This window comes from Manihot esculenta, chromosome 10 (assembly GCF_001659605.2).
Source record: "Manihot esculenta cultivar AM560-2 chromosome 10, M.esculenta_v8, whole genome shotgun sequence".
Lineage (NCBI taxonomy): Eukaryota > Viridiplantae > Streptophyta > Magnoliopsida > Malpighiales > Euphorbiaceae > Manihot > Manihot esculenta.
This window is the reverse complement of record NC_035170.2, coordinates 3,440,821-3,552,500: the sequence shown is the minus strand read 5'-3', so window position 1 is coordinate 3,552,500 and position 111,680 is coordinate 3,440,821. Positions and strand designations below refer to the sequence as shown.

The 111,680-nt window shown below is 33.2% G+C and overlaps 16 protein-coding genes across 20 annotated transcripts; 9 read left to right on the top strand and 7 right to left on the bottom strand.

Annotated features, from left to right (window-relative positions):
• Positions 1–4,324: 4,324 nt before the first annotated feature.
• On the bottom strand, positions 4,325–5,472 carry LOC110624056 (aquaporin TIP1-3). Its single transcript, XM_021769125.2, has 2 exons — positions 5,000–5,472; positions 4,325–4,910 (listed from the first exon to the last, which is right to left on the bottom strand). Exons 1-2 carry the CDS (start codon positions 5,381–5,383, stop codon positions 4,536–4,538), a joined length of 759 nt encoding a protein of 252 aa, XP_021624817.1. The 5' UTR covers positions 5,384–5,472; the 3' UTR covers positions 4,325–4,535.
• A 3,294-nt stretch (positions 5,473–8,766) lies between these two features.
• Positions 8,767–17,426, bottom strand: LOC110624392 (F-box protein At2g39490). Of its 3 annotated transcripts, none has more exons than XM_021769500.1 (5): positions 17,211–17,426; positions 10,629–10,684; positions 9,720–10,533; positions 9,473–9,631; positions 8,767–9,310 (listed from the first exon to the last, which is right to left on the bottom strand). In XM_021769500.1, the coding sequence occupies exons 2-5, from the start codon at positions 10,631–10,633 to the stop codon at positions 8,999–9,001; spliced, it is 1,290 nt and encodes a 429-aa protein (XP_021625192.1). In that variant the 5' UTR covers positions 10,634–10,684; positions 17,211–17,426; the 3' UTR covers positions 8,767–8,998. The 3 variants fall into 3 exon arrangements, with proteins under 3 accessions (XP_021625192.1, XP_021625193.1, XP_021625194.1); XM_021769501.1 differs by having other exon boundaries at positions 10,629–10,667; XM_021769502.2 differs by lacking the exon at positions 17,211–17,426 and adding an exon at positions 15,548–15,586 and having other exon boundaries at positions 10,629–10,667.
• A 2,065-nt stretch (positions 17,427–19,491) lies between these two features.
• Positions 19,492–22,720, top strand: LOC110624983 (pectinesterase inhibitor). Its single transcript, XM_021770460.1, has 2 exons — positions 19,492–19,585; positions 22,254–22,720. The coding sequence occupies exons 1-2, from the start codon at positions 19,492–19,494 to the stop codon at positions 22,718–22,720; spliced, it is 561 nt and encodes a 186-aa protein (XP_021626152.1).
• A 167-nt stretch (positions 22,721–22,887) lies between these two features.
• LOC110624984 (pectinesterase 2) lies at positions 22,888–24,044 on the bottom strand. The gene is made up of 2 exons (XM_021770461.1): positions 23,685–24,044; positions 22,888–23,592 (listed from the first exon to the last, which is right to left on the bottom strand). The coding sequence occupies exons 1-2, from the start codon at positions 24,042–24,044 to the stop codon at positions 22,888–22,890; spliced, it is 1,065 nt and encodes a 354-aa protein (XP_021626153.1).
• A 1,863-nt stretch (positions 24,045–25,907) lies between these two features.
• Positions 25,908–30,973, top strand: LOC110624985 (pectinesterase inhibitor). The gene is made up of 2 exons (XM_021770462.2): positions 25,908–26,002; positions 30,502–30,973. The coding sequence occupies exons 1-2, from the start codon at positions 25,908–25,910 to the stop codon at positions 30,971–30,973; spliced, it is 567 nt and encodes a 188-aa protein (XP_021626154.2).
• Positions 30,974–31,140: 167 nt separating this feature from the next.
• On the bottom strand, positions 31,141–32,279 carry LOC110624986 (pectinesterase 2). Its single transcript, XM_021770463.2, has 2 exons — positions 31,949–32,279; positions 31,141–31,841 (listed from the first exon to the last, which is right to left on the bottom strand). Exons 1-2 carry the CDS (start codon positions 32,277–32,279, stop codon positions 31,141–31,143), a joined length of 1,032 nt encoding a protein of 343 aa, XP_021626155.2.
• Positions 32,280–33,644: 1,365 nt separating this feature from the next.
• On the top strand, positions 33,645–34,792 carry LOC110624987 (pectinesterase 2). The gene is made up of 2 exons (XM_021770464.2): positions 33,645–33,984; positions 34,092–34,792. The coding sequence occupies exons 1-2, from the start codon at positions 33,645–33,647 to the stop codon at positions 34,790–34,792; spliced, it is 1,041 nt and encodes a 346-aa protein (XP_021626156.2).
• A 167-nt stretch (positions 34,793–34,959) lies between these two features.
• LOC110624989 (pectinesterase inhibitor) lies at positions 34,960–35,469 on the bottom strand. The gene has a single exon (XM_021770465.2). The coding sequence runs from the start codon at positions 35,467–35,469 to the stop codon at positions 34,960–34,962; it is 510 nt and encodes a 169-aa protein (XP_021626157.2).
• A 1,589-nt stretch (positions 35,470–37,058) lies between these two features.
• On the bottom strand, positions 37,059–39,811 carry LOC110623857 (protein COFACTOR ASSEMBLY OF COMPLEX C SUBUNIT B CCB3, chloroplastic). Of its 3 annotated transcripts, XM_043960549.1 has the most exons (4): positions 39,699–39,761; positions 39,506–39,549; positions 37,857–38,004; positions 37,059–37,772 (listed from the first exon to the last, which is right to left on the bottom strand). In XM_043960549.1, coding segments are annotated over exons 3-4 (522 nt in total). In that variant the 5' UTR covers positions 37,859–38,004; positions 39,506–39,549; positions 39,699–39,761; the 3' UTR covers positions 37,059–37,252. The 3 variants fall into 3 exon arrangements, with proteins under 3 accessions (XP_043816484.1, XP_021624546.1, XP_021624549.1); XM_021768854.2 differs by lacking the exon at positions 37,857–38,004 and having other exon boundaries at positions 37,059–37,777; positions 39,699–39,811; XM_021768857.2 differs by lacking the exon at positions 37,857–38,004 and having other exon boundaries at positions 39,699–39,798.
• Positions 39,812–41,162: 1,351 nt separating this feature from the next.
• Positions 41,163–45,042, top strand: LOC110625286 (phragmoplastin interacting protein 1). The gene is made up of 4 exons (XM_021770894.2): positions 41,163–41,753; positions 42,357–42,528; positions 44,065–44,111; positions 44,214–45,042. Exons 1-4 carry the CDS (start codon positions 41,212–41,214, stop codon positions 44,770–44,772), a joined length of 1,320 nt encoding a protein of 439 aa, XP_021626586.1. The 5' UTR covers positions 41,163–41,211; the 3' UTR covers positions 44,773–45,042.
• A 3,624-nt stretch (positions 45,043–48,666) lies between these two features.
• LOC110624540 (protein ALP1-like) lies at positions 48,667–53,161 on the top strand. The gene is made up of 2 exons (XM_021769735.2): positions 48,667–49,166; positions 52,008–53,161. The coding sequence occupies exons 1-2, from the start codon at positions 49,019–49,021 to the stop codon at positions 53,048–53,050; spliced, it is 1,191 nt and encodes a 396-aa protein (XP_021625427.1). The 5' UTR covers positions 48,667–49,018; the 3' UTR covers positions 53,051–53,161.
• A 703-nt stretch (positions 53,162–53,864) lies between these two features.
• Positions 53,865–54,265, top strand: LOC122724917. Its single transcript, XM_043961139.1, has 2 exons — positions 53,865–53,942; positions 54,089–54,265. The coding sequence occupies exons 1-2, from the start codon at positions 53,865–53,867 to the stop codon at positions 54,158–54,160; spliced, it is 150 nt and encodes a 49-aa protein (XP_043817074.1). The 3' UTR covers positions 54,161–54,265.
• An 11,962-nt stretch (positions 54,266–66,227) lies between these two features.
• LOC110623904 lies at positions 66,228–67,076 on the top strand. The gene has a single exon (XM_021768926.2). The coding sequence runs from the start codon at positions 66,326–66,328 to the stop codon at positions 66,899–66,901; it is 576 nt and encodes a 191-aa protein (XP_021624618.1). The 5' UTR covers positions 66,228–66,325; the 3' UTR covers positions 66,902–67,076.
• A 3,080-nt stretch (positions 67,077–70,156) lies between these two features.
• LOC110625106 (zinc finger protein ZAT11) lies at positions 70,157–71,169 on the top strand. The gene is made up of 2 exons (XM_021770642.2): positions 70,157–71,000; positions 71,042–71,169. The coding sequence occupies exon 1, from the start codon at positions 70,307–70,309 to the stop codon at positions 70,904–70,906; it is 600 nt and encodes a 199-aa protein (XP_021626334.1). The 5' UTR covers positions 70,157–70,306; the 3' UTR covers positions 70,907–71,000; positions 71,042–71,169.
• Positions 71,170–76,425: 5,256 nt separating this feature from the next.
• On the bottom strand, positions 76,426–78,584 carry LOC110624990. The gene is made up of 2 exons (XM_043961138.1): positions 78,566–78,584; positions 76,426–76,814 (listed from the first exon to the last, which is right to left on the bottom strand). The coding sequence occupies exons 1-2, from the start codon at positions 78,582–78,584 to the stop codon at positions 76,426–76,428; spliced, it is 408 nt and encodes a 135-aa protein (XP_043817073.1).
• Positions 78,585–98,865: 20,281 nt separating this feature from the next.
• Positions 98,866–107,897, top strand: LOC110625086. Its single transcript, XM_021770611.2, has 6 exons — positions 98,866–99,025; positions 99,272–99,507; positions 105,687–107,078; positions 107,192–107,260; positions 107,337–107,535; positions 107,635–107,897. The coding sequence occupies exons 2-6, from the start codon at positions 99,505–99,507 to the stop codon at positions 107,703–107,705; spliced, it is 1,734 nt and encodes a 577-aa protein (XP_021626303.1). The 5' UTR covers positions 98,866–99,025; positions 99,272–99,504; the 3' UTR covers positions 107,706–107,897.
• The last annotated feature ends 3,783 nt before the right edge of the window (positions 107,898–111,680 follow it).

The window sequence follows — 111,680 nt, the reverse complement described above, 5'->3', positions numbered from 1 at the left end:
ATTAAAATATTTTAAATAATTTATTAATTTTAAGTATTAAATGTTTTATTATTTAATTTTTATATTATAAAAAATTTATTAATTTATTTCTTAATTTTATAAAAATTAAATTAATTAATTTTTTAAATTGTGAATATTTTAAAAATTTTTAATATTTAATAATTAAAATTAATAAAAAAAACTTATTAATATAATTTTTAAAATTTTAAATATATTTTAATCTTAATGTATTTTTGAAAGATAAAAAACTAATGGTTGAGTTTTCGATACAAAATTAAATAATAATTTTTTTAATCTTAACTCGAGGCGCATTGTCTTAATAGTTTTAACTGATCTGAGCAGATTCAATGTCGCTGGAGAAATCAAGAAAGCTATTGTCTCTTAATAGTTTTAAGTGATCTGAGCACATTCACTGCCGCCGGAGAAAATACGAAAACTTCCGATGGAGAAGCGACAAAATAAATAGAAATTACCTGTGAGTTTTGCCAAAAGGCGTCAAGGTCTCTTCAACAAAGAGCAGAACTGTTCATGATCTGCGATGCTCAGCTCTCAGTTTTGTCTCCTCTCCCAGTGATAATCCAAAATCAAAGCTTTACACTTTCGGCCATCTTCAGTTTTTAAATTATTCAAAAAATTATTGTTGGAATAAGTAATTAGAAAAGAATGTCTTTTCATTAGTTTTTCAGCTCCTAATTTTAATTTATTGGATTTGGCTGCAGAGCATGGCATCAATAAGCTATCTCCTTCAGAATTTAATGGTTATCAGTTAGATTCATCTCTTACAGATGATTGGCCTTGGTCTTGAGCTACTTCATTTTAGTTTCCTCCTAACTATGTGTTTTTTTTTCAAGAGTTCTTTGCTGTGAAGTTCAACAATTTTGGTCTTTAGCTAATCAGATGATCACCAATTTGTTGTTGGCATCAATAATTTTATTTCAACAGCTCAACACAAGTCTTGAAACTCTCTGAACCACTAAACCAATCCTGTAGTGTCCACAGCATTAAAAGCTAATAGAGAGCGTTTGGGGTTAACGGTGGCAGATGATACTAGAAATAATACGATGGTTCAAAAATTTAAAATAAAAAATTTTAAATAATGACAAATTAAATTATTATTGCTCAATTCAAAACTTACGAAATAAAAATTATATTTAAAAAGTATAAAAAATAAAAGAAACAAGCCACATTTTTTTTCAATACATGTGAATGCACAATACAATTTCAGATCGCGTAATGCATGTATGGTCAAATTGTATTTAGATCAATTTTATTATTTTGATATTTTAATATTTTGTAAGATTTGTTTTAAATTAATATTAGAAGCTAAATTCATGCAATCCATTTAGAAATGAAAATTCTCTAAAATAATTTAGGAAAATTATTATTAATATAATACAGATTTAACTATTTAACTAGATATATTCTTATATTATAATTACACATTTCTATAACAGAATCACGGTTTGAAACCTATAAAAACACCCTTAAGGTGAAGCCTATGAATAAAGATAATGTTATAAATAATATTTAGTTCTTCTCCATTATTTAGTAACTTATCAAGATTTAACCTTGTGGCGTTTTAATGTGAATCTCCTTCGTACTTGGTTAACTCACTACAAAATAATAGACTATCAGCGACTGCTTTTTCATCGCTAATAATAAAAAATCCATCACTGATACTTTCAGCGATGGATTTTCGACGAACTCAAATGGGTCGCTTAAAGTCATGTCGCTAATTTTCTGACAGATTGGAATTCCGTCGTAAATTTGAGCGACGGATTTCCGACGGATCTGAACTCCGTCAAATAAATTTGTGATGGCTTTTCCGACGGATAATTTTGTCGAAAATTTTTACGACTAATGTTGTTCATTGCTAAATCTATCGAAAATTTCAAATTCATCCTATGAATAATCCGTCGCTAATCTATCGAAAATATTAATATATTTATGATAAAAATTCTCATAAATCCATCGCTAATCTTTTAAAATTCGATTAAAAAAATAATTTCCTACTTTTATTTAGATATTCCCAATGTAATCAAATAATTTATAATTAAGAATCATATTCAATATAAATCAAACATCATTCGTAATAATTATAATTCATATTCATAATACTTAACAATATTCATAAAATTTAAAATAAATTTATAATACTTAACAATGTTTATAAAATTTAAAATAAATCCATAATATTTAATGATGATCATAAAATTTAAAATAAATCTATAATACTTAACAATGTTTATAAAATTTAAAACTAATCTATCAATTTATTGAACCATCTGATAGAGAAGTAGAATTTGGAGTTGTGTTATGCGGTGAAGATCTTTTTTTATTTTTCAATAATTTAATCTGATATTTTATTTGTTTTTCTATCTGCACTCGCATTTGCTCCATATTTTCTTTCATTTTAATCCGGTTTATCTCTAATATTTGTTCAATCTCCTCTAAAGAAAACATAGTTTGAGAAGAACTTCCAGGATGAGCTGATGTGCATGAGAAAGAGGTAGTTGGAGTTCCTAATTTTGCAATATCAAAAAATCCAAAACCATAAACCCTCCCTTTACTACTTCTAGAAATTTCAATCTACTTATTCAAATCAAAAGCAGATTTTCAGCAATTACACTCAAATAAGCTCCCTAAATAAAAAAAGAAAACATAATAGACATTTCATTAACTATACATAACTAATGATAACATAACAAATAGAAAAATAATGTGATAACAATAAATAAGTAAAAAGTAATTTAAATCAACTAGTTGTGATTTTCCATCAATGAAAACACCTTGACTCCCATTTTTTGTGTGAGTTGCACGAAATAGTTCAAGTTGAGTTGGTTGCCTACCTAACTTTTTTGCCTACAAAAAATAAATAATTACACAACACAAGATGCACAAATAATTTATAACCATCTATATAAAAATAAAATTGTATAAATAAAAGTAAGAAATAATATAGTTATACCAATCTATTCTTATGAACCTCTAGTTTTATTGAACTACTAGAGTGTTTCATAATAGTCCCATCTTTTTCTACGTTTCTATTTGCTTTACTAGCTTCTGATTTCTTTCTCTACTCTGATGTACTCCAATATGCAACAAGTTCATTCCATATCTCTGCCTCTATCCAATCTGATTTCTTTAGGTTTTTATACTTTACCATTATTATACAATAATTCTAACTCGGAACGATTGTAATAGACTTTATAAAATATATTATCAAACACATCCTTTTCTATATGCATAAATTGTACTTGTGCACAGGCAAAATTTAGAAATGTCTCTATTTCAATCTCAAATTCAGAATTAAGGAAGTCATTTTGATTTAGTCGCTTATATATCCAACTACAATCTACCGACATGATAAATATATTCTGAAAAATAAACAAATTCAACTCTAATTATATACTAATTTAACAAATCAAACACAAGAAAAAATTAAATATTAAATGTTATAGAGGTTAAAAAATTAAATACTAAATGTTTTGAATTTATATATAATAAAAAATTAAAATTTTAAAATTACCACTAAATTATTACAATTTTATTAATCCAAAATTTATAAATATTAAATCTTAATTCTTAAGCAATTGCCTGAAAGAGCTTATATAAAAATTTGATGGTGCTAAGCTAAAAACAATGACTATAAGTCTTTGTAATATATTATGATGCTAGTTATCAGCCTACAAGCTTTGACCACCAATGGGAATGAGAGTTAGAATTTTTCATTACTTTATCGTCTTTCTCTATCAATTAAAAAGAGATTAGACAAGTAATTTAATTAAATATTTATTTTTTATGTTTAACTAATTAGACGATATAATATATCTTTTTACATTGAACTATTTAAAAATATTTTTAAATTGAAGCTTCTAATTTAGTTTCTATTAATATTGGATTGTTTTAGTGAGGTTAGTTTTGGGCATTTTAAAAATGAAGCAATTAAATTGAAGATGTTGACTTTTGTTTATTTTACCAACTTAGATATCTTGGTGGATATAAGATTTCAGAAATCTAAGAACCTAATCTCTGTCCAAGTCAAAAACAGTACGTTTTGTTCCTCAATCTGAATTTTTTTGATTTTCCTCAAAGTCTCCATGTGAATTTTCAGTCCTTGCTTCGTGGAAGCAAATCATTTGAAAATTTAGTCTACTCTCCAATTTTATGGGCCCTAGTGGTGGAGAAATTTTTTGTAACTATCATATGTGTAATGATTTTCATTGTAACTATTGATTGTAATGGATTTATTATAATCAATTATCAAAATTTATTTATACATATAATATTATATGTAATAATTTTTCATGATCACAAAATAAAATAAAGAAATCCTAAATGGAACAGTTTCATTGATTCAACATATGTAGAAGACAACTAATGGAAGTTTGATATCCACTGCTATAAAATAAGTGGAAACAACAACAGAAACACCTAACACAACCAAGCTACAACAGAAATCCAAACTTCTTATTGCTCAATCTAAAAAAAGGAGGAAAGACATTTAATTTCTATCATGAAAAAGGATTCAATTCTTAAAAATCATTGGTGGAAAGTGGCTCGTGTGCATTTGGACCAATGAAGATGTTATCATAGACAATGGCTGCAACGGCAGCACCAACCAATGGACCCACCCAGTATACCCAGTGATTGGTCCACGTCCAGCTTACAACAGCAGGGCCAAAGGAAACTGCTGGGTTCATGGATGCACCATCAAAAGCACCACCAGCCAAAATATTGGCACCAACAATGAAACCAATTGCAATTGGGGCAACAATTCCCACATTCCCCTTCTTGGGATCCACTGCAGTTGCATAAACAGTGTAGACTAGGCCGAAGGTCATCACAATCTCAAAGACAACTGCGTTCCATGAAGACACCCCTGATGATAACGCAAATGCTGATGTTTCCTGCAGTGAATGAACAAGTTTTATATAGAAACCAGAATTTAGCATCAAACCGATGTCTAATTTTTCTAAATTAGGGAGAAATTTCATACCAATCCACCAGTGGCGAATTTAAGAAGCAAGCAAGCAACAACAGATCCAAGCAATTGTGCAATCCAGTACAAAATCCCTCTCAATAGAGTAATGTTTCCTCCAATAAATGCACCAAAAGTAACAGCAGGATTTACATGACCTCCAGATATGTTTGCACCGACGGAAACCGCCACAAAAAGAGCAAACGCATGAGCCAGTGATGCAGCTATTAGACCCGCCGGCGTTGTCGAACCATTGTCCGTTAGCTTACTGAAAGCCATGCCGGATCCTTCACCGGCGAATACGAAAATAATCATGGAGAAGAACTCGGCCATAGCCGCCCTTAGGGCGTCTGGTTGGCTGGCCTCTCCCGGATTCCCAACTGCAATTCTGGTGATCGGCATTTTCGTGAAGTTTAGAAGAAGCTCTGTTCTGCTACTTCTTTCTTCTTTATTTAGAGTATTTGAATATGGCTTAGTGATGATCGAGAGTTGAGTTTCCCTTTATATATACCTGAAATAACGGCTGAGGAACCGGTACAATCGGTTTCCGGTAAATACTAAACAGAAGGGAGAGGATGGATTTTTAATCAAGTCACGGGTCGGTGATTTGCGGCTAGTGAAAGTGACCTGGAACCTAAGTATTTGAGACACGTGTATGGTGGAAAATGAATTTAGCTTCCAAAAATCGAGAGAGGTGGGGTTGGGCGGGATTTGCCGATTTTGGCACCCTGAGATCGCCGACCAAGGACAGTCGACGGGTCCCGTTTTCATGATTGGGTAATGTAGTTGAGTGGGTTGATTGACGACTAAGAGCCTGATTGTAATTATAATTTAATCTTTTAAAATTTGTTTAAAATATGGTTTTTAAATATAATTTTATAATAACTTTATGATTATTTTATTTAAAATATAGTAAAAAAGATTTTATGTTTTTTGCATAAATTGAATTTAAGTCAATAAATATTTTGTAAATTATTTTAAAGATTGTCATTTAATAAGAAATTATAGAAATATAAAAATATAAACATAAAGAATTTTATAAAAAAATAAATTTCTTAAATAAATTTATGTTTTTAAAATACAATTTTTATGTAATTTTATAAAATAATTTTTCTAAAAATCAATACACTTTACAAACAATTTTAAAATAAAAAAATAAATATTAAAAAATTTTAAAATTGCGTTGGCCTCTGGAGGTAGAGATGAGCGGCGAGTTTTTGATTTTGAATAAAGGCAATTGAATAGAAAAAAAATGGTGTGTGGGCCACGAGGTGAGGTTTGGGGTGGCAAGTATGGGTCCATGAGTTTCTTATTTAATCACGTGGACGGTCACAAAGTTGGAAAATTTTACAAAATTATGAGGATCCAGTGGTGCAAAAAGGTTCATGTCGCGGGCTTCTGTCTTACGTGATACATGCATTAATTATTGCCACGCAATCAAATTAATTACTCCACTTGAATATTCTAACCCAATCCATATAATATATAAAATTTTATTAAAAATAAATGATTTATTAATTATCATTTTATTTTAAAGATTAATGAAATACTTTCGTAAAAATTACCCAAGAAAAGGACAACAGCACTGAATCTATTTTTCTCTTATTGGACCGACCACTTGTACTAGACTTACATTTTCTGATACTGTTGCAGTCACTGGTCTGATCTCACTTCACATCACATAGAGATTGATTTTATATTAGCATGTTTCTTGTGTTGAATTTTCCAGCTCTTTGTTTCTTGTTCATGATCACTCATGCTTCTAATAATACAATAACTTGTACTTTTAGCAGTCTTCTAAGTTGATCCTTATACTGATTTTCACTATTTGAATTGAATACTATTGATTTTAGTTTAGAATTCTAAGATTAACGTGTAATAAAAAATTCATCACATAATTTAATAAATAATAAAATAAAATTATCTTTTAAAAAATTATTCTATTACATGACTTTTAATTAATCAATATAATTAAAAATATAAATAATTAAGTAAAAATTATTCTATTACACCTCTAATCAACTAATATAATTAGAAATATAGATAGTTATTTTACTACTATCTTAATCAATCAATATGATAAGCGATTTTAGTTTCAAAAATCCCACAAAAAATTATTAATAAGTTATATAAAAATAGATTTTTTATTAATTGCGATAAGATATTTATCTTTTCAAAATTTAAAAATTAATTCTATAAATAATATCATAAAACACATCTTTTAGATTTATTTAATTATTTATATAAATAAAATTTAAATACAAACCTATTACAAATATTAATTTCTAAAACTACTCAAATCCATGTACCAAATATAGATCAATCGGATTAAATACTTAAAAAAAAATAATTTTACCTTTGTGTTTTGTTTGGTTGCTTCTCTTTATATAGGTTTAAGTTTAATCATTCTAATAAAATGGTTTTACCTTTAACAAAAAAAAACTTGGAGTGTTCACAAAACTTATACTTGGATCTATAATTTTTATTTATTTTATTTTTTCACGTATATTAAAAAAATATTTTTCATTAAATTTTTAATTATATCATCTTAAAAATATTAAATTTTATTAAATATTAAGAGATATTTAAAAATTTTTATAAATAAGATAAAATTAAATAGAATTATAATGGTGTATTTATATGCTATTATAGTATAAAAAAAGAGAGTGAATAATAATTTTAAAATATTCCAAAAAAATGATAGAATAAAAATTATGAAATGAAATAAATATTAATTTATAGACTAATTGGCTCAAATGAAATGAACAGAATATGATTCTTAAAAAAAAAATTACTTTCAATCTAATATCAAGCACCTCAAATCTAGACAATGGTTTATCGTTAGAAATTATAAAGTCATTTTTTAAAAAATACTTAATTTTGTAAAATATTTTCCATTAATTATTTTCAAAGAAAAACTCTCGATAACAAAATTCTAGTAAAGGCAAACTATGCAAAAATTGTTCATTGATTTATCAAGACTTACGAAGAAGTACATCTGTACATAAAAGAGTTTGATTTCACCTGGATACAAACTCTCAATTTTTCTTACTCGATTCCATTGTCTCGATCCAAAAAAATTAATAAACTATCCAACATATAAATTTGAATATATAAATTATAATTTATATTCGAGATACAATTACATCTCATAATCTAGGTGTGTATCTTAGATTTTGTTTGGTCGGAATAACTCGGTTAAAAGATTTAAAATTTTTAAGAAGTATGAAAATTGTTTTTATTTGATTGACATGTTTTTTTGAATTTCTTGGAAAGTGAAGGATTTTTCTTTTTCTAATGGGGAAATAATTTATTTACTCCAATCTAGTTAAGCTACTTCATGAGAAGTGAATTCTAAGGAAATAACTCATTTGAACCAAATAAGACCTTAGACTGTGTTTGTTTCACGATAAATATTTTTCAAAAAATTATTTTTCATATTTTATGGTATTTAGGGTAATCAGAAAATTTAGTCAATGAAAATATTTTCCTAATAATGAAATATATGCCATTTTAAGAAAAATGAGAAGACGATGTTATTTTTATACGCTGAGATTTTTATTAAAATATTTATATATAAATTTGTTAATAAAATTTATTTTTGAAGTTAAAATTAAATATTAAAAAATAAGTTATGTAGTTGAAAAATATATTTTAAATAAAATATTTTTTATAGAAAATATTTTCTACGAAAAATTTTTTTCAAATACAAGTTATTTTCTGTAAATAAACAGATATTTATTTCCAAAATAACTTTGGATTTAAAACATGTATACAGAGTTCCATTGATGTAATCCTCCATGTATACTCAAAGCTTGTGTAATTCAAAGAACATGTATTATATGGAATTGGATTAACCTACTTAGGTGACCTATTCCAATTTCCAACACCAACCGTAATTGATGTTGAAGTTTGATGCTAATAATTCGGACAAAGGGTAAGATTACCCTTACATGTATATCCTTAACTGCCCATTCTGGTCTTTATCAATACAAAATGCTGGTGCAGGTTTTGCATCTACAAACTCATATGAACATGCTTTGGACATAACTGATTCTTATCTTTTACTTCCACTGATTTATAACCACACTTCCTTTCATGTGAGCCCTTCTGCTGAATAAGCTTCTTAAAGCAAATCCCATTTGCTGATGTTAAGATTAGTGGCTCACTAGTGACAATTTCTCCTAAACGTTCAGCCAAGAGGATCTCATCTGCTTCATTTGTGAAACCATCCAGTTTCACCAGTTTTAGATGTTGCAGCTTTGTGTTCTTACCAGCTTTCATTGAACATTTTGCAGCTTTCTCCACAAAGTAGCCTTTGGGATCAATCTGCAAATTGTTAAGTAACTCACTCCGTTATCCATTTTGTAATAAAAGAATTAAATAAATTCTTGCAAAATTCTTGTGAAATCTTTGATTTCAAATGGAGGGATTAGATGAGAATCTACGTTACTGGACCCTATAAGTCATGAGCCTTTCAAAGAAACGTACAGTGACAAAGAGTTTCTCTAATGAGGGACAGAGCTTCAGGAAGGAGATTAAGGCATCACCGTCATAGTCTTGATCTGAATTATCAATCCACCAAAGTTCTTTTAGATTATAGAATTGGAATTCCGAAAGAAATGTGGTTAGTGATTGACAAATCAATGCCTGCAGGAGCAGCAGCAACACAACAATTAATGAATTAAATAGGAGATTTTCCTTTAATTTAATAAATAAGCAGCAATAGGAAGAATACCTGAAATGTCCATTTGCATAGAGTCAGAGCTTTCACATTCTTTATAGTTAGCAGGACTAAGTCAAAGTTGCAGCTGCTGAAGCTATTATACTTGGGACCTTGTCTGAAATCAAGATATGCATCAACCAAATTATGGTGATATTCAAGCCAAAATGAAGGTAATAGTCCTCGAAATCGGAACGTTCGAAGCTTAAAAGATCTGATATGCAGAAACTCTAACTGCAAACACTCAAAGATTATCAGATTCAAAAGCTTTGTATCAGAACCTATACTTAAAGACTGCAAGCACTTGCAGCCTGTAATTTTCAAAGTTTCAAGGGAGAAAAAATTTTGCAAGATGGAAGAAACTGCATCATTTGTGAGATGATTAACAGATATCAGATGAAGACTTTTGACAGAGAAGCAAGCAAGAGAAGGAGATGGTTGAGAAAGGGAAAGATTCTGAGGATTATTGAATTCTAACTTCAACTTAAACTGCCTGTCAAATTCATGATTCCCAGAAGAGAAATCAAGATGAAGCTTGCTATTAGGAGCAATAATAGCTAAGAGGACACAGCCATTGATGAAATGAAACTGAAACTTTCTGGTGTTCTTGGATGGATCTTGCTCATTAAAATTGGCAAGAAAATCACAGATAGCTTCAGCAACATCTTTCTCAGTTCCATGCTGCACTAGAGCTGTCTCCCATAGAAGTTTCCATCTCTTTGAAAGGAAAATTGTTTGAACGGCAGATTCAAAAGGAAGTGAAGAAATTATGTGGAATAAGATTCCATCAGGCAAACTACTGATCCAATCACCCATCTTTTGATTTTTCCTGTTTAAAGAATCAAAAACCAAATTAGCATAATAATTTTGCATGAACTAGGATTAACATGAGAAGATTAAAAGCGAAGTTAAATCAATCCTTACCCCATATTTATGAGCCATAGATGAGATTGGGAATCCAATCTGTCAATGAAAAAAAACTGGAACAATCAGAAAAATTTACTATTTAGTCCATATAATATAAATTACGGTAAGCTATTTTTCAAAAAATATTAGTGTAAAAAGCTGCTATCTGCAATCGTACCGATTGGTTTAACAGCCAATGAGAGACGTAAAAGTAACTTTGGCTATACTAATTTGTCTAGTTTTATTATCTTGGCATTGTTGAGAGTGGGCTAAATTTGTACTAATGGCATTTGACAATTCTGTTATCTAAATAATCAAGCAAATACCCATTTGAAATTATTGTTGAAAACTGGGTTAAAGTGATTAGTTACTTGGTTAATTAATCTATTCTAATTAGGGATTTTAATTGAATTATTAAAATTATTCCTTTTATACCCAATTTCAACCTATGGAATTTTCATTCTCTTGCATTGATCAGAATTCAGTATTCTTTTGGGCTAAAGAATCTGAAAATTCTGGGGTCACGTGACGTGATATGCAGATACCTCTAGCTTTTGGTGTATGCAAATTAATTTAATTTTTGTATATTTTTATTTTTTAATATAATTGACTCTTATTTGAATTCGTTAATAATACTCAATGTTAGATATTCTCAACTAAATAAAAAATAGCTCCTGCAATCAAATTTTTAATTTTTAATTTTTTTTATTGTGAAATAAATATATTATCTAATTTTTAGTTAAGTATTTATATATGGATTTATGTATTTTTTATATAAAATTTAATTTATTTTGTGCAAATTTCAATATAATAATTTAATTAAACACACTCAAATTTAATTAATTTTACTCGTTTTATATATAGCTTAACTTTTTTTAAATAATAAAATTTAATTATTTATTGTTATTATTATAATAAATTATTATTAGTTATACATAAAAATCACCTGTAATATTAATAAATTAAATTAAATTTATTAAATAATAAAAAACTTTAACATATGAGTGTTATTAATTAATGAATTAAAATTATTATATTTTTAAATTTAAAATTATAATAAAATTTTGCTGTAAAGTATAATTTATTTTTAAAATACTTATTTTATTATATTACTAAACTTTTATCATATTCATATCGAAAGTAAATTATCTTGTTTCCTAAATTTTAAATGTTTACATTATTTTAATATTTATTTTATTATATAAATATTATTTTATTATTTAAATATTCTTACCAAAATTATTTAATATTTTAATATTGTCCATTAAATTAAATTTGCATCCATTAATATTTTCTTAAAAATCTATAACTTTCTGAAATTTCTGTAGGGTGAGCATTCGGTCGATTCGATTCAACTGAATAAACTGAAAATTAAAATTTTAGTATTTATAAAAATCGAACCAAATTGATTTTGATCAGAAATTAAATTAAATTGAACCGGTCTGATTCGATTTGATCGGTTTTAATTTTTAATAATTTTTTTTATTTTTTACACTTTAATTTTAATATTTTAAAATTTAATTAAAATATTTTAAACTTAATATAATTTAATTTTTCTATATTATTAAAAATAACATATTATTATCACTAATTGGTTCGGTTCGGTTTTTTTTTTCTGATTAAAACCGAACCGAACCGAATTGAATAAAAAACCGAACCGCATTTTGAAATTATTTCAGTTCGGTCGGTTTTTTCGGTTTGAACCGAATACTGCTCACCCCTAAATTTCTGTAGTATACTAAAATTTCGAAGTTACTGACGTAACACAACAATCATCCAAAATAAGTTATGAGCTGTTATTATAAAATAGAGTCACGTGGTAAGGGGTTAATAAGCCGATATGCAGTCCCATCTTTGAAAATGAAGACTCAGACACAGTGATACCCAATTCTTCATCAAGACTCGCCCTCTTCTGAGTAAGTCGAGTCTTCATATAAAGTTATCGTTAGCAGACAGACCCTGTTACGCTCGTAATCGTGGGATCTCCGATCAATTAGTCGAAGCAGATTCTTGATAGTGGAAAAAACACACCATCTATGGTCAATAAAGCAGATTCTAACAATTTAAACATTGAATAAATACTCCAATACGTCAAAAGATTGCAGGCTACTCTCGAGCAATGCAAAGGTCGAGAGGAGGCGTCATTCATGGCTCCCAGGAGAAGGGAGAAAGCCTCCATTGATACTTCAAGGACTCGGACATAGGCAATCCAGACGCGGTCCAAAGGGAAGGACAAGTTTGAGGAAGAGGAGTCATCAGGCGATGCTTCGAAGAACGTCGACTGAAAGCTGGTACAGGCTATTCAAAGGTACCAGAAAGGGCAGGAAGAGGACTTTGGCCTAGATGATACTTCACCTTTGTCAGATAAGATCCAATAAAAGACTTTTACTGCTAAGTTCAAACTCCCAAGATTGGATAAATATGATGGGACAACAGATCTCAGGAGTCACCTGGCGATCTTTAGAGCAACAATGCAGCTTCACGACGTTAATAATTTTGTGTTATGTCGAGTGTTCTCGTCTACTCTTACAGGTTTGGCTCATAAATAGTACTAATATCTGAGCCTGGGTTTAATTCAGAACTTTATACAATTCATTATATTCTTCAAATTTAGGTTTATTACTTGTATACCTTATAAAAAGCTCTTTTTTGACTTGCGGAAGATCCGCCAAGAAGAGGGTGAATCTTTAAAAAAGTTTATCTCACGGTTTAATTTAGAAGTAATACTAGTGGATGAATTAAATCATGAGCTAGCATGTGAAGTGTTGAAGAAAGAAACATGCGATGTCAAGTTCATGGATTCCCTAATCAAGAACCTAGCCGCTATGTATTAACAGCTAATGGACAGAGCCTAGAAATATATCAGGTTGGATGATGAAGTCCAAACATTGAGAGAGAACAAAAAAACGAGTCAAAAGCAAGGCCAAAAGCCAGAGAAGCAAGGATATGAGAGAGACCATAGAAGTTACCCAGTCTCCCGAAGAAGGAATGACCAAGGTAAGCATAAGAATTAGACTCCATTGAATGACTTACGAACACATATTCTAAGGTGGATTAGGAAAAACAATAAGAAGATCAGGTGGCCCCCCAAGCTCAACCTTGAGAAAGCCAAAAGGCGAGACAGGACTAGGTGCTACCATTTTCACGAAGACCATGGACATACGACGAAGGAGTGCCAGGAGCTGAAAGACGAGATCGAGAGGTTAATAAGGGATGACACACTTTGAAAATTTACCAGAAAGAAGAGGAATGAGAGGAGACCTAAACCGGAGGCAACAACTCACAAAACTACCCCTGACAGGAAACCTGAAGAGGTTATTCATGTGGTTAGGACCGAGTGGCAATAAGGGCCTATAAAAGTGGAACGTCACAAGATATTCTACTCCTGAGTCAAACTCCAAAATTTTGAAATTGATTGAGTTAGATAACCGAGCCTTTTAATTATTCTTGAAAGAATGTTTTTATTTATAGAAATGTTATAAACAAAAATATGATGTGTTCTTCAAATTTTTTTTATTAGGAACATCAGATGAAAGCCTGGAGACAAGAGCAAGGCCATAAGGCTGACATCCGCTAGGCCACATAATTGAGGTATTAGTCTCATCAAACAAGGCATTTTATGCTAAGCTATAAGGTGGGTTCCGTCAGGCCATAATTCGGGTGTTAGCCCAACCAAATAAGGTATTTTATGTTAGGCCACAAGACGGATTCTGTTAGGCCATAATCCGAGTGTTAGTCCACCAAACAAGGCATTTTATGCCAAGTCACAAGGCATATTCCGTCACGCCATAATCCGGGTGTTAGTTCCACAAAACAAGACATTTTATGTAGGCCATAAAGTAGGTTTCGTCAGGCATTCGGGTGTTAGTCCCATCAAACAAGATATTTTATACTAGGCACAAGGCGGGTTCCCTTAGGCTATAATCTGGGTGTTAGTCCCGCTAAATAAGGTCACAAGGCAGGTTCCGCCAGGCCATAATCCGGGTGTTAGTCCCGCTAAAAAAGGCCACAAGGCGGATTTCGCTAGGCCGCAATCCGGGTGTTAGTCTCGCTAAACAAGGCCACAAGGCGGATTCCGCCAGACCATAATCTGGGTGTTAGTCTCGCTAAGCAAGACATTTATATCAGGCCATAATTCGGGTGTTAGTCCCGCTAAATAAGGCATTTTATATCCGGGCCACTAGGCGGATATTCGCAAGGCCACATGACTAGGTGATTAGTCCCACTAAATAAAGACAAATTTCTGCCTGAAAGTGCCACAAGGTGTGTATCTACTAGGCAGGTCTTCGAACATTAGTCCTAAAAGACAAAGGCAAGTTTTCTGCCGAAAATTGCCATAAGGCGGGTAACTGCTAGATGAGTCTTCGGGCATTAGTTTCAAAAGATAAATGCAAGTTTCTACCGAAAAGCGCCACAAGGCGGGTAATCACCAGGCGAGTCTTTGAGTGTTAGTTCCAAAAGACAGAGGCAATTTTCTGCCGAAAAGCGCTACAAGATGAGTAACCGCTAGGTGAGTATTCAGACACTAGTTCCAAAAGACAGAGGCGAGTTTCTGCTGAAAAGCGCCACAAAACGGGTGGCCGCCAAGCCACATGTCTGAATGTTAATCCTCTTCTATAAATTATCCAAGTTATTTTATGGCCACTAGTCAGGCTAGTAACCAGGTGTTATGGTCGCGGGTTAATCTCTTAACAATCTTTTAAGGAGACTATTTAAGTCTTGTTGACGATAATTGGATGAGAGTTATGGTTGAGCACTGAGCATATAAGTACTTAGCGAAAATAATGACAAAGTATAGAAAAAAAGACTTCTTATTAAAAATGAAAATTACAAAATATGGCGATTATCATTTATAGGTAGGAGCAGGCAAAGCGACGCAAGTGTGGAAGGCCAATCTAAACAGGCCACGTGCCCTATATCGTGAAAACAACTGTTACCTTCGAATTTGATGAATCGAAGATCAGCGGGGAACTTTTAATATAATACAACAGTCGCCCAAAGTAAGTTACGAGTTGTCACTATAAGATAGAGCCACGTGGCAAGAGTTTAATAAGTCGATACGCTATCCCATCTGTGGAAAGGAAGACCCAGATACTATAGCATTCGATTCTTTTTCAAAACTCGCCCTCTCCTGAATAAGTCGAGTTTTCACATAAAGTTACTATTAGCAGGCATACTCTCGTTACGCTTATAATCGCGGAATTCCCAATTAATTAGCTGGAAGGATCTCTTATCAATTAGCCGGTACCAGCCGAGTTTTCAAGAAATACTATAGTTAACTTCATCTTCTTACAGTATAAAAATGAATAATCGTAGAGACAAAAGTACATAATTTTTACACAACTACTCTTAAATTTTAAGCAATTCCTTATATTCGTTTTAATTTTCAGTTTACTAACTTAAACGTGTGGCCACCGTAAACGTCAACCACCTTAAATTCCCTTTCTTTCATGATTAATCAATAGCAGTCACACCATCCATCCATTTTCTCTATAATAATACTCATCCTCTATTTATTTTCAAATTTAATAATTATCCACTACTCATTATCTAATAATATAATTATAATTTTAAAAATTCATTTATTTCATTAATAAATCGAATATTAGACATATAAATGGATAAAAATTAAAACATACAATACTACTACTGAAAAGACATAAATTAAGCATTATGAAATTCTGAAACACACGTATATATAGCTAATAATGATCATTTTTCTCATTTTCAACCACTAAGCTTACTTAAAAATAACAAATTATGGTATAAAAAAAACATTATCTTAATTTTTAAAAAATATATTAAAATATTCATAAAATTTTAAAAAAATTATTAATTAATTTTTTTATTAATTTTAACTGTAAAATATTATAAAAAAAATCTAAAATATCCTCGATATAAAAAGATTAATTAGTAAATACTTTTATAAAATTAAAAGATTAACTAATAAATTTTTATATATTATAAAAATTAAATAATAAAATATTTAACGGTTAAAATTAATAAAAAAAATTAATTTATAAATTTTTTAAAATATTAAAAATATTTTAATATATTTTTAAAATTTATAACTAATTTATAAATTCTTTCATATTATATAAATTAAATAGTAAATTTCTTTATATAAAATCCGAATTCAACTCAAAATGTTGAAATTCAAATCCTCCCAAACTCGATTATATATTATTATTTGTACATCCAAAATACCTGATCTATCTCCATCTATGTGTCACTAGTTAACGGAAGTAGGAAGTAGAAAAAAAGAAATGAACAATTGGTTGGGCTTTGGATTTTTCTTTTTCTATTACTTGATTATAGTAATATTAATATACTTTTTTTTTTAAATGAAGACTAATAGTACTGTTTGCTGAATTAAGAGCAAAAACGTATTTAGATAGATGCAGCATTGAAGCAATGACAAAAATTACAGTGTTAACTTCTGAAGAATTTAGCAAGTTTATCTTCAAGATCTACACAAGCAAAGCTCATAGTTTGTGTATGAAACGCATGCAAGATTAAAAATGAAGGGATTTCAAAGGTTGGAAACGACGAAGCAGAGCAGAAACAGTAAGCTTAAGTGATGAAAAGAGATTTTATTACCTTATTCTTCTTTTAAACCATAGCCTTTGCCGTATGAAAAAGAAGCTGCTGGATGGATGAAGTTAGAGAAAAATTGAAGGAGAGCCTCTCTTTAAGCAGCAGCGCTCATGTTTGTTGCTCTTGATATATTTTGGCCTGCGAGATTGGGAGGAAGAGGCCAACTTGCAACAAAAACTTTAATACAGATGTGATGATTTGTTTTTTGTCAGTAGCATTATAAGCTCTATTAAATATAGTTTGATGATAAATATATTTAAATAAATTTAAAAGATTTGAAATTTTATTTTTTAATTATTATTTTAAAAAAAACATTAAAACAACGAACAAAATTCATTTGAAAATAAATTTCGTGCAAACTCACAACAACCAGCCGCCACATCTCGAACAGCAACGAATGCAGGTAAATTTTTGCAAACATTAATGATCGTAAAAGCGCCGCCTTCCGCTATCACTCTATCCAAATTTCTAATTTTTGCAAAAATAAAAGACTACTCAACGCTTTTTGTGGATCATTTATTAAATGAATCTGCAATTGGAGATATGTAGTGGTTTAGATTTGATTCCTTTAATGGAAATCGCTAATGAAAAAAAAGTGATATTTATAATAGCTAATTACTGTTCTTTTTATTTTATAATTTTTATTATTTTTTATTTATTTTTTAAAATTATTATCTATCGTCCTCTTTTATACTTTCTACCTTCTATAATTTTTATTAATTTTATTTTTTACATATATTAAAAAATAACTTTTTTATTAATTTTCCAATTATATTTATTTTAAAAATATTAAATTTTATTAAATAAAATTATAATAGTATATAGAAAATTAGAATAAAAATTATAGAATATAGAAAATATTAATAATTTAAATTAATAATTTTTAGATTAGGTGCAAAAAAATTTTTTTGCAAGTTGTCAGACCTTTTCTCTCCCGAAATATGAACCGACAAATCCAACATTCAATCCAGTTTGTTTGTTAGAAAGAAATTATGTGGACTGAATTGAAAGGAGGGCAGAGGCTTTTAAGGAGGTGGGGTCATGGCCTGCGAATTTAATTAATGCACAATATCTTATGAATTCTTTGGCAAAAATAATTATATATATGAATTCATTTTTAAATTTTTTTTATTGGTTGGATTTTTCACAATGAATAGTAAAAATGTAATATTCTATTAATATTATAAATTTTTTTTTTTTTAATCTTAGATTAAGAAAAATCACAAATATTTCTATGCATATCATATAGAAAAATAGTATACAATTTTAACTTATTCAATTAATTATATATATTTCAAATACTTAATTATGAATTTAAATATTTCTTAATGGACTATAGTATTTTAATTTGTTTTACCAGTTATCAAGCTGTAAGAGCTCCTGTTGATGAGTTTTCAGATTGGGACTCTGGAAAAGGATTTATATTTTAATTTTTGAGTATTTTTATTTATAAGTCAATATTTATATTTTTAAAAATTTATTAAAATATTTCTAATTTTCTTTTTATTAATTAATATAAACATTCCATCTATTTTCATTATCAGTGCATTGAGAAAAGACTAAATTATTTTTATCTCTTCGATTAATACCTATTCTCTTAATAACTTTGTAACCATTCAATTGTTTCTCTCTTTCATCACCTTCCTCTTCTTTTTATCTTCTCCAACTATGCTCCTTCGCAAAACATTTGAGTCATTGTTTTTACCCTTTAGCAACACCTTCGACTACTGTTAATATAGAAAAAAAGGGTTGTAGAAGAGAATTGAAAATATTTTTCAATGGAAGTGGAGATCAATACGGACGGATGGAGTCCTAAAGATCTGCAATGAGGTGCATGGATCAAATCAAATTAAAAGAGAGCTTTTTACAGATGGCCAAGGCTAGTGAAGAGACGATCTCTTCAATAACAATATTCTTGGCAATGACAGAAATTTCGTTTCTTGATCTGATGGTTACTACAATGGGTTTTGGTAAATAGATGAGCATGTATATACATGTATATAAATTGTTATGAATCTCTTATGGAGAGAGTCATATCAATCACAATTTACGCAAATAGCTTCTAAAGGTGCGCCTTTGTTGTTCTTTCCCCAACAGTAGTAAGTGAAATCAAGTCAGCAACACCTTCGACTACTGTTAATGCAGAAGGAAAGTTTTGTAGAAGAGAATTGAAAATATTTTTCAATGGAAGTGGAGATCAGCATGGACAACTGTGCAGATGGAGTCCCAAAGATCTGTAATAAGATGCATGGATCGAATCAAGATAAAAGAGAGCTTTTTATAGATGGCGAAGGCTAATGCAGAGACGATTTCTTCGACAACAATATTCTTGGCAATGATGGAAATTTCGTTTCCAGATCTGATAGTTACTTCGATGGGTTTTAGTAAATAGATGGGCATGCATATACATTTGTATGATTTGCTTTTAGATTGATGAAATCTAAAAGCAATACAAGTTGTTTGAGCTAATAAAAGGGAAAACTGTAGATTGATGAAATATGGGTAGAAATAAGTATGAGAATACATGTTTTTCAAGCTATTTATGCACTAAATCATTGTTGCAATATTGGTTCATTTGTCAATCTACTCTTGGATGGTGTTGTGAGTTAATAGATTTGTTATAATTTTTTAGGTAATTTGAATGAAATTGGTACTGGGTATTAGTATTGAAAGTTTTATTTGTACATAATCAAATTGAATGAAAGTTCTTCTGGCATTAGAGATTGAAAGTTTTATTTGAAAGGGATGAGTGAGGTTCTTAATACGGATCCAATAGGGCAGATTTGCAATAATGGTGTGAAACAATCTTATATCATTCAAATGGGTCTAAAAGAAGTTCAAAATCATATTCATATGATCAAAATACACTTGGAGCATCCTTCAATTCATATGAGACAAATTTGATGCAATACTTGCAATTATGAGCTTAAGGAGTATAATCTAACCTATGGACCAAAACTACACAAAGAGATGCCTAAAGTGAAACTTTTATGAATATTCAAGTTCATTGGGCGTAATTTGAAGGTGTACAAGTCTATCAAACAAAGTGGATAAATTTGAAAAAACATGTGTAATGTATGTGCAACTTAAGGAAAACGTGTAAAGCATGTGCATAACTCATGGGTAGCCTTAGGGGACTGTTATACATGTTATTTGAGTCTTAATGATGCATTCTGTAAGTCTATTTATTTGTGTTAAGTTTATACTATCTTATTTATTTTAGTATTACTAGTTTAGTTGTTTGGGTTTTAGTGTGCCGCCCCTTTGTTATAGACAATTAAAATCGGCTAGTCTTGTTTAGGCACTTTAGGGTTTAACTTATCCTTATTCTCTTAGGGTTATGTTTAGTTTTCTTTATATATACTCAAGTCATCTTTTGCGTGGGAAAATTTTTAATAAAAAATTTAAAATTATTCATACTATTTGCGTGTTTTTATTATTGTGAAAGTATGAGATTACATTTTTCCAATTGCATCAAGAATCAAGGTAAATTTATCAATTTAATTGTGGTGTTTTTCTTGTTTCTCTAATTCTCAATTATTAATGTTCTTATTGTTTTTTTACATTGGGTGCTATAGATGAGAATTTATTATTGATTTTTGGAGTTATTTCATCTTGTTATAGAGTTTTTGAACTTAATTCATAAGGTTTTGCATCATTTCTTTCATTGAACTTGTAGTTGAATAATCGGAAAGTGTTCTGATTTCAAACATGAAAATTCTAAAGAGAGAAGCACATCCATAAGAAATGAATCCAGTGATAGTAAAAATAGGAGTTTTGATTCAAACAATGAGAAGCGTCTGATAACCAACAACAGAGAAAAAAAAAAGAGCCGATGGATAAAGGGACAACAGCAAAAGGAGGTAAAAAGTTATGGAGGGCAAAGTTAGAATTTAAAAATTTTTTTTTTATTTATTTTTTTAATCCTAAAAAAAATAGAATAACTTAATTATTAATTATTTAATTGTATAAAAATATTTTAATATATTTTTTTTAAATCGAGATTATGTTTTATCAAAAATTAAATAATAAATCTTCCTGCTGTAAATATAGCAACTTTTACTGTCCTAAACAAGTTTGAAGGCGGTGTGAATAAAGAGGCAAGTAAATCAGCTTGCTACTGCTTTGGCTAAACTTGCTTATTTATATGCTAGTTTCTGTACTTGGGAGGATCTTCCTCCTTCTTTTCATGAGATTGTAATTTCGGATTTGAATCATTAATGGATTTCTTTTTTTATTTGAAAAAAATAATTTAAATTTAATTTGTTTTGTCTTAAATTAAATTCGTGACAATATATTGAAAGGATTCTAAGGGCAATGATTTATTGGATGTAGTTTTCATGCAGTAGAATAGAATTCTTTGTAGAATATTCCATAATAAATAAAATTAAAATCTAAAAAATGGAATTAAAATTTTTTAATTAATTAAAAAAATTCCCAACAGTGAATTTTGGGCTTTATCCCAATATATATTTTTTTATTTTACATATTTCCTTAATCATTTTAATTTTTTTTCAGCAAAATAAATTTAAGAAAAAGAATTGTGGGATAAATGACTTGTTATTTCCTTATTCAGTATCGCGATTTTCGTTAATATATTTTGTACTACCAACGTATCTGTACGCATTAAGGATTTTAGGAAAAATATAATTTTAAAAATATATATATTTAAAAAAATCCAAATTCAACTCCAATCAAGAATACAACTTCCAACATAATATTTCTTAATAATAATAATAATAATAATAAAATCTTCAAAATTAATGAATGAATTACTAATATTCATGGAATTACTCTTAATAACATTTAAGGCAGATGCGTTATATAAAGGAAGCAAATCATTTAATTTAATGTGATAAAAACTCTTGCTTGATTATGCCAAGTTCGTCTTCTGGTTATATATACAGGGATTTTCCCTCTTCTATCTTATACTGTAAAACTTCAATAATCATACTCTGCTGTATTTCTTATTCATTTTCAAGAAAAAAAAAATGAAATTTCTCATGTTTCTGTTTTTTTTTTATTTCTCCACGTCAACAAGCGTAGAAGGAGCAGACATTATCGAGGAAACATGCAAGAAAACCGAGTACTATGATCTTTGCGTGAAAACGCTGAGATCAGATCCTCGTAGCTCTAATGCTGATCTTAAAGGCCTTACTCAGATAACCCTAGAAGCTAGCTTAGTCTTTGGCAGAGGAGCATTTATCAAAATAAAGAAGATGTATAATGAAACCAAAGAAAAAGGTTTAAAGAGTTGTCTTCATGTGTGCGTGGAAAACTATGAGCTTGCTGTGGTTAAAAATTTACCAGCTGCAATAAAGCTTTTAGGACAGAACAAGTTTAACGATGTAAATAGCTATCTTTCTGCTGCTGATGATGCTCCAGAGACTTGTCTAGATTCATTTTCTGAAGAACCTAAAACTGATGTGCCGCCTGAATTAGCTGCTTGGAATGATCATTTTGAACAACTTTGTACAATAGCTCTTGACATGTTAAGCAACCTTGATAATTGATTCTCTCTTATGGGCAATACTTGCTTGGAAACCCTATATTTGATAACTATGAAATAATACAATATCAATATTTACTTTTGCTGCAGTTCTTACCATATCCTGTCAATTTTCTTATACAAATATACTATGTACTTTTACTGTTAATTTTTATGGGGAACACTATCTGATCACATGAGATCAAGAAAGAATGGGATTCCTAGAGATGGAAGCCATTCATTTCCTGAGATAAAGTTCCTAACAGTGAATTTCATGGCCTCACGCCTATTAATTTTGTGGTAGCTGGTCCATTTGACTCTTCTATTTGTAGCAGCTCCAGGTCCTCTATTTCCATATTCTGCATAGAATATGGTTGCCAAATTGGTTTTGTTATCCTCCCACTCTAACCATCCAGCGGGGTCTATTATATTGTCTATGAAGCTTTGCATGACTATCGTTGTTGAGTATTCCTTCCATGGTCTTCCAAGATATGATTTGATTAATGATGATCCACTTCTCTTAAGATCATCTGCTGCTGTTATAGTACAATTTTGAATTACTATCCCTGTGGTTTTAGTAGATTTATTTCTCCCCTGTGCTGTAATAGTTATTGTGTTTGATTCACCTTTTGGAGGAAGACGGGCATAAATCGCACAGTTTTGAAGAACCACGGTTGCATCGCCAAAAATGAAATCTATCGTGCCATAAATTTCACATTGCCTATAAAATTGCTTGTTCTGATGAGTATAAAGCGTATCTTGATACCCAGAAAATTTGCAACGGTAAAAGACTGATCGAGCACTGCTGCGGAGTGCAACAGCTTGCATATTTGCTGCCCCAGCTGTATTTTCAATTGTCATGTCCATTGCCATGAACCCATCACCATGAATCCCTAACTAAAAATAATTTGGTTGTCAGATTTATGAAATCTCATTCAATTATGAAATCTCATTCAATCTTCTTTACACTTTCAGATGCATCAAGTTACAATGAAGTAGAATCTGTCAAAAATTTTACCTAACGTAGCTGTGTCGTATGTCTTGTAGCCACCTCCAGCGCTTCTACTCCCAGAGATAATTGTTTTATCAATGCCATCACCGATGAAAATGATATTTGTTTTGTCATCTTCAACGAGGACATTTTCAGTATAAATTCCTTTTTCAATTTTGATGATGAATTTCCTAGCACTGAGCTTTGGAGCAGCTGCGATTGCATCCATGATCTTGCTATAGTTTCCATTGCCATCCGTTGCTACAATCAAGTCAAACGTTGTTTTATGTTGTCCTTGGACTGTCCAGGACAGAAGAATGAGTAGAAAAATGAGACTTGCAATCTGCAAGGAAGCCATAGTCCACTCTTGCTTTCTTCTTGAGGAGCCTGCAGCCGATAGTTAAGAATGCAACACAGAACTTTGTTGTTTGCTTTGGAGACGATAGAGCCCCACTCTTTTATAATATGTTGGCACTATCTGCCTTTGAAACTTGTAAAATGAGGGAGCTTCTATGATTTACTCAACTGGCAAAAATCAGCAGGATGTTGAGAGCTGGTTGATTGCATTTCTTAAATTAGTTACAGTGAACTCGTTTTTGTTCTCCACTATAGAGAGACAATAAACTAAGTTGCTTTATTTTGTCTTGAGATTGGTACAATTTCCACCTGTAATGGCAGATTCACACTCTATATACGTATGCATATTCATTTCTCTCCATTTCAAGTAAAACTTTTTTATTCTAAATAATGGATTTATGATTTAATTAATCACAATTAGTGTAGAAAAAGCAGTAGCAACAGCAAATTTGGCAACTTGGGGTTGAACAATTTTGGTCTCATCAAATCTTTGGTTTCCCACTATAGAGAATTGAATTCAGGAAACTACAGTTGAAAGTGAAGAATGAGTAGAAAAATGAGACTTGCAACCAGCTGAATCTGCAAAGAAGCCATAGGCCACTCTTGCTTTCTTCTTGAGGAGCCTGCAGCCGATAGTTAAGAATGCAACACAGAACTTTGTTGTATGCATTGGAGACGATGGAGCCTCACTCTTATATAATATGTTGCCTGCACTATATATCTGCTTTTAAAACTTGTAAAATGAGGGAGCTTACAGAGAAAGAACTATGATTTGCCCAAGTAGAAAAAAAATCAGTAGGATGTTGATTGCATTTCTTAAATTAGTTAAAATAAACTCATTTTATTCTCTTTGTTTTGTTTCCAGTATAAAAAGACAATAGTTGCTTTTTGTCTTGAGACCCACTCTATATATATCTATGCATATTCATTTCTCTCCATTTCAAATAAAGCAGTAGCAACAACAAATTTGGCAAGTTAGGGTTGAACAATTTTGGTCTCATCAAATCTTTTGTTTCCACTGTAGAGAATTGAATTCAGGAAACTACAGATGAAAGTGGAGAACATGTCCATTATAGAGATTGCTACAGTTTCCAACTGTAGTGGCAGATTTGTATTCTATGTATAAACATACACAATCAATTCTTTAATTTTCAAATAAAATTTTTTACATGAAAAAAATTTAAATAAATTTTTATAAAATAATATATGATTAAAATTTAATTCAATTTTTTTGAATATGTGTATGTTTGCATATAGAATACAAATCTGCCATTACAGTTGGAAACTGTAGTAATCTCTATAATGGACATGTTCTCCACTTTCATCTGTAGTTTCCTGAATTCAATTCTCTACAGTGGGAAACAAAAGATTTGATGAGACCCAAAATTGTTCAACCCTAACTTGCCAAATTTGCTGTTGCTACTAGACTAATTGTGATTATTAATTAAATCATAAACCCATTATTTGGAAAAAAAAATTTTCATAAGAATTGAACTCAATTCATTTCTTTTTTATTAATTTTTTATTTAAAATAAAAGATTTATTTATTTAATTTACAAAATTTTCATTTAAAAAAAATAAAATCATAGATAATTTTAATTATTAGAATTTATTTAAATTCTTTTCTCTTAAATTAAATCATCTTAAATAGATAATAAAAGAAATAAATAACAGTGGAGAACATCCTGCTGATTTTTTCCAGTTGAGTAAATCATAGAAGCTCCCTCATTTTACAAGTTTCGAAACAGATAGTGCAGACAACACATTATATAACAGTGGGGCTCTATCGTCTCCAATGCAAACAACAAAGTTCTGTGTTGCATTCTTAACTATCGGCTGCAGGCTTCTCAAGAAGAAAGCAAGAATGGACTATGGCTTCTTTGCAGATTCAGCTGGTTGCAAGTCTCATTTTTCTACTCATTCTTCTGTCCTGGACAGTCCAAGGACAGAAGAATTCACGTATGCCATGAGATATACTAGGTTGTCTACATTAGAATTTACGAATATGTTGCATTGTATAACTTGATGATGATATGGATGGATGTTGAAAGATCCTTTAGTCCTCGTATGTTATGGTATGATGATGATACGGTACAGAAGACCAGTGAGGCCCATTCTACGCCCCTGGCACTATGTTAAGAGAAAGACCAGTGAGGCCCATTCTACGCCCCTGGCACTATGGAATGTTATGTTATGTTATGTTATGTTAAGAGAAAGACCAGTGAGGCCCATTCTACGCCCCTGGCACGATTGGACTATGTAGAGGACTATTGGTGACAAGTTCATCCTTGATGTGATTTGTTTGTGCTGTGTTGCATTTCATGAAAGCATGAAAGATAAATTGAATGTTTTACTATTCTGCTCACTGGGCTTTATAGCTCACCCCTCTCCCTTAACCCCCAGGTTTGCAGGTACAGGATAGACCAGTAGGTCAGCCGGAGTAGAGTTATGTTATTGTAATAGCTAGATGTGGACATTAATATGATGTAATGTAAAAGTATAGTATAGAAATGTAATGTATTGATGCTTATGGAAGTTTAGAGTTGTGCTTGACCATAGTATGATTGTTAATCCCCTTGTGGTACATGATCTTAAATGTTAAATGATGATTATTGTAAACCAAGCTTAATGTATGTTATGTTACCTCATTGGAGTATTTGATGAGGACTCCAGTGAGGGATTTTATGTTATGATTTGTGCATGCACAGGTTAAGCTTGGTGAAGGAATGAATGAATGAAAGAATGATAGAATGAATGAAAGAATGAGTGAATGAATGACCAATGAGAAAGTTTTGAATTTTTTATGTAATTGTTGATCATGTATGGGATTAAACAGGTTTACAGGATGAATGTCAGGCTTGCTATGGGTCCCGGCGGCCTTAAGCCGATCTGGATCCTAGCGCCGGTAGCAGTCCGGTTTTCGGGTCGTTACAGGAACAACCTTATATCATTTAAATACATCTAAAAGGAGTTAAAAATCATATTCATATGATCTAAATACATTTAGAGTATGCTTCAATTCATATGAGATAGATTTGGTGTAACACTTGGAATTATGAACTTAAAGAGTATAATCTAGCCTATGTGCCAAAACTATACAAAGGGAAGTCTAAAGTAAATATCAAGGAAAGCTTTTGTAAAGATTTCAAGTCCATTGAGCGTAATTTGAAGGTGTACAAGTCCATCAAACAAAGTGAGCAGATTTGAAAAAACATATGTAATGCATGTGCAACTGAAGTAGAATGTGCAAGGTATGTGCACAACTCATGGGCAGCCTTAGGGACGTGTTATACATGTTATTTGAGTCTCTGATGAGTTACAAAACTCACAATTTTTTTCCTCATTTAATTCCTTGATTTTACTGTAATTTTGATATAAATATTTAATTTTAATTTTAATTTAATTTTGAACAGATTTGTGAGCAGAAGTTGAGAAAAAATGCTGAATTAAAAGATTTTTTATACTGGGAAGCTACAACCTTGATCAAACCTGTAACCCGAGGCGATGGAAAGATAAATATAGATTTTGCTACCTAAGCAAGGATAAGATCAACTTCAAGTGGAGTCAAATTGAATCAAACTCAATCAGATGAGGATAAAGATCATATTACGATAGAGATAAGATTAGGATAGAGATAAGATTAGGATAGAGATAAGATAGGGATAATAGAATTTATTTTAAATTTTATCTTTTTATGCTATATAAAGGCTCTTAGCATTAAACCTACTCTCACTTCCTCTCTTTCTGCCCCCACCTTCTTCTCCATCTTCTTTTCTTTTTCTTCTTCTTTGCTTAGTTGTTATAATTTTTTATAGCCATGAGTGTCTAAAAATTTATTTTCAGTTGAAAGTTAAATTAAATTGAGATTTGTTCAAGTTGTGAGGTTATGCACTTTAATTCTCTTCATCTTATTTCTATTTTTTATTAATTTCTGAATTCTATTCTTGGGAAGATAACATATTGCTAATTAATCTAATTAAATCCATAATTGTTTAATTGGATTAATAATAAGTAGCAATTAATATATTAGTTTATATTAAGAAATTAGTAGATTTGATTTAAATAAAACATATATTTTTATTGATCAAGTTTGGGTTCTTCTCTCTTAATGCAGTTGACTAATTAAATCTACACGTGTGTTGGGATTGTTAGTTAACTAGGAATTAATTTAAGCGCGAAGCGGATTAATTTATTCATAAGGAAGAATTGGTGGGATTCGCGTGTTTGACCATTATAACCAAATAATAGATAATAATATGAAATATTTTTTTTCTAATCATCAACTGCAAAATACCTCAATTTGATTATCTTCAGCTGAAAATTTTTTTAATTATTTGTTTCTTCAATTTCAATTGCATTATTTATTATTTTTCTTTAAATTTTTTTTTTTAACTTGTCCAAAGCAAAATCATTTTCATAAAAACAAACTCTCTTCTTCTCACTTTTTATATTAAACTACTCTTTTATTTCAAACTTGTCATTTAAATTAAACAGGTCTTGGTATTGATACTCACTTACTCTATCTACAAATTCTTATCAATTAAGAAAAGGAAAGTAAATTTTAAATTGACAGATTTGACATCCGTCAGTCTTAATGTATTTTATAAGTCCATTCGCTTGGATTAAGTTTATACTATCTTATTTGCTTTAGTATTGCTAGTTTAGTTTTTGGGTCTTAATGTGCTGCCCTTTTGCTATGAGCTATTAAATTTGGCTAGCCTTGTTTAAAGATTTTAGGGTTAAGCTTATCCTTATTCTCTTAGGATTAGATTTAGTTTTCTTTATTTAAAACTCAAGTTATCATTTGCGTGGAGAAATTTTTAATAAAAAATTCAAAATTATTCAGGCTATTTATGTATTTTTATTATTGTGAAAGTATGAGATTGCATTTTTTCAATTGTATCAAGAATCAAAGTAAACTTATAAATTTAATTGTGGTGTTTTTTTAATTCTTAATTATTAGTATTATTGTTGTTCTTTGCATTAGGTGGCATAGAGGGAAGTTTATTGTCGATCTTTGGAGTTATTCATCTTGTCATAGAATTCTTAAACTTATTTATAGGATTTTGCATCGTTTTTTTTGTTGAACTTGTAGTTGGATAGTTTAAAAGAGTTTTGAAACATGAAAATTCTAAAGAGAGAAGCACATCCATAAGAAATGAATCCAATGATAGTAAAAGCAGGGGTTTTGATTCAAACAATGAGAAGGGTCTGATAACCAACAACAAAGAAAAAAGAATAGCCAATGCAGAGAGGAACAAGATCAAAAGCAGGTGAGAAGCTATAGTGGGCAAAATTAGATTTTAAACATTTTCTCTCTTATTTTTTATTTTTTTTAATTATAAAGAGACTAAATAATTTAATTATGAACTATATAATTATATAACAACGTTTTAATATATTTTTTAAAATTAAAGAATTATTTTATCAATAATATAAAATCTAAAAATTAAAGAGTAAATCTTCCTAAAAGTAAATATAGCAACTGTTACTGTCCAAAACAAGTTTGAAGGTGGTGTGAATACAGAGACAAGTAAATCAGCTTGCTACTGCTTTGGCTAAACTTACTTATTTATATGCTAGTTTCTATACTTGGGAGGATCCTCCTCCTTCTTTTCATGAGATTGTAATTTCAGATTTGAATCATTAATGGATTTCTTTTTTTATTCGAAAAAAAATAATTTAAATTAAATTTGTTTTGTCTTAAATTAAATTCGTGACAGTGTATCGAAAGGATTCTAAGGGCAATGATTTATTGGATGTAGTTTTCATGCAGTATAATAAAATTCTTTGTAGAATATTCCATAATAAAATAAAATTAAAATCTAAAAAATGGAATTAAAAATTTTTAAATAATAAAGATATTATGAATATTAATGTTCAGATATTACTTTTCTATAATACCATCCATACAAAATTTCAGGTAATCATTAGAACTGATTAAAAAAATTCCCAACAGTGAATTTTGGGTTTTATCCCAATATATATTTTTTAATTTTACATATTTCCTTATTCAGTATCGCGATTTTCGTTAAATATTTTAGGAAACAACATAATTGCAAAAATGTATATATTAAAAAAAAAAATCCAAATTCAACTCCAATCAAGAATACAAAACGAATTAAACTTCCAACATAATATTTCTTAATAATAATAATAATAAAATCTTCAAAATTAATGAATGAATTACTAATATTCATGGAATTACTCTTAATAACATTTAAGGCAGATGCGTTATATAAAGGAAGCAAATCATTTAATTTAATGTGATAAAAATTCTTGCTTGATTATGCCAAGTTCGTCTTCTGGTTATATATACAGGGATTTTCCCTCTTCTATGTTATACCGTAAAACTTCAATAATCATACTTTGCTGTATTTCTTATTCAGTTTCAAGAAAAAATAAAAAATGAAATTTCTCATGTTTCTGTTTCTTTTTTATTTCTCCACGTCAACAAGCGTACAAGGAGCAGACATTATCGAGGAAACATGCAAGAAAACCGAGTACTATGATCTTTGCGTGAAAACGCTGAGATCAGATCCTCGTAGCTCTAATGCTGATCTTAAAGGCCTTACTCAGATAACCCTAGAAGCTAGTTTAGTCTTTGGCAGAGGAGCATTTATCAAAATAAAGAAGATGTATAATGAGACCAAAGACAAAGGTTTAAAGAGTTGTCTTCATGTGTGCGTGGAAAACTATGAGCTTGCTGTGGTTATAAATTTACCAGGTGCAATAAAGCTTTTAGGACGGAACAAGTTTAACGATGTAAATAGCTATCTTTCTGCTGCTTATGATGCTCCAGAGACTTGTCTAGATTCATTTTCTGAAGAACCTAAAACTGATGTGCCGCCTGCATTAGCTGCTTGGAATGATCATTTTGAACAACTTTGTACAATAGCTCTTGACATGTTAAGCAACCTTGGTAATTGATTCTCTCTTATGGGCAATACTTGCTTGGAAACCCTATATTTGATAGCTATGAAATAATAAAATATCAATATTTACTTTTGCTGCATTTCTTACCATATCCTGTCAATTTTCTTATACAAATATACTATGTACTTTTACTATTAATTTCTTTGATTAACACTATCTGATTACATGAGATCAAGAAAGAATGGAATTCCTAGAGATGGAAGCCATTCATTTCCTGAGATAAAGTTCCTAACAGTGAATTTCATGGCCTCACGTCTATTAATTTTGTGGTAGCTGGTCCATTTGACTCTTCTATTTGTAGCAGCTCCAGGTCCTCTATTTCCATATTCTGCATAGAATATGGTTGCCAAATTGGTTTTGTTATTCTCCCACTCTAACCATCCAGCGGGGTCTATGATATTGTCTATAAAGCTTTGCATGACTATTGTTGTTGAGTATTCCTTCCATGGCCTTCCAAGATATGATTTGATTAATGATGATCCACTTCTCTTAAGATCATCGGCTGCTGTTATAGTACAATTTTGAATTACTATCCCTGAGTTTTCAGTAGATTTATTTCTCCCCTGTGCTGTGATAGTTATTGTGTTTGATTCACCTTTTGGAGGAAGACGGGCATAAATACCACAGTTCTGAAGAACCACACTTGCATCCCCAAAAATGAAATCTATTGTCCCATAAATTTCACATTTCCTGTAAAATTGCTTGCGCTGATGAGAGTAAAGCGTATCTTGATACCCAGAAAATTTGCAACGGTAAAAGACTGATCGAGCACTGCTGCGGAGTGCAACAGCTTGCATATTTGCTGCCCCAGCTGTATTTTCAATTGTCATGTCCATTGCCATGAACCCATTACCATGAATCCCTAACTAAAAATAATTTGGTTGTCAGATTTATGAAATCTCATTCAATCTTCTTTACACTTTCAGATGCATCAAGTTACAATTAAGTAGAATCTGTCAAAAATTTTACCTAACGTAGCTGTGTCGTATGTCTTGTAGCCTCCTCCAGCGCTTCTACTCCCAGAGATAATTGTTTTATCAATGCCATCACCGATGAAAATGATATTTGTTTTGTCATCTTCAACGAGGACATTTTCAGTATAAATTCCTTTTTCAATTTTGATGATGAATTTCCTAGCACTGAGCTTTGGAGCAGCTGCGATTGCATCCATGATCTTGCTATAGTTTCCATTGCCATCCGTTGCTACAATGAAGTCAAACGTTGTTTTATGTTGTCCTTGGACTGTCCAGGACAGAAGAATGAGTAGAAAAATGAGACTTGCAATCTGCAAGGAAGACATAGTCCACTCTTGCTTTCTTCTTGAGGAGCCTGCAGCCGATAGTTAAGAATGCAACACAGAACTTTGTTGTATGCATTGGAGACGATGGAGCCTCACTCTTATATAATATGTTGCCTGCACTATATATCTGCTTTTAAAACTTGTAAAATGAGGGAGCTTACAGAGAAAGAACTATGATTTGCTCAAGTAGAAAAAAAAATCAGTAGGATGTTGATTGCATTTCTTAACTTAGTTAAAGTAAACTCATTTTATTCTCTTTGTTTTATTTCCAGTATAAAAAGACAATAGTTGCTTTTTGTCTTGAGACCCACTCTATATATATCTATGCATATTCATTTCTCTCCATTTCAAATAAAACTTTTTTTTAAAGAAAGATATTTATAAAAATCCTAATTTGTAGATCATTACATCATTTATGATGAACAAAATAAAAAAAAAAAAAAAAAAGTAGCAACAACAAATTTGGCAAGTTAGGGTTGAACAATTTTGGTCTCATCAAATCTTTTGTTTCCACTGTAGAGAATTGAATTCAGGAAACTACAGATGAAAGTGGAGAACATGTCCATTATAGAGATTGCTACAGTTTCCAACTGTAGTGGCAGATTTGTATTCTATGTATAAACATACGCAATCAATTCTTTGACTTTAAAATAAAATTTTTTGCATGAAAAAAATTTAAATAAATTTTTATAAAATAATAAATGATTAAAATTTAGTTCAAATTTTTTGAATATGTGTATGTTTGCATATAGAATACAAATCTGCCATTACAGTTGGAAACTGTAGTAATCTCTATAATGGACATGTTCTCCACTTTCATCTGTAGTTTCCTGAATTCAATTCTCTACAGTGGGAAACAAAAGATTTGATGAGACCAAAATTGTTCAACCCTAACTTGCCAAATTTGCTGTTGCTACTAGACTAATTGTGATTATTAATTAAATCATAAACCCATTATTTGGAAAAAAAAAATTCATAAGAATTGAACTCAATTCATTTCTTTTTTATTAATTTTTTATTTAAAATAAAAGATTTATTTATTTAATTTACAAAATTTTCATTTAAAAAAAAATAAAATCATAGATAATTTTAATTATTAGAATTTATTTAAATTCTTTTCTCTTAAATTAAATCATCTTAAATAGATAATAAAAGAAATAAATAACAGTGGAGAACATCCTGCTGATTTTTTCCAGTTGAGTAAATCATAGAAGCTCCCTCATTTTACAAGTTTCGAAACAGATAGTGCAGACAACACATTATATAACAGTGGGGCTCTCTCGTCTCCAATGCAAACAACAAAGGTCTGTGTTGCATTCTTAACTATCGGCTGCAGGCTTCTCAAGAAGAAAGCAAGAATGGACTATGGCTTCTTTGCAGATTCAGCTGGTTGCAAGTCTCATTTTTCTACTCATTCTTCTGTCCTGGACAGTCCAAGGACAACCCAAAACAACGTTTGACTTGGTTGTAGCAAAGGATGGCAATGGAAACTATAGCACGATCATGGATGCAATCGCTGCTGCTCCAAAGCATAGTGCTAGGAAATTCATCATCAAAATTGAAAAAGGAATTTACACTGAAAATGTCCTCGTTGAAGATGACAAAACAAATATCATTTTCATCGGTGATGGAATTGATAAAACAATTATCTCTGGGAGTAGAAGCGCTGGAGGAGGCTACAAGACATACAAAACAGCTACGTTAGGTAAAATTTTTGACAGATTCTACTTCGTTGTAACTTGATGCATCTAAAATTGTAGAGAAGATTGAATGATATGTCATATATTTGACAACCAAACTACTTTTAATCAGGGATTCGAGGTGATGGTTTTATGGCAATGGACATAACAATTGAGAACACAGCTGGGGCAGCAAATAAGCAAGCTGTTGCACTCCGCAGCAGTGCTCAATCAGTCTTTTACCGCTGCAAATTTTCTGGGTATCAAGATACGCTTTATACTAATCAGAAGAAGCAATTTTATAGGCAATGTGAAATCTATGGCACGATAGATTTCATTTTTGGCGATGCAACCGTGGTTCTTCAAAACTGTGCGATTTATGCCCGTCTTCCTCCAAAAGGTGAATCAAACACAATAACTATTACAGCACAGGGGAGAAATAAATCTACTGAAAACTCAGGGATAGTAATTCAAAATTGTACTATAACAGCAGCAGATGATCTTAAGAGAAGTGGATCATCATTAATCAAATCATATCTTGGAAGGCCATGGAAGGAATACTCAACAACGATAGTCATGCAAAGCTTCATAGACAATATAATAGACCCCGCTGGATGGTTAGAGTGGGAGAATAACAAAACCAATTTGGCAACCATATTCTATGCCGAATATGAAAATAGAGGACCTGGAGCTGCTACAAATAGAAGAGTCAAATGGACCAGCTACCACAAAATTAATAGACGTGAGGCCATGAAATTCACTGTTAGGAACTTTATCTCAGGAAATGCATGGCTTCCATCTCTGGGAATCCCATTCTTTCTTGATCTCATGTGATCAGATAGTGTTCACCAAAAAAATTAACAGTAAAAGTACATAGTATATTTGTATAAGAAAATTGACAGGATATGGTAAGAAATGCAGCAAAAGTAAATATTGATATTGTATTATTTCATAGCTATCAAATATAGGGTTTCCAATCAAGTATTGCCCATAAGAGAGAATCAATTACCAAGGTTGTTTAACATGTCAAGAGCTATTGTACAAAGTTGTTCAAAATGATCATTCCAAGCAGCTAATTCAGGCGGCACATCAGTTTTAGGTTCTTCAGAAAATGAATCTAGACAAGTCTCTGGAGCATTATAAGCAGCAGAAAGATAGCTATTTACATCGTTAAACTTGTTCTGTCCTAAAAGCTTTATTGCACCTGGTAAATTTCTAACCACAGCAAGCTCATAGTTATCTACGCACACATCAAGACAACTCTTTAAACCTTTGTCTTTTGTCTCATTATACATCTTCTTTATTTTGATAAATGCTCCTCTGCCAAAGACTAAACTAGCTTCTAGGGTTATCTGAGTAAGGCCTTTAAGATCAGCATTAGAGCTACGAGGATCTGATCTCAGCGTTTTCACGCAAAGATCATAGTACTCGGTTTTCTTGCATGTTTCCTCGATAATGTCTGCTCCTTGTACGCTTGTTGACGTGGAGAAATAAAAAAGAAACAGAAACATGAGAAATTTCATTTTTTATTTTTTCTTGAAACTGAATAAGAAATACAGCAAAGTATGATTATTGAAGTTTTACGGTATAACATAGAAGAGGGAAAATCCCTGTATATATAACCAGAAGACGAACTTGGCATAATCAAGCAAGAATTTTTATCACATTAAATTAAATGATTTGCTTCCTTTATATAACGCATCTGCCTTAAATGTTATTAAGATTATTATTATTATTATTATTAATTAGGAAGTATTTTACGTTGGAATTTAATTCATTTTGTATTCTTAAATAGAGTTGAATTTGGATTTTTTTAAATACATGTATTTTCAAAGTGATATTGTTTCCCAGAATACTTAATTCGTACAAATACTTTGGTGGGTGCAAAATATATTAACGAAAATGGCAATTCTCTATAAGAAAATAACAATTCATTTATCCCACAATCCTTTTTCTTAAATTTATTTTGCTGAAAAAAAAATTGGAAAAGATTAAGGAAATATGTAAAATAAGAAAATATATTGAAATGAAAGGAAAGAATCTAACAGCCATAATGAACGAATATCAAATGATTCAAATCCGATATTACAATAATACAATCTCATGAAGAGAAGGAGGAAGATCCTCCCAAGCACAGAAACAATCCGATATTATCTCTTCATCCCCACCACCTTGAAACTTGGCTTGTACAGTTTGGCCCAAATTGCAACTGAATCGGATATAATTGCTAATCAGAACCGAACTTTCGAGTATTATAATTCGTTGGGACCCCAAATTGATTTATATTCTCTCGTTAAATTTGTGACATTTTCGTTACAACTGAATTAAATACCATTGTTACTCAGAACTTGACTCTCAGTATTATAATTTGTTAGTATTTTAAGTGGTTTCATCTCGTTTCATATAGATAACACTTTTCTCGCTTTATCACTGTTCTGATATCAATTGAAATAGTTAAATCTAAATTAATTTAAATAATTTTTAAATTTAATTTTCATTTAATTTAAAATAATTAATTTAAATTATTTAATTGTTTCGTGCCCATAATGCAACGAGAGCTCTCACAGCTTAAAATAGTAGAAGTCAATCCATCTCCACTGTAACCTCTTGTATTTAAAGGTCTGACTGCTGAAATATAAATGTCCATTGAAATATGCTAAGAAAATTGAAAAATATTTTTTATATTTTCTCTGCTTAAAAAGTAAATGTATATAACATATTACTCATGTTCCTTTAATCTATACATTTGGTTTCCAGAACTAAGCATTAGCTTGGTTTATTGAGCTGGAATAAAATTCCAATAAATCCCAGTAACAGATTTAGCAATAAAAGGACAAGATGAACACCTCTAAAGTCATTGCACAATTTCCCCAGCTACTTAATTTTTTTTCCTGTTTTTTCATCTCCTATGCTCTATTAGGGTTTTGAAACCGTAAACTGCCATGAGGAAACAGTAGGTGAATGTTTTCCTCAAACCTTGTTTAGTTCAACTAACCTACTTTCTGGAGGTGAATTAACTTAATTGAATTAGGAGTAGCAACTTATTTACAATAAAGGAAGTGAGCGCTTTAAAGGAAAATGACCAACACTTTCTGGAAACTTGAGTGAAATTACCTCCGATCAAATGAGGCGTAATTGTCGACCATTTTATTCGATCAAGAGCTAACCATCGATGTCTGATGCTTATGTAAAACAAATCAGTAATCACAATTCATAGGTTTAGATTTACATCCATGAAATCTCACTTTACAAAAATGATCAATGTACTTTCTTCCTCCTCGCAAAGCAAGCACATCAGTTAACTTGTTGAGAAAGAAGAACCAGAAGTCCTTGAGGGCCAACCAGTATTTCATTTAGGAAACTTATTAACCCAAACCAGACCACAGGAGTCACATCCACCCCTCCCACCGGTGGGATTACCTTCCGGGTCGGAATCAGAATCGGTTCTGTGGGAGCATAAGCTATTACATATGGAAATTTTTCAACAGGTAGCTTTGGGTACCAGGACATTACTATTCTCAAAATAAATAGAAAGCCAAATGCTGAGAGAGATGGCCCCAAAATACCTATTGCTAACTTTGCTGTGGCAGGGTCTAAATCTGCCAGTGTCAAACTCTGAATGAATTTTGCGGTAGCCTTGGATGTTTCTATTACATCTAGATTGACATTTCTGGCATCCTCAACTGCACTGAATAGCCTGTCTGAAATGGTTGCATATGTTGGCAACTGTTCAACGTTGATTGCAGAACAACATACGCTATACCGTGATACCTGATATCCCTCACTTGGATTTCCTCTTGTAGGACACTTGAACCTTTCCTGCCCAAAAATAGATAGTTAAAAAACATGGAAACCAATGAATCTAGAAGTCCATGAATCTCTCAATTAAAAGCATCACATTTGACATATGTGGCTTCAAATGCATCTTCTTTCTCTTTCTCTTTTCTTATCTTCATATTTTCTCCACTTAGCTATATGGTAGAGAAGCTTGGGAAGTGAGGAGATGTAGTTTATATCCTTAGATCATGCAAAGAATCATTACACCCCTACAAGACAGATTAACACCCCAGTATACACAATTGGCAATAATTATGAAGTATATTAAAGATTTAATTGGGCAAACTGAGTTGTACTTGGATTTCAGAGCATTAGAAAATTACTGGACTAGACAAAACTTCAGGAGATTGATCAAACATTCAGTGAAATCAAAATTATGCAAATGTTCCACAGTAGAGGATTGCATATGAGAAGGAACTTGTGATCAGAAATCAGAAGGAATACACGTGTAAAATAAAAAGCATGGCACTTCAATCACATAAGTCCAAAGAAAGCTTCCTGCAAACCTTGTAAAATTTCCATAAGATATTCATCCTCTATTGGGAAACAATGCATCCAATTATGCTTATAAAGTCCAAGAAAGAAGGATAAAAAATCTAACTTTTTATTCTTTCAAACTCTTGAAAACAAAATCTGAGTATCCTAATCAATTAGATAAACATATTACAACTACACTAACAAATATATGTGTTTATCTACTGAACCATGAAAAAACAGAGTACCATATTTTGGAGGAAATTTCCTAAAATACAATATCAGATAAATTTACACGGAAGCCAGAGAATTCATCACATTGTTGTGGAAGGGTAGCCCTTTGCAGTTGGGTATACTTTTGGATAGTTTGAACTTCAAATCCCATTCAACATATTGAACTTGTAAGAAGACTAAAGAAAAGCAGATGAAAATGCTAAGACTGATATGAACTAGCCTAAGAATATAACCAGTGTATTTATGGCATGTTTAAAATTAGAGGTAGACACCAAAAAGAATGCTTTGTTCACCACAAAAAAGCTCAAGTTAGATGTTTAGTCCAAATTTATATTAATTAACAAGCTGAATTGAACATCAAGAAGCTCAAATTGCTGAGGATGATTATTGAAATATAGAGAGCCTTTAGGTGCAACAGTAATTGCCCAAGGCATCAAGTAAATAAAAACTGGCCTATTTGGATAGGCGTGCATTTGAATTTATTTTTGCATTTCATGTGAAAAATCATACAATTTCTGACATGATTTCAAATTCAAATCAAATGCCACTACCATTTGAACTCCAGAAATATCTGATAGCTTCTGTACAACTGCTTTTTTATTGATAGCTCTCACAGAGCATATCAATGGCTGGCTTCCCTTACCAAACGTATGACTGAACTTGCCAAATACAAGAGGGCAAAGCATGAAAAGACAATCAACAAACGTCAAGAATTGAACCATCTAATTTTGTCCACCTGCTTGCTTATCTATATTGAAACCTTATAACAAGATAAACATCGCTTTGTCATTTCCTCAGTCACCTAATAAACAAATTTCATATACAAAACAACAACCTATTGCCAATCCAGCACAGACTCACCCTTAATGCCAGAAATGATTTAGCAGAGAGCTTCATCAGTAATCACAAATATATTAAAGAACAAGATCACCACCACCACCGCTACCCATTATTCCAAACCAGACAATAAGTAAAGATAAGAACAAGTTGGGGGGTACTTACAGAAACATTGAAATTGTGTTTCTTGTGTACTAAAGGCTTCCATCCTGACAAAAAAAAAAGCCAGAAATGAAGTAAATAATCTATGAAATAAACTGGAAATAAAAATCCACCTGAAGGAAATTTTATATAATTCCCAAAAATATTCTTCCAAAAAAGAAAAAATAGATAGGAATTGCATAGAATCGAATATCACCTCTTATATGGGAATTGCTAAAGAGGGAGGAGGTACACGTTGCCATTGTTGCAGAGAGTGTTATCTGTTTAACGAATCCCTAGTTCTATGCGCTTTTATTGGTGTACGAAGTGACACCGTTTTGGAAGTCTTTTTTAAACGGTCTCATAATATACACATTAGAAAAAAAAATTTTATTTTTAATTTTATTTCAATTATACCTTTTTTTAATTAAAATTTAATTTTTTAAAATTATTCTAATTATACTCATTATTATTTTTACGGTTAAAAATTAATAAAATTATTGGGTCAGTATACAAAATTAGCAAATTTTATAATAAAATTATAATAATTTAAAATTTTAAAATAAAATTAAAAATATAGTTTTTTGTAATTATTCATTTTATTAATTTTTTAAATTTTATTTTAAATATTAATATAATTTTTTAAAAAATAGTGGTTAATATTATATTTGAAAGTTAAAAAAATAATTTTAAAAATAATTTTATTATTTTTAATATTTTTAAATTGAATTATGTTAAATGTTATTTTAAATTATTTTTTAATATTTCATGATTAATGTATTTAATTAAATTATTTTTTTAACTATAATTTTAAAAATAATACTAAATAATAAATATATTAGACGGATTTAAGAAATATCAATTAATAATGATTTTATTTAAAATAAAATTAAGATAAATTATTATTATTATAAAATTATAATAAAAATTAAAAATTTAAATAATAACAATAATAATTTTTAAATATATTTATTAATAAAAAAATAACTTGATAATTTTATAAATTTTTAGTGTAGTTGATTTGATATTAAAAAATAAAATTTAATTGAAAAAATTAAAAAATAAAAATATAGAGTTAAATAAAATGTAAAATTTTTTATAATTAATTTTAAATTTTATTAACGTGACCTGATAATACAGTATTAATATGATAAATGATATAATAATTTTATTAATTTTTTTGATAGTATAGTCATAATTAAAATAATTTTAAAAAATTAAATTTTAATTAATAAAAAATATAAAATGTAATTATAATAAAATATAAATATAAATTTTTTTTAATCATCAACTTTTAAAAAAATTACTATTTAATTTTAATTTTATATAAAAATTCATTAATTTTTTAATTTTTAAAAATATATTAAAATATTTTTAAAATTTTAAAAAATTTATTAATTAATATTTTTATTAATTTTAACTATTAAAAATTATAAAAATGTAAAAAAATTCAATATAAAAAATAATTGATAAATTTTTTATAATATCGAGATTAATTAATAAATTTTTTAAATATTAAAATATTTAATAATAAAAAATTAATTATAAATTTTTTAAAATATTTAATATATTTTTTAAAATTAAGAAGTTAATTTGTAAGTTTTTTTTAATATAAGGATTAAAAGTAAATTTTTCTGTATATTATATTTATATTATTTATTTTTGTCGTAAAAGCCGAAGCATGATGAGAATAATAAACCCTGAGTTAGGGTTTTGCCTGCAGAGCAGTGATGGTGTTATCAAACAAGAAGCTAAAGCAGAAGCTGAGAGAAGGAAAGGCAGAATCTTTAACTGCAGCAGTATCTGGTGGATCAAACCCTAACGGCAAGGAATCATCAACAGACCAAGAAGGCAATCCGCAGCTTCAAGAGCTTCTGGAGGCAGCAAAACAGAGGCCCAAATTGTCAAAGAGGGAGAAAAGAAGGAAGACCCTCTCTTTTCAAGGATTAGATAGTGCACACAAGAGTCTAAATGAGGGCAGTGGCAAAAAGATCGAAAGAAGTGAGGAGAGAAATGAAGAGGATTTAGTGGCTGAGGGAGATGATGATGAAAATGATGAAAAAACGAAAAGGAAGAAGAAGAAAAGAAAGAGAGAGGAAGGAGAAAGTGAAGAAAAGGGTTTAGTGGAAGATGGAGCAGTGAAGGAGGCAAAGAAGGCAAATAAGAAGAAAAAGAAACAGAAGAAAAAGAAGAAAAAATCCAAGAGTGTTGAGGAGAAGCTAGATGTTGAGGCAGAAAAGGTAGCAGAGGAAACAAAAGTTATCAGTAAAAGGTAATTTTCACAGCTTTTCAATTTATAGCAATTGGTTTTGATGGTGCACTTATGCCCAAATTGGGATATGTTCATGTTTTTATTGTATTCTTATTCACTTTTTGCCTTCTTGATATGTTCAAATATTTTATTGATTAACAATTTCACATACTTGTGTTACGGATGATTGAGCTTTTTCTTGCTAGAATGTAATTTTAATGTTAATTAAAGAGTACTTCTATAATAGCTGCTCTGCTATTGTCCTCTGTATTCTAGTTGTGATATTAGTTGCTCTCTATTGAGATTTTTTTTTTTTGACTCTTGTTGCTGCATCATGATAATGATATGAAAAAGAAATCTGTGACAAAACAGTTTAATGCTGTTAAGTAGTCTGTGGGACTGTGGACGTACGCCTACCTTTTTGTTATCCTGGTAATAGGTTTAATTTTAGATGGGGATTTTTTTTTTCGAGAGATCCTTTTGTTCATCCGGCCCTAATGTACGAGCTATTTTTTAATCTTTTACTTGAATGTTCATATTTAGATTGGCTTAGCTTTTTTCTTAACCAAGTAATTGCTGTTATGAGTTTTAATGCAGTTCGTTTGTTGTGCTATTTTCTTGCAGTCAAATTAATGAGGATGTAGCTACAAAAGTTTATGTTGGAGGTATTCCATATTACTCGACCGAGGATGACATTCGAAGTTACTTTGAGGGCTGTGGCACCATAACTGAGATTGATTGTATGAAGTTTCCTGACAGTGGGAAGTTTAGAGGAATTGCCATAATTAGTTTTAAGGTAATTGTAGTTTCTCTAAAAATTTAAACAATACACATTTCAGCTATATTTCTATTTAACTACTTTGCATTAGTAACTTAAATTGCCCAGAAATCTCAACAACCTTATTGATTCAAGGTTGGTTGCTGCCATAGTTCCTAATAACTATTTAATGTTCAAATTTGTTAGAAAAAAGTGTTAAAATTTGAGAAGAGGTGAACCAACAAATTATCCCTAGTCAATTGAAATCTCTGCATAAAACATATAAATCTTTCCTTCTCAAAATGACAGGGACCTGTGGGCTTCTTTTTGGGAAATTCAAAATGAAGAAGAATAACCTCTCTCTCTCTCTCTCTCTCTCTCTCTGTGACACACGCACAGTGAGGGAATAGAGAATCTCTGTGAAAATTCTATGGTTACAAAGAAAAAGCATTAAATGAGTTAGTTGTTCTCATGCAGTTATTTTAGGTATTGAATTCATTCATGACTTAAACATCAAGATGTGTAAGTATATTATCAGAAGGCGTCAAATGTGTATGTTGACTCCTGAGGCTTTTCTTGGGATATAGTTTATAATAACTTAAGCTTGTTCCCTGTATATCAATCTTTTTAAACTCATGATTCAAGTGTCAGGTCTCTTGCCATGCATCTTTATTAATTATCATTCTGTAAGATTCATTTATATAAGAGAATTTCTCCCAAACAAAGGATTCTTTGATTTTATGGAAGCATATGAAGCTTATTAACAGGTATTACCAATTGTCTGTCTAGGAGAACATTTTTTAAAAGGATATAAGGTGTTTGGGCTTGTGCTCTCTGCAGCATTAAGCATATATACAAGCACCCCCTTATTGTAGAGGCTCTGTGTGTCTGTTCAGATCATTTTCAATGTAAAATTGTAAATTTCTGTACTTGAGGTGGTCCCATACTAAGAAACTGGGCACAGCCAGAAATTAGCCAGAATGTGTTGCTTTGTTGCTACCTTTATCTTAACAATAAATAAGTGTTGTTAATTTAGTTATGGCCTTGGATTTGAAAATATTTCTCTTACAGTGGCAAATAGAATTTCAAGTGACATAAGATTGAAGCAGACTCGTATTCCTTTTGTTGTCAAATGTGAATTTCATATAAGCATCTACAACAACATGGCCTAAAATTAAAATCTTTACATAATGGATCATATATGAAATGAAAGAATAAGAAAACTCAACCTTCGCTGTCTAGTAGAAGAAATGATCTAGCGATGAGAACTGCTACTGTTTTAGTTCTCTGCAGTGAGATAGTTAACTTTAACACTCTTAATCTGCTAAACCAGCACAAATTTGCTAAAATTATGTGCCTATGAACTAATATGGACATTAGAAATGCTGCATTTTTAAACTTTTTAACTTCTTCTTCCTGAAAGTTATTTCTCCATAGAAGATACTGTTTTTCTTTTCTTTTATCTTATTACTAAAACTGAAGTGAAGATTTCAAGTCTGGTAACTTGAGTGGATATGCTGCTTGAATTAGCTTGTGTCCCTGTATTGATTCTATTGTTATAATTCATTTCTACAGACTGAAGCTGCAGCTAAACGGGCCTTGGCTCTTGATGGATCTGACATGTGAGTAACATATGAATGACATATGATTTACTCACCTGTTAAGGTGGCTGTTTCCTTTTTCCACATCATGCTTTTGAAACTTAATAGTTATTATACTTTCAGGGGTGGATTCTTTCTGAAAATTCAGCACTTTAAGACAACCCGAGCCAACAGAGTGCCTGATTTTGCACCAAAAGTTGTCGAGGGTTACAATAGGATCTATGTTGGAAATTTGTCGTGGGATATTACTGAGGATGACCTGAAGAATTTTTTCTCTGATTGCAACATATCATCTATACGTTGGGGAACTGACAAGGAATCAGGAGAATTCCGAGGATATGCTCATGTGGATTTTTCTGATAACCTCTCATTGTTGATGGCACTAAAGTTGGATCAGCAGATTGTATGTGGACGACCCATCAAAATAAGTTGTGCAGTTCCTATGAAAGGAGGAAAAATACGCCCAACTTCTGCAACCGTAGCCATAGAAAATGAAGCTCATAATACTGTAGATGCTAATGTTGCACCATCAGTCAAAAATAGCGAAGCTGAAAATAATGGGTTGGTTGCAAGCAGTGGTAAGATAAGGAGGAGGACCTGCTATGAGTGTAATGAGAAAGGTCACATTTCTTCAAATTGCCCAAAGAAGCAAGCTGCTGAAACAAATTCAAATGCGAGCTAATATTTGGAGAACATTCAACTCTGTATCCAGATTTTATTGGGGTCCCTAATCCCCATTGATATTCATTGCTTTTCCATTTATACACCGTTGCTGTTACACTTTTGTATTCTGAGATTTTATCTGTTAAATCAGTCTGAGTCAAATGATCCTTTATTTTCTTAAGGATCTTGTTTTGTAATTTTCCTGTCATGTAACAACAGCTGTTTATTTCCTGAGGTTATGATTCTGGAAAATTGCAGCATGAAGATATCAGATGGAAACTGGTGCCAATTTTTTTACCGTCCCTTTGAAATAAAGAATTTTGCAAAAATTTAATATTTTTTAACTTAAAAAATAGGCTTCCCTCTTTTAATAAACAAAGAAAGAGAATGAGGCTTCCCTATTTTAATAGGCGCAAAAAGAGGCTGAATGGATATCAACGGTGGAAAGAAGATGAAGCTTAAAAAAAAAAAAGAAAAATTAGACAAGGAAAAAAACCTATCATGTGATGATGCTCTGCACCGGGTGAGGTCGGATTCAAGAGAAAAGTCCTTCAAACCCTTCTTATATTGGGCCCTGACTCGAACACACGGGACAGGTTGAGTTCATTGCCGGACTTCTTCTACTTTGGATAAGGCCGGATCCAAGAGAAGAATATAGGTTCAAAATCCTTCAAGCCTTTCTTAAGCTGACCGATCTAGTATCTTAATTCCTAACTCAAATAGAACGTAATTCAGCCTTGCGACGTGATGCAAGGGAAAATAGCTGGCAGTAACTTCGCAGTCCTACCCACATAAGTGCTGGGAGAATTAAATGGCCGCATGGGATAGAAAGGAATTTTGACACATCCATACGTACAAACTTGAGCGACAGAAACAGATACAGATGACACTATAACCGAGAGACTGTTAGGCGTGACACAAAAATAAAAGGAAAATGATAATGAAAAAAAACAGAGAATAAAAGAGATTAACGTCTTCCTCTCCAACTAAAATTACACTCATACGGTAAATTCTATTTTCTATATCTATATTTCATGAAAATTTTTAAATTTAAAAAGAATTATTGATATTTTGTTTGTGTTTATTTATTAAATTCACAATCACTAAATACTCGAACTCTTAAATTAATAATAGGTTAATAATATAATTAAAATTTTAATATTTTTATAGTAAAAGTAAATATAGTGTTAATTTTATATTAATAATATTTTATAATAAAAACTTAAAATACAATTTCAAAAATAAAGTTTAAAAATTATAGACCAATGAAAGAGCTATAAAATTAAAAATAATTCTCTAACTTTTAAATATATTAATAAAATTAAAAAAAAATTGACATTAATCATTTAAAGTAAGGAAATTTTGTTTTTCTTTAAAGTTGTCACATGTTAATAGTGGTTAACCAATTTATATTAATATAATATATTTTAAAATTAATTAACAATAATTTCAATACATATATAAAGAAAAATAATAAAATTGATGGTATTGCTTAAATGGCAATAAACTTTAAAACGCACTCTAAAAAATTAGGTTGAATTTTCTATTGGCATTAGATATTATTTTTTTAGTAAAATAATTCATTTCTTTTATTAAAATGAAAATTAGCTCAACAAACTAAAAAACGATCGAATAAATAATCGATCTATGTGACGATACCATTTATTGATACTATTTATTGAAAGAAAAAATAATTCCGTAATCGTTTCGGTCTATTATAGATATAAAGTCATTTTAAGAAATTTAATAAAAATTTTCGATATCGGTTATCATCGATCTTTTATAAATTCAACCAATATTAATCTGAGTTTAAAAAATTAAACAAAATAAACAACTTAGAACTTAGCAAATCACACCAACAGTTGAAAGAAAACACAAAGAAAGAAAAGAAAACAGAGAATCCAACAAGCATTCTTTGCAAAAGCTGAGGAGGCTGATAGCAGAAAACCTAAAACCCTTAGTTTTCGGTATTTGCTAAATACATATCCATAATATTTTGCATATAAAATTTTAAATAATTTAATAATTAAATGCTTATATAAATTTATTAATAATAAACTTTACCTCCTTAATATTGAAGTCATTTTCAAAATCTAAAAAATATTAAAATTTAAACTTTAGTTAAAATCGATTATTAAAAAATTACAGAAATGAATGTTAAAAATATTCATAGACAATAAGTTCAACCTTTTGGGTATTTTTTTTCTATCAAATAATTGTATGGCTCAACCTTTCAATATTGTAAGAAAAATATTTATTTTAATTATAAAATAAAACAACAGTAGTTATATATATATATATAAACAAAATAACTGGTTTTGCTATTTAAAAGTAAAATCCAAGAAAGGAAAATTAATATTTAGCGAGATAAAACAAAACACCATTTAGAGATGAAATAATATAACAAAATTACTGGAAAAATTTATTAATTTACCTTTTAATTTTAAAAAATATATTAAAACATTTTAACGTTTTAAAAAAATATACTAATTAATCTATTCACCATTAAATATTATAAAAAATTTAAAATATTCTTAATATAAATGTACTACTTAATAGATTTCTTATAAAATTAAAAGATCATTTAATTAGTTTTTTTTCAAACTATAAAAATTAAATAATAAATATTTAATAGTTGAAATTAATGAAGTAATTAATTAATATTTTTTTTAAAATGTCAAAGATATTTTATATATTTTTTTAAAATTGAGTGGATCAATAAGTGAATTTTTTTATATTATAAAATTAAATAATAAATTTTTAAAATATATCACACAAATAAAAGTTGCTTTGTTTTTAATTATAATATTTATCTTTTTCTTTTACGATCTAAAATAACATTTATATAATTTATACTAAAAAAATTACTATTTAATCTCTATAATAAAAAAATTCACTAATAAATCTCTCCATCTTGAAAGTTACATTAAAGCGTTTATGACTTTTTTAACGTAATGAGATGTATGTAAAAAAAAAAAGAAATCCTAAAGAATTTTGGGGGAATGTCATTGTTTGTGCTGCAAAATAATTAAACAGGTTTCCTACAAAATATCTAGAAAAAATTACACCAGAGGAAGCATGGAGCTTACATAAGCCAAGAATTTATCATTTGAGGATATTTAGCAGTGTTACTTATGCCAAAATTCTTGAAGAGAATTAGAAATAAACTTGAAGATAAAGGTCAAAAATGCATTATGTTAGGATATGGAGAGAATTCTTCTAGCCACGAGGTGTACAATTTTATAATAAAAAAAATAGTTATGTTAACAGAAGTTTATTAATTAATTTTTTTATTAATTTTAATCATTAAATATTTTATTATTTATGTTAGGATATGAAAAAAATTCTTTTAACCATGATGTATATAATTTTATAATAAAGAAACTAATTATGTTAGGAGAAATCTATTAATTAATTCTTTCATTTATTTTAGTTGTTAAATATTTTATTATTTAATTTTTATTATTTTAAAAAAGTTATTAGTTAATTTATCGAATTTTTAAAAAAATTATTAATTAGTTATTCTATTAGAAATATTTTAATTTTTTTTAAATATTTAATAGTTAAAATTAAAAAAAAATTAATAAGTAGTTTTAATATATTTTTTAAAATTGAGAAATCTATTAATAAGTTTTTCTATATTATAAAGGTTAAATAATAATTTTTTTTATATTTATTTTTTAAAATTAAAAATTTATTAAAAATAATTTAAGAAGAAACAGTAAATGCAAAAATTAAAAAAAATCAAGTAGACAATAATATGAGATGTTTTTAAATAAACCATATATTAAAAATTAGTTTTAAAAAGAAAAAGGTTCGTGGATTATATCAATTGCGAGAAAAGAAAAGAAAAGAAAATTTGTGATTATGCATAGAAAAGAAATCAATACAAATTGAAAACGAAATGCTAAGTAATATAAAGACGAAGGAAGGAAGAAAGAAAGAAGAAACCCATGAATATGATATAGCTTTGTGTAACTTCTCTTGGCTACATTGTCTTTCACTCCAAACTCAATTTCGCTACTTTCTTTGCTTTTCTTTCTTCCCTTCTCTTCTCTTTAAATCCTTTTTGCTTTCACCATCTTCTCTATCCCCTTCATCTCACTTCCATTGCATGTTTTTAATGTAAGAAAAGCAAATAAAACAACTTTTCCTAGGAACCCTTTTGTATCTAAGCCATCCATCTTCATCTTCAAACACCTTTGATTTTACTTGCTGATTTTCAAGTCTTTTCTTCATTTCTGTGTGTTCCTTTCGGTTTTTGAATGGGACCCATAAGAGGTTTTAAGAGAAGGAAGAAAGCAGAGAAGAAGGTTGACCAGAATGTCTTGGATTCTGCTTTGGCTTCGTTGCAGCCCCAGCAGCCTCAACAGCCCTTGGATTGGTGGGATGATTTCTCCAGGAGGATTACTGGTACACATTCTATACAGTTCTGGGTTCTGCATTTTACTATTTTATCTTTTGTTGTTTATTGGTTTTGATTGATTCTTGGTATGGAAGCTCTTGTTGTGTGGGTCTTCACATTGGTATTGCTCTTTCTGAGATTATACGCTATATGCTATTGCTTGAGGAATTTTTCCTCAGTTTTTTCACATTGGGTGAACTGTTATGACATGGGTCGGATCGAGTTTATATTAATTTGGTTGCTGTTCTACATTCTATACCGATTGATGTTGAACATGTCTTTAAAATGGTGTCTGCAAATAGATTGCTTGATTATACGTATGCCTTTCTTTCCTTGAATCAATTAGTTGTAGTGTTGAGCTTCTGTTTAATTTTTACATAGATTCTGTTCCTTCAAAGTGTCATGCTTTGGTGTTTGTTAATGCACTAGTTAGGTGTATTTTGGTTTTGATAGATTTTCAGGTTATGGGGTTTATCTGATTAGGTTGAAGGCATGGCCTTATGTTTCTGTTGTGATCAAATGAAATGGCTCTGTCCAGATTTTGCAGTGAAATTAATGAATGAGCTAGTTCCCCATATATGTATCGTCTGATGTTGGTTATAGTTGAATTAGGATGTCTTTACTCAATCCGAACTTCTTTCAAATGGCTTAAAAAGTCTGAAATTAAAATGTTCCAGATATGCATCATTGCTACTCTTTTTTCTTGCTTGTAGTTTTTCATTTCATATATCTATTCGGAAAGCTAAATCTCCTAATATCCACCACTCATATACATTCTACTCCTCTTTGACCAACATGGTGTTGGAACAGAAATGGGGCAGTAAATCTTCATTACTTTGGCTCTGGTTTTGCATATATTAATCAATAAAATCCTCCAAGGAAGGGTTTAGAAATTGAGAACATTGCATATATGATTTACTTGTCCCCCGTTTTCACCTTTAATGGTATGCAAATTGTTCTCCAGTCACATGCTTTGTGCAAACTTAGTATCAATTCCTTGTTCTGTTGAAAATAGGCATTTAGTTGCCATAATGCTACACGGTTTTTGATCTCTTGTGATGAATGCCTGTTAAGGAGTGAACCCTTTTGTTCCTATTGTTGCTTGGTTTTGAACTAAATCTATCCAAACCCATAGACAATCCCTTTAAATCTTGGAGCTTTATTCTAATTAAAAGCACATTACCTGCAAAAGAGGACCTGGAAAATATGAACTGAAGTTGTAATACAAGCCCAGGCATCGTTGCCACTTGCCAGTTCTTTATTATAGGACGTAACCTATAAAAGCTATTGGCGAAAGAATGTTTGCATGTGCACTTGTATATGTAAATGCGATACATGGTGATGACCTGAGTAGATGGATTTCTGTTTTCCATTTTCTGTGCAATATGCTGCTCTCCTTGCAAAGCATCCGTCAACACAAGCAACTTATTACAGAATTGTGGTAGAACTGCAGTAGTTGAGGTGATGCTTTGGAGGACATAGTAGAATCAAACTACTTCCACTTTTTCCACTTGGATACATGTGCAGAATCTGCATTGTGGCTTCTCTAGAAATTGCATAATCTTCTTTGGAAATTCTCCTTCTTGATTTCACTTCAAATTTTAAAAAATGATAAAGAGATTGGAGGCATAGGCCCTGGAATCACATAAAAATTTTTAGCCCATATTTTGTGTTATTCTGTTTTCTTGTAATTTTTTAAAATTCCATCTGTGCTTTTTCTTCTTTTATTTAATTACTTTTTAATCTTTGATCAAGGTGTCTAGGATAACATCATCTGAAAAGGAGTTAAGAGTTCATTCTCCTACACTCTTCAGATTAGCCTCTGCATTTATCAAGTGTATAAAAGCCTGGTAGTAAAGCTGTATGCTTCCAATTAGCTATTACCAAAATATTATGGTTCTCCATATTAATGTTTATTTCTATTGTGGAGTGAAATCCTATATATATAATAGAAAACCAAGTTGTGATCTTCAGATGACACATCAGTAATAAATTATTATGTGTTGTTTCTTATTCAACCTGGTTTCTCCTTTTCTTATTTTGATGAGTGTTTTCTAAGTGAAAGTAGTTCTTTTTCTCTCTTCTATCGATTTCACAAATGCTTTCCTGTGAATATTGAGTGAAATTAATGATTCATAATTTTATATACATAAATTTCTTCTTCAGAGAAATTGTAAAATTGTTCACTTTGTCTGTGTTTAGTTTGCCTCATAGGTAAAACCTTCACATGACATCTGACCTGCTGAAGACAGGAGATTATGCTGTTTCTTGCCCTTACATCAAATCTACAGTTAAACTGCACGCGTGTTTGTAGCGTGTTGCAGATGCATGCTAATAAAATGTTCATCTCATGAAGCTGATTAATATAGCATATATAGCATGCTCTGAATCAATTTAAGCATCTCAAATGCATAAATTGGAATCATGAAATATGTGCACCCATATCTCACAAGTTTACTTGGTGAATGAAATCCACCACATATTTTCATGATGTATTCTCTAAGTTGTTTATCTTGATGTCAGAAATTCAGTAATAATTTATGAAGTTCAGAGTTATTACTATGCATGTAACAATAATAGTCATGCTTTTCACTTTATAAATGGACTAAATTGAAGTTATAACCATTCTTCTGAGATTTAGAAGCAAAGTTGTTCTCCTTTTATCCTTGTTAAGGACATGATCACTTTATCTTCTATTTGATTTTGCTGCCTATCAGTAGTGATACATGACCGAGTATCCCTTTGTGTTGCTTGAATTTCTTTTGATTTGTTCATTCCTTTGTAAGATTTGATATATGATTGTCAAATGTGCATGCGTCAAATAATTAATGTGTAATTCTCATTTTTAGGGCATCTATCTGAAACAAAAAGTTCAAAGAAATTTGAGTCAGTTTTCAAAATTTCAAGAAAGACATTCAACTACATCTGTTCACTCGTGAACGACAATTTGAAGGCCAGGCAATCTAACTTCTCTGGTTCGGACGGGAAGCCATTATCTCCCAATGACCAAGTAGCTATTGCTCTTAGGAGGCTTAGTTCTGGTGAATCATTGTCAAACATTGGAGACTCATTTGGAATCAACCAATCAACTGTTTCTCATATAACCTGGCGATTTGTGGAAGCAATGGAAGAAAGAGCACTGCATCATCTACGTTGGCCTACTACTGAAGCAGAAATGGAGGAGATAAAGTCTAAGTTTGAGAAAGTACATGGCCTTCCTAATTGTTGTGGTGTGATTGACACTACACACATTGTCATGACTCTGCCTACCGTGGACCATTCAAATGATGTATGGATTGATCGAGAGAAGAATCACAGCATGGTCTTGCAAGCAGTAGTGGACACTGACATGAGATTCCATGATGTAATTGTCGGGTATCCAGGTAGTTTAAGTGATGCTCTAGTGCTTCAGAACTCTAGTTTCTTCAAACTTTCCGAAGAAGGAAAAAGGCTAAATGGGAAGAAGATAAAGCTCATGGAAGGAACAGAATTGGGAGAATACATTATAGGGGACCAAGGGTTCCCCCTATTGCCATGGCTACTAACTCCTTTTCAAAATGCACACCCAGATCATCAGGTGGAGTTTAACAAACGACACGCTGCAACACGAGCAGTAGCAGAGATTGCGTTGGCAAGACTGAAGGAAATGTGGAGGATAATTCATGGAGTAATGTGGCTGCCTGATAAGAACAGGTTGCCTAGAATAATCTTTGTGTGCTGCTTGCTTCACAATATTGTTATTGATATGGAAGATAAAGTGTTTGGTGAGATGCCCATGTCTCATGATCACGACAAAGATTACCGACAACAAATTTGCGAATCTGCCTCCAAGACAGGCACTGATATCAGAGAGAAGTTATCTCTCTACTTATCTGGTACATTGCCAAGTTGAAAGGGATCATGCTTTCTTCTTAATTAGTGGTAAATCTTTTACTGTTATATAGACAGGACAATACACAGTTTTGCTTATTTATTTTGAATAAAAACTTCTGATATTCTTTTGTATTGAACTGTCATTAGTTAAGCTGGTTCTAGTTTTGAGTTTATGATTTTGCAGAAGCTAATCCTGTGATCTTTGAGCCATCTCTGGAAGCAAAGCATGGTTTGCAAACTCTCATGAAAAAAAAAATAAAAACGTTGGCTTAGTTTTGCTTATGAATTCTTGTAGTGGACAAGTTGCTCTGAGAGGCAAACAATTTTCTCAGGCCTTGGTGAAAATCTGGCAACATCTTCATTTGTCTCAAGTCTAAAACTTTGGAACTGTCGACACATGAAGCCTTCCTCCGACATAATTTATTTTGCAAGAAAAATATTTAAATAAATCATTCCATTAAATTAATAAAAAATAAATCAATTGAATTAAAATTTTGCAAAAATTTTTATTCCAATTGGGGTGGAAAAATTTTGCCACAGGCTAAGATCTTTCTTACAATCTTACAACACCTTCCTTACATGACAATGCCATTACTGATCTCCCAGCTGTTCAAGCAAAACTTCCAAAATTCAATTAATAACAACATTTACTACATGCCAAATTTTTAATTGAAGAATTTAAATTCAAACATCATATCCGAACCAAAAAAAAAATTATAAATTTTATAATTTTAACTTGGATGATTTATCTTTAATGATTTTTTTATTATTTTCATCCACAATGAATATCTAAAAACCTATTGTGTTAGCGGATTTGGTTTTGGATCTAAAGCATGAAAGTAAAGCAACTACTCAAGGACAAGAAATTCTGGTTTGCTTCTTTCCTCGTTGCCTGGGCTGCTGCTCTGCAGGTAACCTTTCAAATTAACCTCTGATTTTGCTATTAAAAAAACGAAAAAAAGGGATCTTTATATGCGCTATGAAATCATTGCATTGATGGGTTACTGAAATTATCTTCTTTTGATGTTTCTCTTTCCACTTCTTTTGGGTTTTGAAGGGGCATATGATATGGTTGCAGAAGCAGGACTCCTTCAAGCAGCAACTAAATTTTATTGTTTATATGAATTAAGGCTTTGTTCATGTTCTCTTACCTGTCAGCAACTTGCAACAAAAGCTGAGCTGAAGTCATGCTCGATAAGGCTGATACCCAAAGCAGATATTGAAGTTTATTCAAGGGATCGCCATATCGATTAATTTCCTCTGCTTTTTTCCTTTAAATTCTTACATTCATTTAGGATATATCAGTGGATATTCTGGGTTTTAATTCGTTGCAAAAACCATTTAAAAAATGCTTAACTAGATCATCCATAATCTTGATTTAGTGTGAAAAAGGCCATTAATTTCTTAAGCAAGCTTTGACTATCTTTTAAGTCTTTAGTTGGTTTTGAAACTCATCAAACTTTTAGCTGCTGCACAAAGGGAAAGAATGTCAAATAAATGCATAAAACCCAAGGCCATGACTCAACCTAACCTTTTTATTTAGGATTTATCTCAATTTTACCAAAAATGTTAAAATAATAATTTTTCAATTTTTAATAATAACATACAAATTCTATGTTTTTAATATTAAGAAATTATTTTTTAATATTTTAAATAATAAAAAAATATATTTTTTATGAAATAAATTAGAAATTTTAAAGTCAGTGAAAATTTCAACACGGGCAGTGTCACCAGCAATTATCCTTTTCAGTTGTATAATAGAAATAGCTGGTGGAGAGGACTACTGACTTTGAACAGACTGCATATAACAAATGGGTTTGTTAGAATTTTTGTATGAGTAATTAAATAAATAATATATAAAAATATCACATAATATATAAATTTTCATTCTTTTTTTTCTTTTTTTTTAATTATAGAAATTGGGGAAGAAGAGTACGATCTGAGATTTTCAAATTCAATAATATTAAGTCAAAATCTACAAATTATTATCAATTTTAGCAGTCTAAAATGACAATTCGATTTCAATTTTTATATATTAGCAAAGAAAATTGGCATATGGACTACGACAAAAGGATCGGAAGGAAGAAATAAGATGCACCAGGTGTAAATGGTGGCGGCCACCGCGGTTGGTACGGCGGCTGAACGTACACACAACATCATTGTGTTGCTTGTAGTAATGGGCAACTTCAAAATTCCGTATTTAGACGTCACCACTTACTTGAGAGTTTACATATACACATAATATATGTTGTTTATCTCATTTTCAGTTCCATCGAAACACTTCATTCTTTCTTTTCATGGTAAGTTAAAAAAAATGTATTATATATTTTTCTATTAATTTTTAGTTTTAATTCAATAATAATAATAATAATAATAATAATAATATAAAACATATACTTTTATCTCTTAAATAAAATTAGGGTGTTTAATTTTTACTTATAAAATAAATATTTAAGATATTTTATCTTAACGACCCAATTCGATATCGAACTTCTAATTTATTTGAAATAGGAATAATGTGATTATTATAAGAGTTATAGGCATTACTTTCCTTTAAACTAAGTAAGAAAATTAATTTTTAGAGTGAATTAGATTCGATCCAAATTTAAGATCGAATTTAATATAGTTGATATTCTAAAATTTAAAAAATAGAGTTTACGTTATGAGTGTAAGTTTAGATGGAGAGAAAGACGTTTCTCCATATTTATCTCTTTCTCTTTTATATGCTAGCAATGTTTAACGACCTTTCTGCTATAGTGTCACATGTCTTTATTATTTAGATCCGTGCATACATGTAAGACCCCTCTCCACGCCAAGCGGCTATTTAATTTCTCCTCACGCGCACATAGATAGAACTGCAAAGTTCACGTCAAATCACCGGACTGGATCATTTCTCACTGATTTTGGATTTGCAATCAACCCGACTCGCGTATTTGGGCAGAATTTTGATATATTGAATCAATCAATTAAAAAAACGGTGATTATCAATAGTATTAGAATTTTCCATCCACGTTAGATATTAGAATATCAACAGTATTAGAGTTTTTCATCCACATTAGATATTAGATTTTCTGTTCGTAGACATTTTTTTCGTTTGAATTAATTTTAGAATAATTTAAAAATAGTTATAGTCAAATTCAAATTAAATCATCTTAATGAGGCCAACTCGTCTGTAATATTTTCTATAAGTGGAAAAAAATATGGGTTCACATTCATATGTTGCTTATATTGTGTGTATTTGTGGATTTTTAGAATTAATTTAATTTTTTAATGGTAATATGTCCCAATTGACGTTTGACATTTTTGGATAAGGACTAATCTCTGGCCTTAGTAATTAATGGTCTCTGGTTGAATAAAGGAAATAACACTAAAATAATAATCAATTTTGTATGTATTTAATTATAGTAAATAAAAATTTTCTATGAATATAAATATTATAATTACTTTAATTATTTTCAATTTATACTGCTTATATAAGCTAATATACAAAAATTATTAGCGAAAAAATTGAATAAATAAATTTTGAAAATTAAAAATATAATTTATAAAGTTTAGTTTGGCTAATAAAATAATTCTTAAAAAAATATTTTTGTTTCAATAATTTTTTTTATTATTCTCATTTATTATATATATATCAACCAAAATTTAAAATATGAAAGAAAGTAAAATTTTATAAATTAATATATATATATAATTCTATTTAATATTATTAATATAAATTGAAGTTTTCAATATATTAATGATATGCACACAATGTATAATAGTTTTCAATATAATATTTAATAAAATACTTTAATATATAATATTTAGATTTATACAATATAGAATTATTTTTTAAAAGATTTATTGAATAAAAAAATTTAAAAATTTATATTAATTTATATTTATATTATAAAATATTAAATTTTAGATAATAAAACTTTTTTTTTAATTTATCACAATTATAACTAAAAGGTTTAAATGAAATATGAAAATTTAATGACAATTTATAATATAATCTCAAAATTTTATTTGATTTATAAAATAATCTTTAAATATATTTTTTTATTTTAATAATATCTTTTTTAAATCTCATTATTTATTTCGTTTTCTCATTCTTATTTTTATATACATATTGTAATTTAATAGAAATTTAAAATATATAAAAAATTATAGTCTAAAATATATAATATTTTTTTAATATTACTAATATAAATATTTTTATCTGATAAGTCAATAAATTAACCTACATCATAAATTTACGTATTATATAAATAAGTAAAATAAAATATTTGTAATTAAGAAATATGAATTTTTATAAAAATCATGAAGGAATGATTTTATCGAGTAAAATATATAATATTTTATTTAATATTATTAATATAAAATATAATTTTTTATATATTAAATATATATATATATAATTTATGTTGATGAATATAAATATTTAATAAAAGATTTTAATATATAGTATTTATATGTAATATTTTATATATTAAAAATCTATTTATAATGAATATTTATTCAATATAATATATTTAATATTACATACCATAAATATAAAATAAATGTATTTTCCATATAAAATTTAGATTAAAGAATTATATATTTCATTAATATAAAATTTTAAAGACCATATTATAAATTACCACTAATTTTTCATATTCATCTTAATTTTTTAGTTATAATTATAACAAATTGAAAATGATTTAAATTTATTATTTAAAATTTAAACTTTTTAATATAAATATAATTAATTTAATCGTTTAAATATTTTATCCAATAATTCTTTTAAAGAAAAATTCTATGTGATATGAAATATGGACTGAAATTTTTATAGTGGCTAAAATTGAAGTATACATAAAAAAAATATACTTTATTGTCTAAAATTTTAAGATTAGAATATAATTATGAAAAATCATAAATTATTAATTTTTTTTATTTAACAGACATAATATTTGTAAATGGGCCTTGAAAAAGACTCTATATTTATGTTATTATATATTTTAATTTAGATATTTAAATTTTAAATAAAATGGATCAATATTTACTTTAAATATAATTTTATCAAATTTTTTAAAATTAAAATTAAATATAAGTAATTCAATTAACAACTGCAGTTTACACCTTAAATAATAATAAATTTTATTTTATAATAATAATTATAAATAGTTTATAGCATATCATTATTTAATTTAAAATAACAACATATATAAATAATTAAAAATAATAAATTTATTATAAAAGCTTCATAATTATTAATACAAAATAAAATTTATTTATTATTAAATCTGTAAATTTAGTTTATATTTAAAAAAATAAAAAAATAAAACAGTACATTTGGTATACTATTGAACTCTCATGTTTTGATTTTTAAAAAATTTATTAAAATTATATAAAATATAAATATTAAATTAATTTATCTAAAATTTAAACATTTAAATTAAAATATAAAATCATATAAATATTAAATTTTTATTAGTTAATTATCCATATAAATGATATTTTATATATGAGAAATTCAGTTATAATAATTATTTATTACATATACTTTATTTACTGTTATATACGATAAATATAGATATTAAAAGATTATATTTTTTAATAAAAAATTAGTAATTATATGGTTATTTATAGTTAATTTTTTGAACAACAATTAGAATAAAATGAAAATGTTTAAATTTATATAAATTAACAAAACACCTTTCAAAATATATAATTTTTTTTCAACATTGGAAGAGAAGTCATTCTGGTGAGAAGGGGTGGCAAAAAGAGAAAAACAAAAATAAAAAACGGTTATATGACTTGATCGAAAATTAACAATGGAAGAGAAGTCAAAGTGTGATTTATTTATTTTATTTTATTTTTAATAATAATTTAAAAATAAATTTAGATAGAGAGATAATTTTTTTATTTTTTATATTTTTAAGAGTAAATTTAATTTTTTATTCAATCAAAATTATTGTAAAATTTCAAATTAATTAATTAATGTATTTTTAATGTGAAATTATATAATTATTAATATAATATTAAGTCATTTATTATGTTATAATAAATTTATTATTTTTTTAAAAATAAAAATTAAAAATTAAAAAAATAAAATTCAAACGTATCGAATTTATTCTGATATATTTATTTATTTATAAAAGTAAAAAAAAAAAAAGAAAAAGAAAAAGTCAATAGTGGTTAATTATCCGTTGTTGTGATGTTGACTTTAGTTTATGTTGTACGGAATTGAGGTGTGTTTGTGTTGTTTTTTTCCAAGTGGTAGAGTTTGAAATTGATGTTATGAATGAATAGACTATTAATTTTTATTTATTTTTTTAAAATTTGGGGCTATTTTTAATTCATTTAAACTGTTATTTAATTTAAAATAAATCAACTTAGAATCATTAGTTAATTTGATGAGCTGATAAAAGAGAAGGCCTTGTTGAAAAATTATCCAATCAAATCAATTTATATGAATTTATTTTAATTTTTTAATGAAATTAATATTTTGTTATCAACGCCCTGTAAACTGAAAATTATATTGTAAGACCACAAAATGCAACAAAGTTATTGTAATAATTTCTAAAGAAAAATCAAATTATTTACAGGAACTAAAAATTATTATTTTAAAATTACAAAAATTAAATAATTTTTTTAAAATTATAGACATTAAATAATTTTATTTGGAAATTATAAATACTAAATAGAAATAATAATTTTATATATTTTTAACTGTTAACGGTTTAAAACAGAGTAAAACATTGTTAAAATTTAGAAAAAATATGAACTATTTAATGATGTATTTTTCAAAATATAGCTAGTCTCACTAAACCTTGAGAATAAATTTACTAAAATGTCCTTCATTGATACTGTCCTCAGTAATTTAATGAGCTTGGTAAGCCAGTGTTGACTTTATTTTTAGATATTCTAAACTCTAAATAAATAAGGAAAATATTATTATTAAGTCTCTATATTCTTAAAAAAAAAATTAATTAATTTTTATTTATAAATTATTTAATTAAAAAATATATATTTTTATAAAATTAAAAATTTTAATTATTTTATTAAAAAGTTTATTAATTTATTTTAAATATTTATATGATTTAATTTATATAATTTAATTATATGTATTATTTAGTATTTATAAATTTAAATATATATTATTTAATTTTTTAATTAAACGTAAATTAAATTAAATTAATTGATATTTTTTTAATTAAATTAAATTAATTAAACGTAGGATCTTCTGCCATAACAACCTCCCATGCAAACCCAAAATTTAAACATAGGATCTCAGGTATTCCTCTTTGATTCAATTAGTAGGCAGGGAGAGTTTCCATGCCATAGTAGATATGACTCGGAAGATGGAGGCTAGTGTCATCATTCAAGGGATAGTTAAACAGTACGTGGCACAGTCTTCGGGTTCCAAAAATTCGGGGACAAGTGATGTTAATCTTTCCCCTCTGGGCGAGACTGTCACGAAAAGTAAGAAGGGAGACAGAGGTCTCAAAAGATCAAAGAAGAACAAGTTCTGGAATTGGATAAAGTCTGGTCTGGGATTAGGAAGTGACTCGAGCTCAGGCAAGGAGGTTGCAGAGTGTGCGAGGTGCGGTAGGCCGCACAAGGGAGTCTGTCGACTTGGGACTTCAGCATGTTACAATGCGGCCAGGAGGGACACATAGCTCGGGAGTGTCCTAAGGCAGCTTTTATGGCACCGTCCCATCAGACAACTCCAGGCAGTATGGCACAACCATCAGCTCCAGCCATGTTGCAGGGTAGTGGTCAAGGCAGAGGAAGGGGGACGGCCCCTTCTTCAGCAGGTTCCCTAGGTGAAGGTCCATCAGTTCCAGCTCGGATCTTCTCCATGACGCAGCAGGAAGCTAACACATCGGACATGGTGGTGACAAGTAATCTCACTCTCTTATGTTTGATGTGTATGCTTTTATGAACCCTGATGTATTTCTCTTTCCTTGTTGCTCCGAGAGCCGTAGATAGGTTGGGTTGATAGCTTATGGGTTAGAGTATCCCCTTTGGGTCAGTGGACCCAAGTGTGATCCATCAGTAGCAGAGTCAGTCTGCCGAAATAGTTCAGAGTATGTTGTGAGTAGATGCCTTCCAGCCGACCTAGCGGTTCTAGATTTGACTGTTTGACGTCATTCTAGGGTTGGATTGGTTCTTCTACTAGTGGTACTACCTGAGTCTGCAGAGACAAGGTAGTCAAGTTCAGAGGTCAGGATGGATCAGAGGTAGTCCTTAGAGAGGACAGAATAGGGACACCTAGAGGTTCAATATCAGCCCTGTAGGCTCGTTGGTTGGCCAGGAGAGGTTGTTAGGGGTTTCCAGCTCGAACAAGAGAGTGTAGTAGTCAGGTCAGGGAACCCGCCTCAGTACCAGTAGTGAGTTCTTAGATGTTTTCCCAGACAGGCCGCCGAGTGTACCATCTGCTAGGGGGATGGAGTTTTAAATTAAAGTGATAATGGGGACCAGACCCATCCCTACCCCTCCCTACAGGGTAGCACCTGCAAAGTTAAAGGAGTAGGAAGAGCAGTTATGAAAGTTGGTAGACAAGGGTTTCATCCGATTGAGTACCTCGCTTTGCGATACTCTAGTGTTGGTTATGAAAATGAAGGAGGGATCCCCAGGACTTTGTATCGACTACAAGTCATTGAACAAAGTCACTACCCAGAACAAGTATTTGTTACCTTGGATCGACGATCTATTTTAAACCAGCTAGCAGGAGCTGGTTGCCTTTCCAAGATAGATCTGAAGTCCAGGTACCATCAGTTAAGATCAAGGAAGAAGATGTACAGAGAGCAGTGTTTAGAACCAGATATGGGCACAATGAGTTCCTAAGAATATCGTTCGGGTTAATGAACGCCCCTACAGCATTCATGGATCTCATAAGCAGAGTTTTAGTCGATTTCTGGATCGCTCCGTTATTGTCTTCATTGACGGTACCTCGGTGAGTTCCAGAAATACAGAAGAGTATGCCCATTATCTGAGGTCAGAATTGCAGATCCTGAGAGAACATGGCTTGGATGCCCAGTTCTCCAAATGTGGGTTCCGGTCAAGGAACATATCTTTCTTGGGTCACGGTATGTCGAAAAAAGAAAAGTGAGGTAGACCCGAGAAAGTTGAAGTTATAGCTGACTAACCCAGGCCCATTGTAGTGACAAAGATCAAGAGCTTTTTGGGTTAGGCAGGTTACCTACTGGAGGTTCATCTAGAACTTCTCTAGAGTTCCCGCTCCTATGGCCAGATGGATCAAGAAGAACCAGAGGGTTGTGTGGTCTACTCATTGTGAAGAGAGTTTTGAAGAGCCGAAGAAAATGTTGATGTCAACACCTGTGGTGGCTCTGTCCACCAGTAATGAAGATGTCACAGTGTCCGGTGATGTGTTCCGGGTAGGACTAGATTGTGTGTTAATGTATAGTGGCAAAATGATTGCTTATGCTTCTAGGTAGCTGAAGAAGCATGAGTTGAATCATCCTACACATGATCTAGAAATGGCAATAGTAATCTTTTGTACTCAAGATGTGAAGGCAGTATCTGTATGAGGTATGATGATAGATCCTTACAGATCGAAAGAGCTTGCAATACATCTTGAGTCAAGGGAGAAGAACCTGAGGCAGAGGAGATGGGTAAAAACTGCGTAGTGGTTATGACTTCAAGGTTCAGTATTATCCGGGTGAGGCTAATATTGTGATAGATGCCCTCAACCGGAAACCACTTGGCAGCTTATCCCATCCCTTAGTACAGTAAGAAGAAGGCCAGTAGTAAAAAAATGAGAAGAATCAGAACTGCTGTGAGTCAGCAGGAGAGTTATGAAGTTGTCCGCAAGAGGCATGTAGAGTTTCAGAAGAGAGAAGAGTTTTATCAGAGTGCGCAGCGGAAGCATGTTGAGGTTCTCGAGAAAGTTGAGGTTTGCTGGGGGTGTCTCCTAAAGAGAGGGTGATTCGTTATGGGCGGAAAGGTAAATTAGCTCTCAAATACATCGGACCCTTTGGAATCCTGCAAAGGATTGGGAATGTATCCTACGAGTTAGATTTACCTACTTCAATGGAGGAGATCCATTCGATTTTCCATGTTCCCAGGTTATGAGAATTCGTGTCAGATCCGAGTGAGGTTCTTAAAGAACCAGAGGTGGAGATCTCAAGGGATCTCACCTATGTTGAGCAGTTAATGCGGATCATGGACACTTAAGTCAGGAAGTTGAGGAACAAGGAAATCCCGATGGTGAAAGTCCTTTGGAATCACCAGTTAATGGAAAAAGTGTGCATAGGAGACCCGGGAGTTCGTACTCCAGCAAATACCCATGTCTCTCTTTTAGGAGAGAGGTTTTTAGGTTTTGCTTGCTTGTTGTTTGCTTGTTTATGTATGCTTGCTGCTGTGTTGAGAATGCATGTTTGTTTGAACATTCGGGGATGAATGTTCTTAAAGGGGGGAAGAATGTAATACCCGGCTAGGTTCCGGCATCGGAATCCCTACCTTCCGGCGGAATCTCCGTTGGAATCTGGAATTTTGATGATGCCAGAATCTTCTAGAGGGGTAAAATGTGTTTTCTAAAATGTTTTTACTGATTTCATGGTGCCGAAAGTGAAGTTCGGCCGCCGAACATGGGAAGGTTTCGGGAGTGCTTTTGGCCTCCGAAAGCTTGTTTTGAACGAGCCAAGGTTCGGCCGCCGAACATGCATGAGTTTAGGGGGCACGTTAGGCTGCCGAAGGTTGTTGACCAAGCCACCTATAAAGAGCCCTTAGATCCGAAATGGGCGAGTTTTCTCCCCATTCTCGAGCTAAGGTGAGTTTTTGTACTCCTTTGGTCGTTTTCATGCTTTCTCTACCCATCCCTCAAGTTTTTCATGAATTCTACCCTTGTTTGGAAGTTTTGAAGCTTAAATAGAAGTTTTGGGAGCTTGGAGGCTTCTGGAGCTTGGATCCTCCACACCTCCGAGTTAGGGATCGCACCACCCCTCGATCTTCAAGAGGTAAGTGTAGATCCTTGCTTTCCTTGTGTGTTAATGAATTTTTAAGTAAGTTTAAAGAAGTTTTGATGGTTGAGTATGGGTAGATATGCATGTTAGGGTTCATATGGGTTTTATGCCCAATGTATGTTTATGTGCTGATTGTTGGGGAGGCCTGGACTAGTGTTTATGCCCTTTATGCATGTGGGAGAGTGTATGCATGATTAGGAGAGAGCAAGTGAGGTTTTGAGTAGTTTTGATGGTTTTGGCTTATGTGAGTCACAAGCTCTTTATGCATGCTCTATGATGTTTTTGTTGGAGTTTAAGCTTGTTTAAGCTCCTTTGTGCATGGTTAAGGGTTTATGTATGTTTTTAAGAGGTTGGGTGCTTGTTTGGGGTGTTTGGTAAGGTTTTGGAGGCTAGTATGCACAAGAGGCTGAGTTCTGATGAACTCAGGTTCGGCCGCCGAAGGTAGTTTTGGCCGCCGAACGTGCCTATGGATGCATGAATTGGCCGCCAAACCTTGCCCCCGAAAGTTGAGTTTTGGCTTGAAAGCAGACTTTCGGCCGCCGAAGGAAGGTTTGGCCGCCAAAAGTGCCTGACTTTCGTCTCTGGAGAGGGACTTTCGACCGCCGAAGGTGCCGCCGAAAGTGCCCGAGTTTCGTCTCTGGAGAGAGGGTTCGGCCGCCGAAAGTGCCCTGTCCAGCCTTTTCATAGTTGTTTCCTATGCATGTTTTGGTGATGCTTTAGGGGGTTTTTGGATAGTTGTTTATGAGTTGTTTAGAGTGTGTTTGGCACCTCACTGGAGTCCACCTGTGTAGGATCGGACCCGAGGAACCGAGGTGTTTGGCAGTGTTAGCTGCTTCAGAGTCAGTCCAGAGCTAGTCAAAGGTGAGTAGAACATAACTCTTTTAATATTAAAGAAATTAAATGTTTAAAGCACGTTTATGCATCACGGATACCATGTTATGAAATAGGTTGTTGCATTAGAGATCACGAATATGTGCATTGCATAATACGATGATGATGATGTGGATGGATTTTGGATGATCCATTAGCCCTCAATGTGATATGATATGACACGATATGACATGTATGACATGATATATGATGGAAAGACCAGGTGTGGCCGTATCGCCCCTGGCATAGAGGAAGAGAAGTCCAGGTGTGGCCGTATCGCCCCTGGCATAGAGTATGTGAAGTCCAGGCGTGGCCATATCGCCCCTGGCATAGAGCATTTCTGAACTTGTTATGATATGACATCTATATGTAGAGGGCTATTGGTGACAAATTCATCCTTGATGTGTATTGTTTGTGATGTGATGCATTCCATGATAGCATACGTTTTAATGAACTGCTTTTCTTTTATAGTTTCTGCTCACTGGGCTTTTTAGCTCACCCCTCTCCCCTAACCCCAGGTTTGCAGGGTCAGAGATAGTTCAGGGAGTCGTCAGGATATGGCTATGGTTAGGATGTGTAATAGAATAGTAGTGGATATGATGTAATGTAAGGTTATGTAATGATGTAAAAGAGTTGTATTGTAAAATGATATTATGTAATGTGTTCAAAGTTATAGTATTGTGTTTGGCCCGAGTTGGATAATCCCTTTATACATGAGTTTTATATTATGTTGATATGCATGTTGGACCGAGTTTGACATAGGGTATGCTGACCTTAGGGGTTCTATGAGTTCAGTCATAGTGCATACACAGGTCAAGCTTGGTAAAGGTAAAGTTCTAGATATTTCTGGAAATGTTTGATCATTGTTTGGGATTATACCAATTGTACAGGATGTATGTTTGACTTGCTACGGGTCCCGGCGGCCTTAAGCCGATCCGGATTCTAGCGCCGGTAGCGGTCCGATTTCCGGGCTGTTACACTTTCTCTTTCTCATTCTCTTACTATTTCACTTATTTTATGAAAATTAGCCTTTTATGAATATTCTCATTAATAAATTTTTAATACCGTAGAGATTCATTTATAAATAGGATAAACTATAATTTAATCCCTCTGGTTTAGTGAAATGTAACCTTTCGTCCCTCTGTTTTAAAAAATCGTCAATTTAGTCACTGTGATTTTTAAAAATTATGCCATTGGTCCCTACCGTTAGATTTTCAGTTAAAGTCACCGTTAGTCTTAGTTAAAAGACTAAAATACCCATTATTAATATCATTCTCTTCTTCTTCTTTACACCCACATCCCAAACTTAGAAATGAGCACTAGCCTGAATGGCAGCTTTAGACGGAGGAAACTAATCCCTCAAAATGCCGCCACCTGCACAACCGAGCACTAGCCTGAATGGTGACCACAGACCATTACGCCCACCGCAGAGTTCAAACACCCACCACCACCATCCTTACTACCCAATGTCGTCGTCTTCCAAGTCAGCCTCCTTGAAAGGCTGCTGCTGTTGTCTCTTCCTTCTCTTCTCCTTCCTTGCTCTCCTTGTTCTCACTATCTTTCTTATCATTATTCTCACCGTCAAGCCTAAGAAACCTGAGTTCGATCTCCAACAAGTCGGGGTCCAGTACATGGGCATCCCCGCTTCTAATCTCAATTCACTTGACCCGACCATCGGCACAACCACCATGACCATTGGCGCCACCACCGCTTCACTCTCTTTAACTATCCACATGCTATTCACTGCCGTTAATCCCAACAAGGTAGGGATCAAGTACAGCGAGTCTAAACTCACTGTCATGTATCATGGGATTCCTTTGGGGAAGGCTTCGGTTCCTGGGTTTTATCAGGAGGCTCATAGCGAGCTGCAGGTGGAAGCCACCATCTCCGTTGATCGCTATAGCTTGATCCAGGCCAATGCTGTTGATTTAATCAGGGATGCTTTGCTGAATGATAGAGTGGAGCTTCGGATTCTGGGTGAAGTTGGTGCTAAGATGCGTGTTGTAGACTTCGACTCACCTGGAGTCCAGGTCAGCCATTAGCCATCCTTCTTCTCTTTTCTATCTTTCAGCATCAGCTTTTCTTTTTTACTTCTAAGATTGGCTTTACCTTGCATTAAATATCCAACATTGCTCATTTCTAATTTTGGCTTATAATTCCTCTTCCCTAAGTTAATTTTGGTTCTAGTTTCTGAAAAATTGGATATGGGTTCTTTTCTAGGCATGGATTTTTGGTTGCTAACTAAATTTTGGCTTCGGGGTTCTTCTCTACGAATAAGACGTTTGACATTGCTGCTCCTTCTTTTGCTTCCTCTGCTGATAATCGGTTCACATTAAATACTCTGCCTGATTCAACCCAGTTCAAACACCACCTAAGATTAAGAACAAAAAGTACTTGCAAGTTAATAAGCGGAATATGCAAAACTCAGATCTTCAACACCATAGCAAAGATGTGATGCGTTAAAAATCACAGAATAAAAAGAAAAAAAGAATTTTTTTTTTCTTTCTGGAGAGAGAGAGAAAGAAAATGTACAAAGTCGTGGAAAATATTGGAGAAAAAACTGATATGGGTATTTTAGTTTTTTAACTAAAATTAACGGTGATTTAACTGAAAATCTAACGGGAGGGACTAATGGCATAGTTTTTAAAAATCACAGTGACTAAATTGAAGGGTTTTTAAAACAGAGGGACGAAATATTACATTTCACTAAACTAGAGGGACTAAATTACAGTTTACCCTTATAAATAATGACAATATTCATATACTAAATAATAACAATTTGAAAATCTTTGACAATAATAATTATTTTTTACGATACGTAAAAAATGTGATTAAAATTATAATTTATTAAAATAAATATTTTTTTATTAAAATATATTATTATATATGATAAAAAAATTTCTTTATAATAATTTTAAACTATTAACCAACCGTTACTTTAATAGTATTAAAATAATAATTTCATAATCTCTATAAAGATGCCACTACCTAAATCACACAATAGTGGCAAATACTAACTAAAATTTAAATTATAAAAATAATAATATTTTAACTTATTAATATTAGAGTCTGTAGAAATAAAAACTCTCATATTCAAACTCAATCAAATAAGTTATACAAAAAATTACCATTTAAAAACGACGTGGGATATATGTGAAGGTCTTAGGTATCAAAGGATATTTCTATGTAAATTTCCTAAGCAACCAATTAATGGATATTGATGAGGAATTTTAATACATGGGTGGTGACCAGGCCAGTCCACAGTATTTTTAAAAAAAGAATAGAAAAAGTCACCAACTACCCCTTGTTTACACTCTTCCAAATTGTCGTACAGAATATTAATCCCTATGTTTGATTTAATGGATTTAGTATTTAATGTTGGCGAAATAGAGAAGTGTTATGATTGATCAACTCTGTAAAAAGTAAATATATAGTGGTTGGTATTTATTATCGTCAAATTTGATATTTAAATTAATAAATTAAATTAAAGAATAAGGGTGATGGTATAAAATTATTTAAAATATAAAGATTAGTCGTATAAAAATTATACATGTATATTATATTGTTAATTTTTATATAAAATATAGTTAATTATAATATTTTTTTAAAAATTTAATAGTATTGACTAATTAATTAAAGATTACAATAATTAATTAATAGATGATTATGTAATTATAGATATAACAGAAATTTATTAAATTATTTTTTATAACGATAATTTTATGTAAATATTAGACTTATTTAAAAGATGACAATTTTTAATAAAAAATTAGAAACTATAACATTTGATTTTTTTTTTACGGCTGGTATCACATATATCAGCTTATTAAATGATTATCAAATTATCCTATTTTATAATAATGACTAATAATTTAGTTATAGCTATTGCTGTATAATTTCAATACTCTTCGTTTTTTTTTTAAAATAAACTATTTATTTTTTATACGAATATTAAAAATATAAACTAATATAATCAAAAATAAAAAATTTATTATTTTACTTTGCATTCATATTTGATATTTTTCAATAGTTGGAAGTAATTTTTTTATATAATTATGATTATCGTAATAAATAAAATTATTTCATTCGTTTTCATAACGTTTTTAAATAGTGTATACGTCAAGACTCAAGTATATTTATAATAAATAAAAATATATATTTTTTACTTACGTGTGAAATCACAATAAACATTAATTTCTTACTTACTGATCAAGTTGCCTTTAAGAAATAATAAAGAATGCAGTAGTGAGCCATTTTTGTCACGCAAAAGGCAAGATGTTTCTTGCCAAACACTGTCATTTGTAATAATAATTATTATATATTACCATTATAAAATATTTTAAAAATTATTATTAACAATAATAAATACTTATTATTATTATATTTTTAATATAATTAAAAATCCAAATAATTACCATCGTCTTATATATATTTTTATTAATAACATAGCAGTAAATATTATTTAGATTAAGATATAGAATCCGGCAGTTGACTGGCCTAGCTTTTTATTAGAGTCTTGTTAAACTACCTTCCAACAAACTACAAGTCATTCTTTAAGAAAAGAAAACTCGAATCATTTGTTAAAAAAAAGCAGTTTCTGCGTAAATATTATAATTATAAATCAACTTTCCAAATAGATGAGAAAAGTCAGTTTCAAACAAAACTGCATAACAACCTATCACCAAAATATAAACGAGTTTCCTTCATTAATTAATGACGTGGACACCGCCCTTAAGTCACGTGGACGGAAGGACAACCCTTCTGCTACGTACTTTGATCCTAACTTCTCCCCTTCTGTGACAGCAAGCAAGCATTCAAGTTCAACCATACCAATAGAATTTTAGAAATTTTCATTAATTTCACCTAATGAAATTTATATTATTTAATTAAATAATCAAAATCTATGTGTTGGTCCACGAATTGCAGTCCACAATTTAAACTAATTTCGCTGGGACAAGAAAGAAACAAGCAAGAATCTTCTAGAAAGACTTTGAAAAATACTTACGAGTTACTCAACTTACAACAACCACTCGGTTTCCAGACTCGGCTCAGCTCAGCTACACGGTCATGCTGACGTGTTCTCAAATGTCCGATTACGACTACGAATTTTCATTTTTCACCACCTTGATTATTTTATTCTCAAAAAACTCCCCACCATCTCCTCTAACTTCCTTTTCAAACAAGAAACAGGGGCACTAACGTCATTCCATAAAGGTCAACTATAAAAGTCCACACTTTTAGCCAGTTGCATGCTCAACAAGCTAATTAACTACAAATATAAATAGTACCAAAACTATATAAATACCTCAGCCCTAACTCCCAAACACAGTCTTAATTTTCCTTCATTTTCTCTCTTTAAGAAAAGAAAAACTCCAGCCCTTTTCATATTAGAAAGATTATAGAATTTGAAGCAAAACCCAGTTCACTTTTCTTTGATTAATATTACCATGAAGAGAAGTTTTTATGAAGCAGAGCTTGAAAATAGCATAACCATGGCGAATTGCTTGATGCTTCTATCCCATGGGAGGGAAACGCAATTTCCTTCCTTTGAAGCTTTGAAAAATAGTGGCGTTATTAATTCTCCTAGTCGTGTTTTTGAGTGCAAGACATGTAACAGGCAGTTTCCTTCCTTTCAAGCCTTGGGTGGCCACCGTGCCAGTCACAAAAAGCCTAGGTTGACGGGTGGTGGTGGAGATGGGAGCTCAGAGACTCAGTCGTCGTCGTCCTCCTCCTCCTCTGCGGTGGCTAAGCCTAAGACCCATGAATGTTCTGTTTGTGGGCTTGAGTTTGCTATAGGGCAAGCCTTGGGGGGTCACATGAGGAGGCATAGAGGAGCCTTGAATGATCAAAGCATGCAGTTGCAGCAGGGTGATGGTAATACGACAAGTCGTAGTGCTCAAGTGGTGATGCCTCCTATTGTTAAGAAATCTAATAGCAGAAGAGTTTTGTGCTTGGATTTGAACTTGACTCCTTGTGAAAATGATTTGGAGTTGTTTAGTCATGGCAAGGCACCTCCTAACCCTATGGTTATTGACTGTTTCTTTTAGATCATCACCTACATGTAAATTTATCTCATAAATATATACATATACATATATGTGTATAAACACACATACACCTTATAGCTACCTAGCTTTAGAGGTTTAATTATTTGAATTTCTTTTTTAATCCTTTTGATATAGGATTAAAATCTTGTATTTATGATATTTATTCATTTTTATTTATACAATAGATGAAATTTCTTTTGCATTTCTATAAGAAAAGTAAAAAAATAGCAATAGAAATTGTTGTAGATAATTCTGAAAATTAGTAGAATTAATCAATTAAATTGATTAATTTATTACGTAATCATGACACAAGCATAATGTCATTCTATAATTTTCTAATTGATATCTCGTTGCAGTGTATTACTTTTTAATCACCACTAAATTTTAGTTGATTTTTTTTCATGTTGTTGATATTTTAAAAAGTTTATTAATTAATTTTTTTATTAATTTTAATTATTAAATATTATAAAAAATATTAAAATATTTTTAATATAAAAAAGCTAATTAATAAAATGAAAAATTAATTAATTAACTTTTTAAGATTATATAAATTAAATAGTAAAATATTTAATGATTAAAATTAATAAAAAAATATTTTAAATGTCGATAAGGTTTTATTGTGTTTTTTAAAATAAAAAATTAACTAATAAATTTTTTTATATTATTAGAGATCTAAATCAAAATAGATAGATTTACAAATTAGCTCTAAAAGGAGTAAACAGTTTTTTTTTTTTAAAAAAAAAAAAACTACCCCACATAATAAATAACCTTTGAAATGAACCTATGTTCAAAATTCAATTATTCTCATTATTAATGATTTTATTGAAATTAAAACTATATAGAAAAATATCCCAGTGGATTTAAACTTAAAATCAATATTTAATTTGACTTCATTGATATTAGGAGACTTGGAAGAAATTTATCTTAATTTATGAAAATTGACATATCAAAATTTTATTTGAAACTTATTTCATCAATTCTACCATATAATAATTTATGCTAAGACATTAATTCAAGTTGATAATTTATAATCTAAACTCATACTAATTGTTCTCCATTACATACAATGAATGAGGATTTGGTGGTAGGTAGGAAATCATGAGCAACCTTGATCTGACACGATTAATTTTATAATAAAAAAATTTAAACAAAATTTTGTAAATTATATAAAATTTTAATTTATTTAAAATAAAAATAATTAAAAGGACATATATTATGAGAAATGAGATTATGGGCTCAGTCCTCATCCGGTTTTTACCAAGTGGGCTTAGACAAAAAGATTTGTGGTCCAACTCTCACTTCATATGAGAATTTATTGAGCCTAAAGAAATTAAACATTTGCAGTAATTTGTGAACATGTCTGAACTTTTTAATCTCATCTACCTATTTTAGATACTCAATTTCCATCTCCCTCACAATCCCCTCGACGGTAGAGTCGAGTAGTATTCAGTTTAAATTGAAAAAATTGATCGAATTGAATTAATTTTAAAATTCAGTTTGATTTTTATTTAATTTAATTCGATTCGATTTTTAATTTCAAAAATTTTAGCTATTTCGGTTCGATTCAGTTTTGATAAAAAAAATCAAAAAAATCAAACCGAATCGATTAGTGATAATAATATGTTATTTTTAATAATATAAAGAAATTAAATTATATTAAGATTAAAATATTTTAATTAAAATTTAAAATATTTAAAATAAAGTATAAAGAATAAAAAATTTATTAAAAATTGAAATCGATCAAACCGAATTAAATCAGACCGGTTCGATTTAATTCAGTTTCTGATCAGTTCGATTCAGTTTTATAAATGCTAAAATTTCAATTTTCAATTTATTTAACTCGATTTAATTTTCAACAAAATCAATTGAATACTCATCCCTATTCGATAAGGCATAACCGTTGTAGATTTTGTTTTCTCAATGCGGCGTAGTTTAAGGGCGAGAGTAGTCACTCTTAATACGTATTTTAAAATTATAAAAATTAAATAATAAATATTTAATATAAAATTAATAAAAAAATTAATTAATAGATATTTTAACATTAAAAATATTTTGATTTATTTTTTAAAATTAAAAAATTAATTAAAAAATTTTAAATTTTTTTATACCATATAAGTTAAGCACTAATTTTTTATAAGCTTTATTGATTTGCACCCATAAAAAGCAGTTATACGAGAGGATTTTCATTCGTTGATTGATGTAGTCATGATATGAATTTGTTTAATTCTCAAAAACATAAAAATTTGTTTAATGAGTAGTTTTATTAATTTTAGTCTTTATATGTAGAAAAAAAAATTTTAAAATATTTTCAATATAAAAATATTAATTAATATATATTTTTTATAAAATTAAAAAATCAACTAATAATTTTTTTTAAATATATAGATAGAATATTAAAATAAATTTTTTCATAAAATAATGATTAAATAATTAATTTTTTTATTATTATACTCTTTATCTTATAATTTTTATTAAATTTATTTTTTTACATATATTAATAAAGATATTTTTATTTATATTTATTTTAAAAATATTAAATTTTATTAAATATTAAAAAATATTTTTTTAAATAAAATAAAATTATATAATTAATTCATATATTATTATAATATAAAAAATAAATATTAATTTTAAATAATTAAAAAAATAGATAAAATGATGTGATTTGAGACGGGAGTAGGGAAACAATCTTGGTCCGCCCCGAATTCATTGTGGGCATTGAAGAGATGGAGGGAACAGTAGCGACAACCAAAGCGATGGTGGAATGTCATATCTACGTGGAATTCACCTACATTAACGCGGTTGGTGTCCTACCAAATCATTTCAAATATTTGACCATTTGATGAGAGAGAGATTATTCATCTCAAATTCAAAATATTATTTTAAATAATTAATTAATAATAAATATATCTAAATAAATCTAAAAACTATAAACTTTTACCCTTTAATTTTTCTTTAAAAAATAATAATTCTACACTAATCTCTACTTGATTCATAAAATATTATTTTAAATAATTAATATATTTATAATAATGTGAAACACTTTTTTATTATTTTATTTTTAATATATTAAAAAGATAATTTCATTTTATAAAATACCTTATAACAATTTTAGTTTAGATATAATTATATTCACATTGACCATCCAAAGATTTCTGCTTTCAGAGGGTCAAATTTAAATATCGCATCATGTAATTTAGGAAAATATAATTAGTATAGTTAAACACAATAAATTTTATTTCGTATTTTATAATATTACTTTCACTATTAAAATTAAAATATATTTCATATTACTAAATTATTTTTAAAGCTAATAAATTAATATTTTATAAGAAAAAATATATATATATATATATTGAAATAGAAATTGAAGATCGAGAGAGTATAATCTCTCAAATTTACTCAAATACACTTATCACCAAATTATGTTTGTGAGTGTATAAAAATATACTTATACGCTAATAAATAAATTATTTTTAAAATAAAAAATAACATATAATTTAGGATGTAAAAGCAAATTAAACTTATTTTATAAAAGAAAGGAGAAGGATTAACTTTTTAAGATAATTTAAATTTAAATATTAACACGATATAACAAATAGTAAGTCATGAATTTTCACGATCAGATAAAATCATGTAATAAAAGTTTAATAAGTGAATAATTAATTTATTTTTGTACAATATAAAAATTAATAATCAAATCATAGTGATGAAGTTATGGATTTTTATATATTCATTTATGAATTTTACACGTTTTCATTATATTTATCTAGTTTGAGTTTAGTGTGAGAATGACTATCATAAACGCCAATCAATTCATATTTTCTTTTCATCATAGTTGCATTTATATTGAAATGTTTATTTTCATTTTTATTTTATAAGCTAACAATTTAATTGCAACCAATTTTAATAAAGTAAAAAAAAATTATCTTTTCAATGGGAGAGTGAGGAAGAAAATTGATAAAATAAAAAAAAATAACACTTATATAAAATAATATTTAGAAAAAAGATGAAATCGAAAAGAAATATATTTATATAAACTCTAAGAAGCCATATATGTCGTCAATAATTATAACATATTACAGGATAGTTTAATTATTTTTATTATAATAAACGGGTTTAACTGAAAGTTTAATAATAAGGATTAAATTATAATTTTTTAAAATGTTAAAAATTAATTTGTATAATTTTATTAAATAAGAAGAATTAAACTGTAATTTAATTTTTTTAAAAAAATAAATGGAAGTGAATTAAATATGCATATATATATCCACCAAACCATACTTAGGAAAGCTAATTATTTTGCATTTAAAAGTTTCTTACAAAGATTTGGTTTTGGCTGTTCCAATTCTCAATTTGGAAAGTCACTAAATATAATTTACCACTTTAGTTGTATACCACATGATTACTAGCAGACTCTTAAACTTTATTTTAATTATTTTTGTTTTTTTTTTATCTTTAACTTTTAATTTCACCTATATAAAAATATAATTATTTAATCTTTACATGTATGTATGGTTTGCACACTCTCTGAATTTTTAAAATTAAATAAATATATTTTATAAAATTTAAAGGTTGAATAATTATATTTTATAATATTTATGTGTTAAATAGTTATATTTTTATAAAATTAATTTGTTAAAAATTAAAAAAAAAATAAAGATGGTAACTGACATTTTGTATAAAAATTAAGAGTTAAATTATATATTTTACCTCACATAATTTTTTATTATTATCCATAATTATTTCATTAAAAAAATCAATATCTAGTTCTAACATCACATATATTTTTCTGCAATTATTAGATTCTTTTAGCTTTTTATGGAAGGGTTGTCATCAAATTAATTAAATAAATATACACTAAATTACATTTCAAATCTATTTATATATTGATATATTATATAAAATAAAAAAATATAAAAAAATATCCTGTAATTTTATTCATTTTCATTTAAATTTTATAATTTAATTTATATTAAAATAAAATATATAGTATTATAGCATTATTAAATAATGATAATTTTTTAACGCTGTTAAAAAAATTAATATATTAAATAAAATATAATTATTAATTAAAAAATGAAAATATATTTATTTTTATTTTAACAATTTTTATGATATCTAAAATTTAGAGCTATTTATTAAAAATATAATATTATAAATTTAACACAAATTAAATCATCAATTTTAGATATTTTTATTTATCATAATTAATATAATAAATTTACATTATTAGTACAAAATTATTAATATACTATATTAAATTTATATACTATTTTTAAATACATTAAATTTTTATCAATTTATCAAACTTTTAAGATTGCCTTTATTATTTTTTCTCTTTTATTTTTATTTTTTTTAAACGTATTTTTACCTTTTTAAACCGTGATTTGACAGTTTTTAAGTGAACAGTCATTCTAAACTGTAATTTAACTACTTTTAAGTGAATAGTGTGTTAGTAAATATGAGATTTTAATTATTATAAGCAGCTATTTAATTCTCTTTTGAGTATTTAAACTTTACTCACGGACATTGATGGTTAGTTTCGCCATGTAATTCTGCATAATGGAATCTCTAGCCTGATACATCCCTGTTACTTGGTTGATCACCAGCTGAGAGTCGCTGTTTATCTCGAGATCGGTTACTCTCACTTCCAGCGCCACCAACATCCCATTTATCAAGGCTTCATATTCTGCCACATTATTCGAGGCTTTGAACTCTAGACGTAAGGCGTAACATACCTTAAAATCCTTTGGCCCCTTAAGCATTATTCCAGCACCACTGCCCTCAGTGCCTGATGCTCCGTCTACATACAACTTCCAGTTAAATTCTGGATGAGGCTCCCCCTCACGTTCTTTTCCTGCTATCCCTGAGGATGATCCTCTCTGCTCCCCGTTGAATGTGCATTCTGCTATGAAGTCAGCCAAGACTTGAGATTTTATAGCTGTCCTAGGTCGATACTCTAGGCAGTAAGGGCTGATCTCTACGGACCAAGCCAACATTCGACCTGAAGTTTCCGGCCTGCGTAGAATCTTCTTTAAGGGTTGGTCTGTCATCACAACTCCTTGGTGGCCTTTCAAATAAACTTTGAATTTCCGGACTGCTAGCAATAGGGCGTAAGCCATTTTTTCAATGTTCGAATATCTGACCTCGGTATCTCTGAGTACCTTGCTGACGTAAAAAACGGGTTTCTGCTCCCCTTCTTCCACCCTTACTAATATTGCGCTGACTGCTTGTTCTGAGGCTGCCAAGTATATCAGAAGTTCTTCTCCTTTCATAGGACTACTGAGCACGTGGGGCGAGCTGAGATATCCCTTAAGCTCTGCGAAGGCTTTTTGACAGTCTTCTGTCCATTCAAAGTTTGACACCTTCCTCAATTATGAGATTTTAATTATTATAAGCAGCTATTTAATTCTCTTTGAGTATTTAAACTTTACTCACGGATATTGATGGTTAGTTGCGCCTGACGGTCTTCGAACTTTTTTGAACTCTATCCGATTTATACAACCAGATCTTAAATAGTCCAAATTCTATTTTAAATGATACATATATATAAGTTTTTATTATGTTAATTCAGACATTTTCAAATGAAACCATTTGTCATCAATATGGGTGCACGAAATCAATGATAAAAGATTCAAAATTAAAATCCGGAAATTGTAACTCTATTTTTCATATTTCACTTTAATATATTTCATTTTTTTAATTAATTATGTTTATTTTGCCAAATATTATTTTGGAATTTGCGTGTGTTGTATTTACATGGAATATCTCCTGATTTTTTAACTTTTAGTCCATAAATGCACCTTAACAGTTTCCTAAATATCAAAATGAATGATTTAGCAATTAATTTACACTCATATAAATATAATATCTTTTCTAAATGTATTATTTATTACTCTCACTTTTTTAATATAATTGATGATCTGAGATTCAATAGAATAAAATTTTACAAGGGTTTTTGTATTGAAGAATAAAGTTTGGTCCATCTCTCTAGAGGGGTATCCCTTTTATCCTTTTCTTCCTGCTTGCTGGTGACGTATAACTGCTCTCCCATGATTGGGCCACGTGTCTCTGCCATACAGATATGGGCGTACGAGGATATCAGGCGCCTGCTCCATGCGTAACGGCCTCTGATTCTCCCCGTGTGTACTCTCGAGCGGATCTGCCAGGCTGTACGACGAGTCTCGTTCTGGATTCTGGGCTGGACCGAGAGCTGGGCTGGACGATGAACCCAGGAGGAGAAGGAATCCGTGGAGAGGTTATACGGGCTGGGCCGATCTCGACGAGGAAGAATCTGGTGGAGTCCGGCCTCAGGGGTCTGATGATCCGGGCCTGTTTTACTTGAGAGGGCGTGCGGGCCTTCCTTTCATGGGCCATGGCCGTAATCTAGGCCCAGGATTGGGGGTAGGAAAATCCAGCGGTCATCAATTGCCCCTTCACCTTCTTGGCAGTTATTGCTCCGACTGCCGAGGGGGTGAATATCGAGAACCATTATGACCGCGCTTGTTCGCGTGTAGATGCCTTCATAACTCCCTTTCATCTTTTTGTCATTCCTCACTTCTTGAATCCTATCTGCCTCTTTCCCATTCTAGCCTTTCCTTACCCCTCAGATACTCTGCTCTTCTTTACTTTCCTGTCATTATCGCCTGGACATGCCTCTTTTTTCCTTTTCCATGAATATCTTTTAAAGATCCTGACATCGTGGGCTTAGAGTCTAGAGTTACTGTAATACCCGGCTAGACTCCGGTATCGGAATTCCTACCGTCCGGTGGAATCTCGGATGTCGGAGATCTCTAGAAGGGTAGAATCATGTTTTATGAAATATTTTCATGTTTTTAATGGTTTTGAGTATGAAATTGAATGAATTTTTACAAGAAAAGTCTTTGGAGGAAAACCCAGGTTCGGCCGCCGAAAGTCAAGTTCGGCCGCCGAACATGCATGCGTTTTGGAGGCACGTTAGGCCCCCGAAAGCATGAGTGAGGGAAGTCAAGGTTCGGCCGCCGAACCTCATGTTCGGCCGCCGAACATTTGCATGGATGCGGAGGCACATTCGGCCCCCGAACGTGGTTTGGCCAGCCACTATAAAAGGGTCCCTTAGCCGAAAATGGGCGAGCTTTTTCTCCCCATTTCGGCCAAGGTGAGCATTCCGCCATCCTTCCCCAATCTTGAGTTTTTCCTTCCTTTTTCCATGATCTTTACAAGTTTATAACTTTGGTTTTGAAGATCTTTGAGCTTAGAACGAGTTTTGGAGCTTGGAGACCAAAAGTTGGAACTTCTCCCATCTCCAAGTTTAGATCTCCTCAACCCTCGATCTTCAAGAGGTAAGAGCCGATCTTAAGCTCAATGTATGATTTAAACAAGTTTTATGAAGTTTTAAGGGATAGAATGCATGTTAGGGTATATGTTGAACCTATGGGTATATATATTGATGTTTTGAACAATGTGTGTTGTTTGAGCATGTTTGAAGTGTTGTAGATGGGGTATATGCATGTTTGAGGCCCCTAGGAACTTGTATGCATGCTTTGGTTGAAAAATATGCATGATGGGTAGGTTTGGAGACGAAATGGGCAAAGGGAGCCAAGTTTCTGCCCTTTGGCAGAAACCAGGTTCGGCAGCCGAAGGTACTTTCGGCCGCCGAACATGGCTGGGGAGGCAGGCCTTTCGGCTGCCGAAGTTGCCCCCGAAAAGAGACTTTCGTCTCTGTCTGGGACTTTCGGCCGCCGAAGGTGCCGCCGAACCTAGCTGAGTTTCGTCTCTGTCCAGGACTTTCGGCCGCCGAAGGTGCCGCCGAAAGTGCCCTGTTCAGCCATTTCATGCATATTTTCTATGATGTTTTCAGGATGTTTTAGGGGGTTTTTGGGGAGTAGTTTATAGTTATGTTCAGGTATGTTTGGTCCCTCATTTGAGTCCACCTGTGTAGGTTCGGACCCGAGGAACCGAGGACCCCAGCAGTGAGTTCAGCTGCTTCGGTGTTGTCAGAGTCAGCCAGAGGTGAGTGGAACTAAACTCAATCTTTTAAATTAAATGTTTTATCATGTTTCATGCATCATGATTATGTAATAGGATGATTGCATTAGTTTTCACGAATATGCCGCATTGCATAAATTGTTGTTGTTGTGGGTGAATGTTGGATGACCCAATTAGTCCAAGACAGGAAGACCAGGACCCCATGCTACGGCCTGGCACAGAGTAAGAAAGACCAGGCCCCAGTCTACAGGCCTGGCACAGAGTAAAGCACGGTTATGGGACTTGAAGACCAGGAGCCCAGAGGAGGCCCTGGAAAATGGTAAGTAACGTATGTATGACAGGAAGACCAGGACCCCATGCTACGGCCTGGCACAGAGTTAACTTGGACTATTTGGTGACAAGTTCACCCAACCCTTATGTGAATTGTTTGTGTTATGATGCATTTCATAGAGCATAGTGTTAACGTGTTTTTAATAGCTCTGCTCACTGGGCTTTTAGCTCACCCCTCTCCCTTTCCCCCAGGCTTACAGGTACAGGATATAGTACGGGAGTTCGGATAGAGTGAAGAAGTCATGCTTATGTAATAGATAGCAATGGACATGATCAAATTGTAATGTAAAAGTACAGTATAGTTATGTAATGAGTTTTATGGATGTTAGTATGTGCTTGACCATAGATTGTTGTATCCCTTTTATACATGATCTTAGAGATTTTGTTGATGATTATATAAACCAACTCAACAGATGTATGTTACCCATTGAGGGCATAGATGAGATCCCACAGAGGGATCAATGTTATGTTAATGTTTATGCACAGATTGAGTTTGGTTGATGAGTATGTAAAGAAAAGTTTTAATTTTTATGCATGTTGTTGATCATGTATGGGATTATACAGGTTTACAGGTTTTATGTCAGGCTTGCTACGGGTCCTGGCGGCCTTAAGTCGACCCGGATCCTAGCGCTGGTAGCGGTCCGATTTTCGGGTCGTTACAGAATGGTATCAGAGCCCTAGGTTTATATGGTCGGACCTAGAGTGTCGGGCTCATAGAGGTTATAGAAGGTCAAGCACAATAGGAAAAGATCATGTCCACTAGGATAGGATGTGGAGTCCTGTCTTGCATGATGATGTGAAATGCCATGATTTTATGCATGTGCATTAATGATATGCTATGATATGTGATGTATGTGATGAGGGTTCATGTGTGCCCACATGAACCATATGATGCTAATGTTGCTTGTGATGTGCACTGTTTTTCAGAAAACAGGATGAGAGGAACTCGTCGATCAGCAAGATTGACTGGAGTACCACCTGAGGATGAGGGCATGAGCGCCCGTCCTCCAGCATTGCCTAGGGCAATGTCTAGCAGGTCCAACAGGGACAGAGTAGCAAGAGACCCTAGAAGGTCTCTGGATCTGGGTAGAAGCAGATCAGTCAGGGGAACAGTGCAGGGAGGAATGTCTGAGGATATGGAAGTAGATCAGAGGAGGGATGGCAGTCTCGGTGTGAGCATGCCGGAAGAGGGCATGGGAGAATCAGAAGGAGGCGCTCAGGCCTCGAGTTATGTCCAGCCACATCACTACCCACCCTATTCACACCATCCCGGGTATTCGATGGGAGGAACATCGGATTACCCCAGTTTTAGCCCTTATCCCACACAGATGCCATACCCACCATACTACCCACCATACTCTCAGTATCCAATGTATCCACCTCCACCCTACTATCCAAATCCAGCAAACCCTACCTCAGAAAATGTTGTCCCACCTCCACCACCTACAGAACCAGCAGCCCCAGTTGCTCAACCTCCTAGACCTAGCTCAGCCAGTGGGAGCAAGGTTAAGATGACAGACTATATGAAGCTGGGTGCTCCCCAGTTTGAAACCGGTAATGATCCGTTCGTGTACTTGGAGCGGGTCAAGGCAATTACAGATGAGATAGGGGCGGATGACAGTAGAGCCATTCAGATGGCCGGGTTCACACTTAAGTGCAAGAAGGCACGGGAGTGGTTCAAGAATTATGTGAACCCGAGAGTGGACAGCATGACTTGGGAAGAGTTTGCAAACGAGTTTGCAGGATGGGCTTTTCCTGATAGTTCAAGGGAATTGAAGATGATAGAATTCGAACAGTTGAGGCAAACTGATGACATGAGTGTAGACGAATATACTGACAGGTTTATGGAGTTGCTGCCATTTGCAGGGCAAGACCTTAGCACAGACCAGAAGAAGTCGAGGAGGTATATCATGAAGCTCCATCCCAGGTATTCCTCCTTGGTACAGTCAGCAGATAGAGAGAGTTTTCACGCCATAGTCGACATGGTTAGGAGAATGGAGGCTAGTGCCATCATTCAGGGGACAGTTAAGCAGTCAGTGGCACAAGCTTCTGGTTCTAAAACTCCGGGTGGGGGAAGGTTAGATCCCTCTACCTTGAGTGCAGCAGCTTCAGGCAGTAAAAGATGGAGTAAACCCAAGGGTAAGAAGAACAAGTTCTGGAGTAAAGTCAAGTCCAGTCTGGGATTTGGGAGTGGCTCAAGCTCTGGTGCGGATAATGCAGTATGTGCGAGGTGTGGTAGGCCACACAAGGGAGTATGTCGGTTTGGGACAAACACCTGCTTCAGATGTGGTCAGGAGGGGCATATAGCTAGAGATTGTCCAAGAGTGGCCCCGATGGCTCAGTCCCAGCAGACAGCTTCAGGCAGTGTAGCGCAGCCAGCAGCTCCAGCCATGACTCAGGCCAGTGGCAGAGGCAGAGGGAGAGGGGCAGCCTCTTCTTCAGCGGGTTTCAGAGGTGAAGGTCCATCAGCTCCGGCACGGATCTTCACAATGACACAGCAAGAGGCAGATGCATCTAACACCGTGGTGGCAGGTAACTTAATTATTGGTTGTTCAGATGTATATGCCTTGATGGACCCTGGTGCATCTCATTCATTTATTGCTCCGAGAGCCGTTCAGAGGTTGGGGTTGATGATCTCTGAGTTAGAGTGTCCTCTCTGGGTCAGTGGACCCAAGTGTGATCCATCAGTGGCAGAGTCAGTCTGTCAGTGTAGTCCAGTTTTTGTTGAGGGGAGATGCATGTCCGCCGACCTTGTGGTTCTAGATTTGACAGATTTTGACGTCATTCTAGGGATGGACTGGTTATCTACCCATGGTGCTACCTTGGACTGCAGGGACAAGGTAGTCAGGTTCAGAGGTCAGGATGGATCAGAGGTTGTCTTCAGAGGAGACAGGAGGGGTACACCTAGAGGTATGATCTCAGCTCTTCAGGCTCGTAGGTTGCTTAGGAAGGGATGTCAGGGGTATTTGGCTCACGTGAGAGAGCTAAATAGTCAGGTTAGAGAGCCCGCCTCGGTGCCAGTGGTTAGAGAGTTCATAGATGTGTTCCCGGACGAACTGCCAGGTTTACCACCTGCTAGGGAGATAGAGTTCGAGATTGAACTGATGCCTGGAACCCGACCGATCTCTATCCCTCCCTACAGGATGGCGCCAGCAGAATTGAAAGAGTTGAAGGAACAGTTACAGGAACTGGTAGACAAGGGCTTCATCCGACCGAGTACCTCACCTTGGGGTGCTCCAGTTCTGTTTGTGAAAAAGAAGGATGGATCTCTTAGACTTTGTATCGACTACAGGCAGTTGAACAAAGTCACTACCAAGAACAAGTACCCATTGCCTAGGATCGACGATCTATTTGACCAGCTAGCAGGAGCGGGTTGTTTCTCCAAAATAGATCTGAGATCGGGGTACCATCAGTTGAGGATCAGGGAAGAGGACATACCAAAGACAGCTTTCAGGACCAGATATGGGCATTTTGAGTTCCTTGTGATGCCGTTCGGGTTAACTAACGCCCCTGCAGCATTCATGGATCTCATGAATAGAGTGTTTAGCCAGTACCTGGATCACTTCGTTATTGTCTTCATAGATGATATCCTAGTGTATTCCAGGAATGCAGAGGAGCATGCCCATCATCTGCGATTGGTACTACAGACCTTGAGGGAACATGGCTTGTATGCCAAGTTCTCTAAATGTGAGTTCTGGCTGAGGAGCATTTCGTTCTTGGGGCATGTAGTGTCAGAGAATGGTATTGAGGTAGACCCCAAGAAGACAGAAACTGTGGCTAACTGGCCTAGACCTACTTCAGTGACAGAGATCAGGAGTTTCTTGGGTTTGGCAGGTTACTACAGGAGGTTCGTTCAGGACTTCTCAAAGATAGCAGCTCCTCTAACCAGACTAACCAGGAAGAATCAGAAATTTGTGTGGACCGACCAGTGCGAGGAGAGTTTTGAGGAGCTTAAGAAGAGGTTGACTTCAGCACCAGTTTTAGCTCTGCCATCTAGTGGAGAGGACTTTACAGTCTTTTGTGATGCGTCCCGTGTGGGACTGGGTTGTGTGCTTATGCAGAATGAGAGGGTGATTGCTTATGCTTCTAGGCAGCTGAAGAAGCATGAGTTGAATTACCCCACACATGACCTAGAGATGGCAGCAGTAATCTTTGCACTCAAGATGTGGAGGCATTACCTCTATGGGGTAAAATGTGAGATCTTCACAGATCATAAAAGCCTACAGTACATCCTGAGTCAAAGAGATTTGAATCTGAGACAGAGGAGATGGGTAGAGTTGCTGAGTGACTATGATTGCAAGATTCAGTATCATCCGGGTAAGGCGAATGTCGTGGCAGACGCCCTAAGCCGGAAGTCACTAGGCAGTCTATCCCACATCACGGCAGAGAGGAGACCGGTGGTGAAGGAGTTTTACAAGCTCATTGAGGAAGGTCTACAGTTGGAGTTGTCTGGTATAGGTGCCTTGGTTGCTCAGATGAAAGTGACACCCGTGTTTCTGGAGCAGGTGGCTCAGAAACAGCATGAGGACCCAGAGTTAGTAAAGATTGCCAGGACTGTTCAGTCGGGCAAAGACAGCGAGTTCAGATTCGACAACAAAGGGATCCTCCGCTATGGGAGTCGATTGTGTGTACCAGATGACATAAGGCTAAAAGGAGACATTATGAGAGAGGCTCATAATGCAAGATACAGCATTCACCCCGGAGCCACCAAAATGTATCAGGATCTGAAGAAAGTTTATTGGTGGCCAGCTATGAAGAGAGAAGTGGCACAGTTTGTGTCAGCCTGCGAAGTTTGTCAGAGGGTGAAGCTGGAACATCAGAAGCCGGCTGGAATGCTTAACCCGCTACCTATCCCAGAGTGGAAATGGGAGAACATAGCTATGGACTTCGTAGTGGGGTTACCGGCAGCGTCCAACAGATTGGACTCCATATGGGTGATTGTGGACAGACTCACCAAATCTGCTCACTTCATCCCTGTCAGGAGTGGCTATTCTGTGGACAAGTTGGCGCAGGTGTACGTAGATGAGATAGTCAGACTGCATGGGGTTCCTGTTTCAATAGTGTCAGATAGAGGGCCCCAGTTCACCTCCAGGTTTTGGCGGAGTCTGCAGGATGCCATGGGTACCAGGTTGGATTTCAGTACTGCCTTCCATCCACAGACGGACGGACAGTCAGAGAGGACCATCCAGACCATAGAAGATATGCTAAGAATGTGTGTGCTGGACTTTGGCGGTTCTTGGAGGCAGCATCTACCTTTGGTGGAGTTCGCCTACAATAACAACCATCATGCTAGCATCGGGATGGCTCCATATGAAGCTTTATATGGAAGGAAGTGCAGATCACCTGTTTGCTGGGAAGAGGTAGGAGAGAGGTCCTTAGCAGGACCCGAGCTAGTAGAGATCACCAGCAGGGTGGTGCCCATGATCAGAGAAAGAATCAAGACAGCTGCAAGCAGACAGAAGAGTTATGCAGACATTCGCAGAAGATTAGTAGAGTTTCAGGAGGGGGATTTGGTATTGCTTAAGGTGTCTCCAATGAAAGGAGTGGTTCGCTTTGGGAAGAAAGGTAAACTAGCCCCACGATACATCGGACCCTTCGAAATCTTGCAAAAGATTGGGAATGTATCGTACAAGCTGGATTTACCTGCTTCAATGGAGAGAATCCATCCGGTTTTCCATGTTTCTATGTTGAGAAAGTTCGTGTCAGATCCGGGCAAGGTTCTTAGTGAGCCTGATGTGGAGATCCAAGAGGATCTCACCTATGTTGAGCAGCCAGTACGGATCCTAGACACCCAGATCAGGAAGCTGAGGAACAAGGAAATCCCGATGGTAAAAGTCCTTTGGAACCACCACAATATTGAGGAGTGTACTTGGGAGACACGGGAGTCTATGCTCCAGCAGTACCCTCATCTCTTTTAAGGTTAGATCTTTATGTGTTTATGTATGTATGTTATGTTGATTGCTATGCATGTACTAGTTGAGGAACATTCGGGGACGAATGTTCTTAAGGGGGGAGAATGTAATACCCGGCTAGACTCCGGTATCGGAATTCCTACCGTCCGGTGGAATCTCGGATGTCGGAGATCTCTAGAAGGGTAGAATCATGTTTTATGAAATATTTTCATGTTTTTAATGGTTTTGAGTATGAAATTGAATGAATTTTTACAAGAAAAGTCTTTGGAGGAAAACCCAGGTTCGGCCGCCGAAAGTCAAGTTCGGCCGCCGAACATGCATGCGTTTTGGAGGCACGTTAGGCCCCCGAAAGCATGAGTGAGGGAAGTCAAGGTTCGGCCGCCGAACCTCATGTTCGGCCGCCGAACATTTGCATGGATGCGGAGGCACATTCGGCCCCCGAACGTGGTTTGGCCAGCCACTATAAAAGGGTCCCTTAGCCGAAAATGGGCGAGCTTTTTCTCCCCATTTCGGCCAAGGTGAGCATTCCGCCATCCTTCCCCAATCTTGAGTTTTTCCTTCCTTTTTCCATGATCTTTACAAGTTTATAACTTTGGTTTTGAAGATCTTTGAGCTTAGAACGAGTTTTGGAGCTTGGAGACCAAAAGTTGGAACTTCTCCCATCTCCAAGTTTAGATCTCCTCAACCCTCGATCTTCAAGAGGTAAGAGCCGATCTTAAGCTCAATGTATGATTTAAACAAGTTTTATGAAGTTTTAAGGGATAGAATGCATGTTAGGGTATATGTTGAACCTATGGGTATATATATTGATGTTTTGAACAATGTGTGTTGTTTGAGCATGTTTGAAGTGTTGTAGATGGGGTATATGCATGTTTGAGGCCCCTAGGAACTTGTATGCATGCTTTGGTTGAAAAATATGCATGATGGGTAGGTTTGGAGGCGAAATGGGCAAAGGGAGCCAAGTTTCTGCCCTTTGGCAGAAACCAGGTTCGGCAGCCGAAGGTACTTTCGGCCGCCGAACATGGCTGGGGAGGCAGGCCTTTCGGCTGCCGAAGTTGCCCCCGAAAAGAGACTTTCGTCTCTGTCTGGGACTTTCGGCCGCCGAAGGTGCCGCCGAACCTAGCTGAGTTTCGTCTCTGTCCAGGACTTTCGGCCGCCGAAGGTGCCGCCGAAAGTGCCCTGTTCAGCCATTTCATGCATATTTTCTATGATGTTTTCAGGATGTTTTAGGGGGTTTTTGGGGAGTAGTTTATAGTTATGTTCAGGTATGTTTGGTCCCTCATTTGAGTCCACCTGTGTAGGTTCGGACCCGAGGAACCGAGGACCCCAGCAGTGAGTTCAGCTGCTTCGGTGTTGTCAGAGTCAGCCAGAGGTGAGTGGAACTAAACTCAATCTTTTAAATTAAATGTTTTATCATGTTTCATGCATCATGATTATGTAATAGGATGATTGCATTAGTTTTCACGAATATGCCGCATTGCATAAATTGTTGTTGTTGTGGGTGAATGTTGGATGACCCAATTAGTCCAAGACAGGAAGACCAGGACCCCATGCTACGGCCTGGCACAGAGTAAGAAAGACCAGGCCCCAGTCTACAGGCCTGGCACAGAGTAAAGCACGGTTATGGGACTTGAAGACCAGGAGCCCAGAGGAGGCCCTGGAAAATGGTAAGTAACATATGTATGACAGGAAGACCAGGACCCCATGCTACGGCCTGGCACAGAGTTAACTTGGACTATTTGGTGACAAGTTCACCCAACCCTTATGTGAATTGTTTGTGTTATGATGCATTTCATAGAGCATAGTGTTAACGTGTTTTTAATAGCTCTGCTCACTGGGCTTTTAGCTCACCCCTCTCCCTTTCCCCCAGGCTTACAGGTACAGGATATAGTACGGGAGTTCGGATAGAGTGAAGAAGTCATGCTTATGTAATAGATAGCAATGGACATGATCAAATTGTAATGTAAAAGTACAGTATAGTTATGTAATGAGTTTTATGGATGTTAGTATGTGCTTGACCATAGATTGTTGTATCCCTTTTATACATGATCTTAGAGATTTTGTTGATGATTGTATAAACCAACTCAACAGATGTATGTTACCCATTGAGGGCATAGATGAGATCCCACAGAGGGATCAATGTTATGTTAATGTTTATGCACAGATTGAGTTTGGTTGATGAGTATGTAAAGAAAAGTTTTAATTTTTATGCATGTTGTTGATCATGTATGGGATTATACAGGTTTACAGGTTTTATGTCAGGCTTGCTACGGGTCCTGGCGGCCTTAAGTCGACCCGGATCCTAGCGCCGGTAGCGGTCCGATTTTCGGGTCGTTACAGTTACTTTGCGCTAAGACTTCAGATTTTGAGTATATATCAGTGTTAACTCCTCTTCACTTCTGGGCCCTTTGTCGGAGAAAGGGAGTCTTTCCCTCCAGCCCTCTGTCTGTTTCCTTCTTCCAGCGAGATTCTCCTGTTTTTTCTGCAAAGGATCTATTTGACGCCTTCTTCAAACGGATTGAGGTGAGCCTGGGGCTTCATTGCTTTGTTGCCCCAGGGGTTTTCTTTAATCTTGCTTTCATTATCTTGACAAAAGATTATCCTGACTTGTCTCTGTTTGGAACTTTTTGCAGTACCTGGGATAAAGATGGGTCAGTCCAAACCTCTTGAAAATCTGATATTACCTCGAGGGAGTCTGAAGGTTGCTTCTGAGGTCCTCCTAGTAGGGCGGTTGATGGGTGGAGCCATTTGGCAGGTCGTTGAAACTGTTTTACCCAGATCGTCTGGTTGGTCTCCTCCTCTGGTTGTTGTTCGAGCTCCAAAGAGGCTATGGGCTGTTGAGGGGTCTGTTTTGACTTTACCTTCCTTCGAGAAGGAAATTTCCCCGATGTCCTTATTGTCTGCTTTTGATATAAATGGAGGTGGCGAAAATGATCAATTTATTGTCCCCTTTGGTGTGGAGTACCTGTATTATGAGAGGCTGAGATCTGCTGCACTCAGTCAAGCTTCCGTCGATGCCTTCGAATATATGCTCTGTGATCTTCTTGAAGCCGTAACTCGAAGACTTATGTTTTTCATGCGTGACATATGAACAGCATATAATATCTGAGCTTGTTCGTATGTACCGTGCATCACATTTGGGCAATCGAATGTTTGCCTATAGGGGAACAGTGAGAAATGCTTATGGGAATCAACTTATTCAGTTCCCCTATAATAACGAAGCAGGGCTCGACCGACCTACAGAGCTCGTTTTCCGTATCCGAGAGTTCCTCTGTATCGAAAACTAGGATAGTGTGATGGGTGATAGTGATGTAAACGTAGACGATGTATCTGGTCATGTAAATCCTCTAAGGATAGCTTTTTATTCTGTAATGTGGGTATTCGTAACGTGCTGTAATGAAACTTTCATTTTTTCGTTCATATCCGAACTGTTCCTTCTTTATTATGAATGAGATGTTGAGACTGTTTTCTTCGTGGTTTTCTCTGAGAAGTCTACGATATTGTTTTTTCCTTCTTTTCCTTTTAATTGATCCGATCCAGAATCCATTTAGCCAGTCTGAGTTTTTAGTTTACTCTTTCCGAGCTGTACCGACCGACCTGCGAGCTCGCTTTCGGTTTACTTTATCCAAGCGAGACTAACCGACCTGCGAGCTCTGCTTTTAATCAAGGGGTTGAGCTTCTGACCCATAACTTTCAATTTACTTTTTCCGAGCTGGACTAACCGACCTGTGAGCTCTATCTTTAATCAATGGGTCGAGCTTCTGACCCATAACTTTGTAAGATTTCGAGGCGCCTTCATCGCTTCGTTCTGGGCTCCTGGCCTTTGCTTAATGATGATCCTTCTTAGGTGATAGGCTGGTCTGACCTTTATCATGCTTCCCCCTGTTTGTCTCCTTGGGTCTTTCTATGACTCGCTCTTTTTCCTTAGTTTTTGCTGCCTGAGTAGCGATGATGTGCATTTTGCATGTCAGGTCGTCCTGAGCGGGAGATTCAATTGAAGCTCGGTCTCAAGGTTTTGACAATTTGGGTTTGTTTTATGTAGATAGCGTGTGGACCTTCGGCTGATGGGCTATTGCCGTGGGCCTGGCCCTTTGTAGGAGTGGAGAAGCCCAGCGGTCATCTCTTTGCCCCTTTACCTTCTCGCCGGTTATTATCTAACCGTTGAGAGGGTAAACTTCGAGAGTAATTAATGATCGCGCCGCTCCAAGACAAAACTGCTCAGAACAACGTTTCATCTCATTATTGCCTTTCGCTTCGAATTCTCCCTGTCTTCTGAAGAAACTCGCTCTCTTCTGCTCTCTGTTTTCCTGCAACTTCTTCTGCTTTTTCCACCCTATTGCGTTTTCAGGTACGCTTCTTTGTTCTTCCATGGAGAGTCCAAAGCTCCCTGATGTCGCTAATCTTAGGTTGCATATCACTTCTTCTACCATAAATAAACATATTTCTCGGAGGTATTTAGATACTCCGCTTTATCTTATTCGAGCTCCTTTCCAAAATGAAAGGATAGTTCTTCCAAACCCTCCCCCCCTAGTTTGATGGATCCCCAGAGGGGGCGTTGTATAGTCTTTTTCCTCAAACAGAGGGATTTCGGTCTACCTTTCCCTTTTACTCCTTTTTTTGTCGAGGTTTTTCGATACTTCGGAGTAACCCCCCGGATGTTATCCCCAAATTCTATTCTGTTCATGAGTTGTTTCGAATCCATCTGCCGAAGCTGGGGTTTCACACCCACGGCCTGTCTGTTCGTCACTTTCTTCCGTCTCGTTAGGGCGGTTCGAAATTTCTATTATTTTTCCCCCCGTAGTGGGTTGTCTCTTTTCACGGGCTACAAGGATTCCATAAAGGGATGGGTTGAGAATTTCCTTGTGGTGGAGCTGAAATTAGAATCCGTCTTATCATGGGAAGTGGATCTAAGTTGGGAGGATGTTCCTCCGGGCTGCAATGACCTGCCCCGATTGAGCCTTACTGAGCAGGTGGGGTTGCTTCGACTGACTTCTGTTGAGAGGAAGTATGACGTCGAGAAGTGTATGTTCGTGTCTAATCTTAGGGATATCCGGGACACGGGTATAGTGTCTCGTCTAGCGATTCCGTTTCTTCTTTGTAAATGATATTATAAAATGCGCTAATCCTTTATAGTTTCGTATTTTTGCAGCTTCTGACGTTAAAATGGAAGAGATCAGGCATCCGAAGAACTTAGTCCTGTCTCGGGATAATATGCATGCAATTTTCGATGCCCTTCGGGCAGGGCGTTCGGTGCCTGAGGTCGCTGCAGAGGTGGCTCAAGTTGCTTCTTCCAAGAAAGCTAGCCGACCTCCTACCAAGGCTTCCTCTCGAGATCCTAAGCCGAGCTCTCGAGGCTCTAAGTCATCTCGGCTATCTAGTCGTGACAAGTCGGCTTTGACTATTAAGCCTACTGAAGAGCCTAAGTCTGCTCAAGCTTCTTCAGAGGGTGTGAGGGAAGTTTCTCTAGCCATTGTGGAGCAGACCGAGGTCGTTGAACAAGCACAGTTGGGTCTTGCTCATTCTTCTGAAGAGATGTCAGGGGGAAAATTTAAGTCCCCCATTATCGAGGATGAGGAGGCCCCTGGGAAGGGAAAAGAGATCGTCCTTGTGGAGGATGACGTCTTGGAGGCACCTGCCAAGGATGCCCCTGCCCCTGTGGGGGTCAGGTCTGAGTCTAGAGACCCCGTAGGGAAAACTGGGGACAAGCGTCCAGCGCCTCATGGAACATCTGCCCCTCCTCCTGCCCAGAAGAAGCCCAGGGTTTCCAAAGGATCTTCTCCTGCCCTTCCTCCTATTGGGAAGGGAAAAAATGTTCCTGTTGTACCTCTATTGTCTTCTACTGACAACGACACTCTGAACGTAGCGGACATCACTTCTCAATCTCCGGCCAATGCCGTCACCGAATTTCTTAGAGAACGGATGTTCGGCGGAGCTACAGAGGCCTCGGATCCACGCCTGCTTGCCCTTACTGGTTTTTTAGCCAGTTCTACCAAGGAGCAAGCGTCCTTCCGATCCCGATCTCGTGAGGAGCTTGGGAATACAATCAGAGAGATGCTTTTGATGGTAAATTATTTTTCTCTCTCTTTTGGTCTTCTTTATATCTTTCTTTTGACAGTTGTCCTCCCCTACTAGGTGACGGGTCTTTTTATGGAGGTGGACGCTCACGACCACTCCCTCCGGGAGTCCATGGATCGCCAGATTGAAGAGGCGCGCCTGGAGGAGAATATATCTGCCACCAATGACGCCAGAGGCAATCTTCTAGCTGCCCGGGAACATTCCCAGTCCCTCCAGGTGGAGTTGCACTCTGCGTTGGAGGCCCTTAAAAGAGCTGAAGGCAGAGCGGCTGAGGCAGCAGAGCACACCAAATCCCTGGAAGCAGAGTTGTCTCGTACTCGCAGGGTTCTCAAGGAGTCTGATGAGAGGACAGCTGAGGTGGAAGTTCGTTGTGTAGAAGTTTTAAAGCAGTTGTCCTCTATGACAGCGGCTCTTCAGGAAAGAGATGAGGCTGTAAGTCAGAGGGATGAAGTCCATTGCCAATATGAAGCCTTAAAGGCTGATTCTGAAGGACTTCAAGTTCGCCTGAATGAGGTGAATGCTCAGAAGGAGAGGGCCTTAGCTCGGGTGGAAGTCCTTGAGCAGGAGCTGAGCACGAGCTCTGAACGTATCAGAGTTCTGGCTTCATCGGCGGAGGAGTCCCAACTTCGCCATCAACAGCTTAACCATGAAGTCAGGACTTTGGAACGTAAATGTTCAGCCCTGCTCGAAGTGGTGAAACATGCTGAAGGCAAGGTCCTGCTAGAACGCGAGAGGTGTCTAGCGGAATATCAGGAGTCGGAGGAGCTAAAAAGAAAGATCGAGCAGGCCTGTGAAGCTCACCTTCAGGACTACAAGGATTCTCCTGAGTTGAAGGCATTTATAGCTGAGGCCTGTGAAACACATCTTGACGAATATAAAGCCTCTGCGGACATGAAGGCTGCTATTCTTCATAAAGCCTTCCGCATGTATGTAACTGGTTACAATCGCGGTATAAGAGAGGCTAGACATGCTCCTGATACTCCTCTGGCAAAGCTTCGTATGGCCGAAGTGGACTCTGATGGTGAGCCGGTGTTGTATGGAGAAGATGATTTCCCTATGCCTAGAGGGGACTGTCGCGTTGGAGGCCCGTCAGCTGTATCTTCTGAAGAAGAATCCGAGCCGGATGGGGAGGACATGGGAGCCCTTGAGTCTGAAGGAGGCGACCCCGAATTTGAAAGGGAGGACCTCAATCCAGGGTTGGAGATTGCCCTTGTTGTTGATACTGAGACATCTGACCCAAAGGATGCCGGGCTTCCTCCAGATACAGTTGTAAATAAACATAATGTAGGCGAGGATGTTCTTACAAATGTAAGTCCTTTAAGGATTATCTTTCCTTCAACCTCGTCCGATAAGTATATTGTAACAGCCCTGTATTCTTAATGAAATTTTAATTTCTTTTTACTTGAACTATTTTTCGCTTTATAATTTATCTCTCCTTCTCGTAACTGTAATGCTTACACTGTATATTTTTATTCATAAGCTTTTTCTGAACTAGATTAGCCTTTAGTCATGAGCTCGATTCTTAGCTAACTGTCTGAACTCATGAGAAGTCAGATCACATACCTTCTAATGGTGATTAGCAGGGCTGCCTTTTTTGCTTTTAGTTTTGTCAGGAAATGAAGCTGAGATCCTTTCTTCCCAAATTGCCCCCTTTACCTCCTCAACCTTTTATTATATGGGTGGTGAGGGGGTAAATCCTTAAACTCTGTATATGCTTGTGTGGGCTTATTTTAAATGACTTTTCCTTTCTTCTTGGTTATGAGCACGGTCCTCCGTCTTCATTTGCCTTCCTCTATGTTTTCGAGCGTTTTTATGTGGCGATTCTATCCGAGTTGGGAGCTCGGCTCTTTACTCTTTACTTGGGCTTTTATACCTATGGCCTGTGATGTTTCTCATACCCCTGGATGTTTTCCGGGCTATTTACTGTCTCAGCCTCTTTCTAGGCTAGATGAGCCCGCTTAGCGTCAGCGATCATTTCTCAATTTTAGTGCCTCTTGGTTATAGTGTTCCGAACTCCTTCGGGAGGTCGAAATTTGGCCTTTCTTTGGTAGCCTTTGGACTCATCTTTCTTGTGAGGTCGGAACTGTATTTTTATGAATTGTCTCTGCACATGATATGGGAAATTTTTGCTTAAAGATGGTCTTAAGGCCTTCTCCAGCTGTTTTTTACTTTGTTTTCCCGGGAGTTCTTAGGGGATCCCGGTCTTCTTTGTATTTCTGGGACGATCTCGGGGCCTCACCGGCTGTTTTTGCTCCAGGAGATCTTACGGGATCCTAGTCATTTTTGTTTTTAAGGGATGACCTCGGGGCCTCGCCGGCTGTTTTTGCTCCAGGAGATCTTACGGGATCCTGGTCATTTTTGTATATCCGGGATGACCTCAGGGCCTCGCCGGTTGTTTTTGCTCCAGGAGATCTTACGGGATCCTGATCATTTTTGTATTTCCGGGATGACCTCGGGGCCTCACCGGCTGTTTTTGCTCTAGGAGATCTTACGGGATCCTAGTCATTTTTATTTTTCCGGGATGACCTCGGGGCCTCGCCGGCTGTTTTTGCTCCAGGAGATCTTACGGGATCCTGGTCATTTTTGTATATCCGAGATGACCTCGGGGCCTCGCCAGTTGTTTTTGCTCCAGGAGATCTTACTGGATCCTGATCATTTTTGTATTTCCGGGATGACCTCGGGGCCTCGCCGGTTGTTTTTGCTCCAGGAGATCTTATGGGATCCTGGTCATTTTTGTATTTCTGGGATGACCTCGGGGCCTTGCCTGTTGTTTTTGCTCCAGGAGATCTTACAGGATCCTGGTCATTTTTGTATTTCTGGGATGACCTCGGGGCCTCGCCAGCTGTTTTTGCTCCAGGAGATCTTACGGGATCCTGGTCATTTTTGTATATCCGGGATGACCTCGGGGCCTCGCCGGTTGTTTTTGCTCCAGGAGATCTTACGGGATACTGGTCATTTTTGTATTTCCGGGATGACCTCGGGGCCTCGCCGGTTGTTTTTGTTCCGGGGTGACCTCGGGGCCCCGCCGGCTTTTTGTGCTCTCAATTTGGTTTGTGGTGTCAAGAAATCTAGGGGATCCTGTACACTTACCTTTCTTTTTCATGGAGGAGTATTATTCATGATAATAAAGATAATCTCATTGTGTAAATAACTTGTTTCCTTCATATTTATCAGAATACAATGTTTTTCTTTACAACTATATCAGGGGAAATACCTCTTTAGGTGTTGAATATTCCAAGCGTGGGGCTCATGGTTCCCTTGCATATCTTCAATCCGTTATACTCCTGGCCGGACTACTTTTGTTACCTTGAACGGGCCCTCCCAGGTCGGTGCTAGCTTACCAGCTGCCGCCCTCTTTCCTGTGGCTTCCAGGTTTCTTAAGGCCATGTCTCCCACTTTCAAGCTTCTTTCTCTGACCTTTTGGTTGTAGTATCGTGCTGCCCGTTGTTGATAGGCGGCAGTTCGGATTTGAGCTTCTTCCCTGATTTCCTCGAGGGCATCCAGGTTGCTTCTTAGCTTGTCATCGTTAGTGCTTTCACTAGCAAATTGGACTCGATGAGTAGGAATCCGCAACTCAACTGGGACTACGGCCTCTGTACCGTAGGCCAGTGTAAAGGGCGTTTCTTTAGTGGGTGCTCTAGGGGTGGTTCGGAGTGCCCACAGGATGCTGTTGAGCTCTTCTGCCCAATTTGCCTTTGCCCCATCTAGCCGCTTTTTTAATCCTTGTAGGATGGCTCTGTTGGTGACCTCTGTTTGGCCGTTAGTTTGAGGATGAGCCACGGAGGAGAATTTATGCCAGATACCCATGTTCGTTGTGAAAGCTCTGAAGGTGCTGCAATCAAACTGTCTGCCATTATCTGAAATAAGCACTCTGGGTACACCAAATCTGCAGATGATGTGTCCCCACACAAAATCTATCATCTTTCGAGCTGTAATTGTGGCTATTGCTTCCGCCTCTGGCCATTTTGAGAAGTACTCTACAGCCACCACTACAAATTTCCTCTGCCCCGTAGTCTTGGGGAAAGGTACCAGGATGTCAATTCCCCATTGCGAGAAAGGCCATGGACTGGATATGCTGGCTTGAGGAGTGGCTGGAGTTTTGATGGCATTAGCAAATCTCTGGCATACGTCGCACCTTCGGACGAACTCTTCTGCTTCTTTTTTAACAGTGGGCCGATAATACCCTTGCCTGAATACTTTATTAGCTAATGTCCCTCCTCCCTCGTGGGCTCCACACATGCCTCTATGTATTTCTTCCATCACCTTCGTAGCCTCTTCCGGGCTCACGCATCGGAGCCACGGACTGGACTTTTCTTTTCTGTATAAGGTCCCCCTTATCGCTTGGTAGTTAGCGGCACGAGCTGCTATCTTTTTGGCTTCATCTTTATCCTCGGGGAGTTTACCTTTCTCCAGGTATTCTAAGTAAGGGGTCATCCAAGTCGGGTTCTGTTCTACCTGCAATATTGTGTTAGTTTTATTAAAAGCAGGTATATGGACATGTTGTATGTACACTTCATCGGGAAGCTGTTCCAATTCTTCTTTGGATAATCGGCTAAGCAGATCTGCTTCCTCATTTTTCTCTCGGGGTATTCTTTGAAATCTGATGGTTACTCCTCGACTTGTGAGCTCGGCTTCTAAAGTTTTTACTTTAGCCATGTAATTCTGCATAATGGGATCTCTAGCCTGATACATCCCTGTTACTTGGTTGATCACCAGCTGAGAGTCGCTGTTTATCTCGAGATCGGTTACTCCCACTTCCAGCGCCACCAACATCCCATTTATCAGGGCTTCATATTATGCCACATTATTCGAGGCTTTGAACTCTAGACGTAAGGCGTAACATACCTTAAAATCCTCTGGCCCCTTAAGCATTATTCCAGTACCACTGCCCTCAGTGCCTGATGCTCCGTCTACATACAACTTCCAGTTAAATTCTGGATGAGGCTCCCCCTCACGTTCTTTTCCTGCTATCCCTGAGGATGATCCTCTCTGCTCCCCGTTGAATGTGCATTCTGTTATGAAGTCAGCCAAGGCTTGAGATTTTATAGCTGTCCTAGGTCGATACTCTAGGCAGTAAGGGCTGATCTCTACGGACCAAGCCAACATTCGACCTGAAGTTTCCGGCCTGCGTAGAATCTTCTTTAAGGGTTGGTCTGTCATCACAACTCCTTGGTGGCCTTTCAAATAAACTTTGAATTTCCGGACTGCTAGCAATAGGGCGTAAGCCATTTTTTCAATGTTCGAATATCTGACCTCGGTATCTCTGAGTACCTTGCTGACGTAAAAAACGGGTTTCTGCTCCCCTTCTTCCACCCTTACTAATACTGCGCTGACTGCTTGTTCTGAGGCTGCCAAGTATATCAGAAGTTCTTCTCCTTTCATAGGACTACTGAGCACGTGGGGCGAGCTGAGATATCCCTTAAGCTCTGCGAAGGCTTTTTGGCAGTTTTCTGTCCATTCAAAGTTTGGCACCTTCCTCAATTATGAGATTTTAATTATTATAAGCAGCTATTTAATTCTCTTTGAGTATTTAAACTTTACTCACGGAGATTGATGGTTAGTTGCGCCTGACGGTCTTCAAACTTTTTTGAACTCTATCCGATTTATACAACCAGATCTTAAATAGTCCAAATTCTATTTTAAATGATACATATATATAAGCTTTTATTATGTTAATTCAGACATTTTCAAATGAAACCATTTGTCATCAATATGGGTGCACGAAATCAATGATAAAAGATTCAAAATTAAAATCCGGAAATTGTAACTCTATTTTTCATATTTCACTTTAATATATTTCATTTTTTTAATTAATTATGTTTATTTTGCCAAATATTATTTTGGAATTTGCGTGTGTTGTATTTACATGGAATATCTCCTGATTTTTTAACTTTTAGTCCATAAATGCACCTTAACAGTTTCCTAAATATCAAAATGAATGATTTAGCAATTAATTTACACTCATATAAATATAATATCTTTTCTAAATGTATTATTTATTACTCTCACTTTTTTAATATAATTAAAAAACAAATAAAAATTTTTATTTCTTAATATATGTAAAAAAAGAATTTGAATAAAAATTATAGAATAAAGGAAGTATTATTTTGATATAAAAATGTATAATATTATATTAAAACTATATAATATTATAAAAAATTAATTTTTATGTTATTAATGTAAAATTAATAATAAATAATTTTATTTAATAAAATTATTAAATGGAATAACTATAAATTTCAGAAAAATTAATAAAATATTATTATTTTAATTAATTAGAGCAATTTTTTAGAATGAAAATACAATACGAAGGGAAAATAAATACCATTGTGCATTATCTGGACTTCACACACTAGATCAGCCCCCCTAAGTGAGAAGGCAAAAATGGAAACCAATGAAAAGGCACCACGTAGCTAATACATTTCTACGCTGTATTTGCCTTATACAAAAAAGAGTAGAAGTGAAAGACTGTCTCCTTGACATTGCCATAAAAAGAGTCCGCCAAATTCGGTAACCTCCTTAATGGTCCAAAATTATCTTCATAAAATCAACGGAGAAAAAAAGGAACAAGTAGCCACGTGTACGATCCATATCTGACAAACCATGGAAATCAATATGGGCGAGTTTCACACTGTAACTCTCTGCTCAGTTAAAACGCCAAAACCCAGAGATTTTCAACCATATCTGAGAAATTAAATTATCCTTCAAACATAAGTCATTTTCTTTTAATTTCATTTTCTTTTTTTCTTTTTTATTTTTTAAAAAATAGAAAACAGACACACTCTCACTCTTGCCGTCGCCGGATTTTCCTTCGGCGATCTCTCCGGCGAAGGTAGCGCCGCTCAAACTCTCTCTAACGCTTCAATTTACCTGTTTCCCCTCCATTTTTATTTGCTATTGTATGATTTTTATACGAATGCGTATGGATTCTTGTGATCTTTTGAAGCTCTCTCTTTCGTTCTAGAAGTGTATAATATTTTCTCTTCAGATCGTTTGCTGCATGTGATGTGTGATCGTAGCTTGATTTTATCATTCCTTTATTTAATTCTTTAGGTTTTTGTGTTTGTTTATTGTGCAGGTAAATTTGAGTAGAAGGAAGCTTTGGAGTGTGTGTGGTTTTGCATGGCTGGAGCTTGATCTTTATCAATGGCTTCTATGAGAAAAACGGCGTCGTAAGGATACAGTTGGTTCCTGAGGTATAACAATTCGAGCTTTTGAGTGTCAATCACACTCCTGTGTAGAAGGGAAGCGAGTTAAGTGTGAGTTGGTGTGCTCGACTCAGTGCGTTTGTGAAATCGGATAGCAGCGAAAATGGTAGGCTTGGAACTCTTTGTTGAAGCTTTTTTGCGTGCAAAAGCTGTGCTAATTTTCTGGCTAGTCATTAACTATGGTATTGAATGTTCTTTTTTTTTTTTTTTTTTTTTTTTTTTTTCCCTTGAATGCTGTTTGGCAATTTAGACGGAAATTAAGTTGTGGTTAGATTTCTGTCATTGAAGTTTGATTCTTAGTTATACATGAATGTGCTACTTCTTTTCTGTAGTTTAAATTAATTGGTGCACTGGAATGATGTTTTGTAACTTTTGTTTTGAATTTTAATTATGGAATGATGATGATAAGTGGTCCATTTTCCAATACTCAATCATCATTGTATGTAGATAAGTGAATAGGTAGACTGATGGGTGATTTTATAGTTTTTTTCAAGTTTACTTTCTTAAATGCTGATGTCCTGTTTGATTAGTAGTATAAATTAGAGTTGCAACTGAAATCATATCACATTGAGGTAAGGCTGGAGCAATTAATGGCTATCCTATGGTTAGATATGATTTATATTGGAAAATCTTTAGATATTCAGAAATCCTGATCTTTAGAGGTCTAAGACGACTCTCTCTATGATAAGATTCTCTCCGTAATTAATGAGATATGCATATGCATAATATTGTTACTGATCATTGAAGGACATTAGTGGTTGAGTAACCAAAAGTTTATTCTGTAGCGATATAGAGAAAAGTAGTAAAATTTTTTATTTGAAGGCAGGAAAATCTGATGCAGAGATTTGTGTTTTTCACATTGAGTATTTTGAACTTGTTTTTTGGACTCAACGATTCATATTTCCAGAGAGAAAGATGTTATACGAGGGATCATTTTTACTAATTCATGCTTTCTTCAATTTTTGAAGTGTGCTAGGTTTAGGTTTGTTTGGATCGACAGCTGTAGTTAGTTGTTATCAGCTGGGGGTTAGATGTTGGCAATTAACTGACAGTTTGGAGGCCCAAAATGCTAACAATTAAGATTTCAATTAGTCTTTTGTTGAAGTATTGATACCAGTTACTAAACTTTAAAATATTACTCTAGATGGTATGGTTACCAAACAAACTAAATTTAACAATTGGGCTCCTAAATGCTAACTGTTGGCTCCCAGTTACTTATCCATCCACCATTAACTAATGCCAATGGCTACATTTTACTTTCTTCCACTAGTTCTCAAAACCCTTCAAGTTTACATGTGCTAGTAAAAGAGGACTTTGCTATGAAGTCATCAAATTGGATTTCAGCATAATATATCAGTATTCTTCGAAATACATTGATGAACCTCTTGAAGCATTCCTTTGAAGTGTAAAAGCTAGTGATGCTTTCAGTTATTGGGCTCTCGTCATCTAGGCTGCAACACTCCACCACCTTGCCCAATGGCGGTGTCATACTTTTTTCAACTTGTTTTCAAAACCCTTTAAGTTTACATGTGCTAGTAAGGGAGGACATTGCCCTGTTTTGCTATGAAGTCATCAAATTTGATTTCAACATTTACAAATATGGGCGAACATCAAACTGCATGGATGAACTCTTGAAGCATCCGCTTTGAAGAGAAAAATCTAGCGATGCTTTCAGCTATTGGACTCTCGCCATTTGGGGTGCAACACTACCCCACTTTGCATATTGTCATAGACATATAGCTTAATTGATGGAAGAAGTTCAATGGCAATCTATTGAGCTAAAGTGGAAACTATAAGGAAGAGCTCTAATGGGAGCAATTAAACATTTCATGGATGTATATGTAGTCCAAACAACATCAACTATATAGTTTATCAACTCTTTATGCCAAAAGCAAATGTTGAAGGGAGCTTGGAGTATGCATTTGATGCAGATGAGAAGGCTCAACATCGATAGGATCAAATAGAATAGTAATACAAGTTCAACCTCAGTAGGATTGAATTTGTTATGGAGTTAGCTAACATTTAGCTCCGTAATATCTTCAAAATTAATGTTGTGTTGAGGGTGATCGTAATACATTTATTTGCTACTCCTATTTGACCCTTGTAACTTTAATTTTACTCTAGAGTGTCATATCTCTTATTGGATATGAACATGCTATATTTCCTATTTATGTTGAATCCAAGTACATGTGATAAACATGTTGCTAACATTGTTAGTAGGTTTTGAAAATGCACTTGTACCCTCGTATTCGTTTTTTGTTTTTAAGAGATTGCCGCACTTGTCAGCAATGTGGGTTGTGTACACACTATGGCCACCTGCTATTAGTACAAGCATACTTGGAATTAACAAAGATGAATTGATGTCAGTAGACTTTTCTCTAGTACATGAGTTATATTAGAGAGCACAAATGACGGAAGAAAATTGGAGCCTACAGTAACATCAATCGGTTTTAGAAAAGATCTAAAATACAGTCAAGAAGTGGAAACTAAAGTGTTCTCGTAAACAAAGAAATAAAAACATTTTGCTAAAATCATAGCATAATCTTGAAACTTTGATGTCATTTCCAACTAAATCTAACTTCTTCCCTTTGCATTTAATAGTAATGATGCTACTAAGGTATTATACTTTTCTATGCTAATTAATATGATATGGTTAGTATTACAAACCAAAATAGAACATGAATTGCATTACTCAAGCAATCATGCAAAAAACAAGGTGATGCATTGTCTCATCGATTCTTCACTTGTAGCACTATCATTTACCAAAACTTTTCCATCATTATGATATTCCTAATGAGGATACTGGAAGGGATTATCGTAATTGCAATGTGAATCTCCAAGCACCCTAATTACTTATCTGTTTCCATTAAGTTTGAAAAAGGGTCTGAAGTGACTAAATCCCATTGTTGTTGCCAGGATCTTAACTATTGTACATCCATCTTGAATATTTTGTAAAATTCACTCCTTTAATGGAGTAAAAGTTTGCAGTTGCAGCTCACATGGGTTAAAAACACCTTCTTATCTTATGTTTCCCATCCTAAATTCTTATTCTTCTCACCCTAAATTCTTATTCATCAAGAAGTGTATCATTGCTTCGAATTTTTCTCCATAAACTAACTTCAGAACTTCTTCTTGTCTATATAGCAAGGATCCTTGTACTTGTTTGATGACATGGCATTCCATTTTTCCTCTCCTCCTATTTTCCCTCTATCAAATCTTGATGATAACATATTATATATTCCTTAAACATGCCTAGAACTTCAATGTGTTTGGCATTGAGATTGAAACTTGAAACTTTTTTTTTTTAAAGAATCATTTTAGATGTTACAAAAATCAGTTTGAAACTATTATACAGTTTGAGCTTTTATGATGAAAATATATCAAATACCTTAGTAACAACTTTTGTTTTCCTTTAATCAAAATGTAAAAGGTGGTGCTTTTCTCAACAATAATTCTAATGATAATGGCAATAAAGCCCCAAAGCAAAATGTTTGGTTTAAAGTTGTTTTGGTATTTCTTAGATGATTCTGAACAATAGTAGAAGATGGTATATTAAAATTTGTGATTCCAAGAATATGTATTACATAATAAAGCATTTCCTTTTCACCAAACATGTTTTATATTAGTTGTGCATTTTGAGCAAGGCATTTGATATTCAAAATGTCACATCTTTGCAAGATTGTCATGTCGCTTTCCATGCAAGAACTACCTTAGAGTAGCGGTTCTGCGGTTGTTGAAGGCTCATATGAGGTGCAAGGCACAAACCTCCATGCTTCAAATAGTTGGCAACCTCACCTAAGTGCATGCCATCCACCTTTCCCTGAAAGTTATTTTCTTCTCGCTCTTCCCTTTATTTTTCTTGTTTCTTTCCCTCCATCTCTCCCAAAGCTTGATTCAAGAACTCTTCCAAACAATATTTGCTTCCGACCCAATTACTCTGTCTTCATTGTAGCATCCATAGTTAAATCGTCCATCAAATCTACATCAAATCTACACCAATTAATAAACGGTGATGGAACTCCTGTATTTAGCAAGCTATGAATAATAATAGGAGCCTTGGTAGTTAATTTTTATTTTATTTGTATTTCATGATTGACCCTAACTAGTTTGGGATTAAAGCTTAATTGTTATTGTTGAGTTGCAATTATATTATTTCTTGTGTATTTGAGTGAAATATTATAGGTATAGATATGAATAGTTGTCTTATACTTTTATTTTTATTATAGTTATTATTATTGACTCATCTCATTTAGGCTTGTGATTTCGTCTTATGCTGGCTTAGAGCCTTAGACCTCTTGCTTGGCATTTTAGTGCACCTTACACCTTTACTAACTATGCCTTATAGGGAGCCCATATCTTCCAAGTTCTTGTCCGTGGAAAATTAATATTCCCATCATATTTATGATTGTTTAATTTCCAATAAAATACTTAACACATTAAAATTATTTTTTAAATAATTGTTTGGACAACTTTTTTAAATATTTTAGTGCACCTCTTTTGCACCATCCTTTTAATTTTTTTTTCTTTTGGAGTTTCGATATTGAACTGAGAGAAAAGGGACATACAATAAAGCAGAATGGGGAAGTATGCTTCTTCTTAACAAAAGTAAGTCTTCTTCCTCTCAAAGGGAAATGCCTCTTCCATTAGTCTTTTCTTAAGATTCTCCTCAATAGTTTCCAAAATGGATTTAGCCTCGACGTGAAACTCCCTAGGGAAGATCTAATAAGTCAAAGGCAGTCATCCTACCTTACAACTTAAATAAATTCCCATAAAAAAGTAAAGCAAAATATACCTTAAAACTTCTCCATCTATTTAGAAATCACCCTTTTCTCTTATTCCTAAAACTTCACCAGTAATGAATGTACCATGTTTATGCTTTGTCTCCCTTCCATAAATACACAGCCTTGAAAAACTTCACCAGTTATATTGCTTGGGAATTCTTGGTGGGATATGAAAAATTGCTTTTTTGAGCTATGAATGGAAAATTCTTACACATTGGCATTATGCTTTTTAGTAAAGAAGAAGATAGGAAATTCAGAGACGATAAAGTGTCTTTTTTGCTTGGAATAGTTGGGAAATAGTTCCTAGTCTGGATCCAACATCTCATTGGCTTCATGGAAAGTATTATCAATGATATGGGAATTAAGTAATTATTCTTTTGCTGTTTTCATTGAGTTGATAAGCTTTTCTCTTTTGTTTTCTCTTTGGGATGTCAAACAAAATCTATGTTGAGGCTATCTATGTGATTTCTACAAGTTTGGTACTGCTGGTAGTGCAATGAGGTAGGGGCACTCGTACATTTTATACTCGTTTCTAAATCAGACAGTTTCAAAATGAATGTAAGCTGAACAAAAAAAAAATATATGTAAAGAATACCCTTTGTTGCTTTGCTCCTGCAACTTATATCTTAGAAAGTTGCACTGTAAAAATTTTTAAAATGAAGAATCTTAATTATTAGGTAAATCTAGTCCTTAATGTTTTACTGATTTAGATATGATAAATAATTGTCTGAATATAGCTTCAATTTCTTCTCAATAGGAGCCCATAATGGGTTATATTATGGTACTCATATTGAAAGTTATGTTAAAAAAAGCAGAAACATTCTCATACAATCTTTTTCTCATGCCTGGAAATTTGGTGGTTGCCACATCCAACACACTGCCATAGTTAAAACATGGAGCTTGTGTCTGTTTCTGGTATACATGGTGAAAATTTGTACTAGTCTCTTAATGTATGAATAATTAGTAGGCTTACACAAACTTGCATATTGGTGCTTGTAGGTAAATTTGTGTGCGTGTGTGTTTCCCACAGTAATGATTTTAAGTTTATTGCACATTTTATGTTTTCCAGTATCTTAAAACATTTGCACATTTTTTGTTTTCCATTACCTCTGTAAATATTTTGTTGAGAAACATGATCATAATTGGTATTTTATCTTCAGTAGTGGTTTAAAAGATTAATAATATTGCTAATACGATAGCAGTAGCACAGACAAACCTTATATTTCATAGGTTAGTCTAAGATAAAATTTGCAATTCCATTGCCTACTAAAAATATGCATTGAAATGTGGTGCTTCCATACTTCATAATTTTGCTTTTGGTAATTATGATCCATTATTCTGTTAACAAATGAAGCACGAGCCAAATTTTTTCATATATGTCTCCTGTTTTTATGGCTCTTTGAAATTTTAATTCTCAATTTCTGTTGTTAGCCAGTTTTGCTGATTTAACTTTTCAACTTGTATGACCTTATTGAAGTCTTGTTTTCTGTAATTATTTGTTTAGTCTTTCCAGCAAAAAAGCTTTTGGATGTCAAGAGATGCAGGGTGTCTAACTGATGGAGAGATGGGTTATGATAGTTCCTCGAGAATTCAACCAAAGCGTGGACATCAGTGGTTTATGGATACCACTGATCCAGAATCATTCAACAAAAAAAAGCAGGCAATTGAAGCTGTTGGTAAAGTTTTGGCAACTTCTCACATGAACATTTCTCCATGGCATAATGCTTCCAGTTTTCAGTCAGTTTCAGGGCAATTCAGCGACCGCCCATTTGGGTCTGAGGCTGTTCAGACCAGTAATATGGTTGATCAAAATTTTCCTTCTTCTGGTGGTGGAAATATGAACATAAATATGGGAAGAAAGGAATTCAATGATCAGTATGTTTGCAATTCCTCTATGGGTTTGTCTATGTCTCATACCATTGAGGATCCTTTGGGATGTATCAGTTTTGGTGGACTCAGAAAAGTTAAAATCAATCGAGTTGGGGACTCCAGCAATGCCATTTCTGCGTCGGTGGCGCACTCCTATAGTCAAGGAGATAGCAATGCAATTTCAATAGGTACTACCTATAGTAAAAATGGAAGCAATGCCATATCTTTGGGTCCAACTGATAATAATACCATCTCAATTGGCCCCAGCTTCAGTAAGGCAGATAGCAATTTCATTACAATGGGCCACACCTTCAACAAGGGGGATGGAGATTTCATATCTATGGGACATAACTATGATAAGGGAGATGATAGTATCTTATCAATGGGTCAGCCCTTTGACAAGGGGGATGCCAGCTTTATAACAATGGGTCTGTCATATGAAAAGGATGATAGCAATGTCATCTCAATGGTTCATTCCTTTAGCAAGGGACATGAAAATTTCATTACAATGGGCCCCACCTATGATAAAGCAAATGAGAATTTTATTTCTATGGGTCCCTCCTATGGCAAGGGAAATGAAAGTATCATATCCATTGGTGCCAGTTATGACAAGCCAGATTCCAACATGACTTCCATATGCTCTGTGCAGGATAAAGGAGATTTCAATATTCTATCCATGGGTCACAACTATAACAAAGGTGAGAGTAATACCATATCTTTTGGAGGCTTTCATGATGAACCAGAGGCAAATGCCTCTGGCACTACCATTGGTGGATATGATGTGTTAATGGGCAATCAGAACTCAGCTCAAACTTCAGGAGCAGCTGGTGCAAAAGATTTTGTTCAGTCAAATTTGGATCCAACTGTAAATAATGCCCCAAAAGCTAATACGACAGCCCCCAAGAATAAAGACGCCAAGACATCTAAGAAGGCTCCTCCAAACAACTTTCCTTCAAATGTGAAAAGTTTGTTGTCTACTGGCATGCTTGATGGGGTTCCTGTGAAATATGTTTCATGGTCAAGGGAGGTGAGATTTAAGATTCATGCATCATGTGTCAATCTTTCATAAGTGTTTAGAGAAAATGTGCATGGTTCACTGAATAAGTTTCTTTTGAATGTATTAACGTTCTTGCTTGGCAGAAAAGTCTTAAAGGAATTATAAAAGGGACTGGGTATTTATGTGGCTGCCAGCAGTGCAACTTCTCTAAGGTAATTAATTCACAATATTTTAGGGCTCCCTAATTAAGATTAAAGTATTCCCAAAACATCACTCTTCATCATGCAGACTCTGAACGCTTATGAGTTTGAGCGTCATGCTAACTGTAAGACTAAGCACCCCAACAATCATATCTACTTTGAGAATGGGAAGACCATTTATGCAGTTGTTCAGGAGCTGAAGAACACTCCTCAGGAGATGCTTTTTGATGTAATCCAAAATGTGACTGGTTCTTCTATTAATCAGAAGAATTTCCGCAGCTGGAAAGGTAATGCCTTTGTAGATATTTTGTGAATTGCTCAACAATGTGAAAAGGAAATATGCCTTACTCTCTTACAAAATTTTCTTTGCTCCATTTCTTTAATAGCATCTTATCAAGCTGCCACCCGTGAACTTCAGCGTATCTATGGGAAGGATGAAGTTGTCATGCCATCTTGAGATGAAGATCATAGTTCTTGAATATGGGAGGCTGTATGTTTGTTCTGTACATAGCAGCATATATATTTGGTAAACTATCAACTTGCTTTTGGATTTTAAGAATTTTGTGGAGACAGTGCTTATTTAGTTTTTTTTTTTTTTTTAATCTTTTTTAGTAAAAAATAATAAAATCCAAGTTTTAAGTTCAGACAATTAAATCTTTGAAATTAGATTTAACTATCATGTATGTCTATAATCGGCACTAGAGGTACCTTCTCCATGTCAGTTGACGGGACGAAGCTGTTCTATTTTGAGGGGATGGAAGGGGCTTCATGGAAATCATGCAATGTGCCGCTTTGGAGAGAATTACTGATCTCTATGCCATAGCCTGGTGAGATAAGTAAAAATGAATAATTACTTAATTACACAGCTGATAGATTGAATGAATTTTGCGGCAAAATCTGCAACTCTCAGTTTTAGGCTTGGCCATGCTGTAGGGAAACCACATAAATGTCATTGTACCTATTTAGTGGGAATGCTAGTTCTGATGTCTAGTTTAGTTTTCTAGTTCTTCAGTTTCTTTTTCTCATCTCTAATCATTAGTATCAGGCACAAATATTAAACATTATCCATGGCATTATACTTTGTGATGGACACTTGACTGTAGGACTAGAGTCTCCTATGGCCCTTCCCCTATTGTTTTTGGTCCATCACATAAACAATCTGTACCTTAGGTGGTTCACCTTGTCCTAGGCTTGGTACTTGAGCCCATTCTTTGTCCTGGTATCAAGAACAACACCTAGGTCCACTTGTCCCATTACAGTTGATAGAGCTTCTCGTGTGACTAAAATATTTCACTGCATGAAACTAGAAGCTGAGTTCTTTTTCTTTTATGGTTCTACAACATTTCTTGCTTGGGGCCATAGCACTAGAGCGCAATCATCTTATGGCGTAACTATATATCATCTATGTGATTCTATGTAGACATTTCTACGTAAAATGACAAATCAAACCAATGGATGGTTTACATGTAAACAAAAGTAGTTCTTCTCTCATTTTTATCCCTTTATTTTTAAAACATTTTTTTTTTAAAAAAAAATATTCAAAACTACTCTTGTCTACATGTAAGGCACCCGTTAGTTTGCCATATTCCATGTAGATAGCCTTACATGGAATCACTGTGGCAACGGATATAATTTCTCCATTTTGTGGCTGTAGCATTTCCTTGTTAACCAAGTGTCAGTAACAAGTATCAGTTTCTATGATTTTAAAGCATTGTTCAAATTGGTTACCTCCTGAAAATTAGAACTTCTCATGAAGTAATTTAACTTAATTGAGATTTTCCATAAAGTAAGTTAACTAGTTGAAGAGAAGTAACTTATTTTCCCTAAAAAAGTACTCTCAACTTTTTAAGAAATTAAGAAAAAATGACAATTTAAGAAAAAATTTACAATCAAACAAGTATAATTTTTAGCACTTTTTGAAAAATAAAACCTAAAATTAGCTTGTGTAGTTAAAGTGTAGTTTTTTTTTTTTTCTTTTCTTTGAAGTAAAAAGAAAATTATTTGAAATGATTAAATATATCTCATGGGTACACAATAAATTATTATATAATTTAAAACTTATTAATACTTTGTCATTAAAGTGTTAATGGTTTACATTGCATTTTAAGTTTTTATTTTTTAATAAAAATATTAATTTCTTGTAATACATGTTGAGGTGTACATTGGATTGGATATATTTAATAATTTGGCCATCCATAATTTACCCATTCTCGGTTACCTATTTATGTTTCCTTTTTGAATTTTTTTAATGTTTTTAGTGACAGTTTTAATAGGAATCCACCCACGGATTTTTTCTTTTTTAATTCTTCTCACTTTTTTAATAAAATATAAATTCCATTAAATTTCAAAAAATATCACTTAACCAAATCCGGAATATAAGCGTATGAGCTACATCGTTGGTAGAGCTACAAACAAAATTAATAAAAATATAAATTATCTCCGAAATAAGAGATTTATAATAAAAAATAAATCTATCAAATGATGATAAATTCTGATAATTAGAATCAGCTGTCTGACTCCATAATAACCCAAGATCAACCATTATCTTTGAGTCGGCTTAAAACTTTTCTAAAAGTCACGGTCTTAGAAGCATCATTTTCTTTTATTTCTTTAATCTTCCAACGTTGGAAACTTCTATCACCCCTTAGTTGCACAGTGAAAAAGCTAATATTTTATCGGTAAGATGTTTGGCTCTGATCAATAATGCTAGTTGTTTGCAATAACTGTTTCAATCCGTCACTGTCTAGTAATAGTGAACCAAAAATTATAATTAAAATAAACTTTTTATGATCCACTTCTTTTAATTTTAAATACTAGCCGATTTATCAAGATCAAATACTAAAAGTGTCTTTATTTCACGAAAAATATTTTTTTTTTATGTCTAAATATTTAAAAATTTAATTAGTAAAAAATATTTTTTATGGTTGAAAAAAAAATTATTTTTTTAAAAAAAATTTTCTATTTTGAAAAGTAAAATTTATTTTTCATGAGATTCTTATTAAAACTTCTATATATAAAGTTAATAAATTTTATTTTTTAACTTAAAATTAAACAACAAAATAAATTTTTTTAAAATATAAATTATTTTTTCACAGACGAACGAAAAACTATCTTAGAAAGTGGTTGCGGAACGAGCCTTTGTCTTGCAAGGGATGAACAAATAAGAGCTCTTTGCATTTTTTTTTTTTAAACTCCATTATTTTAGAATGATTGATTCATAGCGTTTACCTTTTATCTTTCTGCTGTTATGCCAAAGAAATTGGTTAATTATTTTTTTATTTAAACGTTACTATTACCGTTTTTCCTTTATTATCTCTTTCAATTCTCACCCTCCACCATTTAGGCATTATCTCATTGTTGAATAATCTTGGGTTAAATTCTTAGATTTTGAATTTTAGAGTAATATGCATAATTTAATTTTAGAGTTCAGAATTATTTGTGGTGCTCATTTTGAATTTCATTATCCATAACAATTGAAAAAAAAAAAAATTGATGATGCTTAATGAATTTGAAGCGTGCGCATGTATTTAGAGTATTTAATAAAATTAGGTAATTATTCTCAAGAAAAAAAATAGTTAATGTAATTTTTTTTAATAAAAATTAGAGTAAATTATATTTTAATCTCTTAATTTTAATATAATTATCGGATCAGTTCTTGTATTTTTGAAATCAAACAATAAATATTTTAAATATTTAAAATACTTTCATAACGCTTAATTTTTTTTTAATATAAGTGAAAAATTTTATATTGTGTAAACTATAATTTGGTCTTTAAATTTTAATATAATTGACGGATTAATCTTTATAATTTTAAAATTAAATTCTTAAATTCCTCTATTTTTAATCAGTTTCAAATTACGGTTTCAACCATTATAGATATTAGTGATGGTCAAATTTCTTCTAAAAGTACAAATTTTTCTAAAATATTTTTTATAAAAATTTATGATCTATTTAAATGTTACATGCTACTATTTAAAATTGAAAAAATTTGAAAAATAAAAAGTGTTAAAAATTAGTTAAATGAGATATTATAAATAAAAGTTAATGGAATTTAAGCGTTCTTTTAAATAAAAATTTTAAAAAATTAAAGAATCAAAATATTTAAATTATAATAGATGGAGATGAACTGATTATAAAGAGATTTAAGTGTATACTTTTAAAAATATAGAAAAAAAATTCATTAATTATACTAAAACTCAAAGTTTCAAATATAATTTATCTATTTAAAAAGGATAATAAAAATATTTTCACACTTTTAACAGTAAAAATACATGGAGAAATCTCTAATTTGGATAAATTGATTATGGAGAGATTTAAGTGGTCGATTTTAAAAATACAGAGATTGATCCGTTAATTATGGTAAAATTTAGAAATTAAAGTATAATTTATCATAAAAATTAAGATTTTTTAAATAAACTGACTTTTTAAAGTT

What these genes read in the sequence shown, in the direction of transcription:
- LOC110624056 (XM_021769125.2), bottom strand. Translation starts at nt 5,383, where the DNA reads ATGCCGATCACCAGAATTGCAGTTGGGAATCCGGGAGAGGCCAGCCAA. An exon ending in AATTCGCCACTGGTGGATTG is followed by an intron (nt 4,911 to 4,999) that starts GTATGAAATTTC and finishes CATTCACTGCAG; the next exon opens with GAAACATCAGCATTTGCGTT.
- LOC110624392 (XM_021769500.1), bottom strand. An exon ending in TATGCAAATGGACATTTCAG is followed by an intron (nt 9,632 to 9,719) that starts GTATTCTTCCTA and finishes CTGCTCCTGCAG; the next exon opens with GCATTGATTTGTCAATCACT. An exon ending in TAGAGAAACTCTTTGTCACT is followed by an intron (nt 9,311 to 9,472) that starts GTACGTTTCTTT and finishes AACAATTTGCAG; the next exon opens with ATTGATCCCAAAGGCTACTT.
- LOC110624983 (XM_021770460.1), top strand. Translation starts at nt 19,492, where the DNA reads ATGGCGAAGGCTAATGCAGAGACGATTTCTTCGACAACAATATTCTTG. An exon ending in TCTGATAGTTACTTCGATGG is followed by an intron (nt 19,586 to 22,253) that starts GTTTTAGTAAAT and finishes CAACAAGCGTAG; the next exon opens with AAGGAGCAGACATTATCGAG.
- LOC110624984 (XM_021770461.1), bottom strand. Translation starts at nt 24,044, where the DNA reads ATGGCTTCCTTGCAGATTGCAAGTCTCATTTTTCTACTCATTCTTCTG. An exon ending in TTGACAGATTCTACTTCATT is followed by an intron (nt 23,593 to 23,684) that starts GTAACTTGATGC and finishes AATTATTTTTAG; the next exon opens with TTAGGGATTCATGGTGATGG.
- LOC110624985 (XM_021770462.2), top strand. Translation starts at nt 25,908, where the DNA reads ATGGACTATGGCTTCTTTGCAGATTCAGCTGGTTGCAAGTCTCATTTT. An exon ending in CCAAGGACAGAAGAATTCAC is followed by an intron (nt 26,003 to 30,501) that starts GTATGCCATGAG and finishes CACGTCAACAAG; the next exon opens with CGTACAAGGAGCAGACATTA.
- LOC110624986 (XM_021770463.2), bottom strand. Translation starts at nt 32,279, where the DNA reads ATGTCTTCCTTGCAGATTGCAAGTCTCATTTTTCTACTCATTCTTCTG. An exon ending in ATACGACACAGCTACGTTAG is followed by an intron (nt 31,842 to 31,948) that starts GTAAAATTTTTG and finishes ATTTTTAGTTAG; the next exon opens with GGATTCATGGTAATGGGTTC.
- LOC110624987 (XM_021770464.2), top strand. Translation starts at nt 33,645, where the DNA reads ATGGCTTCTTTGCAGATTCAGCTGGTTGCAAGTCTCATTTTTCTACTC. An exon ending in ATACAAAACAGCTACGTTAG is followed by an intron (nt 33,985 to 34,091) that starts GTAAAATTTTTG and finishes ACTTTTAATCAG; the next exon opens with GGATTCGAGGTGATGGTTTT.
- LOC110624989 (XM_021770465.2), bottom strand. Translation starts at nt 35,469, where the DNA reads ATGTTTCTGTTTCTTTTTTATTTCTCCACGTCAACAAGCGTACAAGGA.
- LOC110623857 (XM_021768854.2), bottom strand. Translation starts at nt 39,744, where the DNA reads ATGGCAACGTGTACCTCCTCCCTCTTTAGCAATTCCCATATAAGAG. An exon ending in TAGCAATTCCCATATAAGAG is followed by an intron (nt 39,550 to 39,698) that starts GTGATATTCGAT and finishes TTTTTTTGTCAG; the next exon opens with GATGGAAGCCTTTAGTACAC. An exon ending in AACACAATTTCAATGTTTCT is followed by an intron (nt 37,778 to 39,505) that starts GTAAGTACCCCC and finishes ATTTTTGGGCAG; the next exon opens with GAAAGGTTCAAGTGTCCTAC.
- LOC110625286 (XM_021770894.2), top strand. Translation starts at nt 41,212, where the DNA reads ATGGTGTTATCAAACAAGAAGCTAAAGCAGAAGCTGAGAGAAGGAAAG. An exon ending in TTGCCATAATTAGTTTTAAG is followed by an intron (nt 42,529 to 44,064) that starts GTAATTGTAGTT and finishes TCATTTCTACAG; the next exon opens with ACTGAAGCTGCAGCTAAACG. An exon ending in GCTCTTGATGGATCTGACAT is followed by an intron (nt 44,112 to 44,213) that starts GTGAGTAACATA and finishes TTATACTTTCAG; the next exon opens with GGGTGGATTCTTTCTGAAAA.
- LOC110624540 (XM_021769735.2), top strand. Translation starts at nt 49,019, where the DNA reads ATGGGACCCATAAGAGGTTTTAAGAGAAGGAAGAAAGCAGAGAAGAAG. An exon ending in TTTCTCCAGGAGGATTACTG is followed by an intron (nt 49,167 to 52,007) that starts GTACACATTCTA and finishes TCTCATTTTTAG; the next exon opens with GGCATCTATCTGAAACAAAA.
- LOC122724917 (XM_043961139.1), top strand. Translation starts at nt 53,865, where the DNA reads ATGAAAGTAAAGCAACTACTCAAGGACAAGAAATTCTGGTTTGCTTCT. An exon ending in CCTGGGCTGCTGCTCTGCAG is followed by an intron (nt 53,943 to 54,088) that starts GTAACCTTTCAA and finishes TGGGTTTTGAAG; the next exon opens with GGGCATATGATATGGTTGCA.
- LOC110623904 (XM_021768926.2), top strand. Translation starts at nt 66,326, where the DNA reads ATGTCGTCGTCTTCCAAGTCAGCCTCCTTGAAAGGCTGCTGCTGTTGT.
- LOC110625106 (XM_021770642.2), top strand. Translation starts at nt 70,307, where the DNA reads ATGAAGAGAAGTTTTTATGAAGCAGAGCTTGAAAATAGCATAACCATG.
- LOC110625086 (XM_021770611.2), top strand. An exon ending in AGCAGTGCAACTTCTCTAAG is followed by an intron (nt 107,261 to 107,336) that starts GTAATTAATTCA and finishes TTCATCATGCAG; the next exon opens with ACTCTGAACGCTTATGAGTT. An exon ending in GAATTTCCGCAGCTGGAAAG is followed by an intron (nt 107,536 to 107,634) that starts GTAATGCCTTTG and finishes TTTCTTTAATAG; the next exon opens with CATCTTATCAAGCTGCCACC.